We start from the raw sequence: 126,002 nt of genomic DNA on the forward strand, positions 1-126,002 counted from the left end.
GACCTCGAGGGGCCTGACTGGTAAGGGTGCCCGGTTGGGTGATGTTGGTACTTTCCTGCCTGGGGGAGGTAGAGTCCCCACTCAGCTCTTAGAGACCACAGCCACTTCCTGGGTCTCTACTCTGGGCCAGCGCCATTCTCCTGAGAGGCTGAAGCCTGGGACTGCTGCACAGGCTCTAACTTGCTCCAACAGGGCAGATGTTAAAGGAGGACCAAGTGGAGTGGCTTCAAGGTCACCACTATATGTCCTCACAGCACAGGTCGATTCCCTCCCTGCTCTGCGGAGACTCAGATGCTGCCAGGTCCCCAAGAAGCCACCTTGAGGCCATGGGCGGGGTAGTAGGTACAGATACCCTTGCCAAGTTTGCATGCTGACGCTGCATTTTGCCAACATTGCTTCAGGCTGAAGACGTAGAAATGCTGTTCCTGCTCTGGAGAGCTTGTCGCTACTCCTGGGTGCCAAGCAGAGCTGGCTGGTCCACCACATTGCACAGGAGCTCTTACAGTTGTTCCTCCCGGGCCTCTGCCAGGTGCCCCTCGATGGGTGGGAGGGGGAGGGCTGGGGTAGGATGTCTCGGGCACAATGTGAGTATAGGTTTCTGCTGATGAAGGATTGTCCCCTGCTTTTCCGGCGGTGATGACCTCTGGCAAAGGATCTCCTTCCTCCGTCTCCAGAAGAGCAGAAGAGGAAACACAAGAAGAAGCTCCTGGTGCAGAGCCCCAGTTCCTACTTCATGGATGTGAAATGCCCAGGATGCTATAAAATCACCACCGACTCTAGCCATGCACAGTGGTGGTTTTGTGTGCTGGCTGCTCCACTGTCCTCTGTCAGCCTACAGGAGGAAAAGCAAGGCTTACAGAAGGGTGCTCCTTCAGAAGGAGCCTGAATCAAGTACCCTGAATCAAGATGGGTGGGGAACCATCCCAATAAACACATTTTGGATACAAAAAAAAAAAAAGGATTGTCCCTGCCCCCCAACTCTCTCAGCCAGGACAGATGTGCCCTGGGGGGCCTACCCACCTCTCCTCCTAACACCAGGCATTGGTACAGTAGGGGCTGAAGCCAGGGTCTGTGGCTCACACCATTTCCTCCCAACCTTCTTAACAAACCTTCATAACACCCCTAAAGTTCTGGGGAAACTGTGATGCTTGACCCCTGTATGAACACCAGCTGTCACAGGGATTTACGTTCCCAGCGCCCTGAAGGGAACCAGCCCTAGCCAGTTAGATGGGTAGATGATGTAGGGGAGAAGAGCGTCCCATCCCAAAATGTGACCCTTGGGCATGTGGATTATTTTGAGCTGAAGGCCTTCAAGACCTAGCAGACTCAAAAAACTTTTTACCTCCTCCTTAACTGCGTGAAAGAATTTAGACGGGGGCGTGGGTGTTATCGGCAGGACAGCTATTAATGGAGATAGCATCTTTTATCTGAAACAAATCTGCATGGCTGGAAAGGGAGGGGCAGGGGAAGGTCGAAGGAAGAAGGAGAGAGAGAGAAAAGCGGAGAAAGGAGATATCAGCAACTAGACCAAGAGTATTCCTTGTTTTCCAAATCAGCACTTTCCTGCCATTCTTTCTACCAAGTTCTGCTTGAGCGAACGTGAGAAGCAAATTGTTTCAGAAATTTTAGTTTCACATCTTGCACCTTGTGCTATGGGGGTGAAGGAGGGAGAGAACGGGGCTCCAGAGAACCAGCCAGAGAGCAGACCCCAAGCCTACCAGCAAAGAGTCCAACCCTCGTTTTTATGCACCCGGTTCTGTACTGAAACAGATGCTTTTTAATCTACACAAATTTGGGCAAGTTCTTTGTGCCTCCTTTTTAGCATCTGAAGACAAGGATAAGAAGTGACAGGACTTATCTCGTGGGGTTGCTGTGAATACCTGCAGAGGGCTTAGCCTGTGTTAGACACATAGTTAGAGAAGATCCCCAAAATCCGTGCATCCAAGCCACGATTTCTCCACCTGTACCTGCGAACACTGAGACGTTCGTGAGCGCTGAACGGAATCTTTGCCTGTCTTGTTCCCACACAGCTCTCAGAATGGGGACTGCTGCACAGCAGGTAAGTTAGTTGTTGAAGGGATGAACAGGGAAACCCTTCTCTCCTCTCCTCTTCCCATCCATTCATCCATCTCTTCCTCCATCTTCCTTCCCCCATTCCTTCCTTCCATCCTAGAACGGCAGTCAAGTATAGTAGCTTAACTCAAAGGTTTTGTTTGCAATTGTGGTAAAATATATGCAATATAAATTTACCACGTTAACCGTTTTAAGTGGACAGTTAGGCGGCATTAGGTACCTTCATACTGTTGTGCAACCATCACCACCACCCACCTCCAGCACTGTCTCCTCTCCCCGAACTGAAACTCTGTGCCCACTAAGTAGTAACTCCCCGTTCTCCCTCTCCCAGACCCGAACAACCACCGTTCTAGTTCTGCCTCTCTGAATCTGACTACGCTAGCTGCCTTATATGAGTGGAATCATACAGTATGGGTCCTTTTTGTGACTTAGCCCACGAGTTTTGGAATCACAAAAGCTGTGTGATCCTGAGAAACTTAACCTTCCTGAACCTCTACTTCCTCATCTGGTAAAATGGCTATAATAATAGTACATACTTCATAATAGTGTTGTTGTAGGGTTTAAATGAGATTTAAAAAAAAAAAAAAGAAACCCTAGTTTCACTTTATATCTTTATTGAAATCCAGAGAAATCAGAAGAGGCCTTTTTGTCTTACAATATTTTCTAGGGCATGGACAGAGAGTAGGAATAAATATTCCTGGTATATGGCCTTTTTTTTTTAAGGTCTTTGTAGTTTCCTGTTAATTGAGTACTGAACCTTTGCCGTGTAAACAATGCAGGTAAAGATAAACTTCGCTGGCCCTGGACTCTGACCTTTGCTTACCGCCCATCCCCTCTCTGATCCGTCCTCCATCCCAGCACTGAAAAGTTTGGAATCATTGACCTGCAAACTAGAGCCAGAAAATAAAGAGACAAAAATAGCAGCACCTCTGAAAGTTCTTCCCTAGTTAGCTGTTATGTCTTTCTCTCTTCCTCAAAGAGGTGACCTCAGTGGGGTCAAGTCCCGTTCCATTCACTGGACAGGACTCCCACCAGCTCTGTCACCCTCTCAGCTAATGCCCACCCAGCCGATGCTTTGCTGGCACTGCCTTAGACAAGCACCCAGTGATTTAATCCTCCTCAGTCACTGTTGCTGAGCATGCCAACAGCATCCACTTGGCGTCCGGGTGCAGTGCTTCCTATAACTGAGGTTTCAAAGAGGGGCTCTGTGTGATGAAACTCCGTATCCTCTAAATGCCTGATAGTTTAGCTAGGAATCAGAACCCAAGTTCAAAGGTCTTTCTCGTCGATTCTTTAAAAATATTTTTCAATTCTTTTCTTAAGTCCAGTGTTGCTCTTAAAAATCCCAAGTCAGTCTGATTTTGTTGTTCCTTCCTCAGCCTCTGCCATCCAGCTGCCTGGAATACAGATGTGATACTCAGTAAATACAGGCTGAGTGACTGAGTCATTGAGCTGGAGCACAACCCCGATTCCAGTTCAGGGCTTCTTGCTTCAGCACTTGGGCTTTTCCCACCCAAGCTTCTGCATCTCCATCCTGGGCAAAGTCGGTACGTGATGTGGCAGGCGGCCATATCAACCAGAACTCCAACAAAGACATGGGGTCCTTCCCCCAAACATGGGCTAAAACAACTGCTGGGTGATCAGACGTAGGGCAGGGCTGCTTGTGCACCTTTGAATCGTCACTGCTTGCACACAGTAGGTGCTCAAAAAAAGGTTTGTTTTATTGAATGGACATACAAACTCTCCAAGAAGAGATGGTTCAGCACAGTTGTAGGGGGCAGGACACAGGGTAACCAGAAGAGCAGATTGGGGTTATGTTCTAAAGGTGAGGGCTGAGTACTAACATGTTCTTGGCCTAAAGGGCCTTTGGTCTCTACTGTCTAACAGAGAGGAGGTAGAGAGTCTGGACCATCGCCGTCCAAGGACGCAGCCACTGACCACATGCAGCTATTTACATGTAATTTAAATGAAACATAAAGCTCAGTTCCTCAGGTGCACTGGCCAGATTTCCAGTGCTCAGTAACAGCCACACGTGGCTAGTGGCTACTGCATGGGACAGTACAGATAATATAAAACACTTCCATCCGTAGAACGTTCTATTGGACAAAACCCACCTGAACCCTTCGCATTAAAGGGAGTGCATTCCCACTTCTGACCTGGCCTACTGACACCCTCCGGTCCCCTTCCTTTCCTCAGCAGAGATCAGAGCGCCTTGGTGTCCCACATCTGCCCCCAGACTCTCTGCCCCACAGGGAGCAGCATCCTCTGCCTTCTTGGTGTATACCCTCCAGTGCCAAGGACAGGGCCCTGCCGGTAATAAGTATGTGTTGAAATAATAAGCACTTAATTTGTTTTTATTAAATGCTGAAGGCCCCAAACCTGAGATAACTGACAGAAGTAACAGAAGAAACCCCTGCCTCCTCGCTTTCCTCACCCCCTCACCGCCTTCTCAAATGAGCACCAGCATCGCCACTCCAAAGCAGCGCAGTTAGGGGCAGGCGCTGACTCTAAAGCTCCTCTCCCAGAACCACGCAGCCTTCTCAGACACCTGCGCCAGGTCTCAAAACGACCTAATCTGTGAGGTGTATTTGTTCACATGATAATTTTCTGTCTTCCTCCCCCTCTTGCTGCCCTACACCTAATAGGGGCTCAGTAAGTAATGGATGGATGGATGGATGGATGGATGGGCGGGAGAATGCACGGCTCAGACAACACCCCCCCCCCATACACAAGCACTGCGGGAGGCGCCACCCTTAGAGGGCTGGGGGAGAAAGCCCCTGCCCCCCGCCCAGCTACCGGCTGGAGCGCGGAGAGCCGGGCTTGCACGCTTGGGGTCTGGCCCGACGCAGCCCTCGGGGGCGTGTCCTCCCTGGGCCGGGCGCCACCGCCAGGACAGGCGGGCATTGACGGCTGGAGTGCGGCGGCTGGGCTGCGGCGGCTGCAGAGGACTGGTGGCAGAGAGCATGAATCGCGATCGCGAGCTGGAGGCGCTGGCGGCCCAGCCCGCGCTCCCTGGGGAGCCTCCCTTCCAAGCGCTGGTGGAGGCAGCGGGCGGACGCGGGCAGGTGTTGCTGGTGGGCGAGCTGTGGGAGCGTGAGCAGAGCCGCGCACTGCTGCGGGACTTCGCCCGGGCTGTGTTCCCGACGGAGCAAGCCGCGGGCAAGCTGGGCAACGTGGTGGCCGAGGGCGCTGGGCCCCGCACGCCGGGGGCTCCGCTGGCGCCCGGGACGGCGAAGGCGCGGGCTATCCACTCGCCGCTGGTGTTCGTGCTGTGCCGCGCGTCGTCGCTAGCCACCAGGAAGCCGCGGCGCCGCCTGCGGGAGATGCTGAGGGATGTGCGTGACCGGCGGGCAGCCGGCGCGGCGCTGGTCGGGGTGCTGGTGGCTGAGGCCGGGCCCGAGGACGCGGTGGCGCCGGTGTTGCGGCACCTGGAGGCGCTGCTATGCACAGTGTTCGGAGGCCAGGTGGGGGGCCCGGTGCAGGCGGCCGCCTACTGCCCCAGCCACCCAGCCTCCAGCCTGGCAGTCCAGGCAGCTGCTAGCAGGGCCCTGCAAGCCGCGGGTCCCGCGCGACCAGGTGAGGGGGCGCGAGGCCTGGGCGGGAGGTAGGGCGGGCGGTGTTGGGGGCAAGGCCCCCAGGTTGCAACTCTTTAGCCCGCCCCCCTTCTGGTGCACCGAGGTGAATGGGCCCGAGAAGGGAGGTGCCTAGCACTGAGCCTCTCAGCTGGCTTGGAGTAGGCCCTGGGCCAGGGGTCGAGTCTGTCCAGTGAGGATCCTGAATCCATGGGAGGCAGGGGCTTAGGAAAGCCGAGAGGACGAGCAAGAGAGTTGGACTCGGCTGGTCAAAGATCTGGGAGCTGGCGGTAGTTGGGAAGGGGGAGGAGATGGGAAAGCGTTGGGTTGCGCAAGTTTCAAAGCGGGGTTAGGACCGACACGGGACTTGGGGGGAGCAGGTTAGCGTGCCAGAAGCTCCCAGGACGCTGCGCAACTGGATGTGAAGGTGGAGGAAGCTCCAGTGTGTAAGCGCAGCCGGCTCCTAGGAAGACGGCCAGGGATAGATGTCGGGACTTGGAGGTGTGGGGCAAGGGTGTGAGGGACCGACTGCGGGCACAGAATTTTCTAGTCCCTCTTGGCTACCCACCCTGGTTGCGCAGCTCCGTCTGTGTCTCCCTCCCTTCCCTTCGCACTCCCCTGAAGTGTGGGGAGGAGAGTGAGGATCCTTTTCCGTTGCCATGGTCAGGGGGGTCAGAATCTCCTCCATCCTGGCGCATGAGGTTTTTTCCAGGAGCTTTCCGGTATTCTCGGATTAAAATATGGACAGGAAGTTTGGCTGGATCCGCCAAAGCTGGGGGATGCGGGAGCGTGCTTTGCACTCCCTGCTCCCCCCACCCCAACCTGCTCTTCTCCAAGCCCTCCAGCCTTTCCTTTCAGCCTCTGCCATGCCAAGCCTTCCTGTGAAGACAGAGGCTGTGCTTTGCCTCCGCGGGCACTGTGTTAATCAACCCGGAGATGCCGGCCTGGGCTGCCTGGGGGAAGGCCATCCTTCTCAGCTGTAGAGCCTGCCCTAACTTTCCTCCCCACCCCCCACCGGTGCTGACAACCCCTTTCAGCTGCCTCTGTGAGGAAGCCGGCTAAATTTGAAAGTCCAGACCTGCATGCTGAAAGACACAGGGCATCTCCTGAGATGGACTGTCAGTTCTGACTGTGGATGCCAACTGGTTCGCTCACCTGGCCCCATGGGGGTGAAATTTTCTACCCCACCCAGGGGGCTGGTGCTTAGAAAATTCTCTGATCCCTTAGTGTCTTAACTCTTTCCTATTCCCAAGGAATAGCTTTTAATTCCCCAGAGCCAAGCTTGCTCTGACCTTCTAAGCTTTTGTACACACATTGCAGTGGCCTGGAATGAAAAGCTTTTTCTTTCATTCTGCCTCTTCACCTGACCAATCCCATTGTATCTTTCAGAGCTGGACTTCCTCCTCCAGGAAGCCTTCCCTGACCCCCCTTACTCCTTTGCAAGTTCAAAAGTGAAATCCCCAAACCCACTTCTGCTCTCTAATGTCTTACCACATGGTTTTGTCACTTTCCCTTATGAGTTTAATCACGACTATATGCCCATTTCCCAGCACCTGCCTGGCATGCAGAATCCTTGCTTAGAGTCTAACACAAGAAATTTTTACAGTTTGCATGTGAATCGATCTCTACTGTGTTAAACTCATTTCTGCTTTTTTAAAAAAAACATACTAAACAATATGAAACTTTTCCTTAATGACTAAAGGTCATGAGTGCGATTATAACTGATTGTCCACTAATTTCTTCTGGGCTTTTGCAGTGGGCAGCGCCACGCGTTCACATCGCTGAGGCTTTGCTAGCAATCGCATCTGGCTTTTTAAAGTCTCCCAACCTCCTTCCTCACTGCCTCATGGTTATTCTCATACTTTTAGGTTGCCTGCCTCTGGGCATGCCCTTTTACCCAGTTTATGCCTAATCCAGCTGCCTTTGGGTTGAAAAACTAAGAATCCGGTCTTGTTAGAACTGGGAGCAAATTAGGAGTAAATAAACCCCAAGTAAAGAAAAACAAACAAGGGCTTTCTGTGTTTGGCTGCCTGGAGTCTTTTTTTTTTTTTTTTTTTAACTCTGTCGCAGTTACCTTATTCCAGGATGGTTGGGGCTCTTAGGAAACTAGAATCAACATACGAGTGTTTTGTGTGTGATTGCCAAAAGAAGATTAATGCTAAGAAATTCTATTCATGCTAAGAAATAGTTTGAACTAAGACTCAGGGGGAAGTTACTGCTCCTTCAGTATTTATTTTTTAGTGTTTTCTTTAGTGCTATGTAATTGTAATTCACTTCACGTCATTCTCTCCCTGTCGTTTCCCCAACGTGGTACCTACACCATAGGGTTTTGGTGAGGATGAAATGGTGTAATCTCTGTAAATATATAAAGCAATCCTTTTCTTCTTGGTTCTTTTTCTTTTTTAAGCACAAAAACTCCACCCCCTTTTGCAAATCAAAATCTTTGTTTTTAATCGGGCAGCTGAAACTAGGGCAGTTGACAGTTGAAGCCCCTAGTTTGCTGAACAGAAAATCTCTCAGTCGTGTCAAGCACCATCTGACCTGCTGTCTCGGGCACTTTGTGTTCCTTTTAGCAGAAGGAGCCTGGGAGAGACCCGGCCTCCCAGCACTGCTGGCGTGCTTTTCCTGGGGTCCCTGGAGCCGGAGGAAGGACCCATATGCCACCTCCCCCAGTGGCCCAGTTCAGGGTGAGTGTGTTGCCTTCCTGACCTCCTGGACTCTGAGAGCCGGGTGCTTGGGATTATGGGAGTGGTCACATGCACAGGGACCTCCGGGAGAGAGGGGGCCAACATCCATGGAGCACTGGCCGTGTGTGCAGGGTGTGGGGGAGCAGTGCGCGGTGCCCCTGCCGCCAAGAGCCAGCACACAGGCTCGGTCAGCAGGGCTCTAGCCCCAGGAGCCTCCACCTAGGGAAGGCGGTGTGGGCAGGGTTATCACTCAGGTGTAGGCCATGTGCGTGGTGAGGCACACGGAGCCTGGCACATGGTCTCAGAGAGCAAGTGACATTTGAGTGGGTGTCGGGGGATCTTCTTAGGCAGAAATGGAAGATCTGAGGAGAGTGCATCATGAACAAAAGCTTAATGTCATGCTCAGAAAGGGGACGCTGTTGAGTGCCAGGGGTGAGGTGCAGAAGGAGACTGGTGAGGGCCGAATGGGGACCCTGGACCTGAGTCTCAGGAATAGTGAGCTCCTGGCAGTTTCTGAGCAAGGATGTGGAGACTAAGGGTGTGTTTAGAGATGTGATTGGACTCTAGGAGCAGAGAGACACCAGAGGCAGGGCCCAGCTAAGACGGGGACTGCATAGTCCCAGAAGGAACATCGACCAGCCTGGACCCAAGGGGAATGTGTTGGAATGGAGAGGAAGGAGCTCGCCAGCCCGGGAGCCATTTCTGGGGTAGAACCATCAGACTGCTAAGTGGAGGCGAGGGAGAAGGAAAAGGGAAGGATAGCAGGGACCACAGAGGCACTCTGCAGGCTGCGCTGGACCCAGTCATTTGCTGCCTAACCACGAGGATTTGTCCTGAGAAATGTGTGGTCAGGCAATTTCATCACCGTGCAAACTTCCTCGGGTGCACTCACACCTCTGAGGGGGCCTAGCCTGCTGCTCACCTAGGCTGAGTGGGGCAGCCTGTTGCTCCTGGGCTTCGAGACTGGACAGCACGTCTCCGTACAAAACGACACGAGGTTAAGTCAAGCACCAGAGCAAATGGTGCAAGTAGAAAGAGTGTTGTCTAAGGCAGGGGTGTCAAAGTCATTTTCACCGGGGGCCACAGCAGCCTCGAGGTTGCCTTCAAAGGGCCGAATGTAATTTCAACTCCTTAACAGTTAAGGAGTAGTTACATTTATACAGTCCTAAAATTATTTTGGCCCTTTGAAGGCAACCTCGAGGCTGAAGTGGCCCCCAGTGAAAATGAGTTTGACACCCCTGGTCTAAAATGATAAAAAGTACCGTAAATATGTAAACCAGTAACGTAGTCATCCATTACCATTACCAAGCATTAGGTACGGTGCATTCTTGAATGTGCTACACCTTTGTACGACTGGCAGCCAGCAGGTGTGTTTGCGCCCACTTCCCCACCAGGCCACAGGGACTTTTCAGCTCCATTGCACTCCCGTGGGACCACCATCTGTATGTGGTCCATCGTTGACCCAAAACATCATTATGGGGTGCATGACTGTCCTCGGGGGAGCAGGTTGTAACCAGTGGAATGTACATGACTCCACCCCCAAAGTCTACTGAACAGCATAGCTTTTAAATAGAAACAGTGGGTACTGCTTTAAAATCGTTAGTTGATGTTACCAGTCTTCTATTGCTGAGTAACAAGTTACCACCAATTTAGCAGCTTAAAACAACGCCCATCTGTTCCTCACCATTTCCGAGGGTCAGTCTGGGCCCAGCTAAGGGAGGCCCTCTGTTTGGGGCCTCGCAAAGCTGCCACAGGCTGGGGCGGGCTGCGTTTCTTTCTGGGGCCTGGATCCTCCTTCAAGCCCACGCGGTTGTTGGCAGAATTCATTTGTTTGCCGCTGAAGGACGTAGGTCCCTGTCTTCTCACTGGCTGTCACCTCCAAGAGGCCCCGCAGTTCCTTCCTCTTGCGGGCAGCTGCTCCTGCAGTTGGCGGGGACTCTCCAGGCTCCTATAAGTAACAATCACAGGAGTGGCTCTCCATCACCTTTGTCATACAGGTGCCCAAATCAAGGGAGGGGCTATCCTATCATATGCCCGGATGTCACCCCCCACTCAAGGGAGGGGATTGTGCAGGATGAGAACCCCGATGGGTGGGAATTTTTGAGGCCTTCTTAGAATTCTACCTATCACAGTCAAAAATTCAACAACTACAAGTGAAGGAACACGAATATTAGAAATTACTCACCTAATTCCATCACTCAGTGGTTAATACAAACCCATATTTGGGATAGACCATTCTGGCCATCTATCTGTGTACCTATATCTTCTTGTACTATTTAAATTTTCATACATTTACTTCTATATTGTGTATAAATCATCTGCATCAGATAGTTAAAATTCTTAATTGCAAAAATGTTAACTGCAACCTCTCTGTCATCATTTTGGATGTATCTGCAAACTAAAGGAAAATAAAAGAATAAAATAATATTATGTAAATTTAACCTCCCTTTGTAGCATATTACACATTGCTAGTCTCCTGCAGAACTGAATGTATTGAAATGCAAATTCCATTAACAGACTATACATATGCATTTATAATATAGATAATAATGCAGAATCATACATACATACATGCAAACATTTATACATACATTTTTGGAGTCTGCTTCCTTCATCAGTAAAGTATTGTGACTGTGTGGTATCCCACAGCAATAATTACATGTCAACAGCATCTTTTACCCTTTTTTGAAGGTAACTATAGATTCACACGCACTTTAAGAAATCATACAGAGACACTTCACCCAGTTTTCCCCAGTGGTCACATCTTGCAAAACTATAGGATAACATCACAGCCCAGATATTGAGATTGAAACAGTCCACAGATCTTACTCAGATTCCCCCAATTTTACCGGTACGTGTGTGTGTGTGTGTGTGTATGTGTGGTTCCATGGAATTTTAGACATCATTTTGAATGCCTAAATCCCACGGTGTGGGTGAGCGAGTTCATGCATCTGACCCTTCTGTTGGACTTCGAATCAGTTAGGATGTAACTGATTTCAGGGAAAGAAACTGTGACTCAAACTAGCATAAGCAGCAAGGACTTCGTTGTCTCACCTAAAAGAACGTCCAGGTGGATTTGGCATCAGGGCCAGTCGATTCAGGGGCCCCGGCAAGGACTCAGGTTCTTTTCTTCACTCTGTGGGGCCATCCTCCTGTTGTTCCATCCTTGCTCTAGTAGTGGGACGGCTGCAGCATTTCCACTAATTACTCCTAACGGTTTCCTTAGGACTAAATCCTGCAAGTGGAATTGCAGGGTCAAAGGGTATGTATATTTTTAAGGCTTTTGATATATATTTTGTTGTCGCTGTTTTTTAAGTAGATAGTCACTGGAGCCCATTTCTTCCCTTCTGTTCATAGCTTCCTTACTGTGAAACTCAATCTTCTGATTGGGGGACCCCCCTCTTATGTTCCAGGTAACTTCCAGGACCCCGAGGAAGAGCTGGCGCTGACAGTCATACTTCCTAACGGAGAGTGTGAGGATCCTGGAAAGGCGCCAGGAGCCTGCCATGGAGCTGTCCACACTCCCCCAGCTCCCCCCAAGCCCGCTGGGGACTCGAGATGAAGGCTGCACCCCTGGGCTGCCCCAGCTCTGACCTGCAGGTTTGGGGCTGGCTCCTCATCACTGAGTCCTCAGACCTCTGTGTTGACATTGGGGTGGCCATCTCTACAAAAGCCCCACCCTTGTGGGGGCTGCCGCACAGAGAGATTCCCAGCAACACAGCAGGGCTTACGCAGCGAAGCCAGACCTAGGAAAACGGACCATCAGGGAACTTGCCCCCCACCTCACATTTGGTCACGCTGGTCAGAATGAGGTGGTGTCTTCTCTCTGTGCCTTGGTTTCTCTGTGCCACTGAGACAGAGGGCAGTCTGCTTTGAGGCCCTGTGGTGCGGTGGCATCCCATGGATGCGTGCGTGAGCATCCATCATTTCAGGTGCGACTGGAAAGAACTCTGGACCAGAAGTCATCAGATTGACGGGGCAGGGGGCCTTGGACCAGTCACTCAAACAGTGGCCAGTCTACCCCCCCCCAGGCAGCACTAGAAATGTATGTGTGCGTGTGCACGTGTGTGTGTTGGGAGGGTCACTGGGACTGTGGCACGCCCAGCATTTAGCAGGCATCTCCCAATATGTAGGACAAACTCCAGCAGCACAGAACTGTTCCACCCAAAATGCCCATCACGGCACCTTTGAGAAACTCTGAATGAGCCCGTCTCTTCTCCCCGTCAAATCCTAGGAAGAGTCCCCCCGAGCAGAGAGGCTTGGGCTTGCTGGGACCTTCACTCCTGAGCAAGCCGGAATAAAGACCCCACTGCCACCTGGGCCGGAGGGGCCAGAGACAGGATGCTCCGTGTGCTGCTGGCCCGGGACGGAAATAGCCTCACACACCCGTGAGAAGAAAGAGCTCTCTTTCTTCCTCATGGGGACAGTGGCTTTCTGGGCCAAGTCCTTGAGAATAAGGATTCTGGAAACTGTCCACAGCACCAAACAGAAGGGAAGTTAGGTTATGGATTAATACCACAGGGCATAAGACTTGCTCTCAACCTCAGGTCGTAACCCAAGGTTAAAGCCAACCCAGCCTGAAACTGCTGAGTGCCTGAATCCTTTTGTTCTCTGTCTGTGAGTCAGACAGGGTCAGTGGTGTTTTCCTTAAAAGCCAGCAAGGCCATCTGTGCACTCAGAGGGAATTCTTCATTACCTCCCGTGTCTTCCTTTCCTGCCCCTGGAGAAAGCCCGTCTTTGGAATGGCAAGGACAGCTTCTGATCTTCCCTCCTAGGAAGTACTATCCAAGGGAAGCAGCTAAATCCATTCATTCGTGCATGACTCACTCAGCAGACATGCTGTCGTGCCTACTATTTGCCCAGCGTCCTGCCAGGTGCTGCATCACCTCCTTGCGTTATTTCTCTCTGTGACAGTGCCAAAATGTGGAATGGGAAACCTCGTGTGGCTGAGGAGCAATGTTAAAGAGGACCCCTTCACCCCCTACGCCTCTGTTTTTTCTCTACAACGGAGAGCCTGATCCCTACCCAGGTGTGAGGGCGGGCAGGACACCCTCTTATCTGCCGTGGGTTAGCAGCCTGTGTCATTTTAATCATGCAAAGCCGTCTCACTGGTAGAAGGGCCCAGCTGGCTTCCTTCTGCACAAGAATGAACGCAATGGATTACTGCTGATTTCATTTATAGGGGACTGGTATCATTGAAGCTGCTATATTTTTTTTCCTGTTTATCTTTTAATTTCTTTGTAATGATTTGATTAGAATTTTATTATTTGGCAGGGGGAGCTTTTCTTAAGTTAGAAAATAGTCTAAGGCAGAAGCCACAGGGTAGCAGCTTCTCCCATGTTTAAAAACTTAGGAGTTTGTTGTCAATATTTGAAACCTAGGAGCTTGCACATAAAAACAAAGCTTGGTTTCTGGGTGCAGGATGGGGCGTGGCATCATCTTCACTATGCTGTAGTGCCACCCTCCACACTTGGGCCCCTCCCTCCCACTGCACTTCACTAATAAATGACCCCTGCTGAGTCCTGGTCCTGGTGGGCATTTGAGTGGGCAAGCCTCTGATATAATGGGTGGTTTACATGTTTTTTTTATTGCCTTCAGTGTTTCCTGTGAATGGTTGAAGAGAGAAGGTCCTTCTTGACTAAGATTTAGTTTCTGCCCCCAATTGATAGGGATGGGACTAAGGTCCGTCCCGGGCCATCTCGGCTTCTGTGAGAAATGGCCAAGATAAGCACCAGGCTTTTAGGAACTGCCTGGTTGCTCTTTTCTAGCAGATAGAAGAGGTGCTAGGAGGACCCTGGTGGTGGGTCTCCCCTCCAAGGACGATTACCAGGTCTGAAAGCTGGGGTGGGCCTGTCTGAGAGTGGACACCCCGGGTTAGGTGAGTGGTGCCGGCAGTCATGGGTGAGGGGCCTGTGGTTGGGTTGTAGTCTGGGCTCATGGGCACTAATCTTTCTAATGTGGCAGTTGTATTGCTTCTGACTTGAGTTGATAATTCCTTACATCTAATAAAGCCAGACAGGACCTCATTGCTGTCTGAGCGAAGACAGAACGGGTCTTCCCCTTTATTCTCTGGGGGTGCTCCTCACGGGAGCCCTTGGGAGCCAGGCATCTGGGCAAATGGTGGGAACTCTGAAATAGTTTGTCCTGAAAGTCCCCCGGTCCTGCCCCGAGTGACATCTCTCCACAACTTTATTGGCTGGGGTTGGAAAGTAAATATGTAAAAAGAGATTTTTGAAGAGATAGGATTTAGCGTGGTGTTTAATTGGGGGTGTCTGTTGGTGTATGCACGCACTCACATTTAACGAGATAAAGTGGCCCCAACCGAGTCTGAGAGAGCCTTTTATAATGTGTGTGTCGCAGTTTCTCTCCTCTTGGAACCTTTGTCTCTGGGACTAACCACACAAGGGAGGTTCCTAGGTTGCCAAGCCAAAACCAAGGCAAACCTGCAGAGGGGCCCAGGGCTGAGACCCCCAAACTGTGACCTCAACAAACCCCTCCTACCCCAGACAGAGCGCCAGGGCCCAGTGTCACTGGGGAAGGTAAGTGACAGCTACATTAACTCGGTTTAGCAGGCTGTACTTCGGAGCACAGCAGAACCACGCTGCAGCCTGGCTCCTGGGGGTCCAGAGGCCTGTGCTTTGTCCTGTGTGGGCAGCAAACACAACCAGCACAGTGCAAGAAGCTGGATGTTTGTACCCAAGGGCTGCATCGCCCCTCCTGACCTGGCTTTGTGTTTTAGTGAATCAGGGATTGAGATGGATATGGAATTTGGCCTGGGCAGCCTGCCCCTAGTACAACCTTGGAGTGTAAGGGAAGTGGGGTGCAAGGCAGGGTGGGCAGCCAGGGTCCTGTAGGAGTCCCTCAGATGCCTTTGGCGGCTGAGCCTGCGCCCTCTGGTTGCATTATACGTGGGATGCCTAATTGGGAGCAGAGGTAGAGCCTTCCCCGTGGGGCCATGCCATGAGTCACAGGGGTCAGGTGTGAGCTAGCTCAAGTCCAAACCCAGGTTGGGCACTGGAGCCACTGTGCAGCCAGGGATAGGGGACACCCTGTCTGGCTTCCTCCCTGAACTCCCAGCCCCAGCCAGGGTGCCTGCTGCAAATGCAGACCCAACCTGCCTGTCCCCTGACGGGTGAAACTCAGAGACCCTCAGGCAGCAGTTCAGACTGTAAGACAGGTCAACCCTGTCACTGTCCTGCGCTGCACATACTTGGAGGGATTAGGCACTTGGCTTAGTCCTTGTGATCAAGCCCTCACTTTGAGTCCTGGCTGTAGAAACTGGGGCTCCATCTTGTCACCCTGGGCTCCTTCTCTCTTTTACTGGCTACCAAGCTCTTCTCGGAGCAGGGTGTCGCCTCGGATCATTACCCCAACCCCAGACTCCTCTCAGCCTGACCACCTATCACCCAGGGACACCGCCGCTCCAGAAGTCCAGGCTGCCAGGGCAGCCACTCCCAGTCCCTTGCTCCCTGACAGGAGTGGGTCTCACCTTCAGCCTCTGCACCTGGTCTGCTCTGGGCATGTGTCAGCACCAAAGAGCAGGCAGGACAGAGAAGCAGGCCAAAGGGCCAGGCCTGAGTGGGAGGTCAGAGGGAACAAGACCTCGGGTGGCTCTAGACCGGCCCTGCCCAAGGGAAATCTAGCATCAGGCACCTGAAGCTTTAGATGTTCTAGTGGAAATAGGAAAAACCAAAAGAAACAGGTGAAATTAATTTTAATAATTTATTTAGCTCAATATGTCCAATATAATATCATTTCATCTGTATTTAAAAAACTTAATTAGACATTTGTATCTTTGAAGTCCTGTGAGAATTTACACCTACAGCCCAATTCAGAAATTCAATTTTTATCCAAAATACTTGGTCTGTCCTTACATTATGTTAAATTTACAGTTAAATTCACATCCTCAATTTGTTTCAAGTATGCTTAAAAGTTTTCCTATAACTTAATCAGGTATCAGTCTTTAGCTTGCAATGAAATAAAATTAAATTGAAATTGACTTCCTGGGTTGCATTAGCCACATTTCAAGTGGTCCATAGCACCCGTGGCTAGTGGTGAAGGGATGGGACAGTGACCTGCCTTGGAGGTTCGTTGTGGCTCCTCCCACCCCTGGCCACTATCCAGAGCTGGGGGGTCATCCCAGACCCTGGGCAAGGGGACAACAGTGGTTTCCAGGATCAACTCATTCAGGGCAACCTTTCAGTTGCCTAAGATAGGAGTTCCCTTCCTGGCCACCATCCTTAGAGGAAGGAAAGCCCGCGTCTCCGATGGCTTCTCGGGGCTCTTTGTGCCTCAGTGCACCCGGCCAACTCCAGCCTTGGCCAGGCGTTTGCCCCAAGTACCCACCCACAGGATGGAGGGCCATGTCACCGGGAGACTGCACTTCACATTTCTGCTCCCAAGAATAAATGCTGTTACTCTAAAAGCATGCGGCATGCAAGTGTACTGTACGTGCAGCAAGCACCATCCTCGGGGGCCAGTCGCGGTGACAAAAGATCTGAAGTTTCCTGAGCACTGCTCTATGCCAGACCCTCGAAGAGAGCACGTCCCCTCACAGAGGTCTTGCCAGGTAGGTGGACCCGCCCCCTCAATGGCAGGCCTGGGGTGCCCATATAGCCACAGCGCTGCTAAGTGGCAGAGCAGGGATTTCATCTGTGTGTGCTGGCTCCAATGCCTGCTCTTTCCTCCTCATCACTCTGTTGCTCAAAAAGCAATCAAGCCCAATTCCTGTTAGTTGGTCTGAGCCTTCCTAAGACCCAGGATTTAAATGCCAAGAGGCTAGGAGTTCGGCTCCGCGCGGGATGGGGTGACTGGGCGCATGCCTAGTTCCTTGCCTTCTGCCGAGCACTATGCCCACTAGAGGGCGCCGCGCGGAGGTCCGGAGACGCTCTGCCAAAGCGTAGTAGGGAATCCCGTCCAAGGTGGGCGCACAAGCAAAGAAAGCGCCCGCTGGCTGTTCCCTCCCTTCACCCTCGCACAGGCCCCGCCAAGCCCACACCTGCGTGAGCCCACAGCTGTCCTCATCAGGACTCTAAGACTTTTTGTGTCTCTCCTAAAATTGGAGGGAGGTAGTTGTGTATAAACAGAGCACTCGGTAAGAATTCTTCCCGTGATTTTACTATGTCCTAAATCTTCTCTGAAAATAAATAGAGCTTGTTCTAGAGCACAGGTGGCAAACACACAGCCGGCAGGCCGCCACCTTGTTTTATCCGGCCCGGCACCTTGTTTCTACCCGGCGGCAGCACCGAGCTCCTTGCCTCTGGTTAAGAGTAGTTACATTTATACAGTCCTAAAATTACATTCGGCCCTTTGAAGGCAACTGTGAGGCTGATGTGGCCTCCAGTGAAAATGAATTTGACACCCCTGTTCTAGAGTCTTGGAGAGGGCCGGGGTTTCAGAGACATAGGTCTGAGTTCTAGCCTTGTGTCAATAACTAACTGACCCTGTGTTCATCCATTCATCCAACAAACATTTACTGAGCACTTACCATGTGCCTGACACTGTGCTAGTTCCTATAGGGGACGTTGGGATGAATAAGATGTGGCCATACCCTTGAGTACTTCCTTGTTCAAATGGGACATGGGCAAAGAGACATGACTATAGCTGTAGTGGGGAAAAGGCTGTAAAGGGAAATGTGGAGTAGCCGAGGAAGGCTTCCCAGAGGCGGTGATGCTTCAGTGAGACCCCAGACAAGTCATGTTAGACAAAGGTGAGGAGGAGAGAGCCTCAAAGAGCAGGTACCAAGGTCAGAGTCAAGGTACATAGCCTCATGGCTGCTCTGGGAGTCACAATGGTTCTGGATGGCTGGAGCGTGGCATGTCAGGGCAGAGGGGTGAGGCATAAAGATGGAGGGTAAGCAAGGTTGGGTGAAAGCCCTGGAGGAGCTTGGAGAAGAGAGTCCTTCTCTTCCTTGTTTCCAGTAGTGCTTCTGACTGGCTGTGAAGAATGGACTGGAGAACTGTGAGAGAGTAGACAGGAAGTCAAGGCTGTTGGAAGCTGTTGCACCTGGAAAAGAAGAGGGGGAGGTGACTAATGAGCAAAGGGGTGACACGGGAACTGGGCTGGTGTGAGAGATAACAAGGAGATCAGATCTGGTGCAGACCAAGTCAAGGGTGCTCCCAGGGTCCTGCTTCAGAAGCTAACGGATGCCCTTCACCACACTGAGATCAAGGCAGGAGGCATGTGGGGGAGGGGTGGGAGGCATGAACAAGTGTGTGCAGCTTTGAGGTACTTAAGGAGCATAAGCAGAGATACCTGGCAGGTGTGAGTCTTGTGCTCCAGAGAGAGGGCAAGGCTGCAGGGGTACATTTTAGGAGCCACCACCTTATCCATTGCAATTGAAAGCATTGCCCCCTCTCAGGGAGAGCAGAGAGTGAGAAGACAGCTGTGGACAGAAACTCAGAAGAATGAGCACAGGAACAGAGCCAAGATAGGACTGAGGGTTTCAAGGAGCAGAGGCAGTGGTCAGAATTGAGTTTGGAAAAGATTGATCTGATTAGAAAGTGCAGAATGGGGTGGAGAAGCAGAAGGTACAGGCAGGGGCAGCCATCCAGGTTGGAGAGCAGCATCCCTAAGTTTCCGTTGCAATTCACCATCCTGCTGAGCTAGCATGTCTGCTTTGCTCATTTCCATTACCTGTTAGCGTTTGTGATTCCTCTAGGAGTTTAGGGAACATAAGTGTCTGTGCGAGGGATTGGCCAAAGTGCCTCTGTAAAATGATACTTCCAAATATTCAATCCACTTAAAGGGGAGTGCCTTTCAACCCAAGCTATGGGGTCTTCAAAAGTGTTTACTAATTATAGTTAATATATTTTGACAACCATAGCTTAAGAATACTATTTTTTAAAATTCACACGTACACTCAAATGTGTTATCAACCAAGTTTTAATTCAACCACGAAACATTGGCTTGTGCTGCTAGGTTACAGTATTTGGGGAAATAAGCTTTATTAATTGCTCTCCAATGAAAGTGAAAGACGAGTGGCTTAAAAATGTCATCATTTTTACCACTAATATATGTCAATGCTTTCTTAGTACTACTGAAGTAAACTGGCTAGTGGGCTGGTATAACACTGCACACGGCGATCACCATGGCCATTTCAAATTTTTAAAGACACATTAAAAATCAGGAACCCGGTGCTATGGGGAAGAGAGGAACCGGGCAGATGGAAAGCAAAAATGGAAGACTTGTTTTCCTCTTTGTGACACTTTTAAAAAAAGTGTATATCTCTTTATAGTTACAATTTTTCAAACCATGTAAACATACAGTATTCACTATTCCAAACGGAAATACAAAACTTCCATTGTTCAACTTTATAATAAATAATAGATTCCTTATTATAATAAATGCATTTCTATAAGGATTTCTTTTAAATACGGGCTATGCTTTTTATTTTTTATTTATTTATTTTTTTTTTTGATGAACACTTTTTAAAGAAAACGCTCTTTGCCACGTCCTTAACCCCCAAAGGCTTGGCTGGGAGGGAGCTACAGTGAGACCTCCCAGACAGCAGGTGGCGCTGCACGCACCGCTCTCACTTCCCCTCAACTCCCTTTTTCAGCAAAGGCGGGTGACGGTAGGGGGGGCCTCTTTTTAGGGGTGGCTATTCTGAAGCCTGATCCCCGGTGCAAAAGAGTGTCTCCCAGGAGGTAGGAGTTTTGACCTCGAGGAGGGTTAGAGAAAACAGTGGAGCTCTCTGTGTATCTTTCCGCTCGGGCCTGGGCGGCGGCGGCGGCGCGGAAGACGTAGACCGGGGGACACCTCGTGCTGGGCGGCAGGCGGGGCGCTGGGCAGCCCCGGGTCGGGCAGGGTCCTGGGCGAGAAGGGAGCCGGCGGTCCGAGGAGGCGACTGACTGAGCAGCGCACCAGGGCAGTGAGGAGGCACGGCAGAGCCCGCGGGTCCTGAGCTGACAGATACACTGCGGCGCCGGGCGGCGAGCGACGGGGCGGGCGAGTGCAAGGCGCAACCATGATCACTTCAGCCGGTGAGGGTGACCGCAGCGAGCTCCGAAAGGGAGGAGCCGCTACGCCGGCTTTTAGCTGAGTCAGGGCCGGTGACTGGGCACCTCCCGGCGGAGCGCCGGCCTAGACGGCCGCTCGCCGCCCAAAGACCCCTCCGGAGCCGGGGGTTGGCAGTGTGGCCGGGTCTGTCTGCGGGCCCCGCGACCCCCTCGGGCTCGGGGAAATCGCGCCAGGTCGCCCCCCTCGGCATCCCTCCCGCCACACCCCCGTGCCCCGACCCGAGGGGCTTCCTGGGCCCTTCTTCGACCCCGAGAGTTTCCCGTAATTCTGATTCTCCCGGAATGGGCCGCGGGGGGCCGGCCGACCCCCGTCCTTACTAGCAGGTGGTTGGGGTGGGACGACCGCCCTGTGCGGCCGGGCGGTAAGGCGGTCTAGCTACTGTGCAGATTCGTGTGGACCGGGTTCAGCTCCGTTCTTCTTAGAGTGAACCCTGCGATTGGATTTGAGGCGGGTCGGTTCTGGGTCTGCTGCACGGGTGTTCGGTTAAGCACCAGAGAAACTTGGTGTTCGGCGAAGACAGCGTTACGCCGAGAAGCAGGCTGTGGTATCTTGAGGCTGGGCGCTCAGTAGATAGCACTCTGCGTGGAAGGAAGAGCTCAAGGTGTGCCGAGCAGGTTTCACACACTTGCTAGCCGTCGTACCCGTAGGTGCGTGTGATGACGCTCGGCACAGGGTAAACTAGAAATCGGGCTTAAGTGGTGACTTTTAAACGCCTTCGCTACACGTCGATTTGCTTAGAGCTGTCCACAGCCGTGGTGCTTTTTTCGTTGCCTGCCTGCGTACCCTTTTCTCGTCCCGTTTTACTCCACACTTGTGCCACAGATATTTTGTTGGAGGACAACTGGTGGTCAGAAGACAGTAACTTATACTGGGAAGGAGCTCAAAACCCTATTTTTATGAGGATTGCGTAAAGAAACTGGTGGCGATGCAGGGAGACATAGGTCATTGTCAAAGATTTGAAGAGCTGTCACCTGTCCCTGGAATTCCACGTTTGCCTCGAAAGAAGGAGATGCAGATGATTGGGGGATGAGTTTCAGTTTAATGTGGTAGAAGGAAGAGCTTTACGGTTCAGGGCTCCCTAGAGATAAAGGGAGCACGGACTGTTTCGGGTCTACCCGGCGCCACTGCTTCCTAGCCCAAACCGAACCTCGGCCCTTCCTGGGTCACCCCGACAGCCTGAAGACTTTTGCCACCATCACTTCCACATAGGCCTTTTTTTTTTTTTTTTTTAAATCCTCACCCAAGGATATGTTTAATTTCTTTAGAGAGAGAGGACAGGGGAGAGAGTGAAAGAAACGTAGATATGGGAAACATTGATCAGTTGCCTCCTATATGCTCCCCAACCCGGGATCGAACCCACAACCTTTTGTCTGTGGGTTGGGAGGGCGCTCCAACCAACTGAGCCACCCAGCCAGGGCCATGCAGTCCGTTCCGTGGTAGTCAGAGTATTCTCTTTCAACTCTCATCACGTAATATTCTTTTCCTTAAAACCCTCCAGCACTGTACATGGAGGGTTTTTAGAGTAAAATCCAGGCTGCAAACCAAAGACCTCCTGGGGTGATCTCCACCTTGCGTTGCACTACCCGCTTCCCCATGCGCTGTGTCCTGATCACACTGGCCGCCTTTCTGGGCCTTGACTCTCCGCTTCTCTCCTGCCTCGGGAGCCCTGCATGTTCTGTTGCGTCTTTAGGCTCCTGTTCCTCACGGTTTCCCTTAGCCTCTTAGTCTTTAGTGTCAGTTCAGATACTGGTCATTCCTGATCGTTAAAACATGCCACCTGCCTCTCTCCCCTTGCCTGTCCCCTCCCTTCATCACAGTTCTGTAATGACTGTTTACTAGTCTGATGACTGTCTTTCTCTCTAGTAGCATTTTGGGCAGGAAACTTGTTGTTTCATAATTCTTTAGAATATTGCCTAGCAAATGGCCGAAGTTCAAAAGTATGTCTTGAATGAAGAAATCAGTCCCTAGACTGGAGTATTTGAAGTAGAGACCGGAAGAGCGTTGGTGGGAGTATGATACCAAGAACTTAGAACTATGGAGCGTGGCAGGAGTGATGACTTTTAGGGTGTATCTGTTACTATCATTTGTTACATTTCCTGGATTACATATCAGCTTCTGCTCCAAACCTTTTGTCAGGCTATTTCTGGTCCTTTCCCGCACGTTGGTTTAGGATCTGTCCCTGGTGCTAAACAGGCTAGCAACGTGGTTCTGGTGTGGACTGGTCAGTTCATCCGTTCATTTTTCACTAGGCACTGAGAACACAGGACTAAGTAAGAGGTCATCGCACAGTTTAAGGTTTTCAAGAGGCTTGACAGAGAAAGGGAGAAAGACTAGGTGTTTGCTGGAGAGAGGGAGATGAGAGACTGAGTGGGCTTATGGTGGTCTCCCACTCCTCTTCCCCTCCTGACCCCCAGAGCCAACCATTTTAAACTTCTAAGCTGTTTCTTTTGGAGCATATCTCCATGTTTATAAGTAACATCCACATGTTGCTGTAAATTGATGCAACAACTTTATATGATGTCTGCTGATTTCCTATTACGAGATTTTTTAGCATCCTTAACCTTCTCCATCCCCTGTTCTCCCACCCCCATCTAAAGGAGAGTGCTGTGTTGTTGTTACGAAAATCTATCACCTCTTTTGGTAAAAGCAATTCAAAATACACTATTGGTTGGTGATAGGTAATGGGATGACCTTTTTAGTATTTTGATGAAGTGTCCCATTTATGATCTGTTCACATTTAAAGCATTTTGTTTATTAGCTATTCCACGTCACAATTTGCAGTTCTCCCTCACCCACTGATTGCATTTTTTAATTTGTCTCCTTTCCATGCTGTCAGTTTAGTCTCTTTTGCACTTGTTTACCAATGTAGGGTACCAAGAAGGTGTTTTTATCTGCTTTTATGCTTTTAGAATAGTAGTATGCCCCAGCTAGTAACATGGCGTAGTTTTGTTTGCTAAATTTTGCATTCTCTCCTGTATGGCTTCCTAAAGACTGAGAAGCTGTTTAGCAAGCCTACACTTATCAGTTAGAAATGGGTATATTTCCTAGGTAAGTTGCCTTGACACTTTTTAAACAAATCACAATTTCAACTCAGTGTTCCAGAATGATTTTAAGACCTACATGGTATCTGAGAGGCAATTTGGTTTCCTTTAAAAGTCTGAGAACAATTCCCATTGTATTTTTTTCTTTTTCCTTCAATATTCCCTTTGACATATGACTATGTGTTAAGGTGCTTTTCTTTTCTCTCTCTCTCTCTCTTTTTCCTTTACTGTCCACTGTTGGTGCTAATAGCTCAAAGTCATATAGGAAACACTACATTTAGGTAAAGTCACAATAAGTAAGATTGCTCATCATTTAACAAAACCAGGTGACATCTTTGTATAGGCATCTTGAAATAATTAAAATATTTTACCCTGATGTGTCGATGACTAAATATTCCCTTCTTTTGTATATAATTATGTACTTGTTGATGTATTTTGGAATAATTTTATTTTGAATTTATAAGGGAAAGTTTCCTGTTTTGGTCAGTAAATTACATCTTTGATTTTCAAACGATAGTGAGCATCAGTATCACAAGGAAGGCCTGTGGCTCCATGGTTGGACCCCATCCCCACAATTTCTGATTCAGTAGATCTGGGATGGGCCAAAAATGGGCATTTTTAACCAATTCCCGAGTAATGCTATTGGTCCAGGGATCATACTTTGAAAACCAATGAATTAGGCAAACAGTGTGGTATATGTGGTGTTATGAGGCTTAGATAACAGTTAATTCTTAAACTTTGAGATATAAACCTTCACAATTTTAAAGAAAAATAATTATTCGTCTAGTGAAGTCACCCTTCAGAAAAATACTTATTTTTTTCCAACTACCATATATTTTTGACTAAGTTAGTTTCTCTCTTAGCATATATTTGATAATCATGATATACCTTTTGTCTTATAGCTGGAATTATTTCTCTTCTGGATGAAGATGAACCACAGCTTAAGGTATGAGTGAAAGGAAAATTAACGGGGCATAGTACCAATACTGTGAAGCTCTTCGAATTCAACGTTACCTGTATATCTTCCATCATTTAAAATTGCCATCCTGCCCAGCCTACGCCCAGTCATTGAAGCCTGCCCCCAGAGGACGGTGGTTTGAGGGCAGCAGTTGGCTTTCCCTAGTTTAACAAAGCCAAGGCAAATAAGCCTTAGTGTGGTACCTGAACACAGCCTGCCCCTCAGTTTATCAACAGCACAAAGAATTTTCTTCTGTATGAACCAAAGAGAAAATATAAGTCAATTGGTAAATTTTTGTATTTGTTATAGATTAAAAGTTTTAGTTAATATGACAATTTTGTCATTCATTTGTTGTGAACTGTTTTTAAGGAAGTGTAATGGTGAGTCTGCCACAAAATTGAATTTTTGTTTTATCTTCTACAGGAATTTGCACTACACAAATTGAATGCAGTTGTCAATGACTTCTGGGCAGAAATTTCTGAGTCCGTAGACAAAATGTAAGAAATTACTTTATTTCTATAAATTGGGATAAAGTAGATCAACCTAACTTATCTATAGATGTGGGTCTTGTGGTTTATAAATTCATTTATAAATTTACTGCCACTAAATTGTGGCTTGAATATTCAGACTCGGGATTTTTAAGGAAACCACAGTTTGAACTAGGCCTATACTTCCTATTCTTTCAGAGAAGTTTTGTATGAAGATGAAGGTTTCCGGAGTCGGCAGTTTGCGGCCTTAGTGGCATCTAAAGTATTTTATCACCTGGGGGCTTTTGAGGAGTCTCTGAATTATGCACTTGGAGCAGGTGACCTCTTCAATGTCAGTGATAACTCTGAATATGTGGAGACTATTATAGGTAATTATCTTCCATCTGCTAAAGCTTTATCTTGTCAGCTTCTTTCTTGCTCTAGTGCATATAGCATTTTTTTCTTGAATTACTTTTTGATGTTGCCAAATTTTATTTTAATTGGAAATACATAATCTTTCTACAGTAATTTTATGCAGGCTGAGTTTTTAGTTCTAATTTCCAATTCTGTGCTTTACTATTTTTTTGTCATAATAAACAGTAACATTAATAAGGGTAATAATGAAGACACCTCACAGAATATTTTAAGAATGAATCTAAGAAATGATTCAGAAACAGTTAACTTAATCAACACAATGATAGCTATCTCAGTGTTTATGGCTATCTCTAGCCCATTGAGCATACTGTTATATTAAAAACTAAGGCCCTGGCTGTTGTGCTCAGTGGATTGAGCACTGGCCTGCAAACCAAAGGGTCACTGGTTGGATTCCCAGTCAGGGCACGTGCCTGGGTTGTGGGCCAGGCTCCCAGTAGGGGGCATGCAAGAGGCAACCACACACTGATGTTTCTCTCCCTCTCTGTCTCCCTCCCTTCCCCTCTCTCTAAAAATAAATAAATAAAGTCTTTTAAAAAAATTAAATGTACTTATGAGTAACAAATTAAATGATAGCAATTTATATAGAGTTGTTCCTAATATAGGAAACCTTTATTGTGTTATCTCCATTGTACTGTGCACTGGGCCAGTCATGCTTCGTACTGTGGTTTATTCCACAGCTGCTCTGTGAGGAATGATCTGGCCCTCTTCTACAAATGAGAAAATTTGGGTTTCAAGATGATAAACACACATGCTACTAAATAGGAGGGTCAGAATTTAAAACCCAAGTTTACTTGAAAATCTGTACTGTTTCTACTAGTAACCATTATTTTCTCATTTGTTTCTTTATTTTTAAAGTGAGGGGATGGCATACCGGCAAGGCTTCTGGTTCTCTGTCTCAGCAGTGTTCAGTCTTTTTCATCTCATGGCACACAAACTAATTACCAAAATTCTGTGACACACCAAAAAATATATTTTTTGCCAGTCTGACAAAAAATAGGTATAATTTTGATCGATTTACAAAAAAATAATAATAGTAATGACCTATCCTTTTTCCCCCAAAGTGACTTTTTTAAAAAATCAGGTGCCTTATACTTGTATATAAGGGTTTCTGGTACCAAGAATTAACCAATCAGACACAACCGTATTATGTGCATGACCAATAAGATGCAACTATATTATATGACCTATCGATATATATTTATAGTTGAAGACAGGGCATTCATACTGGATGGCTGTTGTTGTATTGGCTGTTTTCATTTCTTAATTTGAAAAGAGATCAGTGCCCCTGACTAAATAGTCAGGTATCGCATGTTTTAAAAATTCTTGAGGTACACCAGTTGAAAATCGCTGCTCTGTTTTTTAAGTTGAACCAATTATATATGATTTTGTTCAAAGATTTTGTAACTTTAAAACGTATTTGAAAACTTCTGATCTAGTAGATGAAAGAAGGGACTGCATACCCTTCCAACATGTCCTTATGAAGAGCAAGCTTTAGATCATAGTTACATAGAGCCCAGAGGTGTGTGCTCTGTCTAGACTGTATAGTGTGGCAGTTTTTTGAATACTTGATTAAGAGGAAAGCTGCATTATTTACCTGAATGAACCCTTGGAAGGAAAAAGTTGGTCTTCTCTTTCAGAAGTTGGGAAATGCTGCATAATGTGGTCCAAGGGGGTGCTTTCAAATGTCTGAAGTTCTAAGTAGGATTCTGTTTTCACATTTTTAATAAGTTTTTAATGCCATGATAGTGTGAAAGGTTCCCAGTAACTTAACTGCTATTGAATGCTCATTGGAGTTTTCATTTATGGATCCTATAGAAAGAACAGATAGTTTCATTTTTTATTTTTTTTAAGATTTTTTGGAGAGAGGGGAAGGGAAGGAGGAAGAGAGGGAGAGAAACACTGACATAGAGAGAAACATCTATCATTTGCTTTTCATACACCCCCAACCGGGGACCTGGCCCACAGCCCAGGCATGTGCCCTGACTGGGAATTGAACCAGCAACCTTTCGGTGCACAGGCGGTGCTCAGTCCACTGAACCACCCCGGCCAGGGCCAGGTGGTTTTAAAGAATCAACCATAAATATCATTTGAAACTAGAGCACTTTCCTTAACATAAGTTAAAAATAAGGAGTTACACTTACCTCTTTTTTCTTATTTGAAGGATTTTTTTAACGGAAATTTTTTTCCAAAAGTGATCTGCAAGTGCTTGCAATGCTGTCATTTTACAAATCTTGCTTTTTAAATAAGACTATTGGTCCATATGGGGCTATGAGGTGGTAGATGCCTTCCCTGTCTCTGAACATTATTTATCATCTTCACTAGTAGAAAGTGACTGCTCAACAGGCTAACTCGGTTTGCTTTTCTTTATGTGGAAGTTTCATAGTGTTAAAACAAATTTTTTTAAATGGCATAGGGAGTTGTGAGAGGATATACAAAATAAAAATGGGGAAAGGCTTCCTATTATCTTACTGTCATAGACAGTACATCCAGAAATTCAAGACTAGTAAATCTTCTCCCAGTTACAATAAGGCTTCCTCTGGGAATGATTCTGGAGTATAGTTATGACATAAACCCTAGTGAGTGAGAGCAGAGATTTAAAACTGGGATGTACTTTTTTTTTTCTCAGTTATAAGTAAGGAAAGCTCCTTAAATTCTATATTTCTGAGATTCCTCCTTAATGGGGTAGGCATAATGTTTTCTCACTTAACTATATTTGGTTCAATAAGCTCATATTGGGGCCTGGTAAAGATTTTCTGCAACCAGAATTGTTTAAGGTCTACTTTGTGATTGCTCTTTTGTTTGTATTAACGGTATCTGAACCTGCATAGTTCTGTGATAATTCATTATAAAAGTCCTTTGCTTCCCCCAAAATACAGATCCATTAACATGGGTCATCTAGTGGACAGGAGTTCTTTATGCTGGTTCAAATCATTTCTGTTTCCTGGAGCTATAGCTTACAACTGTCCTTGTACTCTTTCTTCTCTCTAAAGGAGACAGCGACAAGCCTGTAAGTTGTAGAGAGCATACTACTGTATATGTCATTCAGAATGGGTGGCTATTCATCTTCCATATGAAGGTGGAAGAAGACTTACGGAAATTTCCTTTTTTTGTTTTTTCCTAAAAACTTTAAGGTGTGATTGCAAAGTAGTATAAATTGTAAACAAATTTAAGTGTTTCTCATTAAGTGTGCTATTGGCACCCTTTAAGTATGTGGTCCCTCCTCCCCTTTCACCATATTCATTGTGAATGTGAAAGGCAAATTGTGCACACACACCACTGCATGAATATTTATTTATTTATTTAACCCTCACCTGATGACACTTTCTTCACTCCTTTTAGAGAGAGAGGAAGGGAGAGAGGAACATCGATGTGACAAACATCGATGGGTTGCCTTCTGTGTGCACCTGGACTGGGGATCATATGCATCCAGACAGGGATCGAACCAGCAACCTAGGCATGTGCCCTGACTGGGAATGGAGCCTGCAGTCAGGTTCACTCCAGGGATGACGCTGCAACCAACTGAGCCACACCGGCCAGGGCACACTTTCAGGAATTTTTAGACTCCCAGGTGTGGGGCGGGGTGGGGGGGGGGGTTGTGAATAGCTTCCACCCACCTCACAGTGAGACAGTGACGATTTCAGTTGATGTGCTGCAGGTACTGGAGAGGTTTTTGGTAGTCTGTGATTACCCGTGGCACACTTTAGGTTGTTCCACCATTATTATACAGAGATGTTTTAGATACAGTCCCTTCTCTCAAGGAGCTAATAGTTTCATTACTATGAAGAAGTCTGCTAATTTGTTGGCATGTGATAATTGGTATTTAAAAATGAATGTATTTACTTTTTAATTGTTGATGCTATTACAGATGTCTTCAATTTTTTTCCCTGCTTGCTCCCCTCCACCAGCCCTCAGCCACCCCACCCCACTTCATGGCCTTCACCACGTTGTTGTCTGTGTCCATGGGTTATGCATACATGTTCTTTGGTTAATTTCTTCCATTCCCTCCCACCTCCACCCCTCTGAGATCTCTCAGTCTGTTCCATGTATGCATGCCTCTGGATTTATTTTCTTTGTCTGTTTAGTTTTTAATATCCTCGATGATAGGAAGTGTTTGTTTTTTGAAAGTGAGTTGGCAACTATTTGTAGCCAACTCTGGTGAGTAAGCAGCTTAGTCAAGTTTGAGTCAGGTCAAACTCGGTTCTTGAACATTTCCCATCTCAAACCATTCTCAACCAAGCTGTTAATGGAAAAAATGTCACAGTTGTGGAACAAAACTTTGGTTCTCAACTTGACAACCCTTTCATGCTGACCTGTATGATCAGTCACGCATCTCTCAGGCAACAAACAAAGAAGAGAATGTGGATATGAGTATGATTGGGTTTTTAAACTAATCCCTTCTCCAACAGAGTTCTGATATGAATTAGGTTTGAGAACTGAGATTCCACTGTTACATAATTTTGGTTAAAATAAAGTAACAAAATAGAAATGTTTTCAATAATATCAGCCTTACTGGAATCAGTGTGTAGCCATCCAGTGTAACTGTTATGAAGGGGACAATATTAATTTGAATGTATAATTTATAGTATTTAAAACTTTTGAATAATGCTTAGTACTCTATAGTCATCCCATAAGTTTTTATGATTGTGTTAGCATTGTCCTTTCTAGTAGTTTGGTCCAATTTACAAGGTGATCAGAGTTATTTTATTTTTGCCCATAGCAAAATGCATTGATCACTACACCAAACAATGTGTGGAAAATGCAGACTTGCCTGAAGGAGAAAAAAAACCAATTGACCAGAGATTGGAAGGCATCGTGAATAAAATGTTCCAGCGATGTCTAGATGATCACAAGTACAAGCAGGCGATCGGCATTGCTCTGGAGACGCGAAGACTAGATGTCTTTGAAAAGACTATACTGGAGTCGGTGGGTAGATGGTGTGATTTTAGAGATTGTTTTTGATAAGGAGTCAGCAAACCAAATTATTAAAACTGAGAATTTCACGGGTAGTGAAAAGAAAACAATAAGGTGCTCTTTTGCCTGTTTTATAATTTATATAAGAACCTTGGCTGTGTTTTGTGTTCGTCGAGTATCTGCTTTTATCTTACTGTATTTATTCCTTTGAGGCTTTGCATGGGGAAGTTAAATTACTTGCCCTGCCCTTTTTAAGAAGACTTTATTGATAAACTGCTATATTATTATATTTATTATGGCTAAAACTACAAACTGGATTCCTACTTTGGGAGTATTTTGCAGTAATTACAACAATTTTAAGTCACCAACCACATTGTCAGAAAGTGGCAAGGCTGAGTTAGGCTGACGTTGATCTGCATGCCCATTGGCTCTCCTTCCCCTTGAGGTAGCTCTGCACTCCAGCTGTTTTGACCTTTTCTCAGCTCCTAGATGTACCCTGCCTGTTCCCCTTGCCGAAAATACTGTGTCAGTCAGAATTATTTTCCTTTTTTTCTTTACCTGCTTTATTCCTATTTAAGATCCAGAGTGCAGCTCAGTGGTCACTTGTTTATGGGTCCTTCCACCAGCCCCTGCCACCCATACTCTCCTCAACCTCTACTGCGAAAACTAGATCTAATTCTTTTGTTAATCTGTAATGGGGGGGGGGTTGTATTTTTTTTTCATAGTGTTTACCACTATAGTAATTAATTAATTGTGTTATTAGACAGCTAACATCTGTCTTTACCACCAAATTACAACCTACATAAGAACACGTACTTTGTGCCTTGTGCACCACTGCGTGTCCCCAAAGCCCCAGGTAATGAATGTTAAGTAGCAGTGGTGACATTTATTTAAGTGAATGTGATAGAATGGCCCTTGTCTTAACTATGTTTCATTTTTGTGTAGTTGTAGCCTCTCCTTGTCTTCATGTGAATAGAATAAAATACTTGTTTTCATTCATTCAACAAATTTTTCTTTTGAGTGCCAACTATGTGGCAGACGGTATTCTAGAGATACCAACCAACCAAGTTTCTGCCCAAATGTTACAATCCATTGGAGAAATAGGCAGCCAGGCAGTTAATTACCATATAAGGTAAAGGGGTGATAAATGTTTTTAGAAAGAATAAAGCAGAGTAACAGATGCCTCTTACTTTACATCCCAGTGTATGTCTTAATATAGATGTAACTTGTTTTATGAAACAATACCTACTTTGACTATTTGTAATGTAACTGGTATTTTTAAATTGTATTTCCTTTTTTAAAATGTTAGCCTATTACGTTGATTTCATGAGACACCGATGGGTCATATCCCGCTATTTGAGAAATACCCCTATAGCTCTTCAGTATGCTTATTTATGTTGAAGGACTTTTATCGGTTGCTATCTCCATTATTAGATATGCTTTAGAGAGCTATAAGGAAACTGCTCATAGTCTGGAGTTGAAATTTCCACCAGCCAGATGTGGCAGCACTCAAAACTTGAGTCACTCAGAGCTCAATAACAGTTTTATCCCATTATATTCCTGGGCAGAGAGTGTAGGCAGTAAGTCATGCAGGACTCTCTCGTGGCAAGATTGGAAGCAGAAAGACTTCAGCAGATGCAGTTGAAAACGTAGCCACTCAGTATGTGGACAGTCAGTTATCTATGTCTGTTTAGCATGGCACACTGTGCTCATTTAGTCCTGGATGATCCTGGGTGACTCTATATTCAATTGTGTTCAATCCATTTTATTACGAAGATAGAGGAATATGTAACTTCCTTTTAAGATACATATCTAAAATGGTTAAAATTTTTAAAGTCTTTATTGTTTTAAAAGGGATTAAATCTTTGGCTGCTTAGATTGACTAAAGAATATAGATTAAATAACTGATTTTTAAATAAAAATGATGCTTCAGTAATCAGATAATGCTGTATCTTTAAATTATTTCTTTCAGAATGATGTCTCAGGAATGCTAGCTTATAGCCTCAAGCTCTGCATGTCTTTAATGCAAAATAAACAGTTTCGGAATAAAGTACTAAGAGTTCTAGTTAAAATCTACATGAACTTGGAGAAACCCGATTTTATCAATGTTTGTCAGGTAATTACATTACATTACGTTGTACTGCTGGGCTGTGCTTCACTACAATACATATTACATTTTGTTACATTACATTAGTGGTTTTGTACATATTGATCTTCACAACAGCCCTGAGAAGATAAGGTATGTACTGCATTTGACGTGTATAATGCACTCCCGTGTATGACGTGCACCCACGTTTTTGGCCCAAACTTACAGGAAAAACATCTTAGTTTTAATTTTTTAATTCAATTTTTTATTTATACATAAAACTAATTACCGTTTTCCCAGGTATTATATCGCATACGGATATCGTTATTGCTTTCTAGAGTTACAGTTGTAACGCATGAGCATGAATAAAGAATTAAAAACATTTATATAGATATGGAATTAGTACTACCTATGTATAATATGCGTCCTTATTTTTCCCTCAAAAATTTGGGGGGAAAGTATACATTATATGCAGCAAAATATGGTAGTTTATATTCTTTTAAGAAACTGAATCTCACAAGACTAGAAGCTTATTTTGTTATAATTTATTCTTTCTGTGTATTCTTTTTTTCATTTTTAAAATAATCCAAGCATTTAAGGAAATTTTAGAAATGAAGATGATTAAAAAGGGAAGAAGAAAACACAAAAATTATACCCATGTTACATCATTCTAAAAAGAATTTCAAGTGTAAAAATTATCTTTGGTTTCATTACCTGAACACAACCAAAACATTTGGGTATATTTTCTTTATCTCTTTTCATATATGAATTTGCTTGCAAGTTTTTTAAAAATTTTGTCAGTGCAGAAAATATACCTCCCTATGCCCTTCGCCACCCCTCCACCCCCAGTAGTCACCACACTTTTGTGTTATCCATGTCCGTGAGTGTTTTCTCTCTTTTTTGCTCGATCCCTCTAGCTGCCCTCCCCACCCCCTCACAGCTGTTAGCTTGCTCTCTATGAGTTTATCACTGTTTTGGTTGATAGTTCATTTTGTTCATTAGATTCCTCTGATGTATGAAATTACATGGTATTTGTCTTTCCCTGACTGGCTTATTTCACTTAGCATAATGTTCTCGAGGTCCATCCATGCTGTCGCGAAGGATAAGATTTCCTTCATTTTTACAGCCAAGTAGTGTAGTGAACATAGGGCTGCGTATATTCTTTTGAGTTAGTGTTTTGGGCTCTTCAGATACAGTCCCAGAAATGGAATCACTGGGTCATTAGGCATTTTCAATTTTTAATTTTGTGAGGTAACTCCATACTGTATAGGTTTATTTTTTAACAATTATACTGTAAAAATTTTTGTATTCTGCTTAGAGCATAACATTTTATCATACATTATTAAATGTGTTCTCAGTATGTGTTTTCATCCTCTACATTTTTTAAATTTAGATTAATACATCTTTTTTAAAATGCTTTTTGGGGTAAGTTTGAAACAGAAAAAGCTAGAAGAAAAATATCCACATTTATATCACTCAAAGTCAACCTAACATTTTAGTGTATTTTCTTTCAGTTTTCATTATATAGGTTTTTGGAGTTTTGTTTGCTTGTAAGTAGTTTTTAATAATTTTTAAATAGTTTTTCTAAATGTCTATAAAATACAGTTTTCCTCTGCCCTCTTACTATGTGTAGTTCAGTTGTATTCCTCAGGAAATTTTATTTCTTTTAGCTGTTTTACTCCTTGTGCCTTTAAAACTTTTTAAAAATTTATATTTTTAAAAAATAGCTTTGAACAGGTAATAATACATTCACATGCTTCAAAATTCAAAATGAACCAAGGGGTATACAGTGAAAAGCCTTCTTCCCACCCTTTTCTTCTAGTTCCCAAGTTCCATTTCCTGGAGGCAAACAGTATCAATCAGATATGTCCTTCCTTTAACTTCTTCTTCTTTTTTTTTTTTTTTTTTAATGTTCCAACTCTTCACAAACCTGTTCTCTTTCTTGATTATGCAGTCGTCATTTAGTGGCTGCACTTTGCAGTACTTAGCCATTCCTCTGTTACGTCCCACTTACTTGGTTTCCATTATTTCCTGTTCTCAATTTGTACTAACTTTGATTATGTGTTCATTTTTAAATTGAGTTACTTGCTACTGAGGGGACCAAGAAAATTTAAATTAATTCTTAAGAGAAAAGTTCTCACGTTTTTGGATAATTTTGTTAAAACATATGGCAGATGATAAGAATAGCTAGAATAATGCTTCAAAATGGTCATTTTAGTGTGTCTTGTCCTGGCCCAGCACCGTACAGTGTGGGATCAATGAATGACTGACTACTGCAATTTATGGTAAAGCAGAAATTACAAGTTAAGGAGCACTTAAATGTAGATTATGGATAAGATTTAAAGAAGCCACGATTCATTCACCAACCAGTTATTGAATATAGCTAATTGCCAGGCATGATACCAGTTGCTGTAAGTATAATTTGTATGGATTTTCTTATGGAAGGCAGATGCCATTTTCTAATGCCAGGATCAGAAGTGGAATGCTAGACTAGATGGTTAGTCTGCCCCCCCTTCCTGTGCTTATATTTTAAGGTTTCCTATATGTTGACTGTCGCTCTCAAGTATCTCGTAAACAAAGTCTCTGATGGTTATGTAATTGTTCTTTATTTGCATTTCAGTGCTTAATTTTCTTAGATGATCCCCAGGCTGTGAGTGATATCTTAGAAAAACTGGTGAAGGAAGACAACCTCCTGATGGCTTATCAGATTTGTTTTGATTTGTATGAAAGTGCTAGCCAGCAGTTCTTGTCATCAGTAATCCAGAATCTTCGAACTGTTGGCACCCCTATTGCTTCTGTTCCTGGATCCACCAATACGGGTACTGTTCCGGGATTGGAGAAAGACAGGTACAAGTATCTTCCTTTCATAGGTTGTAAAGTCTTATTAAGGCTGTTGTTTTGTTTTGCACTGTCCTAGGCACATTGAGGAAAAACAAAGAAATGGACCCTTCTGGAAAGAAGTAAAAGTGATTATCTTACAGGGAGGGCCTGCCTGACAGCATGGGTGCCATCTAATTGAGATTTAAGTTACATATTTGGAAATAAACATTCTCAGCTTTTTGTGCTTCCATTAAAACTAAATATATATATGTCTTAGGCTGATAACAGTATTAGATTTTATTTTCCTATATTTTTATACACACTTAGGCTACTTACTAAAAATTTTTAACTTAAGTGTGTCTTTCTTGTGCCTGCTTATTTTCCTCTTAAAGTTGTCCACATTAGCAGTGAGAGTTATCCTTCTGAAACCTAAAAACATTTCATATAAAATTATAAGTCTTGTGCCCTGGCTGGTGTGGCTCAGTGAATTGAGCACCAGCCTGCGAACCAAAGGGTCACCAGTTCAGTTCCCAGTCAGGGCACGTGCCTGGGTTGGAGGCCAGGTCCCCAGTTGGGGGCACATGAGAAGCAACCACACATTGATGTGTCTCTCTCCCGTCCCCTCTGTCTCAAAATAAATAAATAAAAATCTTTTTTTTTTTTAATTGTGAGTCTTGAAAAGTGGCCTACAGGGCTGTACGTGGCCGGTCATGTCCATATCCTTCTTGCTACTTTCTTCCTTACTCACCGCCTTGAGATCTCACTGGCCAATTTACTGGTCCTCAAAACACAAAATATTCCTGCCTCAGTAAGACTTTCTTGAACTTTTATTTTTAGTATTTATTTTCTTCTGTTTATTTTTCTTCTTTAGGGCCTCTTGTTCTATGTAAGTTGTATTTTCTTTGCCCATCTTCTGTGTTTGTCACTTTTGAGTCATTTTCTGGTCTTTAATTTTTTCTTTTGATTGAATAATAATTTAAATACAGTAAAATGTATATATCTCAATATAGTTCAGCGAATTATGTAACCGTCACCTCAGTTATCATCCCAGAAATTCCCTTCTGCTCTTCCAGGTCAATTCCCTGCCCCTGAGGTATCCACTGTTTTGATTTCTGTCACCATAGATTAGCTTTGCTAGTTCCTGAACTTCATAAAAATGAGATCATATGACATGTGTTATTTTGTTTCTGCTTTCCTCATTCAACATAATGTCTCTGATATACATCTGTATTTTGGTATACAGATGTATACCAAAGTAACTGATTCCTTTTTATTACTGAGTAGCATTTCATTGTATGAATATACCACAGTTCATTTATTCTTCTTTTTCTAAGATTTTATTTATTTTCAGAGAGAGGGGAGGGGAGGGAGAGAGGGATAGAAACAACGATGTGCAAGAGAAACATCAATGGGTTGCCTCTTGCATGACCCCAGGGGGAGACCTGGTTTGCAACCCAGGCATGTGCCCTGACAGAGAATCGAACCGATGACCTTTCCAGTTCACAGGCCAGCACTCAACCCACTGAGCCACACCAGCCAGGGCAGTTTATTTATTCTTACACTGATGGACATTGAGTTATTTCTGGTTATTGGCTATTAAGAACAAGCCTGCTATGAACATTCTTACACAAGTCTTTTTGTGGACAGGTGTTTTTATTCCTCTGGGATAAATACATACGATTGGAATAAGGGGATCACAGGGCATATGATTGACTTAGAGAGAATTTGCCAAACTGTTTCAACATGGTTGCTCATTACAACCTCCCAAATGCAATATATGAATATTCCAGTTGTTCTACATCTTTGTCAACATTACATATTATCAGTCTTTTTAATAGTACTTATTCCAGTGGTATGAAGTGCTGTTTCATTGTGATATTAATACAAGTCACTTGTCAGATATTGTTATGAATATTTTCTTTCAGTCTTTGGCTTATCTTTTCATTTTAGTAGTGGTATCTTGATAAGCAGTTTTTATTTTTTGATAATCCAGTTTCCCATTTTGGGATCCCATCTAAGATTGTTTGGCAACTCGTAGTTGCAAAGGTGTTCTGCTATGCTTGCTTCTAGAAACTATAGTATTAGGCTTTATGTTTCTGCCAATGGTAGATCTCAGCTTACTTCTTTGTATATGGTGTAAGGTAGGAGTAAATGGTTTGCTTAAATATATGGGTGTCTAGTTGTTCCATCACCGGTTGTTTAAAAAACTAATCTTTTCCCTCTTGAATTGCCTTGGAGCCTTTGACAAAAATCAGTTTACAGTGTGTGTTGATTTCTCTATTTTCCAGTGATCTGGTTGTCTTTCCCTGTATCAATATTACATTCTCTTTATCACTAGAGCTTATGGTAAGTCTTAAAATTAGGTAATGGAAGACCTATAATTATGACTTCCCCCCCAAGATTGTGTTGGCGGTCGTAAGCCCTTTGCATTTCTGTAGGTGAGTGGAAAATCATACTGGGATTGTGTAGAATCTCTTCAATTTGGAACAAACTAAAATTCTAACTTTACTGAGTTTTGTAATCTGTAAACATGGTATGCTCCTTCATTATTTAGGTTTTCTTTGGTTTTTCTCAGCAGTGCTTTGTTGATTATAGTGCAGAGATTTTACACCTATTTCCTTAAATTTATTCCTAAGTATGTTATGTTTTTGAAGCTGTTATAAGTGATATGTTTAAAGTTTAGTTTACAGTTATTTGTAAATATATAGAAATGCAATTCATTTTTGTATATTAATGTTGAATTCCACAACCTTGCTTAAATCACTTAATAGTCTAGTAAATATTTTTATAGATCCTTTCATAGAATTTTCAACATAGGAATCGTGTCATCTGAAACTAGAAATTTTACTTCTCCCTTTAAAATTTTATACCTTTTCCCCCTCGTTTTTTTGCATTGGCTGGAATTTCCAGTACATTGTTAGATAGATGTGATGAGAGTGAACATCTTTACTTTGTTCCTGGTCTTTAGGGGACAGCGTTTAGTTTATTTCTTTTAGATTTAAATTTTTTTCTTATGTCTCCTTTTCTCGTGTTGTATTTATTTGCTTTCATGTTCCTTCTGAATTAATCTTCATTTCTGAAATGATCATTTTTCCTCTTTCACTTCTCATTTTTTCCTAGGTCTGTTTCATTTCTGAGTTATTCTAACCTCCTCTGAAAATGGTTTTCTTATCATATTTTATGGGATTTTACTTTGATCCTTTTCTGTGGCTTATCTTCGCTGAAGTTAGTTTTCCTAAATTTTTACAAAGAAGGTCATTTAAGATAGTTTTTGTCATTTCACTGCCCTTTAGAACTTCCTTTTCTGGTGTGGAATGGGGTATCAAACAAATGATGTCTTAGGTTCTGAGACCTCCTTGCTCTGTTTCCTTTCCCACTTTTATTTGGGCCTTCTTTTTCCTTTTTAATTTGGATTCTGTACTCAGCATCTCCTCAAAGAATAGTGCTTAGACTTAAAAGACAGTGTTGGCTGGTTAGGTTTAAGAGTTGCTACTGCCCACCTGCTTCACTTCAAACTGTGCTTGTAGCTGTTGGTGGTGCATCTCCACCTGACTGTATTTTAGGAATTTGGGGGGTATTTTGTCACCTGATTTTCTTGTATTTGTTGCTCATGCATTTTGCTAACCTAGTTAGTTGCTTTGTGTGTTTTTATTCATATATCTGGAGGAAATTCAATAACTCGACCACCTTCATCTTACTAGAATCTTTGTTTCTTAACAGCAATATTTATGAAGCAATTAAACATTTTTTTCCTTATAAAATATTTAATTTGAACATTGTTCACATCTGCAATTTGATAACGTATTGCCCACACATACTATTCAGAAAAGATTTATCAAATTAGTAACTGTTGGTTCTTTTCATTTTAGTGAGTCAATGGAAACAGAAGAAAAAACCGGTAGTGTGCTTGTAGGAAAGACACCAGAAGTGGTAAGTGTGCTTTTTGAAGCTGAGGTTGCTTTTTAACATATATTTTCACAGTATATTGTAAATTATTTTTAAGTGTTACATACCTGTTTTTATGGAGGTTTATTATTAGGTTAGATACCAAAGTCATTTTATAAAAATGGATTTTATGTAAAAAGTAAAATTTTAAAGACTGATTCCAGACAGCACCTAAGTCAGATAAAATTAAATCTTAAGATTCTTACCAAAGAATGAAATCTACTCAGAATAACTCTGAATTACCTGTCACAGGGAGAGAAAAAGTATGGTCTCTATGTAAATGTCAACTTTCTCATAGAGGAGGTCAGTTTAATTGTCTTTGTTTTCTTGAGTATACATGGTGTATAGAAGAGTTGGCTAAGTATTAGAGCAGCATATAAATGGAGATAAATTTTTCCTTCACCAGGACTTTGGTTTCTGAGGCTCAGGTATATAAACTTAAACGGTTCTTCACCTGGATGAATAGTTTTGTTGATGGCTTGGTAATTCATAAGATCATATAGATATGCTGATTGAAGTTTCTTTCAAATTTCTTAGTTAGGATTAGGCATTTTCTCACCTGAAGTATAAGCTGGCTCTCTATAAAAGTTTTTCTTACATATTATCAGTGATTAATTATTCCTTTACAGCTTTTTAAAAAATATTAAAATACTTTGCATTGAAAGCTAGTTCGGAATGAATTGAGTTCTTTCATCAAGCTGGTATTATCTCCATAGGATCTAACAAATAAATTATACATGGGTTTTCTAGATCCTACTATTAAAATATGTATATTGTATGTATGAACTATGAATTTCACTGGTTTAGGGCTTTTAAAGTTGGTGTAGTGAATTTTAGTAATACATGAATTTTCATTCTTTGTTTATTTGTTTTGGCAGAGTCCAGAGCCAAAGGATCAGACTTTGAAAATGATTAAAATTTTAAGTGGTGAAATGGCTATTGAGTTACATCTGCAGTTTTTAATACGAAATAATAACACAGATCTCATGATTCTAAAAAACACAAAGGTAGGAAAGTCATCTATAATAGAGGCTTTTTAAAGATATTTCTTTGTTGAATATAAGTACTTATATTTATTTCTTATTGAATTCTTTGTTGTATGTTATTCCTGATTAAGGGAATAAGTTTCTGTAAAAGTAACAATAGGAGAAACTCTTAAACTCTTGTTGATAAAGAAAGAGAATATTGTTTTTGTGCTAATCTCTCATTGGGAAACTTAGTGGATTATTTTATTTATTTTCTTTAGCTAACTTTTAAAAAATATTGAATATGCTATTAGAGTTGTTCCAATTTTTCCCCTTTACCCTCCTCTGCCCAGTACCTGCCTTCCCTCCAGCAATCCACGACCTTAGTCCATGTCCATGGGTTGTGCATATAAGTTCTTTGGCTTCTCCATTTCCTATATTATTATTAACATCCCCTGTCTGTTTTGTACCTACCAATTATGCTTCTTAATCCCTGCATCTTTCCCCCCTTCCCCCTTCCAGCTGATAACCCTTCAAATAATCTCCATATCTATGATTTTGTTCCTGTTCTTGTTGTTTGCTTAGCATGTTTTTTTAGATTCAGTTGTTGATAATTGTAAATTTGTTGCCATTTTAATGTTCACAGTCTTGATCATCTTCTTTTTCTTAAATAAGTCCCTTTAACATTTCATGTAATAATGGCTTGGTGATGATGAAGTACTGTAGCTTTACCTTGTCTGGGAAACATTTTATCTGCCTTTCCATTCTAAATGATAGCTTCACTGGATAGAGTAATCTAGGATATAGGTCCTTGCCTTTCATGACTTTGAATACTTCTTTCTAACCTCTTCTTGCCTGCAAGGTTACTTTTGAGAAATCAGCTGACAGTCTTATGAGAACTCCTTTGTAGGTAACTCTCTGCTTTTCTCTTGCTGCTTTTAAGATTCTCTATCTTTAACCTTTGGCATTTTAATTATGATATGTCTTGGTGTGCTCCTCTTTGGGTCCAACTTGTTTGGGACTCTGTATGCTTCCTGGACTTGTATGTCTATTTCCTTCATCAAACTAGGGAGGTTTTCTTTCATTATTTTTTCAAATAAGTTTTCAGTTTATTGCTCTTCCTCTTCTCCTTCTGTCATCCCTATGATTTGGATTTTGGTATGTTTGGAGATGTTCCAGAGGGTCCTTATACTATCCTTGTTTTATTTTTTTTTTTTAATTCTTTTTTCTTGCTGTTCTGGTTGAATGCTTATTTCTTCCTTATGTTCCAAATCGTTGATTTGAATCCTGACTTCCTCCCCTTCACTGTTGGTTCCCTATAGATTTTCATTTATTTCACTTAGTGTAACCTTCGTTTCTTCCTTTATGTTGTTTCCGTACCCATTGAGTTCTTTGAGCATCCTGATCACCCGTGTTTTGAACTCTGCATCTGACAGGTTGGTTATCTCCATTTCATTTAGTTCTCTTTCTGGGGTTTTGTTCTGTTTTTCATTTGGGCCATATTTCTTTGTCTTGTCAATTTGGCAGCCTCCCTGTGTTTGTTTCTGTGTATTAGGTAGAGCTGCTTTGACTCCCTGTCTTAGTAGCGTAGCCTATTGTAGAAAAGGCAGCTAAGAATTGTGTGGGGCAGAGCCTTAGGCAATCACTAGGGTGGGGCAGACCCCTTCACCATTTAGTGGCTCTGTGTGGGTGGAGGGCTCAGAGAGGGGTCGGTGCTGCTGCCTGGCTTCCTGTTGCCGGTCACTTCACCCACTCCCTGTAAGTGGCTGTTGCTGTGGTGCTGAATCCCAAAGTGGGTGAGTGTGTGAACATTCTAAGATCCTTTGGGCCCTGTAAACGAAGTTTCCTGAAAATCCGGCAGTTTCTTCCACCACCCCAATTGCCACTGGTTCTTACAGCCAGAAGTTATAGGGATTTATCTTCTGGCGCAGGAACCCTGGGCTGTGCAGTCTGGCCTGGGGCTGGGATCCTTCCTTCCTTCCTGAGGTATCCCTCCTGATTTTTATCCACCATACATGATTGTGATACCACCCATCCCTCCTTCCTCTGCTGCCACTGCCTTTCCACCCATCTCTGCAACTCCAACCCTCCTACCTGTCCAGATGAGTATGGCTTCTTTACATTCTTGGTTGTCGGACTTCATACAGTTCAATTTTCTGATGGTTCTGGGGGTTGTTTTGAGATCTAGTTGTAATTCTTTCTGTGGCTGGACGAGGAGACAAAGCATGTCTACCTACATCTCCATCTTGATGAGAAGTCCTTCAGCTAACATTTTGTTTTAATGTATATGTAACATTTGGACAAATAGCACAGTCAGTACATTGCTACAATTTATTTGTCTATTTTCTCTCTGAACTGTAATCTTGAGAACAGAAGTTCTTACCTTATCGTTGTAACCCTTGTTGGGATGCTGATTACAACAATTATTAACATTAATTTTAATTGTTGAACAGGTAATGTATTTATCTGCTTCAAAAAACAGTTGAATATGACAAGATATATAGCATGAAAAATCTTCCCTCTCCCTTTTTACCCAGTACCCTTTTCCTAAAGTTGTTTATTTTTTTTTAATTCATATACTACTCCATTACTAAACAGTTGTTTGATTAAAGCATATGTAATAATGCTTCTCCAAACTTTTGATACAATCTTACAAGTGACAAAAAGACACAGACTTACACAATTAACTCCTATGACAATTGTTTGAAACTAATCTTTATAATATAGCCTTATTAGAAATACACAAAATTACTTTGATGTCTGCCTGAGGTGCGGTGCCAAATGAGGTGCAACATTGCTCAAGCTACCACAGCACCTTGGAGACCTCAAGCTTAGAGAAATGCAAGTTACACAATTTAGAAACCAAAAACTAGAAATCTACTGCCTAAATTAACCTACCTGATAATCTAATGACCTCAAGTTAAAATCACAAGTAAAGCTCTGTTTGACTTGCTTGTTTTTAATCTTTATAACGCAATAGCCGAGATCCACTACTTATATATCAGTTCAGGGTATTCATGTTTCACCACAAAACAGGGACTCTTATGTGTTCATGGGTGAATACTCAGAGTGTGTATGAATACTCTGCCAGTGATAAAAATCTTTTTGTTTTTGTAAGGATGCAGTACGGAATTCTGTATGTCACACAGCCACCGTTATAGCAAACTCTTTCATGCATTGTGGGACTACCAGCGACCAGTTTCTTAGGTAAATATACTTGAAAGTTTGTACAATCATCTCTAACAGACTGTCGACATTGTTACATGAATGTGGAGAACTTCCCCTGCCTGCCAGTCCTGAATTTGAAATTTTATTTTTGTTATTTTATATATCTACTTTTTTATTGTATATGCCTACTTGTTTTAAGGCAAAATTAATTCTCTTCATAGTTGGCTTGAGTATCAGCTTTTGAATGAAATATATTAAGCTCAGAAATTTAATACAGTTTTGCTGTTGTTCATAGTGGAATTACATATCATGCATTTTTTAAAGTTCTCAGAATATTAAGAACAACTTACGAGGTAAAATAGAATCAGCAGTAATTTGAGATTCATAAAGTGAAATGATGTATATAGTTCAAGGTAAATTATTAATGCTTTCACTTTAGTATTTTAAAAAGCTTTATGGAATTTGTTTCAATAGTTTTGCTTAATTTTCTTTTCTTACAGAGATAACTTGGAATGGTTGGCCAGAGCCACTAACTGGGCAAAATTTACAGCTACAGCCAGTTTGGGTGTAATTCACAAGGTAATAATATATGCTGATCAGTGTAAATAGGCATCAGAACAGAGCAATTTTTCTGAAGTTAATAAAAATAAAAGTTTACTATAATTCATTGACAAGTATATTTTGTTAGAGCAGTCTTGTTATAGGGAATGATAAAGTAAGATATTAAAGTACATATATATGTGGTGTTTTTTTTAAGATTTAATTTATTTTATTTTTTAGAGAGAGGTGGGAAGGAAACATCAATGTGTGGTTGCTTCTCACATGCCCCTTGTTGGGGGCCTGGCTCGCAACCCAGGCACGTGCCCTAGACTGGGAGTGGGACCAGCGATCCTTTGATTCGCAGGCCAGCGCTCAACCACTAAGCCACACCAGCCAGGGCAAATGTGTTTATTTTTAATAAGAGGTAGAAATCCTTTTCCTATGAAAACTAGCTAAGCCATTTCTCAAAGGATGAACGGAAATAAGTTATTTGCATAGTCTAAGGTGAAATTGGGAAATATTATAAAACAAGGGAAAAAATTGAAGCATTTGTTTCTAAGCGGTATATGACTATGTCTCTTAAAAGCTCTTCTTTCATTCAAGTGATAAAGTTGTATGAGAGAGCCCCACTTCCTCCTTCTCTTTCAGCAAGTAGCATGCTGGAGAAAAGCAGTAATCATAGAAAATGTTCAGTCTTTTTTTTAGTTTCTCTTACTGACACCTTTGTTGTGGCTCAAATTTACAGGGTCATGAGAAGGAAGCATTACAGTTAATGGCAACATATCTCCCCAAGGACACCTCTCCAGGATCAGCCTATCAGGAAGGTGGAGGTCTCTATGCATTAGGTCTCATTCATGCCAATCATGGTGGTGATATAATTGACTATCTGCTTAACCAGCTTAAGAATGCCAGCAATGATGTAAGTGTTAGAATGGAAAACTACATTTCCATTAGTTAAGAGTTCAGGAAAATATATTTGCCAAATTGTTTTAGTGAATAGAAATTTTATTATATTTGGGAATTCCCAAAACAGTACTGTTCTCATAGAATTTTTTTTAAAGCTAATTTCCTTAAAATTATGCTTCTCAATCCTTTAAATGTGGTAACAAGCAAAATAAAGTACCTAGTATTTGCAAAACAGACATTGCATTCCCACACTTTATAGTCTTGTAATGTTATGAGTGACCGTAGTGATTATTTAGTCTAATCCTATCATTTTACAGGAAACTAAGGCCCAAAGAAATTGCATACTCTGTCTTGACAATCAGAATTCTTGCTTGTTTTGATCTTTGATAAGTTTTAAAATGTAAACTTTTGGAAAAACTTAAGTAGCCCTGTCTTATTTTAAACTACCTTGAAATAGGATATTGGACTTTAATGTTTATGTTAGAGTAGGGTCTTTTAGAAAACTTTTAGGAGAATAGCTGAGTCAACCAAAATACTTGTCATCCTACTTCAGTGAAAAGATTGAGGCCAATAGAAACATCTGTCCCAGCTAGCAAACCCCTAACCACAGTCCGTATCTACATTTACTCATACCTTTACCGCGTTTCCTCTGATCTCAGATAAAAATTTTCCTGTCAGACAAAACTGTTTGGTTGCCTGCAACCGAAACCACCTCTAACTTAAAGGAGAAGCTGGTGAACTTCTTCTCACAAAGGTTAAGAGCCAGGGCAGCTCTAGGGATTTAGAAATAACAGGAACTAATGGAATTTTCTCTTTTGGGCCTTACTGTCAGGATGTGTGAGCTTGAAGGTTTTTGGTTCTTGGGTCATTTCACTTAAGAAACATTAAAATTCCAGAGGAGTATCCAGCCTATCTTGGGTCACAAGCCAACACTTTGGCTAGAGGAAGGTGGCAGCTTCTTAAATGATAGTCCCACCAAGACTAATCAGAGGGGGAGGAGTATTCAAGCCAGATTGGGGTTCTGTCACCAATAAAAGGATACTGTGCATTTAAAAATGACATGACGAGTGTCCTCCTTCAAGTAAAGACCAACTCTTGCTCTTGACTCTGTTTTCTCCCACTTTACTCACAGCCATGTTCCATTAGATACCTTTTTCTCCTCTTCAGCCTCCCTCTATGCTGCCTTTCCCCGTCAGCCCATAAGGACATTCAGGACTCATCTCTTCTGACAAAAGCTGGTCTCGGCACTTGATTCTTCCTCTTAGTTGTTGTCATCTTTCTCCTCCTCTTACACAAACATACAGAAAGAGAGTTCTGGGTGCTCTCCACTTTTTTTTTCTTTTATTCACTTCTCAACTCACTATTTTGCAACAGCAAACTCTACTCTTTATTTTTGTAGCACTATTCTTTTGAAAGTGAAATTGCTGAGGTTACCACTGGCCTTTTGATTATTAAATTCTTTGATCATACTAGGCATAAAGCTCTACATGTTTAATATTAAAACATACTTTGAAATTAGAATAAAAGCTTAGATTTTAAGTACAATGTACCAGATCAACGGAGGCCATGCTTTTTCTCTAGATCGTTCGACACGGTGGCAGTCTGGGCCTGGGTTTGGCTGCCATGGGGACCGCACGGCAGGATGTGTATGATTTGCTAAAAACAAACCTTTATCAGGATGATGCTGTGACAGGTAATAAGTGATTCTTTCTAAAGACAACAAATTTTAGGATTACTTACTGTAACTGTAATAATTACTTTCTACCTACAATTCATAGCCTCTTAAAAATCTGAACAGATTTTTCTACTTGAAGAGGGAGTGAGTTTTCCCCATCTGTCACACTAATAACAATATGTTTTGTGATACATAGGCTTTTAAAACGGTGTCTGCCGTGTGTCTCACTGCACAACCGACTTTTTAAGTGGATGTTTACTAGTGATCTGCTTGTGCCATAGGGCTATCCATACTGCTTGGTGATAATGTAGAAAAATGTCATAATGACTCCTTTAAAATTAATATAAGATTCTATGGTGCCTTCAGTCAAGGTGTAAAAGGAAAATAGCTGTAAATATATGGATGTACTTGATTATAAAATACCCTCCCTTTTATCAGATGGTCTCAAAAAATGCTACCAGAAGCCTGTTTGAATAGCTGAGGCTAATATGCCACTTACAATAAGATAGGTTTTATTGAGTTTTCTGACATACCTCTTATTTTTTAATATTTTCCTTTTTACTCAATAGGGGAAGCAGCTGGCCTGGCCCTAGGTTTGGTTATGCTGGGCTCTAAAAATGCCCAGGCTATTGAGGACATGGTTGGCTATGCACAAGAAACTCAACATGAGAAGATTCTGCGTGGTCTTGCAGTTGGCATTGCATTAGTAATGTATGGGAGGATGGAAGAGGCTGATGCTCTCATTGAATCTCTGTGCCGTGATAAGGTGAATTGCACATTACTGATCCTCTTCTCCCTGCACTCCTTCACCTTCCAGTTATCTCCGCCATTTGTAAAACACTCAGTAGCTTCATTGGAAATTATCTCTGTTCCCCTCAGAATACATTTGTTGGTAAAACTTTTCACAAGATATATAAGATCTAATAGAATTTAGAAAAGAAAAACACTGAAAGGTGTGAATACGAGTAATTTGAGGATTTTAAATTTAATGAAGACTTCAGATCAATGGTTTTCAGATATGGAGACCCAAAAGTTTTTTAGACATTTACAAGTTGATTTCTTTTGGAAATAGTATTTTTGGAATGATTTCATAATCGTTTAATAAGATACAATGTACTTGTTTTTCATCAAAAAATAGTGCCAATAGTACTAATTTGGATGAGGTTTTTTACATTGTCTTTTGTTTGCTTTTTAAAGTATTGGTTATGTAAGTATTCAGTGGTAATACTGTCATCTATAATCTGATTAAAAAACTACTGCTATAGCTTACTGATAAAACTACTAATTATTTTGCTCAACTATCAGACCTCTATATCTCTTCCACTCAGTGTTCAGTGCCCAAAAATTAATTAAATGATAAAACAAAAGCAAATTAGAATGTAGAGTGGACCCAAGCATCTTTGTTGTTCATTTGATAAGTGGAAGTTGAGTGCCACAGGGCAGTAAGTGTTGATATTGAGTCAATACTTCCTAAAATGTGTGAGGCAGGACAGGCATGTGGCACAGAACGTTGGAGATTGCAACCAGTTAATTCCTCTCATGTTAGTCTTATTTCCCCATTCATTTAGAAAATATCAACCACAGAAGAGTTCTTGAGTTCTTTTTTTTTAATCTAAAATGAATTATCCCATTTCATGCAACTATCCCATTCGTCTATAGAAGTTACTGTTTGAAATGATAAGTTGATGATTGATGTTGAATTTTTTTCTTAGGACCCAATTCTTCGACGATCTGGAATGTATACCGTAGCCATGGCTTACTGTGGCTCAGGTAACAACAAAGCTATTCGACGCCTGCTACATGTTGCTGTAAGTACTGTGACCTTTCTTGGGGATGGAATAAAAGGGAAAATTTGCACATGGACCCTAAGTATTTAGGTGAGTGCAGCACCTACGCCACGTGACTACTACCTGTGGTCTCAGGTTCAGATTCTCATTCATAGGCCACAATCAGCCATGTGCTAGCACCAGGTTCAGTTAGCTTTTCATAAGGATGTAGGACGGGATGTCAGTGTGAATGAAAGTCCTTAAAGTCACTCAGGTGCAACTTCTGAAACCCTACTCCAAGGGGCACCCTCCTTGGAAGAGACAAGACCATATGACTGTGTGCAGCCACCCTAGGACTGGGAAATCTAAGAACAATAGGAACCACTTCTTTTTACAGCCTGTGAAGTTAGCTCTTTGGCACCCCCAAGGGACATGGTCTATTCCAAGAGACACATTACACAGGAAAGCCAATGCCCATGTTTCCCAAGAGCCTTTCCCACTCAGTCCTCCTAATCCAGATATAGCTTATCAACAATAAATAATGTTGCCTATAACACAGCGGGCATTCCACATGTCTTAACTCGGTATATGTCTACTCTCAGTGCTGGGAGAAGATATACCCAAGGTCATCTTCCCATACAGAATGGGTTTTAAACCATCATTAACTCCTTCTTCCCAGAGATATTCACATCCCACAGTATTTATTAATAATTTATCCTTTATCAATGCAGAATGTGGTGCATTCTAAATGTTTGTATTTTTCTTGACCCTTAGGACATAAGTTTTTGAAAATAATGTTGAAGGAACAGATTTTCAGTGTAGTTCACAAAGCCATAATGCAGCTGAAATAGTCTTTAGAAGTAGCCCTGAAGCTTAATCATCACCAAGTTTTAAAACTTCTAAGCCCTGAAATGAAGAAATTCTCAGATGAGTTTTTCTAAATTAGAGAAGACATTCTAATAAAGGAATATGTTAATGAGGTCTCATTTATATTTGAATGATGTGGGCCTCGAATGAATTTTCTCTGGTAATAAAATGCAGGGTATAATGCAACCCTTTCATTTTTCCTAGGTAAGCGATGTTAATGATGATGTCAGGAGGGCAGCAGTAGAATCACTTGGGTTCATTCTGTTCAGGTAATAATTTCTAACTTCCAGTTCTATTTGTATTTAGTTTCCTTTTGTATTTCATTTCTTCTTACAGTCAGTAACTGTTTAAACAGAAACTCAGGTATCTGAGGAATACATCTAGGTTCAGAGTGAGGACCATTTAACAGTAAGATTAGTACAGTTCACCTGAAAAAGAAGCAGGTGTGTCTTGGAATTCTGACAACCTATTTGAGAAATAGTAAAATGACTTTTTAATTTTTCTTTATTCATAACGTTTCTGCTTATTAATTTTTAAATCTGAGTAATACCTTCAGTACTCCTCTTGCCATGTGTATTGGTAATTCATATGTGATGCTATGTCTTACACGGGTTTGTAAAGCTCTTTAAATTTTTTCATGAAAGTAAAGGTAATAGGCTTTGTTTAAATGCAAAAGGGCAAAAAATTTGCAGGTATAAAGATACTATTTTGGACTTGAAGATCTGGAGATGCCCTTGGCAATAGAATACAGTTGTGATTAAGAGGACATACTCTGAATCTTGTATTGAATCCTGGCTCCGCCACTTAACTAACCAAGTAACTTTGGGCTTATATCTTAGCCTCCTAGGGCCTCAGATTCCTTGTCTGTGAAATGAGTATACGTTGTACTTACTTGAGAATAGTACTTTTTGACGATTATTTAACACCTTTAGGATAGGCTCTGGCAATAGTAAGCCCTGTTTAAGTGTGTGATAGTGATAATTTTAATAGTGCTGGTAGATGCATCCCTGGCTGGTGTGGCTCAGTGGATTGGGCGTCGGCCTGTGAACCAAAGGGTCGCTGGTTCAATTCCTAGTCAGGGCACCTGCCTGGGTTGTGGGCCAGGTCCCCAGTAGAGGGCACACAAGAGGCATCCACATATTGATGTTTCTCTCCCTCTCTTTCTCCCTCTCTTTCCCTGTGTCTAAAAATAAATAAATAAAATCTTTTAAAAGATAGTGTTGGTAGATGCAGTAGTACTTCTTCCAGTAGTTCTCATTGTCTGCTTAGCTCTGATCTCAAATACTATTTTTAGTTTTATCTTAAAATATAATAAAGGAAAATTAAAAGTACTTCTCAAGCTCTATTTAGACACTGCTTGTTACAGCTTATAGCTTGTTATAGCTTATTTGTTACTTATTATACAATAAAATAAGTTTCCAAGGAATATGTTAGATGAGTCAAGTTCATGTTCTTTTAATCTCTGGAATAGATTTCCTACCTTGAGTTGCGGGGAGTGAACCTTTGTTGTAAAGATTATGACATAACTCAACAAATACTTATTGAACATCCACTTTGGATGATTACAGGATCTTCTCCATTATTTTCCCAGATAGGAAGCTATCCAATTACTGCAAGCTATAAAATATTTTCTTCCTATTGGGGATAAAAATGTGGAGTAAAACAGCAAAGCACAGACCCATATGGCATGCTAATTGGTTTCTCCTTATACCAGTCGGTTTTGTTGAATTAGCTTGTTCAACCAAATGCTAACGTTCATCCGATTATCCTCTAACCCCCATTTGTCCAACTTGTTCACAAAGACACTAGAGAGCCCCCGCTGAATTCTAAAGACATGGTGTCATGCAGATCTGCTAGCCTGGTACCTCAGAAACAGGGTATGTGATTAGTGGCTTATTGTTTCTTTGTAAATCAGTAGATGGGTGGAGTGTTCATTGATTCCTTTTCTAAGATCCGACAAAATCTACATGTGTTAAGCTATATTTTTTCGAAACACCTGCAACAGACTCCACAATTTAACTTCAGATCCTGTTTTTTTAAAAGATTCTTTGTGAACATTGGGATATTTTATTTAGGCACTTTGCCATTTCCTGTCTTTCCTCGGGTTTGTCAGCAGTAACTCCACAGTTACATTGACAAGTTCTGTTTCAGGCAGAAGGTTCATTTAGCTTAGAGACTTGAATTCGTTTAAGCAGTCATTCTCTTCACCTGTTTTGTATTTTGATCCATCTTCACATTACTTTTTATCTTTCTGACCTAAAAATCATTCTCCTGAGAGAAAAGATGGAAGAATTAAAATCTAAGTTGAATAGTTGTATTTCCTTCCTGACATCTCTGGTATATCATTCTAGCCAAGCTATGACCCTTACCTTCCCATGTTTTTGCTCTAGAGTTTAGACACAGTTCAAAAACAAAAAGAAATGACTTTATTAGTGCCATCCAGAGAAGTTTGGGTTTTTAAAAAAAAATTTATCATGGAACTAGATAATTTCAGTATGGAAAGTGTATCTTCTAGGTGTACTCTTAGCAACCGTTGGCTTGTGTAAAGAATCCTACTCATGATAGTCTCATTGTTTGTTTCTTGTCAGCTGTTAATTCTCCCTGAGTGGCTTTATATTTCTTGTCATATAAATCATTGGCCTAGTGTGCATATTCTGCCACAGAGTAAGTTGATGAGATAATTAAAGACTTTTTCACTTATTTTTTAACCTGACTAGTCTTTGCACTCAACAAAATTCATTTTGCCCTTGTAGTTCCTGTAGTTCGTACATGTGCTAAATTCCCAGTTTCAGCAGCAGATGTCTCCCAAGAGCTACTTTTAGGCTTTGCTGAGGTCTCCCTAGGGTGGTCAGATCCAGCTAATGAGTTGTTTACATGCTCGCTCAGTGTGTGTGTGCCTGCGTGTGTGTTTGTGTATGTGTGAGAGAGAGAGAGAGAGAATTTAAGCACACACAAATTTGGAGGCAACATAGAGCATGTTAGAAGAAAGTCTTTTTTTTCTAGATTGCCTAGAGGTAGACCTTGCCAGTGCAATTGCCATTTCTAGTATTTAGATTTCCAGAAATAATTATCGATGCCGTTATACACTTAAAATACAGTTTGAAATGCTATTAGAGTGATATCTGGAAACTTAATCTTACAATAATTGGCAAGAATATAAATATATATGTGTATTTTTTAGAATATAAGTATTTATTAACATATACATATGCCAAATCCATCATATTAGAGACTAGAACCAAAACTGAGAAGAATGGGCTTTTTTGTTTTGTTTTGTCTTTAGGAACAAATTATTTTGCCTCTTATTTGAGCTTGCCGACCATTAATGCTGCTGAAAACTCTTAGACTGGTAGGGACAAAAGTTTTGATGATTTAGGAATTAAATTGTTAGATACACTCTTTCTGGCAGCTGACATAGAGCCTGTAAGGTCTATGTATTAGAACCAGGTTGTAGGAAAGGATTCTGCCATTCGGAGAATATATACCTGGTCTACTTAGGCTGAGCTGCTCAATAGCCAACATATTTCTTGAAGTAATTTTCTTAAACAGGTTGCATGGAGAGGGGGAGCGATAGAACAGTAGTAGGTTCAGGCATAAAAATGGGTCAACCCGAAAAGAAAAGGCGAAGATACGGGCTATCTTCACTGCAGACCTCCTCAGCCTAAATGTGTGGATTAGCATAAAAATCAAGTAACAAAAGTAAAAAGATTGTCTGCCATTTATAAGAGTGCTCACATGTACTCACCCTCATTAGAACCCTGTGAAATGTAAATGAGGAAACTGAGGTGTAGAGAAACTCACTTTTTTGTAAATTCAGTCAGTTAGGTAGTAATTGACACAGATTGGATTTATTCCCAAAATGAAATAATGAGAGGGTAAATTTAAAAATTTTGTGTCTGAAGTTTAACCAAGTCTTTGGTCAGCTTTGGCAACATGATCTCAGTTTGTGAGACCATTAAAGTTTAGGTTCCTGGATTGAGGTAACAGCTCCAGTTTAAGAGCCTGTTATTGTCTGTGATGTACACCTACTGTCCTCCCACTCCTTCCATCAGGCAATTTCCTGATCAAAGCAAAGTCAGGACTACATGGAATAAACCAGACTATAAATGGAAGTCTTATCTCCAGATGTGATCTTTATTTTATACACTTACTGTTAGTCCTTTGTTCCTTTTCACTGTTGTTATGCCTTATGCTTTTAAGGCATTATAGATGAGGATAATGCTTGTTTGTTTTGTTTTACTTCCTTTGTAGCACAACTTTGCATACAAGTAGGAACTAAATAAATTCTTATGAAGACATTATTTTTTAAGCCTGAAATTTATTGATTTAATTTTATTTCATTTGACTACCTTAACAGTTAACCAGAGTGCTAGGTTATTTTAATTTGCAGCTGTACAAAATGATTTTTTTAAAGATTTTATTTATTTTTAGAGAGAGGGGAAGAGAGGAAGAAAGAGAGGGAAAGAAACATTGAAGTGAAAGAGAAACATCAGTAGGTTGCCTCTTGTATGCTCCCTGAATAGGAACCGAACCCACAACCCAAGTGTGTGCCCTGACTGGGTATTGAACCAGTGACCTTTTCCTCTACAAGATGATGCCAAACCAACTAAGCCACACTGGTCAGGGCCAAAATTATTTTTTTAATGAAGTAACTGTGTCCAAATAAAGACAGTTGGATATTCTTGATGTATAACTCTTAGTTTACAGAGATGATATGATAAGTGACTTAAGTTCTTTATATAATTCTTGGTGCATTTATATCTGCTTCATCATTCCTGCTCATCATTATATTAGATGAAAACTGTGCCACTTCTTCTATACATAACTGACTTGCTCTTCAGTTTTGTCACCTTCATTTTCAGTGAGAAGAAGTGTATCTAGTAGAATGATTGAAGAAGACTGAATAGTTGAATTTCGGAGCCTCAGTGGGCTCTGGTACATGGCAGGATTAATCCCATTCCGTGTTCCATGTTTTATGAAAAACTTAGAGTTCTCTGCCATTGGATTCCGGAAGATATTTCTGGAACATTTTCTTAGAGTTTTTACTGACCTTGTGGCCCAGTAATTGCAGGTGATGAATCTGCCAAATGCATCCCGAAATGTCTTGTTGAAGAGGGTGTAGACTAAAGGATTCACTCCTGAGGAAACGTAGCCTATCCACACAAATATCTCCAAGAGCATTTTGAGAGTAGTCTGGTTGCAAGAATCGCATAAAACTAAAGTTATATTTGTAATAAAAAAGGGGCACCACATAAGCAAAAAGAGGAAAAACACAATCCCTAGAACCTTTGAGGCTCTCTGTTCGTTGGAAATGGTCTGCAGTGACTTTTTTCCAACTGTGGACATTCTTCGCATAAGTACGTCATCACTTAAGTTGGGCAGAGTTTTGTCCTTGTTACAGTCACCTAGCATTGCCACCTTTTCAGGTGATGAGCAAGGTGTTTCATCCCTTTGGAAAACTGTGGACACAGTCAGCCACGTTAGGCGTTGAGGTGGCTTGTTTCTGACGAAGTAAGCTTTCTTCTGTAAAGCACGGATAGTGAGAAAGTAGGTGACGATCATGATCGCCAGAGGTGTAAAGAAGGAAGCCAGTGAGCCAAAGAGCATGAAATTGCCGAAACGATCTTTCGTCAGTTCACAAGTGATGTTATTTGGGTTACTCACATCAGTTTCTATCCCTTTAATAGGGACTGGAACAGCAATGCCTGTGGAAGAGGAAGCAAGATAAACTAAGTTAATTTTATGATCTTCGATTCTTAGGTCCTTTTAGAGTTGATTTTAGTGACTTTTTGTGGTTAGTATATTGTAATTACTGGTATCCACAATGCAGAATTTGTCAAAGCACTTAACCAATGCAAGATTTGACAAGTGGAACCTAAGTAAGCAAACCTGCTGTTTTTAGAGATTGGTTAGTGATTTCAGGCTTATAATTTAAGCTTCCCTTAAGCTATAATATGTTAATGAAATAGTAAATAAATGTCATTTATTCTCCATTTCTCATAATCTATTTTTGTTTGTTGATCTATCCCAGGTTAAGGAAAAGGAATTCAGAAGAGAAGCTGCTTTTATCTTAATATCCAATGTAGTTTGTTGATCTAACAGACTTTCACAGTATGTTTATGTGATATCTTAACTCTGGATCAATATCTATTATCTTTGATGTTACACAGTTTCATTTAACAGATAGTTATCTTTTGATGTTTGTGAATGTCTTTTAATCTTTTACTTCTTAGGGAAAACTAAGGAGTTCGTTGTTTTTTAAAAATGCTACTTAAAACTTTGAGAGTATATGAATTATGAAATTTATTTTCAGGATGAGTTCCTCTAATAGATATGAAAGAAATGTTCCTCATGCTGGTTTTCTAATACTTTAAATACCATAAAATAAATATTTAAATATGATCTTGTTTGGTGAAATAACTTGTTAGGAAGACAAGTAACACAAGTGTTAGCCTGAATCTTTTCCTTTTGAAACAGAAGATACTTAAAAATAAGTCTGAATTTAATCTTTAAAAGCCTCTAGAATCTGTGTGGTGTTTTATGAATCTAAAAGTATTCCATTATCTGTCTATGCAGACTTCTTACGGTAGCTAAAGAACCCTTGACAAGAATGTTTTCCTCAAACCCTTTCTAATGGAGTCCACTGCTTTTCCCACTTTTCCGCAGGAAAACCACCAGAAGGGGCATTCTGTACTCTTACAGTAGGGGTCAGCAAACTACAACTTGAGGGCTAAATCTGGCCTGTCTTCTGTTTTTGTAAATAAAATTTTATTGAACATAACCATACTCATGGTCAATGTATTTCTGTGGCTACTTTTGTTCTGCTGCAGTTGAATAGCTGTGAAAAAGCCAGCAAGCTTAAAATATTTAGTATGTTGCCCTTTACAGAAAAAGTTGGCTGACCCCTGCTCTACCCTCTTAACTTCTAGGTGATCATTCCTCTCTTCCTTCCCCGAAAAATCTACTTCCCTTTAAAGTCTATTTGATCAATTTATACCACTCTATTCTCCATTTATCTGCCAATCTCCAGGACATTTGTCCATCTTGCTCAATAGCTCCTTGTTATAGTCTTCCTCTCCGCTGTTCCTTTGATATCATCTTCCATGACTTCATCCCATTGGTGACTCTTCTACCACCTTAATTTTATTTTCTTGAACTTCTCAACTCTGATTATTATTATTTGCACTCCTGAAGCCATTCACAAGTTCACTTAAAAGTGTCCCTTATCTAAAATCATGAATTCTGATATTTCTTTCTTGTCCTGCTACTGTTCATTACTATAGAACTTCAATTTCTGTTATCTTGATCTCTAGTTCCTCCTTCCTTCTCTTTTTTCACATTCTATTAAGCTTATAAGGCTCACATTACCTTCTCAACCAGCATGATGGTCAAAACAGTAACATTTTAGTTTCTACTAAAGGCACTAAACTAGTGCCTTTCTACTAAGGGGACTTTTTATACCCTTGCCTTATTTTCCTTTAAATACCTTACAGTTCCCACTTGTTACCTAGGATAACCATAAATACGGAAGAAGGGAAGAAGAAAGGGAGCTCTTTTCAGCACTTGGCAGAATTTAAAAACTGAACTAAACCTCTCATCTGCTTTTTCATTTACTAAGTTACTTAACTGTCATCAGTTCTACAAGACAAAGTGTGATGACATGAAAACAGCATTGATCTTGGTCTTCGTACTAAGAAGCTGTAAGAATCCTTAAGCCAACCATTTCAAATCCCTAGGGTTTATTTCCCGTCATGTATATTTGAAAGAGTAGATTTGTAAGATCCCTTCCAAAGCTGTAAATCTGCAGTCTCTTTATTTTTTTTATTCCTGCATACTTATAACTTTGTATTAGTCTAATTTACTTAAAATATCCCTCTGCCTTGAGTGTAAAGATTCTTTCTCTTACTCATTTTTGTAGTGTTAATGCCTAGCACATCATAAGTACTTAATAAAAATTTGATCAGTTTATAAATTCATGTTATCCAGCCTTAATTGAGGTGCCATATCCACCAACAGGCTTTTTATATATTGGCTTAATCATATTTCCCAGTTTCAAATGTTTTAATTCTTAAGAATCCATTTCTCCTAGTTCCTTCCTGCCTTTGCCCTTTCTCCTCACCCTACCCCAACACACACACTTCACCCTGTCTCTCTTTTCCTCTTCCCCATCGCAGTGAACTTACCAAAAAGTTGTGGGTCATTTGACATGAACTACTTTAGGTTTCCTCCTCTTCATTTTAAATTTTGGTAATTGTCACCCACTAATCAATCTCCCATGCTGTTTGTCTAGCTGCTTTTTTGGAGAGAGCCTCTTTGGCTGTCAACTAGCCCCTGCCCCCCCAAACTAGGCTTTTCTCACAATTTATAAATCTCTCCATTCTGAATAGACTTTTCCTTGACCATACTTTCTTTCCAAGCCAGAGTAGTAACACTCCTTAGTTTTACCTCCAGACTTTTCAAGAGGTTTGGCCCTGAAATCATTATTTCAGGAATAAAAGGATAATTTTACTGTCTTGCTTTTTTGCCCCAGTGTTCCTGTTCTGATTAGAGAGACATATCTTTTTCTTGCTTTCCTTTTAGCATTCTAGGTCTCTCCTGATTTTTCTTTTTATTCTTCCAATGTTTTATACCTTGAAGAAGTGAATCTGTTCATCAGACTGTGAATGATCATTGTAATTGTGAATCTGTTTTTCTAATATTAAGTAGTAAGAGGTTTGAGTTATTCATGCTGTACTTCATGCTAAGATACTATTTTATAGCAGCTATCTTTACACATTAAATATGGGCACAAGGGCATAAAACAGTTTAGAAGAAATATGATGTCTTTCTATAAATCATGTCCAAACATTATTTGTATCTCTTAAAGCTTCTAATTAAACATATTTAAAACACTTAAGCAAGACATTTACTGCCTTTAGTGTGTATATATATTTCCTTCCGAAGTAAATTTATGACCTTTGATACCTACATATAAAATGCTCAGATTATTTATTTTCTTTTTTCCTACTTATTTTCTTAGACATAATTTAAGATGCTTTTTGTTGTTGTTGTTTTAATATTATCTTGGTATTCTGTATACTACCAAGACCTTAACGATCTGTTACCAGATGTGAACATTGGGTTTAGACTTACCCTTCCTGCATGTCAAAATCCAAGCAGGAGGATAACTCAGTAAATATGAAGATTTTTTTTTCTGAGAACATGAACTTCTCTGCTTTTTCACACTTCTTGCTGATAGTATGGTCTAGAAGCTATATGATGAGGTATAGGAGCTTGTGTTAATGTGTCAGTAGGCTGCTCTGACTTCTAATGCTGAGTTTCATGGCTTACCAAGCCTGTAACTCTCCTGGCCAAATGGAACCAAAGGCTTTATACACCACCCCACATCCTGACATTCCCCACATACCTATTGAAATTAACCACACCACCGTAATCTTGATGAATGCTGTAGCTCGTGAGTTATATTGATTGGCCTGGATTGGCTTTTTGATGGCTATATAACGATCCACTGAAATGGCACAGAGATGCATAATGGATGCAGTAGAAAAAAGAACATCAAGAAATAACCAGGCAGGGCATAGAACAAGTGGGAGGGGCCACATAGCCTCTGAAAGAAAGAAACAGAACAAAAACATTTCTTCTACAAAATGGCACCCTTCTTCAAGCTGCAGTTTTTCTTCAAAGTGCTACATGTTTTTTAACCTTTTTGTTAGTTATCTGAAATTTGATGACTTAAACTCCACAAGATGTTTAACTTCATATAATGGAATCAATAATATTAAATATATTTCTGTAGATGGTACCTTCTAAATACGTTTTTTGTTTCTATAATTACAGCCCTTTTCTAAATCAGTAATTTAGCATTATTTTGACCTTTGCTCTTTTGTCCATTCTTTTTGGAATCTTTTAAAAATTTACACAGTGCTCTCTCTGGCCAGGTTGCTCAGTTGTTAGAGCATCATCCTAATATGCCAAAGTTGAGGGTTCTGTCTCCAGTCAGGGCACATAGAAGAATCAAACAATGAAGGCACAAATAAGTAGAACAGCAGATCAATGCTTGTTCTCTCTCTCTGCTCCCCTTCCCATCTCTCTCTCAAATTAATAAATTTAAAATTTTAATGTGCACAATGTTGCACCTGGAACTTAACCTTGCTATTTAAATAAAATTTATTTTTAAGCTGCTATTATATAAGAAAAAAACCTTCTACCTTATGGAGGAAGCAGTATAATGTGCCAAAAAGAGTATTAGAATGAAATTCTCAATGAGGTCTGGGATTTGGGCTCACTTCTAGCAATAACTAGCAGCTTGAACCTTGTTGATAGCAAACTCTCATTTGATGAAATAATTAAGTGAAATTACTTGTTTTCTTTTTGACAGAAATAGTGCTTGAGTAGAGTTTGTAAGAGGAATGGCCTTAGGTTATCCTGAGGAAAAGTAGTTGTTACCCTTTCATATCCCATCATTCATTTCAAGCTCTGAAGATAATAAGTGATACAAACTTTTGGTTGAAAAGGAAAATTTCAGGATTAGACATAGTACTTAATTTATTTAACAAACTCTTTTTATAAAAGAAAGCACTTCCTATATACCTCATACAGTCTTAAGCGCTTTAGAAACATTAACTTTTTTAAAATTAAGTTTTTGGATATGGTATTGAATATTCTACAAAGCTTTCCAATAACTTTACTTAGACAAATATCCACACATAATAAGGATTTCATAACTGTGTATTATACCTACTACATACAGGTTTTTTAAAGTTAGATTTTATTATTTAATTTAGAGAAGGGGGAAGAGAGTGAGAGAAACATCAATGTGGGAAACATCAATAGGTTGCCTCTCATATGCACCCCAACCAGGGACCAAACCTGCAACCCAGGCATGTGCCCTGACCAGGAACCAAGCCAGCACCCTTGCACTTTGTGGGACACCCCGAACCAGCTGAACCACACCAGTCAGGGCCCCACTACATTACAGTTTTGTAGTTTCAAAACTAAGATTTATATTAGGTTTTCCCTGGAATATTTCAGTTAGAATCCATTTTACCAAAACACACACTCACAGAGAAGCTTTGGAAATTGCTATTACTCCAGTATAGAATAAATGTCATATGTATGGGATTATCTAAATCCTTTTTACAGCCCTGTCATAGATCCACTGACAAAATATAAACTACTTTTCTTTTTCTGGTTTTTGCAAGTGTATCTAACTTTGACAGGCATAAAATGATTGGGATAATTGACGGGGGGGGGGGGGCCAAGATAACATCTCAGGATTTAGAGCCCCAGCAGACCCTTCCATTGTAAACTTTTAAATTCAAGGAGCCTAGGGGTGGAGAGAGGTTAGCATCCTAGACCAAAAAATGAGAGGGCATAATTTAGAAAAAGAAGTTATAGAGACTTGAATATAGTTTTTTAAGAATCAAATAGGATTTCAGTGAAAAATATTTGGATACTTCACAAAAAAGGTGGCAAGGCTCACAAATCCACTTTCTGGTGCCTTCTGCTTCCAGAGTTGATATGTGGCATTCTTAATAGGAATATTAAAATTTATTTTTTCTTAGAAACAGAATAACAAAATCAGTATGAATTTTTGTTCAGAAGGATAAATTATTGCTTGGTACTTGGTTCAGTGTTCAGCAGCTTTAAAAAGGATTAAAGCATCGGGTGGAAGGAGTAATCCCTACTTTTCAGTAAATTATTATAATCATATTATTCCTACTTCACTCATTTGGGGGTGGAAGTAACAGATGGAGATAATAAAGTATACAGTCCCTGAGTCGGAAGGGACCTTAGAGAGTATATCACTGATTTTGCAGATGAATAAATTTAGGTACAGGTTAAGCCTTTAAATAGGAGAGGAAACATTTTTCATAAGACTTGAAAATATTCTTTCGAACCTTGCTGCTCAAAGTGTGTGTGCTCTTCAGATTAGCAAAGATTGGAATGACCTGGGAACTGGTTAGTGCCGTAGGTTCTTGGGCCTCATCTCAGATTTCTGAATCAAACTGCAGGTGAACAAGACATGTGGGTGATTTGTATGCAAATTAATGTTTGAAAACACTGCTTCAGAAGACTTTCTGGGAAGAGTTGTGTCTGGCTTGATATTTACTAATGTAGGACAGCCACTCAGAATGCCTCAGAAAGGAACTTTTGGGAAACTTCTCAAAGTAAATAATGTCAGAGAAATCTGTGTGTAGAAAGAATCTAATCAAATTTTCTCCCTTTTAGCTGCCATATTCCGATTTTCTATTAGTGGGGAAAGGACCTTAGACAGTCAGAGGTGGCAACTTTTGATCTGAGCTTAAGCAAACCAGTGGTCTGCTAACAATTGAGAGTTTTGCAGTGGAAACTTAAAGTGAAGCTGCATTCTGAACTGTCCTGAAGTTCTAGACTTAGGACTGAGTAGGATGTAGAAAAAATACTCAACTCGAGAGCTACATCCAGAAATACTGATCATAATTAGGATTGTAAAAGACAGATAATTAATGTCATATCTTAGGCTACCTTTCTTTACATGCATGCTCTCTCTGTATTATCTTTTTAAATGGATTGTTAATAATTTAAACTTGCCTATTTAGCTATTTTAATTATGGATTATATTTTTTTAATTAAGGTCTGGAAAATTTTAGTCATAAATCTAGTAGCCATGAGCAGGGAGCCACACTAGAACTCTCATATAAAATGTACATGTCTCTGGAAGTAGTCTGTCTGACCCACATATTCCTAATCCCGGGCTAAGAGGGAAAGCTCTTCTGTGCTGATTTAATGAAGCCTTACTAGCCTACTAGCCTCATTTTCCATCAGAATGAGTTTATTTTATAACTCCAATTTTGGAACAGGAAGTGGGTATTAAAATCTATTCAGATCACTAGATTTTTGTTGAGTCAATGCTTTCCTATTGATAACAGTAGAAATATTGAGACATGGTAGAGAATTTTCTTTAAAAAAAGAAAGAGGCTATAAGGTTTAGGATTACGAGAGATAGATCTTTAGGATTAAGCTTATGATTCCAGTTTTCATGAAATACTAGTGAATAGACTTTTTCTGAAACTAACATAAAAGGAACAGATGACTGCATTAAATTAATAGAAATGTTCTATACAAAGCAAAAAGAAAAGGCTTATCTAATTGCCTAAATAGATTGAGGTAATCTAAGAATTTATACAAATTATAAAAACAGTTTTAGACAGTCTCAGTTCATAGAGGGACTTTTTCTAGTCCAGATACTTTCATTCTGAAAGTATCTTTTCAGTTACTATTAGTTTCATAGGCTCAAGGTAAGAAAGATTTCGTACTATTCAGAATAACTAAAAGATACACTTGGTATGTTAAGATAGGTTAACTATTCCAAAACTTTGTGTTTTTTAGGAGTTTTAATTTGTTTTAAGGATTTATAATATCATTTATTTGTTGTAATGTATTATGCCCCAGCTTATTTCCATTAGAACTTACTATTTAAAATGGAACAGTTGCAGAATTACATAAAAAGAAAGAAAAGTATATCTGAGAGTCAGTCTGTGGAAAGTAAGTTACTAGATACTTGAACTAAATTACTGCTATTTTGGAGCTCTAAATTTGACTTTGCATAAAAAGTTAAGACAGAAGGGAAAACATTTAAGTTATATAGCATTTGTTGTGCTACAAAAAGAAAGCACACAAAATTTCTCTGGAAAAAAATTACATTTTTCACCTCTTACTCCCACCCACTTCCAAATTAAACTCAAAGAATTTAATTTCAATAAGGTTTGAATAATGGCATTTCTATGGGTGCCTGAAATAGTTACAAACTGATAATTTTAGAAGCAAAACAAGTCTTAGATGAGTCTTGGATTATAGACAGTTCATTATTTATATCTAAAATATTAGTAGCATAGGAATCATTTCTCTCAGCCTATTGAGGTCTTGCTATCCTCTCTTTTGGCTCAAATAAATTTCTGTACAAAATTCAAAAAAAAAATGTTAGTAGCACAAGTGTTTTGTTGTTTAAAATGAAGACTTGCATGCTTTAAATGCAACCAGCCAAAAGGGAGGTAGAATTGCCATTCAGTTATATAAGTTTCTATTTGTCTCCCAACCAAGCAAGGTTCAACTACGTCCAGTGCATGGGCCTAGGTCTGATATCTTCCTCAGAAAAGCGGTCTGGCAATGATCTCAAAAATTTATACACATACTGGTTCAGACCCAGTTACAGCAGCATTCTGTATCATTTAATGTGAAATGTAACTTTAAAAAAAACTGGATTCTGCCTTTGTCCCTAGAGAAAATTCTATGACCCTCTTGTTATTGAAAATACAAATGTTGGCTATTTGCAAAATATGACACTTTTTGTTGAAATCATTTCTCATTATTTGAGAAAGTAGAGTGATAGAGATTAAGTATGAATTCTAGAGTCGGTCGTCCTGGGTTCAAATCATGTCTCTTATTTATTTATTTGTTTGTTTGTTTATTTATTTAATGTCCTCTCTTGTAAAATAGTGATGATATTATTTTTATAGGGTTGCTTTGAGAATTAAATGCAATGATACATGTAAAGTGTTTAAAATGGTGTCTGGCATAGAGAAAGCACTCCATAAATGTACTATTATTGTTTGACAGAAATTAGCCAACTAGCCCAGCCATTAAAATACTCCTACTTAGAAACAATAAGCCATATCATCAATATGAGTCAGTATGTTCATCCAGTTGAACTTAAAACTGCTTCCAAAACAGGGTATGAGAACATGTTTAACTTTTAATTGCCAAAAATACGCCTTTTACTAAAGTTGAATTTAACTATTTTTATAAATGCCAAAGAAACATAAAAAATTTATATGCATTGCCATGCCTGTTTTTGTTTGTTTGTTTGGTTGGTTGGTTTTTTGCTTTGTAACTGGTGTAAAAACCTGAATTTTTTTAACCAGAAACTGATTTTTAACAAGAAACCAAAATCATTTCTTGATGAGATTTGACTCATTTTATCTGAAACCTGCTTACCCTTTGGGTAAGTTTTTAGTTTGGACAGTTGAGTTATATTATTAGTTTAGAAAGTAATTTACCTTAATCTATAAATCTAGGGCATAGGATAATTAATTCCCTTTTGAAGATTTAAAAGACTATTTTTAAAGCTATTCTTAGAGGGCTGTATCTGTGGAGTTTATAGAGGTCAAAAGTTCATGAACAGATTGGAGCAGGTCAGATCATAAATAGTCCTGATGTCCAAAAAGGACATAGTTTTCAGGTATACATTTTTTAATCTCAGAAATTTTTATGTTTCTACCTTTACAGGAAAGAGAGACATAGATAAGTGCTTTAGTTTTTTTTTTATGAAGCTCCTGTTTTGGTTTTTCCACTACATTTGAGCATATGAAATACTCTGGAGTGAGTAGATGTCTGACGTGATAGGGCTTTAAATGTTTCAAGTGATTTAATACTTATGAAAATTTATTCTTGGTCTTTAAAATTTCTACCTTCCAAAAAGAAGTGCATTTAGTTGCTTTGCTCCCTCATTTAAGAATTGGGTACAGTAGCATTTTATTGCATAAATGAATAACTGATTTTTTTTTAATTTTACTACTAGACATCTGTTTCATCTCTGTTCAGATGCACATATAAACTAAATCACATATTTAAGTATATAAGCCCTTTTGCATACTGTATTAATACAATACTTTCCAATTATTAGTGCCTATAATGAATGTTCTGGGCCCCACTTGACAATTTCACTGGAGACCCGCAGTATAAGGTTTAGCATAACCACATTACAGACAAGATGATTGGATTCTCTGACATGTTAAATGACTCCTAAGCCAACACTGGAGGCTAGGATTCAAAGCCTGGGTGTCTTGCTTTAAACCCCCGTCCTTTAGCCATTTTATACACCCTCTCTTTCAACTGTACCACAAATACTGTTTCAACTTATAGATCATAAGACATGGATTAAAATTTAAGATATAAATAAACCAATAATGACCAGTGGATGACCAAATGATGTATATTCTCTCTTTATAGTTCAAATTTATTTAATGTGTAAAGGAAAAATTTAGAGAAATTCTTAAACTGTGAACATCCTATTTGTTTTATATTGGCATAGGATGTTCTATTTTCCTGTGTCCCACTCACTTATTTCTGATGCAGACATTGTTAAGACTTAAACATAAGCCACTAATTTGTAATTGTGGTCTTTAGGAATTATTGGCAAGACTAAAAAACTAGAATTGTGTGGGAAAGGTTAAGTCCAGTACTCCCAGAGAGGGAGAAGTAACACAAAAGTTGACAGAGCACAACTTATTTGAAAGACTATGTTATGCCAGGAGTCATAATCTTGGTCAAATAAAAATTCAAACCATATAACCAAATACTATGTAAATATGTAAATCCTTTGTGGGATAAAATAGTCTTCAGTATAAGAGCCACTTTTTAAAATTCAGTGCTCTCCTTTTTTAACTTAATCTTATTAGAATATTAGCTAATATAAAGTTTCAATGTTACTTTAATTGAATTCCTCTGAGATAACTGAAATCCCTCATCACTTATAAAGGTAGTTAAATTTTTGTGTTTATAGAACTAGAGATAATTTTGCTTGTACACAGGTCAGAAGTTCTGAGGATTATCTCTGTAATGAGAGAAAATACATGAAAAATCTGTTCCTTCCCTTTAAAGTTAGAAATTCTTACAAATGCATCAATTTAGAAAGTCTACCTATTAGTTAACCTATGAAAGGCTGTCAAAAAATCTTAGTATTTTAAGTAAGGTCCCTATTTATAATATATGCAATTCCCTGTTTATGAGTGCATTCTTTTGAAGCTTTATAGAGGGCAGCATGCATTTTTAAATACACTTTCTCATAGAAATATAATATTTTTAATAATGAATGCAATCATGTTTTAAATAATGGTCAAGTTCCCAGGTTAGTTCATTTTTTTAAATTCTAACCCTGATATACAGCTTAATTACTGATAGTAGAAGTGTTTGGGGCTGTGAAAGATTTTATTTTGTAATTTAAAATTAATATTTAGAAGAATTGTGATTAAAAATACATATATTATTTAAGACATAAATAGAAAGATGTTCCACATATGTTAAAATACGTTGGGTTTCCTGCTAACCTTTATTGCTAAGAATATCTTGGGCCCCAAAACTTTAATATAAATTTAGTTTTCAGCTGCTGGATACTTACTGTTTTCCTGTGGAATACATGGAATTATCTCTCATCAGGTTTTGTGTTTCGTTTGTCACTTTTAATACAGTAGAGGTTTCTTTACCTTTTCAGATCCCTTAACTATTTAGCTGATAATTTATAATTATCTACCACAGTATTTTACATATAGTGTATGTTTGATATTTATGAACTCATGGATTTTAAAGTTAAAAATCACTTCTAAGTAACTCATTCTATCTCATTTATTTAACATAGCATCGATTAAATGTTATGGTAGCATTTTAACACTTTATGCCTAGCAAAGCACAGCCTAAGGAGTATGATTTCACACATTAAGTTCCTATTATGTATATGGAGATAAAAGCTTGAATCTAATACCTGTGCAATCTTTACTAAATGTGCATAAGTGTCTTTACATAATCTCCATTTACTGTATTTCTTTTAAACTTTAGAGAATTAAAGATTGTTTAGATTCTCCTTTAGAGTAAGATTTCTTTATTTTTCATGGTTGCGTGCAACTTTAGATTATTCAAAAGATTATAAATTTATAAAAGGAAGGAGATGACTAGAAAGACAGTATGAATGATTAGGGAATCTGTTAAAGGGGTAGAACCTTATACACTGCTTGCTCTGCCACAGAATTTAAAGCCTGGGTAAATGTTGGCTTAGAATGGGAGGAGTCAGCCCATCACCATTCGATTATATTTGAGAGATCAACTACTTAATTTTAGATACCTCTCTATAATTATAAAAATCTAACATTTCAACCTGAATATATTAGTTTGAGTGGCAGTTTTTCTTCACCTAATATGCATTGTAGTTAAATAAACTTTGCTTCTATAACCTGAAATTTTCTGTTTTTAATCATCACCTAAGGATATGTTTATTGATTTGAGAGAAAGAGAGTGAGACAGAGAGAGAGCATCGATGAAAGAGGGAAACATTGATCGGTTGCCTCTCGTACTGGCCTCACCTGGGCATCAAATCTGAGATCGAACCCGAAACCTTTTTGGTGTATGGGATGGTGCTACAACCAACAGAGCCTCCTGGCCCGGCACCCTGAAATAATTTCATCTTCACCCTATCAACATAATTCCAAGAAGCCCTATTCTCTTACAGATAATCATTTTTCTTTAGCATTTAATGAATGGAATCAGTTTACACCAAGCATTGAATAAGTCAAATATCCTCTTAATGCTGATTCTTAGGAGTACTCAAAGTTCATCAGCAGAATTGTGTTTACTCAAACTTTATAACTAGAAATGATATACATCAATCAGAAACTACTTATATCATTTTAATATCATTATCTTTTTATTATAACAAACTAAGATTTCAGTATCAAACTATATTTTTTACTGTAATAACTCAGGTACTGGTCAGTTATTCTAATAACCTGGAGGTCTGATTTTTCTTACATATATCAAGGACATGGGTAGTCAGAAATCATAAAAATTAAAAATATGGCTCATCTGTTGGGACACTCTGAGCCAAACCATTTCCTTCAGCAACTAAACATTTTTTCTTAACATGATACCTGTGTAAGAATTGTGTTTTAAGTCTGAAGTTCACAAACCATAGAAATATATAAAAAGAATTGTTAGAATAATTCTAATTTTAAATTGGGGTTTAGTGATTTAAGTTGAAATTTTGTGATTCAAAAACCTTATCATGAATAATTAACCCAGTAAATAACTGTTACAGAAGTGTCCTAGCTTTGACTTTGTCAAGGGGAAAAAAACGTATTAATAATGGGAAAGTTGAAGTATGTATCTGTTCTTCACTATAGTTTTTTAGTAATAATGTATACAGAATCTATGAATATTGCTAATTTGGATGACTTTTGAAGTTATTTTATTAGATGACTAAGGAGGGAATAGAATTGTTTCTAATAAATTATTTTCTGCCCTTTAAAACTACCATAGAAAATGATAAAAATGAACTGTTTACTCACTGTATGTTTAAATAATCCACATCCATCATTAAAGATTAAATAAGTATTCAGTTCTCTAGTTGTATATCATAGTTTTGTGATTTGATGGCAGGAACAAAGTGAAATACTTACCAAACATTATTGTCAAGAGGGCAATCGGCATCACAAACAATCCAACCAGCAAATCAGCAACTGCCAGGGACATTAGAAAATAATTGGTAGCATACTGCAGCTTTTTCTCCAGTGAAACAGCCAGGATAACAAGGACGTTTCCACCAATTGTGGGTATTATCACCATGAGTATCAGAAGAGCCGCCCAGCGTGGTTTGTTTCCCTGTTCCTCTCCAATCTGTTTCATTTCCTCTGGTACCGATTCTGTCTGTAATCCAGACCAGTTAGAAGAAATTAAGTGATCGAACGAGCTCTGCAAAATGTGCTCAGGAATTGTGCTTTGTTCGGATGTTCTATAAGAGAAAGCCATTCACTGTTTTTCTGTGATTTGATCCAATTCCAGACAATGGTCAGCATGGTCAGTTGCTAAGCTGGTCATCTGCTTTTTTAAGGCATTGTACCCCTGCCAAATACTGGAAGCCAAAGTTGACTTCTTCCTTTAAAAACAATTTCAAGTTCTCTAACATGAGGACATAAATGCATCTGTCCATGTCTGTAGGTAAGGCCCAAGTGTTTATTTAGTATTCTAGAGAGGCTCAGATTTCAGAAGGCTTATGAAAGAAACCGATAGCTGTGGGGAAAAAAAAAATTAGTTTTTCTCTTTTTTCTGTAGTGGTAGAAACGTGTTTGAGTTTGAATGTCAAAGAGTTCCCCCAGATACAAAACATGTGGATTGCATTATTTTATTTATTTTCAAAAAACAATTAGAACACTTGACTTTAGTAGCTTCTCCCTTCTCAGTAGGTCTTGTGCATTTGTGACAGTGCAGCCAGTTTCCACAAACATGTTCCTGATATTTCAGTGGTTATAATAAAAAGCTACTTGTTACCTTTACTTTACAATAGATACAGAAGAATAAAAACATGAAAGCATTAAGTAGTTCTGAACTGAACGTTTTGGTACACATTAGCCACACACCTAGAAATACTCTCAGCCCACCTGAAATCTAAATAAATGATTTACCAGCTAGGAATTTTTATTTATAGCTGTTTTTTTTTTTTTTCTGACCAGGTATATCTTAATAGTGGTATCACTGCCATTTGCATAAAGCATTTTAGGATTTCTTTAGTTTGAGAGAAAAAAAACAAAATAATAGGTATTACTACGGCCAAGTAACTGTTTTTAATAATTTTATCTTTCAAAGAAAGCGTGTTTCCACAACAGATATTTTCCAAATTTATCACTTTATGCCACATTTGAACTAGTTTTTCATTTGTTTTAAATAATAATTTTTTCCTTAACTTTCCCAGTTTCCCTGGAAAGGAGGGGAAGGTAAGAGGAAGATTATACCATTTATTCATAAAACCTACAAATTCCATATTAAAAACTTCCCTTCCCCTTTAACATTGGAAAATTTTTCAGTTTGGTTTTTAAACTACCAAATAGAAATGAAAGCTATGGTAGCAAAATTTTTGAAGGAAAAAATAGATTAACTATATTTATTTGTTAAATACTCACCTGTTATCTGTTCATTTCCCTTATCTGTTCAGTAGACCTTGCTGCTGTGGCTGAAATCCTCCTCTCACTGACTCATTCTGAGCCTCCAGCACTGGCACTGGAAAATAATGAAACTAATGTGTTGTGTAGCTGTAAGCATGCCAAGGAGGTTATTTCCCTTTTGATACATTCGTTTTTAAAGAGTAGCAGCATTCATTATAATTCATAAAGCCACCAGTGAAATATGTTGAACCAGTTCATGACCCTTATTCAAGTTATATTAGGAGCTCTCTTTAATATTTGGGGAACTGTAATAAACTCTGCATCTTTTAGCGTAAGATAGTCTTGTTTCAGATTAACCCTGGGCTGTTTTTCCCATTTGAGAGAAAATAAGATACAGTCTAGAGATTCTACAGCTTTCATTCTGTGAAGAGTCTGCCCTGTGATATATACAGCAATTTCAAGAGTTCTAATTTCGAGCAGTGAAACAAGATTCTTGCCAGCTTTTTATGCCTTTGCTGTGGAACAGAATTTGCTCTGGTTGCAACCTTATATAGAAGAGCACAGAAAGGTCTGTGTTCTACATGTATACATAGGTTTTAGCAGAAACTTTTCATTGCTTATTTTTAAACAAATAGCCTCTGAATTTGATAGTTGGTTTATTGATAGTTTTCTTTTCACATATATTGGGGAAAGTATACAATATGTAATAAAAATATATTTCTACTTTATTTCAGAAAATGGGTATAAAAATCTTGACAGCTATGTTATTCAAGTTTTCTCTAAACTGCAAGACTAGCTTAGTACTGGAACTTCAACATTTTCAGTTTATTTTTTTAAAGGTCATCATGGACCACTCGTATTTTAAAATTATTTCATTACTTCTAGATCAGCAGTAGCATTTGTATGCTTTTTTCCTGTTTCAAATTTATATTCCTTAGCTTGTGTGAAAGTTATTGGAAAATTCTTAGTTCATTTTACTTCTGCTGAGCACTTGAAATTTTATTCAGTATTTGTTGTTTTTTAAAACTCAAAATTCAATATTTTATCAAAAATATTTGCTCTGAGTTTGATGTAAAAAACAAATAAAATAATACCCAAGAACAATCAGATGAATTTAATATGCCAGAATTTTTCTTTAGGAATATGAAAATATTTTAGAATACTGCTTTATCATGAAATCACAATTTAGCCTGTGGTAATGCAGGCAGATAGGGGTTTGTAGAACAAATAGCAGCACCATTGTATTCAATGAAAAGACTTGTATGAAAAACCTTCATTGGTTTGTGTTTATAGATAACATTTTTTTAATATTGTTTATAAAAATACTAACCATTATTACTATTATACTACTTTGTCAATACTAACCCCTCACCCACTTTAAAAAAAAAATCTTAAAGTAGTTAAAATTGGTACTTGAATTATTTTTATTTTTGAATTTTTAAATTAGTTTAATGGCTAAGGAACATAACTAGTTAGAACAACTACGTGTGTGGCAACCTTGAGTTATTAGAAGCATCGCTGAGAATCAGAAAGCTAAATAATAAATAAATAAAAGGGTAGACAAAAAATTCAGTTGGCAAATAAATAAATTGTGCTGTAAAACCTCATTCATATTAGATAGAAGGCAGTTTATGAGTCCCTAATCCAGATGTTTCTGCTCTACACACATAACTCACAAAAACTGTCTCTTCCCCTCTTTAATGAAAATAACATTTGCACATGATGATAAAACTAAATAGTACAAAAGAATGTTCAGTAATAAATTCACTCTTGAGATAGTTTTAACACACACATTTCCCTGTGTACTCCAGAGTAGAGTAACAAAATAAAAATTGGACAAGCACTTTGATAATAGCAAACAGGGTCAACTGAAGAAACAGGAATTAAAAAGTATAGGTGTGTAGGTCTACTTAGAATAGACTCATGGCTCATATATAACAGTCTTCCACAACTCTGTGTGATACAATAATTGATATCATAGTAGTGACACACATTTTTTAAGAAAAGGTTAAATCTTCAGTTCTGTTTTGGGTGACAGGAATATATGACATGCATTTTTAAAAAGATTTCCTTCCAAAGTGATATAAAAGTATGATTCTTAAAGATAGAGTGACGTGCCCTGGCTGGTGTGGCTCAGTGGATTGAGCGTGGGCTGTGAACCAAAGGATCACTAGTTCTATTCCCAGTGAGGGCACATGCCTGCGTTGCAGGCCAGGTCCCTGGTGGGGGCCACGTGAGAGGCAACCACACATTGATGTTTCTCTCCCTCCTTTCTCCCTCCCTTCCACTCTCTCTAAAAATAAATAAGATCCTTAAAAAACAAAAAACGAGTGACGTTTCAAATACGTGAAAACTTCATTTGTGTAGAAACTTGGTACATGAGAAACTTTATTTCTCTTGTACCAAGAATTCCAAATGAATTCTAATTAAAGTAGCTTAAAGGTGAGAATCAGACTGTAATTTGACCATAACTAAAAAATCTAATTGGTGCATTTTTTCTAAAATACTGAATTTTGTCCTGACTAGTGTGGTTTAGTAGGTTGGGCATTGTCCCCGCAAACCTAAAGATCACCGGTTCAATTCCCAATCAGGGCACATGCCTGTGTTGCAGGCCAAGTCCCTGGTTGAGGGCGTGCAAGAGGCAGATGATCAATGTTTCTCTCCCTGTCTTTCTCCTTCCCTTCCCTTCTCTCTAAAAGTAAATAAATAAAATATTTTTAATTGAAAATAAAATAAAATACTGAATTTTATCCCTGATGCCTCTTAAATTTATTGAACAAATTCTAATGTTGACTTAAAAGGCAGTCTAATGTCTTTTATGGGCCTAGGAGGACAACTTAAATATCAGCCAAGGATGTTTTTTACCTCTCAGTCATATCTGTCAAACACCAACAATTAAGGAATTTTTAACGATATGTAGATTTTGTCCATTACGTGTTCATATTCATGCCATGTGTTTGTTGAGTTCCATTTGCTTGTGGAGATAAAGTGATGAACAAGATAAACATTTTCTACCCTTAAGTAATTTATAATCTAGTGGGGATATAAACATATTGACAATTAAACAAACATGGTAGAGCTAAATCTAGCTCACTTCAATAGGGCCTGCAGTGCACTCAAATATTTTTTGGTTTTCTTTCTGTTTTTTTAAATTCCTTTCTTGTTCATTCTCTTTGACAAGATCAGTGAGAGAGCTGAAATTGTAAGAATAGCTATTACAAATTTAATCTATTCTCTTTAGACTCCTTCAGTCAGTCAGACTGAATTCACCTTTTATTTTAATGAAAGACTTAGACCAATTAGAAAGCCCTATCTTATTTCACCTTCTCTTCTCAAAATGTCTTTATTTTTAATTCACCCTGTTCTTTGTGATTACATTGTCATTCCTCCTTTCCAAACTATCTTTCACTTAATTTTTTGATATGACCTCTACTATATTCTTTGCAATCCTGCTGAATTAAGGTATCTTCCTTTTTGCTTCTAGAATCCATGCCTTGAATATTCAGTTTCTTAGCTATAACTTCTTTGTTGCAGACATGTTCTGATTTCCAATTAATGAAAAATAATACCTTTCTTTATCCCTTAAGTCTTTTGCCTTCATTATCAAACTCTTTTAAAGAATTGTCTATCCCTGTCTACCCAAGTCTGTAACCCTTACAATCAGATTGTTATCCCCAACATTCTACTAAAACAACTCTGAGAAAGTCACTAAGTAACACCAGTTACTGATTTTGTGCAATAGTCAGCACTGCTGACTAAGCTTTTCTCCTTAAAACTTGTATCTTTCTTGGCTTCAAAATCACCCCATCCTCGTTCTCTGTTTTTCTTACAGAATCTTTTCTAAACCCTATTCTACCTAGACTCTTAATAGGCAGAGTTCCCACAGTTTCCTGTCCTTTCTTGACTTCATTACCCTCTTCGTTTTCTTCCTCCATTCACTCTTTTGGTGTGGTTTCCATCCACTTGTTGAAGAAACTTGTAAGACCTTTTCTAAGCTAATGGCTGTTACTCTGTGGTCATGAAATGAGGCCAGCAACATAGCTAATGGTTAAGAGACCACAGACAAACCAGTTTCTCTGAGTTTTAACTCCTGCATTTATAAAAAGAGCTGATGTAACCTTCTCTGCCTACTTCACAGCACCTTTTGACCCAGTTGATCATTTCCCCTTCCTTACAATAGTTTTTTCTCTTGGCTTCCACTAGACCACACTCTATTGGATTTTCTCCTGCCTCACTGACTGTGCCTTCTTAGTCTCCTTTACTTGTTCTCTTATATCTCCTCAACGTCTTAACATTGCGGCTCCTTCGAGACTCAGTTCTGGACCTCTTCTCCCCCTGTCTGTACTTTGTGATCTCATACACATTTGTGGCTCTACTATCTGTGTACTGTAATTTCCAAATTTGTATCTCTAGTCTGCACCTTTCCTTCAAATTCCAGACTCTTACGTTCAGTGACCTACTCATAATTTCCATTAGATATCTAAAAAAAATCTCAAACTCAAAATGTTCAAAACTGAACTTCTGCTCTTTTGTTCTAAATCTGCTCTATTTGTTTCTTTATTTGAGTTAAACATAGTTGCATCCTTCCAGTGTCTTTCTCTTGCATCCTACATTTTATCCATCAGGAAATCTTGTTGGTTCTACATAAATTTTATATATATATAAAAAATTCAAACTCCCCCCCCCCCACATTCACTTCTACCACCTTATCCAAGTCATCTCATATCTTGACTGGATTTCTGAGGTAGCCTCTTATCTGGTCTTCCTTCTATCTTTGCCCTCTGTTTTCAGTAGGATAGCCAAATGACCCCTTTTTTTAAAAGTCAGATCATATTATTCTTTGCGCAGAATCCTCTGATGGCCCTTCATTTCACTCATAGTAAAAGCCAAAGTTTCTGCAAAGCCCTGCATGATCCAGCCCTACCTGCAACTACTTTGCCTTCTTTACTACACTCGAACCATTGACTGCCTCGCTGTTCCTCAAACATGCCGAGCATTGTTCCACCAGGAGACTTTTGCATGCATTGTTCCTCTCTGTCAGCAATTTTCTAACTTTTCATCTCATGGCACATGTAAACTAATTGCTAAAATTCTGCAGCACACCAAAAATATATTTTTTGCCAATCTGACAAAAAAAAAAGGTATAATCTTGATTCATTCACACCAAACGGCTATTGTTGTGTTGGCTGTTGTTATTTTTTTTCTCTTTTTTTGACAACTAAGGGAAAAGAGGTCAGTGCCCCCAACTAAATAGTCAGAAATTGCATGTTTTAAAAGTTCTTATGGCACACTTGAAAATCGCTGCTCTACCTAATACACTCCTCCTCCAGATAGCCACAGGGCTGGCTTGCTTCCTCGCTGCCTTTCTGTCTTTGCTTCAGTATCACCTTGTCATTGAAGCATACCCTGACTACTCCATCAGTGCTGCATATGCCCTCCCTCTCCTGGCTCTTCCAGTACCCCTTACTTGATTTACTACTTTTGTTCTCCGTACTGCTTCACCTTTTTACTTACTTTATCACTTACTATTTTCTGTCTCCTACTAGAATGTGTCATCATCTTTGTTCACTGATCTCTATGTTTATTCCACTTGGAGTTTGTTAGTTTCTGCTCTTTCAATAAAATTTGGAAAGGTTTTGACCATTGTTTCTTCCGATGTTCTTTCTGCCCCTCCCTCGTTTCTCCCTCTGGGGCTCCCATTACACATATGTTGGCATGCTTGAGGGTGTCCCAAGGGCCTCGTAGAGCCTGTTCATTTTTCTTCATTCTGTTCTCTTCCTGCTCCTTGAACTAGATAATCTCAATTAACCTAACTTGATTATTTCTTCTGCCTGATCACTTCTGCTGTTGAACTCCCTTTCATGAATTTTTTATTTCACTTATTGTACTTTTCAGTTCCAGAATTCCTATTTGGTTTCTTTTTATAAGAAATTTCTTTTTGGTTTCTACCTCTTTATTGGTGTTCTCAATTGGTGAGACATTGTTCTGTTTCCTTTAGTTATTTTCCCATGGTGTTTTTTTTGTATTGTATTTTTTGTTTTATTTTGTTTTGTTTTAGCTGTTTGAGTATATATGAGATAGTTTATTTAAGTTCAATACCTGAGCTTCCTCAGGGACCAGTTCTATTAATTTCTCTTTTTCCTGTGGATAGGCTGTATTTATTTCTTTGCATGCCTCATAATTATTTTGTTGAAAACTGGACATTTTGGGTATTATAATTTAGCAACTCAAGAAATCTGATTCTCTCTTCTTCCAAGGGTTTGTTTTGCTGTTTATTGTGGATTGTAGGTTGTTTAGTACTTTCAGTAGTTTTTAAAAGCCTGCATTCTATCTATGTTCCATTAGCTTAGTGGTCAGCTAGTGTTTTCTCAGAGTTTCCTTAAAGGTCTGGAGCCAAGAAAAGAAAAAAAGAAAGAGGGAAAAAACCTCTCCCAGTCTTTGCAAGTTGGCTCTCTGTTGGGGCACTTCCATGTTTAGCCAATCGTTTACCATTCTCCCTTTACTCCTTGCTTGTGCAGAGCCTGAGATGAAAGTTTAGGGTTTTCTCAGGCCTTTCCTGAGCCTGCGCGTCCAATCCTGAGCATGCATGTGGTCTTTGTAATTCCCCTGGTATATACGGGAGCTATTAAAGACAGCCTTTAATTATCCTTTCCCACACTCTTATTTTCTACACTTTTCAGCCTGTTTATAGCCTGTCCTGACTACTATCCCTTGCCCCAGACTGCTCTGGCCAGCATTTTTGCCTTTAAACATTTTCAGCAGATGTTACCTGGGAAGTTGCTCCAGCCCTGAGAGTACTTTAAATTGGATAAAACAAAGGCAGGGTATTTCACTGGTCCTTCAGGGGGCTAGGCGCTATTGCTCCCTCTTGGAACACAGACTGCCATCTGTGCTGCCATCTCCGCTGCCACTGCCACTCTGCGGACCCGAAGGGGTAGGCGGACAGTGGGAAACATCATAGCACTCTCTTACAACGCTGCAGCAGCAAGTTTCTTCATTAAGCTTTCCCCTGGTGGTTTTTAAGTTTTTGACTACATTCCATCGTTCTGTAAAGGGCTATTCTGACAGTTTTCGTCAGGTTATTGCCTGGTTATTGCCAGACAGCCGCTTATCTGCTTTTGTCAAGAACTACAAGATATTTTTTAAAATATCAGTGAAACTATAGTATAAGTGATATCATGAACTGATGATGTCCTTTAATTAAAGAATTCTTATACCTGGAAGTATAATCTATGATCATAAAGGACCCAAATGTCTTTGGTGTAGATTTCCTAACATTGCAAGTTTTCCGTAATCACCTGTAATCAGCTATTAGAAGTGGACTTTTATCATCGGAACACTTATTTAAGTATCAAAAGTGAATTAAATTTTCTGAGAATCGAAATATATTTGTGTTCATCTTTATAAAATCAAGGAAATAATAAATGCCTTTAATAATCTATAGGTTGATGGCAATCCACTTATACTTACTGGTTTGTTGATTTAAAGGGAGAGGGGTATGCGTGGTAATAATGCTATAACTCTTTTTTAGCACCAAAATTTTTATTTACCTACCTTCCTGCTCTCTTTTAACATTATAAGCATTATTATAAACATTGTAACCCAAATCTCTTTTTCATTCAGGGTTGTGATAGGGACCATCATGTTACAAAGTGGTGGCCGATCTGTGCCTGCTGTTAAGGTTCTCTGGCCCCTCTCAACCTCTGGCTGTCACTTCTTTTGTCCTTTCTTGGCTGTCCCCGACCAGTATATTCTGTAAATCCTGTAAAATAGGGACTGAAAGTACCAACCTCATTGTTCTGAAGTCTAAGACAATGCCCAGCATTAAGCCAGGCTATCAGAAGTGTTTAAACGCCAACCTTTCTTCCCTGCCCATTGATAGAGCTCCTTTTTATTTGTCATGGGCTGAAGAACCAGTGAACCTATAAACCAAAAACGTGTATATAACATCCATAAGCCAGGTAAGGGCTTAGGTGGTAGAATGCATAGGTTTTGTGACCACTGCTGCCAACTTCCAGCCTAAGGACTGAATGAGCAGTTCCAAAACCCTTGAGCTCATGGTTCCCTGTGGGTATTTCCCATGTATCTCCACTGTGACCAGGCTTGAGGAGGAGGGGCTTCTCAATTCCCCCTGCCATACGTGGAACAGTGTAAGGTATGTAGCAGAAGCCAAAGACACTGACGATATCCCTGGCCTGTGTGGCTCAGTTGATTGGAGTGTCGTCCCATAAACCAAAAGGTCGCAGACTAGATTCCCAGTCAGGGCACGTGGATAGGTTGCAGGTTCAGTTCAGTCTGGACGTGTGCAAAGGGGAACCAATCCCATGTTTCTCTCCCCCTCTCTCTCTCCCTCCCTTCCCCTCTCTCTAAAATCAGTGAGTATGCCCTCAAGTGAGGATTTTTTTTTAAATACTCACTGCTTATAACTTTGAATATTATAGATTTCTCTGTCCAGAAATGCTGTCTGAGATTTTTTTTTTATTATTGATTTTAAAGGGGGGGTAGAGAAACATCAATTTGTTTTTTCATTTATTTATACATTCATTAGTTGATTCTTATATGTGTCCTGACCAGAGATTAAAATCACAACCTAGGTGTATTGGGATGACGCTCTAACCAACCGAGCTACCTGGCCCAGGCCTATCAGAGATTTTTAAGAGCCATGTTTTTTATGGTGAAATAGCAATTTCTTTGTGCAAATCTTAGGGATCTACATTCCTCTTTGAGATGCTCCCCCCCCCCCCATTTTATCTGACAGGAAGAAATTAATCTGTTTATCAATATACCAAAGCTTCTCCAAAACTATACTAATTTTTTTAGTTTTCTAAAGTCCAGTAAGATGATTTTTTTTAAGAGGAAATATTGAAGGTAGGACAAAATTTGTAAAGTTTAGGGCAGGATCTATGTGATTTTGTTTTTCTTGTGGTATTTTTATATGTAGTAGATATTCAATAAATACTAAACTGAACTAATAAAGTAAAAAACTACAAATAAGTATAGCTTAGGATATAGAGTTTCCTGGAAGAAAAGTATGTTTGGGAAACTGTTTTCTTCTCTTATTTTCCTGATAATGGATATTTTACGCATCTCTTTTATATTGTGATGAAAACAATTTTAAAAAGTATATCCCTACCTTTTAACCTGTAATGGTATTCACTTTTTTAAAAGATTTTGTTTATTTATTTTTAAGGAGGGTAAGAGAGGGAGAGAAACATCAATGTGTGGTTGCCTCTCTCACACCCCCTACCGGGAACCTGGCCTGCAACCCAGGCATGTGCCCTAGACTGGGAATGGAGCCACCAATCCTTTGATTCACAGGCCTGCCGGCATTCAATCCACAGAGCCACACTAGCCAGGGCAGTATTCACTTTATTTTTAATAAACTAGCCAAAAAACAGAAGAGAATAGGAAAAGTTGCCTGAATTTCCACAATATGTAGCTCCATTGTTAAAAACAAATCCAGCTAGCACACTTGTAATTATCTGAATAAATATACTTTTAAATTCAACATATCAAAATGTGATAAGTATTTAGAAAAAACTTAACTCATATTTAACACATTCTGTGCTAATAAAATGTTTTCCCAGGTATTAGATTTTTTGCTCTCTACCTCTCCCCACCCAATAAACAAAATCCATTGTTTTTCCTGTGGCTTAACCATTTTTAGACATTTATTTTTCTAAATATGTTTATGGTGATGCAGAGATGAGCTTTTATTGATGATCAGGGATTAGTCATTTAAATGCTTATTTAACAAATGTTTAAGTGCTAATCCAAGAATATTATAACAAACTATAGGAATTCTTTTATGATATTATCCAAGATAAATGTTTATATAGGAAAGCTAAGATTTAAGGAGTATCAGAATCATCTGAAATGACTGAAAGAAAGGCAAATGGAATTAAATATTTGGTGTGTTTTCTTTTAATTTGTAGGTATCTCCCCATCGCTTGCCTTACATTGCCTCTCTCTTTATTACCCTCCTTGCAGTTTGTTGAAGAAACAAGATCATTATTGCTGTCAGCTTTCCCACACTATGTGGAATTTGCTGATTGCATCCCTGTATATACTATAATGTGTGTTTGGTCTTCTGTATTTTCTGTAAATTGGTAGTTGGTTCAATTTTTCTCTCTTCTCTCCTCTCTCTGGAGGGGTAGGACTGGCAGTACACATAAGGTCTAGTTGTTTCTCATTTTATGAAGTTAGCAGTCATTGATAATTATGCTGAGGTCCATTAGTTTATTCCAGCTTGCAAAATGGTGATGATATAATTTATCATTTATTCATTTATTAACTGTTACTTTAAATTTTTTTACATATACACGCACTATACACATGTTTATGTTTGGATAAAGATTAATGTGCAGTTTTGCTTTCAGTAAATATTTCCATTACTGTCTTTACTTAGAAAGATTCTTTTGTCCTTTTAGAGCTACCTGCTGAAAAATTGAGGTAAACAAAGAATATTACAGTTTTACTGTACTCTTGAGATTGAATATCTAAGCTAATTTATTAAAGAATGTGTCATTCCTTGTCTTAACACTTTCCAAAAGAATGTGTCAGAGTTGGAGCTGTTTTTCAACTGAGAAACTTACAAGAATTTTATGTGCTTTTGAGTTTATAGCCCTCATAACCTAGTTTAGTCTTCATGGTAATCGACTAGGTAAAGCTCTGCATTAAATTCCCAATGTTTATGTTCCCAGACAAAATTTTTTCTAAGTCTCATGAAATTATGAATGCCCTGTTCTAAGTATATTTTTTTAACAAGTGGGGATTATGAAATAAATGAAGTTTTAAGATACATTTAGGATAAGCTCTTTGCTGTGAGTCCGTTTTCCCTAGAATACTCTGCACTTGCTTAGAGGCAAGGGGGTAAGTATTCTATGTGCCATTAGCTCCCTAAAAGATCAGTGAAAAAATCTGGAGGTCAGGACCCTGAATAAAAATAAGAGTCCAAACTATAGCATACTAGTAGCCAAATTCCTAGTTCTGACCCAAAGACAGTTGCTGGTTATGCATCTAGATTTCAGTGGTTATAGTATAGTATTATACTATACCAGCCCACCAACCCTCCCAGCACAAAGTAGAGCAAGTATCATTTTATGGATAGAACAATGAAAACTTAGAGAGATTTAGTGATCGCCACTCTCTTAATAAATGGCTGCACTAGAATTGGTATCCAGGTCTTTAATTCTAAGCCCATGTTCTCTCTACCACAAAAGACTGAAGACAAAAGAGGCAAAAGGATAATTTAAGGAATCACTGTATTATTTCCAGTGAGAGGTGATTGGGTTTTGAAACAGGCAATGGAAACAAACACGTTTTACAGGTTCCACTTGACTTGGTAGCAGGTTAGATGTGGGGAGTGAGGGAATAAAATGATTTGAGTTCCTGGGTGCATATGAATGATCATGGTGGGAGAAGCAATATAGGGGAGACGTGCTCTTTATTCCTCTTATTCTGTATGGAATTGGGTATGTAGGTGGAGTTGTTCGTGGTGTATGTAGTTAATGACATTCAGTCAGTACTTTGAAATTTAGGATGCTTCTCAGATTATTTGGAATCTGTTGTTGGTAGGGAATACCAGGGAGTTAAAGGTGGGGAGGTGTATATTCTTAATTCCTGTGTCATTGTGTTAGTATGTGTCACTTGCCTAATGAATTACAAATTTATAATTCTACCAAAGGACTTCCCACAGCGATGGACTCCATGTGCTTAGAACTGTGCTTCTGCCTACATATATATATTGCTATACTTTTGCACCTCTGGTGAAGATAAATTAGAAAAAAGACACCATATTCTTGAAAGTTTTCTGTTTTATTAGTATCATTTAACATTGAGGTTGCAAAAAATACTCAATAAAGAAACAGTAGTTAATAGCCAGTAAGCTTAAAGAACGGAATTCATATGTGCAGTTCATGGGCCAGTGATGTGGCAGTGACTTGTGCATATGCCCTCGCACAATTCCTGCTCTGTGGAAGGTTTGCACAAATACTAACATTGGTAAGATGACTATTAGCTACAAGCCAAGAAATTTTATTGAAACTACAAATCAGAACTTAGTTACCTATTCCAGTGTGTGTTTTATTTTTTTAAAGCAGGCCTTCCCTAGACCTATACGTGGTCTCCCTACTGGGAACTTCAAAGCACATAAAATTAAAAGACACTCAGCCCTTATGAAGTAACACTCACAGGTACTTATTAACTCTACCTTCTTTTGATTATTTAGCTGAATTATAAACTTAAGGGGGAAGGGGAACAGTGAAGGTCTTGATATTTTTTCTAGTGGTTAACCATTAGGCCTTGAACCTAGTAGAAAATACATGTTGGGTGAGTCTCTAAATATAAATTTAGTTTGTCTCCCCTTGTCTTTTACTAAAATAAAATAAAATTATTTTTATAAATTATTTTTTTATAAAAATTATATTTCAACACCAAAGTTATTGCTGAAGACAAAAAAATGAGAATTTTATGCTTACCAAGGCTAATTTATCAGTTTAATATTCAACGAGAGTAATGCAGGGAGATTTAAATCTTTCATGCAGCTTTGGAAATATCCTAGCGTGTCTATAGATGACTTTTGTCTTCTGAAACAAAACACAGAGTGAGCAGGAAACCTAAGAATGGATATAGAGCAGTGTGTACCCCTCATCACCGTGGTTATTCCCAACTATGGAGGAGGCGCAAGGGAGTGACCGTAATTCTCTAAGACAGAACTATGGTTGAGGAATCACTGATACATTGTCTTTCTTTGTATTTATTCTCTGAATATTGAAGACAGATTTCTACTGTCAATAATTAGAATTCTGTAGATGTTTAATTCTGTAATTTCTGTTAATTATTAATTATAGCTGTTGTTTCCCATAACTTTAAAAAACTTGGTGCCCAAACCAAAAGGTTGCAGGTTCGATTCCAAGTCAGGGCCCATTCCTAGGTTGCAGGTTCTGTTCCAGGTCAGGGCACATGAGGGAGGCAACCGATCAGTGTTTCTCTCACATTGGTGTTTCTCTCCTTTTCTCCCTCCCTCCCCCTCTCTCTCAAATCAATAAACATGTCCTCAGATGAGGATTTTTTAAAAATTGGTTAAAATTCTCTCATCTTGACTTAAAATGTGTTACGTATAACACTGTCTTCACTTTCTCTGTTTCTTATCAGGACCCCTGAACAGTGCCCCAGCGTCGTTTCATTATTGTCAGAGAGTTACAATCCGCACGTGCGCTATGGAGCTGCCATGGCCCTGGGTATCTGCTGTGCTGGTACAGGAAACAAGGTAAAGCCCAGGGCCCGTGGGATCAATTCTTTCCCGGCACCAGACTGTTTTCCTTCACAGAAAAGTTTATGTAACAGCTGTAAAAATACAGGCATGGTGTGATCTCTGAGACTTAACTTGCCTCACAGAGCTTCCCAGAACTTCCTTACTTTACTTTGCTGGATGGCGCAAAGCCTTTTAAGAACAAACTATCACATTATGTGGGTGGCTATAATGAAAAAAAAATGCTTTTGACTTTTTTTTAAGCACTGATTTCTTTTTTAAAAGAAGATAAAGTATTTTTTTTTCTTTAAAGAGCTATTTCTGGTCACTTTACGTGGTTATTTTACATGTTTAGTTTGCAGAATTAGTATTGTAGATATCAAGGTTCTCATCTGAGGCCACCAAAATCAAGTCAGTTTGATTCCTTTGGTTTGGTTTGGTTTGGTTTGGTTTGGTTTTAAGCAAATCATTTTAACTGCTATTTTCCTGTTTTATCCTCACAAACTTAATAGGTAACATAATATCTGTTAATGAGCCCTCAAAAGTGACGAGGCATTGGGTTAGGCAGGTCGATGATTTGAAAACATAATTCATCATGAGATTCATAAAGAAATGCCCTATTGCTTAAATAACAAGCATTTTTGATTCATAAAACATAACTGAAGCTAGGAATTAAAATAGACATTTTTATTACATGTAGCAGAAATTGTGTAAAAATTTATCCAATATTTTCATTCTGTCTCCTTACCCTGTATTGTTTTTCTTCGTAGTACTTATCACTCCTTGCCATATTTTTACAGCTGTTTTATATGCTGTCTGTCTGCTCTCCACTGAAATGTAAAGTCCCTGGGAACAGTGTGTCCACTGCTAGAATCTGAAGTCAGACCTGGCACATAGTAGACTTCAGTAAATATTTGTCAGACGACTGATGGAGGGAATATCATTTAAGGATTTGATGGTGAACAAGTTGGACATGGTATCTGCCCTTACTGAGTTTTATTTTTTAAATGTCTTCATTTCTTTTGGGTGAGAAATTCTTACATGAGAATGTTTCTTCACTTTTACTAGAAATGTCTTTGGGTATATAAAATGCAATTTATAGAAATTGGCCTTCACATAGTTGGATGTTTTAGCAAGTGTTTCCCCCTTCAGGTTTTTAGTAGACATTTATGTCAGGCCTCATAAGTTATATGTAAATTAGATTTTCTTTCCTCTCCAGATTATTCTAAACTTAATATCTAGGAGCAAATGTTCTTTGAGACACAGCATCTTACAAGTTAATTCAATGAAAACTTATTATTACTCATACTAAATAAGTCTGCTTTATTTCTAAGATAGTTTGTATAATCTTCATATCAATACCTATCTGTAGTTTGATGCTTTGATTATTTTTGTTTCATAAAAAACTTGAATCATCTGTTTATTCTAAAATATCTCTTTGATGTCATATCACATACCTCAAAGGCCAAGTTAGTGTCTTTTAACTTGTAAATTGGAAATTTGGTTGTATTTTTATCATGACTATTTCATAAGAAATATTAACTATATGAGTAATGTTTGAAAAACTTAGTCCCCTGCACAATACCATTACATTTTTTAATAAAGTAGGGAGAAAGAAAACACTTAGCTGGTATTGTAATATCTGTTAATAGCTTTGATTTTTAAAAACAAATAAATTCAGTCACACACCACATAGTGATGTTTGGGTCCCATAAGATTATAATGGCCCTGGCCAGTGGCTCAGTTGGTTAGAGTGTTGTCTCTTCCACCAAAAGGTTACAGGTTGGATTCCCGATCAGAACACGGTCATAGCTAGATTGCGGGTGTGATCCCCTGTTAGGGCACATATGGAAGGCAACTGATCAGTGCTTGTCTCTCACATTGATGTTTGTCTCTCTCTGTCTCTGTCTCTCCCCCCACACCTCCTCTTTCTCTAAAATCAATAAGTCTTTGAGTGAAGATTTTTTAAAAAGATTTTAATGGAGCTGGAAAATTCCTATCACCTAGTAGTGTTGTAACCATGGTAACATTGGTTAGTGCACCACCGCGTTACTCATGTGTTCGTGATGCTGGTGTAAACAAACCTACTGCACTGCCAGTCATATAAAAGTACACACATACAATTACAACAGCAGGCTGTACCGCCTAGGTTTATGTAAATGCACTCCGTGATGCTCGCACAACGACAAAATCCCCTAACTCTTCATTTCTCAGAGCCTATCCCAGCGGTAAGCAGCATATGACTGTAAATCCACATTGTTAATGTTCTGCAGGGAATCGTTATAAATTATGGGCAAAAGAGTTCTTGGTCAGATACCATGGACAAAAGCTAGGAAAAACTAAAGTTCCAGCAGTTTCTTTAGTGAGGTTTCCGGGAGCTTTTGTACATTCTAGAGCCTTTGATATGCTATATACATTTGAATCTACAAGAGGAGGTAATATATAGTGTGCAGGACCTCTCACTTACTTAATCAAGGAATCCTTTTTTCACAGCACTGACCCCATTCTGAAGGACATGATGTTGGAGAAATCCCATTACTTATGGTCATTTTAAGTGTAACTGTGAAGTTAATTCTGTACTATTTGATTTGATTTGTTTTACTATTCTAGCAAGTAGAATCTTTGGGGGGGGCAGTTTATCTTTGTTCTTGTTTGTTTCAATTTAGTTTTATAAAATCACCTAGGACATAAAATAAATAATAAATAAAATTGTTAAAAATTATCTAGGACATTACCATACCCTGGTATTTGAAGGAAGTTGGATACTTAATTCAGGTTTTGGAGTCAAACTGACCTAAATTTGCTGCTTCTGTGACTTTGGGAAAATTACTTAACCTTTCTAACACTCAGTTTCTTTGTTCATAAAGATTATTTTGTGTTGCTATTGTTTTGTTTATGTTTTATTTTTAGGATTAAGAGGATTATACAGGATAACATATATAAAGTACCACTCTGCCTGGAAAATAATAGGTGCTTATCAAACTAATCTCATTTTCTCTTTCTTTTTGACCTCTTTTACTTCAAGACAGGTGTACCCATGTTCTACAAGCTTTTCACACCATCAATTATATTGAAACTTAAAGCATACTAAGTTCTGAACTATTGCACCTAGTTAGTTTTAAATTAATTTGTTATTACAATGTCAGATGAAAGTATTGACTTAGAATGACAATAAATAATTTGAAAACCCAGCTATATCAACTTTATTTAAGGGTTTGTGTTTTGTTTTGTTCTTTAATATTTTCAGGAAGCAATTAATTTGCTAGAACCAATGACAAATGACCCTGTGAACTATGTGAGGCAAGGTGCTCTCATAGCTTCAGCACTCATCATGATCCAGCAGACTGAAATCACTTGTCCAAAGGTGAGCAGGCAGAACCGATCTCTAGAATAGAGGTGGTTCACGCTTTTCTTTAGTAACTTATCTTCTTTTGAGGACATTTTTACCTCACATATGATGAACATAGAACTCATAGAAATTAAAGAGGTAGGAGAATGGGAAAATTTAAAATATATAATACTCTTTAAGTGCATTTTTTACAGATTTCTGGTCACTTTGTTGATTCAGCTGTATAACTGTACTTGAAAAATTAGAACTCATAAGTTGATGAAATCATAAAAACTAACTTTAATTTTTGCCTCCTACTGTCCTTTTAAAATTTATTCAGTGAGGTACCTTGTTCTTCTGATACAGAGCGGCCCATGACTTTTCTGACCCATCCTTCAGTCTCAGTTTGCAAATGACTACCTCCAGATTCTCTGTTAGAATGTCGTTGCCCTCTTGGGTGATCTCCTGGGTGGGGTTTTAAGTGGCCCCAGGACATTTTTCTTTTCCTCTTGGTCCACATCTGCCAAAGGAACACTCATATGTATTTTACCCTTCTTGTAGGTGGGGGTGTAATAGGCTCTGGGTGCAGCTTAGCCTACTCCTTTGTCTCTCTCTTCCTCTTTCCCTCTCTGCCTTCCTCCCCTCCCCCTTCTTCTTTCACCCATCTTTTCTCTCTGCTCGTGCCTCACTCTGCCTCACTCGATAGCTGATGCCTCTTACTGTCAGTGCACAGTGACTGCTGATCATATTAAGCTCCCCAAGTGGTCCTTCTGAAGCCCATTTTGTTGAGAAACAGAAAATGCATGTTATTTACATATACTAAAAATCACCATGTTTGATATATATTACGTAGGTGCGATAGTTTGTACAGTAATCTGAGATCTTTTCATTCTTAACTTAAAATTAGGGCAATTAACAGCCTCGTATTAAGTCTGTATTGACAACAGGGGGAAAAAATTGGCATACTGTCATCTGCCCCATCACGCAGAAGTACAGCTTCTTCTTTGTCAGCAAAGTACATTGATTTGGTACAGTGGTGGGTAGAAGAGAAAAATTTCTAGAACTCAGGGAGAACCAAGATGGCGGCGTAGGTAGACACACTGCGCCTCCTCGCACAACCAGAACTGACAGAGAATCGAACAGCAAGGGGGACCAACACCAAGGAAATAGAACATAAACATTCATCCAGACTGTGTCACAGCGCTGCGACCAGCATTACCCCGCCCTGGTGAACACCTAAGGCTCCGCCCCTTAAAGTAACAGACGCGCCAAGACAAAAAAAAAAAAAAAATGGCCCAAATGACAGAACACTTCAAAGCTCCAGAAAAAATACAACTAAGCGAGGAAGAGATAGCCAACCTATCAGATGCACAGTTCAAAGCACTGGTTATCAATATGCTCACAGACTTGGTTGAATCTATTCGAAAAACAGATGAAAAAATGAAGCCTATGCCAAGAGAAACAAAAGAAAATGTACAGGGAACCAATAGTGATGAGAAGGAAACTGGGACTCAAATCAATGGTATGGACCAGAAGGAAGAAACAAACATCCAACCAGAAAAGAATGAAGAAACAAGAACTTGGAAAAATGAGGAGAGGCTTAGGAACCTCCCGGATGCCTTGAAACGTTCCAACATCCGAATTATAGGGGTGCCAGAAGGAGAAGAGGAAGAACAAAAAATTGAAAACTTATTTGAACAAATAATGAAGGAGAACTTCCCTAATCTGGCAAAGGAAATAGACTTCCGGGAAGTCCAGGAAGCTCAGAGAGTCCCAAAGAAGCTGGACCCAAGGAGGAACACACCAAGGCACATCATAATTACATTACCCAAGATTAAACGCAAGGACCTACATCCAAGATTACTGTATCCAGCAAAGCTATCACTTAGAATGGAAGGGAAGATAAAGTGCTTCTCAGATAAGGTCAAGTTAAAGAAGTTCATCATCACCAAGCCCTTATTATATGAAATGTTAAAGGGAGTTACCTAAGAAAAAGAAGATCAAAAATAGGAACAGTAAAAATGACAGCAAACTCACAGTTATTAACGGCCACACATAAAACAAAAACAAGAGCAAACTAGGCAAACAACTAGAATATGAGGGTTGTCATTAAGGGAGTAGGAGGGGGAGGGGGGGAAGGTACAGAGAATAAGTAGCATAGATGATAGGTGGAAAATAGACAGGGGGAGGGTAAAAATAGTGTAGGAAGTGTAGAAGCCAAAGAACTTATAAGTATGACCCATGGACATGAACTATAGGGGGGGAATGTGGGAGGGAGGGGGGTGGGCAGGATGGAGTGGAGTTGGGGGGGGGAAATGGGACAACTGTAATAGCATAATCAATAAATATATTAAAAAAAAATTTCTAGAACTCATTGATTATTCATTCTCATTTTCTAGAACTTTATTTAATAGATTTCAATTTCTAAGCAGTTGCTATCATTTTTGTTTCCTTTATTCAGTGCTGCTTTTTCTTTGTCAAAATCATTTTAAGACTTCCAAAAATCATACTGTTGCAAAGATAGAATCAGTCTTCTCATCCTGTCTTAATTATTGTCTTGTGAAACAAACATTTTTCAGACACCTCATTTTTTTTCCTGGTAGAAACCAGGAAAGTATAGCAGTTTTAAATATAGCAGTTAGATTATAAGTAGCTTTCACATATTTTATTTTTGCTTTTGATCTTCTAATGACAGTGTCATTAAAGAAGGAAGTTTAGGCCATGGAATGTATCTTTCCTAATGGTAACTTATAGATATTTATTCACTTTGACCTCACCTGTCAGTTTCACATTATTTGTTTTGTGAACAAGATAATGTTTTACGATCTTCCCATCTCTGCTGTAGGATTTCATTGATTTTATAATCATAAGCTCTGTACCAACAATGGCAGTGTCTTTGGAATACGGATGGGGTAGGGTAGACTGTATAGTTTGAGAAAACATTCAACTATTTATTCTAATAAATAATTTCTTTTTATATTTAGAGAAAGTAAAATACAGCAGTTTAAATAATTAGTATTTTTTAATAATTCTATAAAATATTGTTGAATCAAGTCTTAGCTGATGTGAATACGTGGTGCACACTTCCATCTTCAGGTTGTATCAGAATCTTAGGTATTAAGAATACTGAAGTACAGTTACAGCCGGTACAGCCTTGCCACTAATACAAACTCAGTGGAGAAAGTGAAGTGTGTATCCCCACTGACTACAAAAGCAAAACTGGATGACAGTATAAAAAAGGAAACACTGTCCCTTAGAGTGACATTGTGCTTAGCTCATGAATTCTTAAAGTTCTGTCGTTTGCTGCTATTAAGCATGTGATAAAGAGTTTTGTGGACTATAATCTCTACCATCTCTCTTTTATCTGATAATTGCTAATAAGACAATATTAACATTCTTTTGTGGTGGTATGAACATTTTGCTGAAAAGAAAAAGCTGTTAACAAGTTTGAAGTGAAATTCTAAAGGCTACAGAGTCCTAGTTACAGGGTTGTAAACAAGTCCATGAAGTAAAATGGAAACACCTCAAAATCAAAGATCAAGTGTTAATTTCATCAAAACTATTGCCCCATCCTCAAAAGAATCAAAACAGGATATTTCTCAGATATTTTGTGAGATGTACAGTGGAAATTTCCAAAGGGAATGTCTTTATGTAATCACGACAGATCACATCCTTTTACAGAATGCCGTGTTGACACTTAGCTCTACACAGTGTGAGCTTAGTTTAAGGAACTCAGTTCATCTTTGCTTTTCTTCTGCCAGTTTATTTGCTCACTCACTGTCACAGACATAGACCCAGCAACATGTGTACACCCCTAGGTGATTAAAAACTCAATTTAGAAAGCTTTTAGACCAGAGGCTTAGAACCATTTAACTGGAATAATGCCCTTTGGACATTAACTAGAATAGGTCCTTGGAGCTATTTTCTCTCAAGATCCCTACTATACTCTTTATGAAGGATCTATCTTTTGTTTTTATTTTTATATGAAATCTGCCTTTAGTAATTATTTGAATGTGTGTAGTATCATCTGTAGAATCAGATAAAAATATCACTGTAAGAATAGATCTGGTGTTCCCCTGGCCTACTATCATCGGTCCTGAGGTCAGCTACAGGAAAGCTGCTCCCACCACTGAGCAGGTACCCTTTTTTGAAGTAGGATTATTTGGTCAAGCTTGATAAATTTTTTGAGGTTCTAAAATAAATCCCAGTATGAGTGGTTTAGGCTTTTGTGAGCTATCAAGGTAACCTAGAAATATTTCTGAAGAGAATGTGTGAACTTATTTTCGGTTTTCACATATTTATTGAGGGCCACAGGGGAGGGGACCTCCTCCCAGTCAAGGGAGCTATTCACAGTTTCTTCAGCCCACTTCAAGCTTGGACCCTGGGGATCTTGGGTGGCTAGGTCACACTGGGCATATTCCCATCATCTTGGGCGGACACTGAGTAGTTGTAGGGTGTGACCTGGGTGATCATGGCAGCATACTTGGTGTAGAGGCTGAAGGCAGAATTACAGGGAGGCCCCTGATGGTGAAGGACACAACCACCACCAGCTCTTTGGCCCAAACATTCCTGAAGGAGGCAGCGAGTCTCCTGCCATCTTGGTCTCGGCAGCCCATGTGTGAGCTTTTATAAAGTGAAACTATGAGCGTGAAATTTTACTATCAGATGGTGATATTTTATAGCATACCGCATCTATAAATAGTAATCTATATTACCATACTATTGCCTTAAGAGAGGGACTTAGATTCTAACAGTGTCAGTGGTAATGTAAAGGAAGGGCTGTGAGCATATAATACTAATAAAATTGAGAAAGAAGCTAAAAACATTAATTGGGCTATTGATAATTGGGAAATCATGAAAGCATTTACAGAAATATCTTGAAAGAAGAATAAAGAATTTTCATTTTAGGCATGTTGAATTTGAGATGATAGCAAGGCCATTGGACGTAAGATGAGAGCATAGCAAAAGATTCAGACTGAAGAAAGAGATTTGGGAACTAGTCACAAAGAAATTTTGTAAGTGCATCCCTGGCTGGTGTGGCTCAGTGGATTGAGTGTCAGTCTGCAAACCAAAAGGTCACCAGTTCGATTCCCAGCCAGGGCACGTGCCTGGGTTGCAGGCCAGGTCCCCAGTTGAGGGCACCCAGGAGGCAACCACATACTGATGTTTCTCTCCCTCTTTTTCTCCCTCCCTTCCTCTCTCTCTTATTAAGAATAAATAAATAAAATTTGGAAAATAAAATGCATGAATTTGGAGAAGGTAGATTTTAGATAATCATGCAACAGAATGCATGGATCACAGAGTTGCCTAAAATTTAATTGTTTCTTCTATGAGATTATTATCATAATATAAATTGGGAAGTTAATATGATTTTCTCCTGCAAATTCTAGTTTATTTTATGTGAGGGGCATACTGTTCGTAACCATGAAGTTGACTCAGAAAATCATAACCATGGCCATGATTGCATTGAGTTGTTTGTGATGGCAAGGAAGCCTGTCGTTTCACCCATCTTACTTCAGATTTCACGTTTGTCAAATAGAGATGGTGCACCAGATAATCTTGAAGTTAACTTCCAAATTTAAGATACTGTCGTAACCTACAAAAATAATAATTCTTTATGAAAATTCATGAGAATTAAAGTACTGCTACATAAGTAGTAAAATGCGAAGGAAAATTTCAATAATTAAAAACTAGCTTTTTAAAGTAGTACACTTAATATTAATTAGATAAGCCCATTATATGTTTGCATTGTTTTTTTTAATCCATCTTTCTATTTCATTGGATGTTTTCCTATTGTTTTTGGGTACAATTTTATATTTAAAGTACTGTACATACAGTGCTTTGTCCAGTGTTCCTTTTTGTAAGTTCTTGAAATATTTTGTACCTTTACACCATAAAATTTCCATCCTATATAAGGAAATGTAAGTGTTCTTCTAAAATAAGTTCAGAATCAAAGGAATTTGACTTAGGATTATTAAAACAAGAAGGGGATTTTTTGATGATCTAATCATGTTGGGTTTATAGTTAGAAAAAGACCTAGAGAAGTGAGTAGCTTACTAATGCTTACATGCTGGGTAGTGGCAGTTAGTTCATTGTTTTTCCGTGAAATTCTGTTGCTGCCTGTGAATAAAAATTACAACCGTATTTAAAGAATATAATTTTGGTAGCAGCATTTAGGTTGCAGAGGTAATGGGAAGACTGGTAGCATTCTGCCTCTGATGGTAAGATAGCCATGTTTACTGAACTATAAAATGCCTCTTATACATTTCATTACATTTCTCATATATATTCATACACACACACACGGGCGCGCACGTGCGTGGTCTGTCCAGAATAAAGTCCAGCCGTTGTTAATATAACGAGAATGGTTTGTGTGGTGACCTCAGTGTAACCTGGCAGCCCAGGAGAGTGGACTGGAATGCACATGCATGAACAGTGACAACTTCACTGTACTAGTCAGTGAGGGCAGTAGATGCCATTGAGTGAGCATGTGTATGTGTACTGTGTGGCCATCACATTAAAAAAGATTGAGTGAATAGAGCAACAAATCTGCATCTAGTTTTGCATTAAGCTTGAACATTCCTCTTCAGAAACTATTCGGATGATTCAGAAGGCCACAGGTATAGGCAACTGGTGACTGGCAGCTTCATCATGACAACTTGCCTGCTCGTGTATTACTTCTTGTGCAGAGCTTTTTGGCAAAATATCAAATCACCCAGGTGACTCAGCCCCGTTACCAGCCTAGATTTGGTGCCCTGTGACTTCTGGCTTTTCCCAAAACTAAAATCACCTTGGAAAGGGAAGAGATTTCAGACTGTTGATGAGATTCAGGAAAATATGGCAGGGCAGCTGATGGTGATTGGGAAAACTGTGTGAGGTCTAAAGGTGCCTACTTTGAAGGGGACTGAGGCATCATTGTCCTCTGTACAGTGTTTCTTGTATCTTATATCTTCTTTAATAAATGTCTCTATTTTCATGGTATGTGGCAATATACTTTCTGGACAGACCTCATATAAATATATATGTTTTAGAAAATGAAGAAAAGAATAAAGAAGCAAACAAAAATTACCAGTAATCCCATCCTAAATGAGTCAGCACATGTTTGATTTGAGTATGTTCCTTTTCATTAGGAGTAATTATTGTGACATGTCCTCAAAAATTAATGTGTATGCATAATAAATTTTTACTACATACACTTAATCCAAAATATACCTCACACAACTTCACTCAAGGGTAGTTTTACTTTAAGGTAGACCTGAAGGACCATGCTATTAAGAAGTCTGTAAGGTTGATGGTAAGCAGAAGAGCTGTAATTCACAGGGCAATAAAGCCTTACTGTTCCCTTGAGCTGTTTAAGCCTGCTGACTAACTGATGCCATATGAAATTGTATTCAGCATTCCTTTGAGCCTGAATCATCCTCTGTGGAGTGAGGGCTGAAGACCAAACTGGTGCTCCCACACCAGAAAAATCATAACACCATGATTTCAGCATGGAACTGTGTTGCTTTCAAATATGGTCCATATCCCTCTCTTTGAATGTTGTGAATTCAGAACTCAAGTTTCATTGCCAATTGAGCAACCTATTTTCTCTGCTCTAAAATGACACAGCAAATGAATAGTTAGTCTGTAATTCTTTTTCTTGTTCCTTCAGGTGAATCAGTTCAGACAACTGTATTCCAAAGTCATCAACGATAAACATGATGATGTCATGGCCAAGTTTGGCGCTATTCTGGCCCAGGGAATACTGGATGCAGGTAAATGTTTTTAAATGTTAACTGTATGACGTGGTAGAGATGGAGTCTGGGGTAAATTATTGCTGGAGAAAAATTGGTGCCTGCAGTTCGTATGAATAATTCAGTAGAGTGCCTGCTCTGAGGGTTTGAATCCCAGTGCCTTCCAGTGCTGGCTGTGTAACTTTGAGAAGTCATTTCCTCTCTCTGTGTCTGTTCTCTTGTCTTGTCAGGCCTACCTCGTAGTGTTGTGAGAATTTAAAATACATGTAATACATGTAAAAATACATGTAAATTAGAACAGTGTCTTTCACTTGGCAAAGTGCTCAGTATTGCCTGATTTTATTTTTGAATTCTCTTAGTATGTATCAGTAAACAAGTTGACATTGAAAAATTTAAGATACTTGCAGTATTTGCCTAATAAATGCATAGCACACTATGCCATCAGGCGCCTGAACTCACACTTCCCTGCTACAGAATGGACTTGGGGTTCATCGGACGTGTTCTTTAACTGTCGTTATTGGTGACATCTCAGTAGGGCATAAGAGAATGAGCACACCTGTTTCATTTTACAGTATGTGATTCCGTTTCTTATTGTACCTTAGCCATGTAGAATATAATTTTTAATTAATCTTTGCTAATCAAAAGATGAAGAATAATATCTCAAGATTTTCATGGTAGTTCCATTATCAGATAAACATTTCCTCAAATTTATTAGCCATCTGTATTTCTTTTCATAAAAACACTGTTAGCCATGTTTATGCCAGTCTTTCTTTCTTGATCAACTACAAATGTGTGTATATAATTTTTAATGAAGGAGATTGGGAAAATATATTTTTCTTAAGGTGTTTTTGTTTGTTAAATCATTTTTGGTTTTCTACTTGCTGAGTGTATGTTTAACCATATCAAGTTTTCCATTGTCCTTGTTTTATAATTTTGATAATCTCCCTTAAAAGTCTCTTTTTAATTACTCTCTGATTTGTTTTCTTGACTAGATTTGCTAGAGATTTTCTTTTACGCATTGATGCTATTCTTTTTTCTCTAAATTCTTTATTTTTGCTTAAACCTTTTATTTGCTTTTTCTTTCCTTTTAAGTTTTTGAGGCAAATATTCTTCTCTGTTAATATATGTCTAGTGAGAGTTTTTTTGTTTTACTTTTCCAAGAAGTTGAGAGTTTTCTGCTTAAATTTTAGTGTTAACTACGATTTGGTTTTTTCTTTTTTAATTTAAAGACAGTTTCATGCAGCTGAATTTAAACAAGGAAAATAACATTCCATAGATACTTTAGATAGAGGTAAACCATTTCAATTTTTGATGGTATTAATTCTCTCCCATGTATAAACAACACAGACATTGATAGGCCATTATTTCTCCCTCCTCACTATTCCAATATTTTTATTGTTTTTACATGGTATATAACGTTTACATTCTCTTGTGAAGTTATATAGGTCTCACAGTTTAGGCCTAGTTTTGTATTTAAATGGATTAAGTACTCACCACCATTTTTAATTGCTGCTGCTTTTCCCTGAGTGTCTGTACTAAGGTTTCGCACTTAATCGGCTGGATTTTATCTGTCACTCTCTGTGGGTTTTGACAAATGCAAAACACCATGTATCCACCATGATAGCATCGTACAGAATAGTTTCACTGCCCTAAAAATTCTCCGTGCTCCACTTTTTCATCCCTTCTCCCCTGATTCCCCACAATCCCCTGGCAACTGCCATCTTTTTACTATCTCTATAGTTTTAGTTTTTCCTTTTCCAAAATGTTATATAATTGGAATTATGCAGTATGTAACCTTTTCAGATTGGCTACTTTTGATAATCAGTTTTTAAATAAGATTAAGGAGTAACATTTTACTATTCTACAACCTTTTTTTTCTTCTAGCTGCCACTTTTTGAAGTTCGTGGTTTTAGACTATAGCTCTATACTTGTTCATTCAGTAAACTACAGTGTTTGCAAGTTTTTACTGTATTTGTTTTGTAAGCATTGGACGAGGATAATTCTATATATTAGCTTTATTCTGCTATCTTTACTAGAAGTCCTCTCCCTGTTTTCCCCTCCTTTCTAGTCCCTCTCCTGCCACTTTTTTGTGTCTATTTGATTTGTCATGAACAGATCAAGTATGATGCTCCTGCTCTATTTCTTTTTTTATTTATAATGGTTTTTGCCTTTGGTATTTTAATGTTTAATACATAAAAGTCTGTACTGTCGTGTTTGCTGTTACGAGCATAAAGCTATTCTCTTATCCCTTTTTACTTTGTTACTATCCTATCCTATCCTCCAAAACTGTGCTGCAGCTGCATTAGAAAAATGTGTGCTCTGCAGTCTGTCTCTCGGAAGACAGTGGTAATAGAGAAAGCCTGGAGAGGACCACTTCAAAGGAATGAGTGGAGTTATTAGAACTCACTCAATGATTTGGTCTCTTCAGGAAAAAAAACAAAATTAAGGTTTACAAATGAAGTTTCTAGAACTGTGTAAACACTATTAATAGGATAAACTTTCCCTTTTATAGTAAATCTCAGACTGTTAGAACAAGAAGCTAGTTTAGTTTCTAAGTCTAAAGAAAATGAAATTTAACTTCAATAGTTAGATAAATACCACATTCTCTACAAAGCCTTTCCTCCCTCTTCTACCATCCCACCCAGCCCTCACCCTGAGTTAAGTATCATGCTCAGCTCTATGTTCCCAGTAGTACCCAGGTTTAGTACATCTTTCATAATACTTTTATGCCTTGTTTTAATTATCCAAGTTCTGTCTTTTTCTCTCGACTGGAGGCTCCTTGGGATTTTTTGGGGGGGGAGGTAATTTGTTCAAAATTCTCACGCTATAGTAAGCATTTGGTGAATTTGGTGGTTAGAGTAGGGAAGAGTGCAGCAGACAATAAATGTATATAAATCATTCCTGTTGGAAAACAAAATTAAAGTATACCTGATTTTTTTTCCCAGATAAAATCTTAAATATCTGTGGTGGAGTATTAAGAAAATGTAGATTATTTGGTTGGAGAGAAGAACCCTGACTCTCACAAAAACTTTAAATGCTTTTTGGTTTAGCAAAGTTAGTACTCACTTCCTGACTCCAAACAAACTGTGAAGGCATCTGTGAGATACTGAGATTAAGAGAAGTAAAATGTGAGCCACAGGATCCAGAATTAGAATTCAAATTAGGTTGGTGACTAGGCACAGACAAGTCCCTTTAAAAAAATATTTTTTCTTTATTAATTTTTAGAGAGAGGGGGAGGGAGGAAGAAATAGAGGGAGAGAAACGTCAGTTGGGGACCTGTCCCACAACCCAACATGATGCTCTGACCAGGAATCGAACCAGTGACCTGTTGGTTCCCAGGCGGGCAATGAGCCACACCAGCCAGGGTGACAAGTCCCATTTTTATAGGCTATATTATATGAACTAAATGATTTGTGTCTCAGAGTTCTGGGGTTCAGCATTAACAATGCTACCAGAAAGACCAGAGGCTATAACATGGCAACCCATGGGCCAAATCTGACTTAAACACATTTTGTTTTGTTTGCGTAGCAGAGTTTGCAAAATTTTGGATAAAATCCAGATTCAAGTCTATTTTAAAAAAACAAAAACAAAAAAAACTACCTGGTGACCCTAGATTTATACCCCCAGTAACATGGCCTCTTTAAATAGGACCTGAACTTTCCAGTTTGCTTCAATCCTTACTGCTGCCAGTGCAGGTTTTCTCATTTGTTTACCTGACTGGTTCCTAAAGGCATTCCCATTTGCAACCCCTAATAGCTTCCTAGAATCTCAGTGTTACAAAGCCAAATAAAGATCCAGCTGTCTAACTGATGCTTGGATCTTAGCTCTTGTGCACTAGCTTTCAAACTTTCTTTGTATTCCTTCAAGGGATAGTCTAGAGGACATGGCAGTAGGTAGCTGAACAGGTCAGGTTTCAAGCCACTTACCCTCTCTACAGCCCAAACTTCTGATTAACTAGAATTAGCTGTGATTTCATTTGCTTAGGTATCATGCCTTCTCAAAAAAAATTTTTTTCTCAATTGAATCGAGAATGGAAAATTAAAAATTTCTTTGGTTAGTGGTAATGCTTTAGTTCTAGTACTGGAGTTTAAACCCTCATTTTGTTGTTAATGGAGGAAAAGACGTTTAGAGAGAAAGTGGACCCTGGCCAGGTAGCTCAGTTGGTTGGAGCATCATCCCGGTATATCAAGGTTTCAGGTTTGATCCTCAGTCAGGGCACATACAACAAACCACCGATGAATACCTACATGAAAAAGTGAAACAACAAAGCAGCATTTCTCTCTATCTCTCTCTCTTTCTCTCTTCCCCCCACTTTCGAAAGAACTTGTGGGACATTTGTCCCACACCTCCCCGCTTCCTTTTTTCTCTCTCTCTAAAATCAACAAATAAAAAAAGATAGAGGGAAAGTGATTTTGTCCAGCATCACAAAGCTAGTTAATGTTGGAGCTGCCTGCATTTAGACATGACTAAAGCAGGAAAAGTAAAACTAAACAAACATTATCTACTGCTCGCCTCTTTGCTATTGCTTGCAAAGATGATGTGTGTTAAAATTTTACTTTTTAATATTGTTTTAAAACTTTTAGTTATTGGTTGGAGGGGGGGGAGAGAGAGAGAAACATCAATTTGTTGTTCCACCCATTTATGCATTCATCGGTTGCTTCCAGTACATGCCCTGACAGGGGATTGGATCCACAGCCTTGGCGCATCAGGATAGTGCTCCAGCCAACTGAGCCACTTGGCCAGGGTCTTTACTTTTTATTAGTACATTAATAGCCAGTGTATAATACAGATTAATATTTAATTTAGCACATGCAGTTTTGATGCCCTTCAAGCTTAGTTTCTGAAAAATGCCTCCCTCTATGGAAAGGTAGATTTATCCTGAGTCCAGTTAAAATACAGCACTTCCAGTTTTGGAGACCCTAGATCGCTCAAAGGCTAACTAATTCCAGCAACTCCATATTAGATTTTATGAACTATACTCTTCAAATAATCACCATATGCTTCCATAGTGCAGTACTTAAAAATCTTAATTATTATTGCCCTGTTGGATTCATGTTCATGGTCTCCCTCTTTTTCTACAGGTGGTCATAATGTCACAATCTCCTTGCAGTCCAGAACTGGGCACACCCATATGCCTTCTGTGGTTGGCGTCCTTGTCTTCACCCAGTTCTGGTTCTGGTTTCCTCTTTCACACTTCCTATCATTGGCTTATACCCCTACCTGTGTCATTGGCCTTAACAAGGACTTAAAGGTATGCTTCTGAGACCTGTTTTATAGTGCATCTTCCTCACCATATTCTGTTCACCATCCACTCAAGAATGTTTTCATGAAATTTTAAAAATGAATTAGCATCCATCAATAAAGTATTTCCCCTTCAAACTGAGTTATCACCTTATTGAGTGGAAGTTTTAAAAATCAAGTCTTCTTAATAACTTTGTAGCCTTAGTAAACCAATTCAGAGGGAATGGTAAGAGAAGAGACAAAATATAAAATATGAAAAGGCTTTGGGAGCTGCTGAAGGATTTCATGTAGGTAGATAATATGATGGAGTTTGAATTCTAGAAACATCATTTGGGTATAGTGGAAATCTGTTACAATGCTATTGCAACAATCTGGGCAAGGAAGAGAGAGGGCCTAAACTAAATAAGGAATGAAGGTTTAAGACAAGGACATGTTTCAGAGTTATTTGATGCTAGGGTATTTGATGGGGGAAAGGATTATTACTGAAGGGAAATCAAAATAGGAGGATGTCCCTTTGATTGTGACAGAAAACAAGACCAACAGTGAGGACCCAGGGAATCTGACAGAAACTAGTGACTTAAGTCAAGGCACTTAAGGTGATACATCCCCTATCATCATACCATCTTTTTTTTTTTTTTTTTTAAATATAGGGCTTGTATGTACTTAGGTCTTCCTCAGTCCTATGGTTCCTCCATCACCATCTTGCTCTCCCATCTTCTCAGGCCTTTTTGACCTTTAAATAACTCTTAAATCTGGTCATCACTGTTGTTAAAATGTTCTATTGTTTTCAGAGTGGAAAATTTTTAGGCAAAAAAAAAAAGGCTGATAAAGATTGAGTATTTTATTGATTTTTTTTTAAAGTATAACTGTCCAGCAAATTATCCTTTAAGTGTTTGGTCATTAAAGTATTCACATGTGTGACTATTGAGCAGTTTAACTCTCAAAACAAGAATCTTTTGGTTTCCCAATCCCTAATCTTTAACATTGTGGTTAAACATCTTATAGAATCTTTAGGGACTTTTTCCTCTGGCCCACAACTTTATCATCTATGTTTACATTCTTCACAATGAAAGTGGGATGGAAAGACAAGATTTCTTGTCCTGGTACATATGATGCTCATGACCATTCATTATCAGTGCAAACTGGATAAACAGAAAAATTCAGACAAGAGAACTTTAAACCTAGTCAAATAAGTGATACGAAGCTGACTTTTCCATTAGGCTCATGTTAGACTCTTGTAAGGTGTGATTATATGGTGTGGAAACTGTATACACACTAATATAGGTTGTTAGTGTGGTACAAGGAAGTGATGTGGAAGTTAGGTGTGCAGACTAGGTAATCCCATAACACTTTACAAAGAGGTAATTGTTGATCTGATGCTCACACCAGGAGTGGGACTTAACCCACCAAGCAAGGTGCAAGGTCAGTAAAGATGAGATAAAGGGATGCCCATTCAAAGGCACAGAGCTACAGGAAAGTATAGGGAACTACAGGTAGTTCTGTAAAGCACCTCAAAACTAATCACTGAAAGAAAACATGCCTTTAAGGGGAGAATTGATGACATAATTGAATAGCACTGTAATTGAACATCTAACCTGGATCTCTTTGCATTTGTATGCTTGTTAAGAGAATGTAATACTTAAATCTTGATTTTGATTATTTTAATGGAGGAAGGAAATTCTTTTATTTCTTCAGATGCCAAAAGTTCAGTATAAATCAAACTGTAAACCATCTACATTTGCATATCCTGCCCCTCTGGAAGTACCAAAAGAAAAAGAAAAGGAAAAGGTAGGTTCTTTGTTCCTTTGAACAGCATTTGTACTTATATATAGGAGCTACTTAGTATTTTGCTTGGGTTTGTTTTAAATATTTTAATTTTTTTTAATTATATGTTATTGATTATGCTATTACAGCCATCCTGATTTTTCCCCCTTTGTTTGTCTCCCTCCACCCAGCATCCCCTACTCCCTCAGGCAATCCCACCTCCTTTTCCTGTCCCTGGGTCATGCATGGAAGTTCTTTGGCTCCTCCATTTCCTATACTGTACTTTACATCCCCATGGCTATTCTGTAACTACCTATTTGTACTTCTTAATCCCCTCACCTCTTCATCCATCTCCCCACACTCCCTCCTATCCCTTTATCTTTAACCTTTGGCATTTTAATTATAATGTCTTGGAGTGAGCCTCTTTGCGACCATCTTGTTTGAGACTCTCTCTGCTTCCTAGACTTGCACGTTTCTTTTATTATTTTTTTAAATAGATTTCCAGTTTCTTGCTCTTCCTCTTCGCCTGTCACCCCTGTGAAGCAAATGTTGGATTACTTAAAGTTGTCCCACAAGTTGTTTACACAATCTTCATTTTTTTTTATTCTTTTTTTCTCCTTGTTCTGATTGGTGGTTTTGTGCTTCATTATGTTCCATATCATTGATTTGATTCTCAGCTTCATCCACTCTACAGTTGTTTCCCTATAAATTGTTCTTTATTTCAATTAGTGTATCCTTTATTTCTGACTGGATCTTTTTTATGCTCCTGAAGTCCTCACTAAGTTCCTTGAGCATCCTTATAGCCATTGTTTTGAACTCTGCATCTGATAGATTGCTTATCTCCATTTCATTTATCTCATTTCTAGAGTTTTGATCTGTTCTTTCATTTGGGCCATGTTCTTTGTCTCATGTTGGCAGCTTCCCTGTGTTTGTTTCTGTGTATTAGGTGGAGCTGCTATGACCCTGTCTTGGTAAAGTGGCCTAATGTAGTAGGGTGTCCTGCAGGGTCCAGTGGCATGGCCTCTTCTATATACCAAGCTGGGTGCCCAAGGTGTGCCCATAGTGTGGGCTGAGTATACCCTCCTCTTATAGTTAAGCCTTGGTTGCTGTTGGCAGGTCAATGGAGGGATTTACCTTAGCCAGTCAACTGCAGAGATTGGCTTTGACCACTGACCACCAACATCCGCCCACCCTGGAGGATCAGCCATGCAGGGTCAGGGTGGTAGTGCTCCACCGTGGTCGGTAGCTGTCCACTGGGTGCACTGGCCCTGAGGTCTCCCAGGTGGTGAAGGCCAAGATCTGTCCCCACCTGTGTTTTGCCTGGGGCTACTCTGCCTGAGTTATAGAGCAATCTGAGATGACTGCTACTTGTGCTGGGCTTGGAGATTCCCAGGAGAAGTCACGCTATGAATCTAGGCTGTGGCCAGCTGCTGCTTGTTTGAGAGGATTTAGTAAGTTGTGAAGTATGATCCAAGACTGGACATTCATATGGAAAAGCAGCTTGGATGTGCTCTGTTGGGGAGTGCCCGGAAAAGGAACAATGGCCTCTGTTCGCCTTGATGCCAGACACTTCAGTTTGTCCCTGTATACCACTGGTGCCTTTCAAGCTGCTACCCTGGTGCTGGAGCTCAGAGGGAGTGAATCTGAGAAGTGAGTGTGTGGGTTTTTTAAGAGGAGCTGCTTGGGGCTTGAGCAGTTTCTGCCACGGACTCAATCCTTGCTAGTTTTTGCAGCCAGCAGTTGTGGGGACTTACCTTCCTGGAATTGGAACCCTGGGCTGGGGGGCCTGGTGTGGGGCTGGGACCTCACTCCTAAGACATCTCTCCCAAATTTTTACCTACCACACGTGGATGTGGGACCAGCCCATTCTGCATCTGCGCCCGTCCTACCAGTCTGGATGGATGTGTTCTCTTTAATTCCATAGTTCTCAGACTCCCATTCAACTCAATTTATGATGATTCTGAGCAATGGTTGTTCTATATTTTAGTTGTAATTTTGTTGTGGTTGTGTAAAGAGGCGAACCATGTCTGCCTATGCTGCCATCTTAATGGAAGTCGTCTTTCAGGAAAGCAGGAGTCTGTAGATCAGCATCCCCATTCACAGCTTGGCTCTAAGCATCTCTCACAAGTCCTACCCGGGGGGCTAGGCAGGTCCCACACAGCTCCATCAGCTCTGCTGCTGTCTTCGTCAGGCAGGCTTCCTGGCGAGTCTCCTCTGCTACGCCAGACCTCAGGGCGGATCAGAACCCCTTCTCTACACCCTTCCAAACCGCCTGACTTCTTCCTATATTTTAAAGTAACATTTATGGTAAAATCTAACACTACACAAGAAGATAAAGTAAAAGCCCTTTTTCTTTCCTTGTCATTCAAGTGCCATGTTTCAGGAATCACAGTTTGTGAATTCTTCCAAATGTTTTCTCTGTATATATCAATAATTTTCATACCACAAATAGAATTATTTTCTACTGTTTTGCTTCTTACTGTTTTTACTTAAACAATTTCTCTTTAAAACTTTCATGTATATGGATCATATTTTTTCCAAAACTGCAAAGCCATCTTTTTATGTATGCACCATTATTTACGGTACCAGTTCCCTATCTGGTGGACACTTAAGATTATATCTAACTCATCACTGTTACAAATGAAACTGGAACAAGGGTCTTCATACACATGTATTTGTGCACTTATACAAGTATTATACCTATAGGTTAGGATCTTAGATGTGGAATTGTTTGATCAAAGTAATACACATTATTTTTGTAAGTATTAATTGAATTTCTTCCTAAATGGATGTAATCAATTTGTACTCCTGCCAACAATGTATGAGGACACTCATTGATGTCCTCACATATCAGTGAAGAGAGCTGCACTTGCCCCTGAAGTTTTCTCAGTCAAAATACCTCTTGTGATGCCTTGTGTTTAGGAAAGTGATTCTTTCTCTCAACATAATGTTCCATATTAGCTAGTTGTTGTTTATTTCCTGTAAATTTTTTGTATGTAGGGATAATTATATAATTGACCTAATTTGAGGGTGATGGGTAATGAATATCTTTTGATGACAACATCTTGTTTCATCAGCTATGTTTCAGCCCCTTCCCTTTTGGGTCTGAAACAAAGTCAGTTTAAAATGCTGCCCAGCCTTTCACAATCCTGATTTCACCTTTGATTTCAGTTGGACCCATCAAGGAGAGTAACTCAAAGCTAATCACCCACCCACTGTATGTTACCAATGTAGAGTATCTAGTCCAGTGAGAGTATCTTTACATCCAAAGCTGGAGGAAATTTATGTTTTCCAGTGCTTTCCCTGTAAAGTAATAAAGGGTACAGAACCCAAATCTCTCCTAGAAGCTCATGATAGCAAATCCACATCCAAGGTAAGCTGCAGATCCAAAAAAATTAGAATTATATTGGACACAAACCTTTGGGAAGTAAAGCTTCTCCTGATGACCATAGCAGTAATTACATGAATAAATGCCATGATTTATTCCTCAATTATTTTGTTCTTTGTGATACGTACTGCCAGGAAACAGAATAGTATTGTAGCACTGAGTTATCTTGGACTTGTACATTTGTATGTAGATAAGGGGTTGCAAAGATTTACCCTCTTCACTTTCTCTAGGTTTCCACAGCTGTGTTATCTATTACTGCCAAGGCCAAAAAGAAGGAAAAAGAAAAAGAAAAAAAAGAAGAGGAGAAAATGGAAGTGGTAGGTATAATTTGATGGTCATATGAGTTGATTTATCTATCTCTGTATGGTCTAGATTCTTCCTTAAACATTATTATACCTTGTTCTTGGCTTCCTTTAAATAATTACACTGTTTGAAATATAAAGACTCATGTCATTTTAATTGGAAGAAACTTTAAAAATTATATCCATTCATGAGAAGAATAGAATATTTCATAGTACAAATCAGGAATGAGTTCTTGGAAGAAATGACGACTAAAATGTGTCATTTACTACATAGACCCTTTTTTTCCCTGATTTCTGCTGCTATAAAATCCTTCTCATCCTTTTAAACCAAGTTAAATATCATTCTTACCCCCAAGTAGAGTTACCCCCTCCCTCCTACAAGTCTGATATACTTTGGTTGTACCTCTATTATATCTAGTCCTAACTACCTATTGTACCTAACAGTTGCTCAGTAAATTTATCAAACATTATTTAGCAATATGGAACAGAATTGAACCTGTATTGAGCTATTTTTTAATATTTTCTAGGATGAGGCAGAGAAAAAGGAAGAAAAAGAAAAGAAAAAAGAGCCTGAACCAAACTTCCAGTTATTGGATAACCCCGCCCGAGTTATGCCTGCCCAGCTGAAGGTTCTGACCATGCCAGAAACCTGTAGATACCAACCTTTCAAACCAGTAAGTTACCGATGGCCCTTAGCTGCTATATACCCAAGAGACATTAATTCATAGGACAATATAATAGTGACAGAAAAGGATAAATCTCTAAAGCATTGGAAAAAGCTCTTTAGCCTAATAAATTTCTTAGTGAAAGAAAGAACATTTCCATCCATTCCATGTAGATAATTCTTTGTGTAACCCTGAAAATGTCCTTCATCTACCAAAGGCTTACACCATAGAAGTTCCTAATACAGGATAGTGATTAGGCGCATAGACTCTAGAGCCAGACATCCTGAATTTGAATTCAGATTCTACCACTTACAGCCTATGTGACCTTAGGCCAGGTACTAAACCCCTCTGCCTTAGTTTCCTCTACTTTAAGGTAAAAATTATTATCCCTAATTCATAGGAATGTGGCAGAGATTGAAAAGGGTAATACAGTTAATACACAAGCACTTAGAACATTGAATTTATAATTATATAAGGATTGTTATGCCATTTAATTGATTCTAAGGCAGAATGTTTTATGTTAGAAACAAATGATCAGAGATTTCAGCATGATAACGTCTTATTTCCCTGGTTCTTACATCCAGAAAACTAGAGAGCCATGAGTAGGCACATATAATACATCTAGATCCTGGGCATAAATGTCATAGATGAGATTTCTAGTTCCTTATAGAAAAGTAAACCCATTCTCAACAACTTGAAGGTGGTCCCTGATGGTGGTGAGTAGAAGGCAACTCTTTCGTAGAGTTCTGAGCCAGGGTCTTACCTGACTGTATTATCAACTGGAAGAGACAAGGGCAGGGAATGGAAAATAGCTGTATTTAGTGGTGAAGAACTGGAATTGGGCCAAACTGAGTCTGTATTCTACTCTTCCATTTCTTAACTATATGACTGAGACAAGTCGTTTAATCTCTTCGTGTTTCACTTTCCTCATCTGTAAAACTGGGATGGTGATACTATCTACTCCTACAAATGTCATAAAGAGTAAATAGATTGTTGTAGGTAAAACACCTAAAACAATGTCTGGCACATGGTAAATCCTCAGTAAATATTACTTGGTGGTGGTGACAAGTCACAGGACATCTCTAAGAAGCAGGCAATCAGGCCAAGGGGGAGAGAATAGCTTGGAGATCTCCTCCCACCTCCTATTAATCCTGCATTACTAGCACCTAACAGTACTTGGTCTGTGGTGTTGAATGAATGAATTGATGGTACCACCATTAGACATCTTAGATGTAGTCACTGTCTAACCTGCAACCCAGTTCATCTAAGTGGCTTGTTTACAGAGAGTGTATTCAAACAGCATCTAGAAACTGCTCTTGACAGTGAAGTGGGAGATCATGTACATATACATATACATATATCCAGAACAGATAGAGTAGTATACAGCACCCAGTGTTTTCAACAATTATAAAGAATTAAAGATAGCAAAGTAACCCTGATTAGTGTGGCTCAGTGTTGCCAGTTCGATTCCCAGTCAGGGCACATGCCTAGGTTGTGGGCCAGGTACCAGTTTGGGGGTATGTGAAAGGCAACTGAATGATGTTCTCTCCCTTTCTCCTTCCCTTTGCTCTCCCTAAAAATAAATAGGTTGTGGGCCAGGTACCAGTTTGGGGGTATGTGAAAGGCAACTGAATGATGTTCTCTCCCTTTCTCCTTCCCTTTGCTCTCCCTAAAAATAAATAAAGAAAATCTTTTTTAAAAAAGACAGCAAAGTATACATACTTAATGTTGTGAAGCCATAAGAGGAAATTAGTATGTCTGTTAGACATTAAATAATTGTTGAGCCTTTGCTCAAAATAAGTCAGAGGAAGTTGCAACAGGACAAGGGACTAAACAGGTAGCTTGTTCATTTATAAGTCAAAAGACTGCCTCTGTGCAAGCAAAAACTGAAGGCTAAGGAAGAGTTGCCAATTGCCTGGTTGATTGTTGAGTTTTGCCTCAACCCATACATCTCCTCAGCAAAGACTGGGAGACTTATTGGTTCCAAGTGTTTAACAGAATCCCTGTCCAATCATTAGCTGACCAACTGAGTGGAGACTTTAGTGATCCCATATGACAAAAATACAGACTTTGTAGAAGTAGTTCAGAAAAGTCACAAAACAAACAACGTACCCTAGAGATAGGGCAGGATCTGATTTCTAGAGTTGTCACGTTATATTAGTCAAATGTTCAGTTTTCATCAAAAACTTACAAGACAGCCAAAGAAACAAAATACGCCTCATACACAGAGAAGAAAATAATTAATAGAAACTTTCTCAGGAAACCTAGAATTAATAGACAGACTAAATCAACTATTTAAAATTTATTTAAAGAACTAAAGGACTTATGTCTATAAAACCAAAGGAAAGTATGCGAATGATGTCTCAATAAATTGTGATTATCAGAAATGCCTTCGATTTCTGAATATTGCCTTTGTATCCCACTGTTTTGCGAAATTCACTTACTAGGTTGAGTAGTTTTTTGGTAGAATCCATAGGGTTTTCATGTACACTATTATGTCATCTGCAAACAATGACAGTTTTGCTTCCTCCTTTCCAATTTGGATGCTTTTTATTTCTTTTTCTTGTCTGGTCACTGTGGCTAGGACTTCCAGTACTATGTGGAGTAGGAGTGGTGAAAGCGGGCATCCTTGTCTTGTTCCTCATCTTAGTGGGAAAGCTTTTAGTTTTTGCCCATTGAGTATGATGTTGGCTGTAGGTTTCTCACGTATGGCCTTTATTGTGTTGAGGTATGCTCCCTCTACTCCCATTTTGCTGAGTGTTTTTATTGTAAATGGGTACTGTACCTTATTAAATGCTTTTCCTACATCTATTGATATGATCATGTGATTTTTGTCTTCCTTTTGTTTATGTGATGTACTACATTTATTGGTTTGCGAATATTGTACCATCCGTGAATCCCTGGGATAAATCCCACTTGATCATGGTATGTGATCATTTTAATGTATTGCTGGATGTGGTTTGCCAATATCTTGCTGAGGATTTTAGCGTCTATGTTCATCAGTGATATTGGCCTGTAGTTTTCTTTCTTTGTTGTGTCTTTATCTGGTTTTGGGATTTGGATGATCCTGGCCTCATAAAAAGAGTTTGGGAGTCTTCCATCTTCTTGGATTTTTTGGAATAGTCTGAGAAGGATAGGGGTTAGCTCTTCCTTAAATGTTTTGTAAAATTCCTCTTTGAAACCATACAATCCAGGGCTTTTGTGTGCCGGGACTTTTTTGATTACTGCTTCATTTCATCAGCTGTTATTGGTCTATTCAGGCTTTCTGCTTCTTCTTCATTCAGTTTTGGAAAATTACATTTTTCTAGAAATTTGTCCATGTCACCCAGGTTTTCAAATTTCTTGGCATAATGGGGGAAAGAAGAAGGGTCGTCAAGGAACATGTGTAAAGGACCCATGAACAAAGCCAACGAGGGGTTAGGATTGAGTGTGGGAGGTGGGAATAGGTGGGACAGGGAGAATGGTGGGAAAATGGGGACAACTGTTGTTGAAGAACAATTTTAAAAAATTTTAAATCATGAATATCAGGGAAAAGAAGTTATTAAAAAGTAATCAGATAGAATTCTGGAGTTGAAAAATAAAGCAAATAAAATGAAAAATTCACTGGAGTTCAGTAACTTATAAGCAGAGTTGAGCAAACCTGATGGTGAGTCAGTTGAGGAACAACCTCCAAAAAAGGGTAGAGGAAATTGAACAGAGCCTCAGACCTGTGGAACACTATCGGGCAAACCAGCATTCACAGAACAGGATGATGTGTTCCCAAAAAGAGAGAAAAAGATAAAAGAATATTTGAAGAAATAATGGCTGAAAACTTCCCAAATTGTGTGAATAATATTAGCCTACATATCCAAGATGCTCCGTAAATACACGTTTGATTAAACTCAAAAAGATCCACACACAGACACATCATAATCAAATTGTTGAAAGACAGGGAACCTTGAGAGCAGCAAGAGAGAAGCAACTGGTGATGTACCAGGGCCTTCAGTAAGGTAGCAGCTGATTTGTCATCAGAAACCAGGGAGGCCAGAAAGCAGTAGGGTAACATACTCAAAGTGCTGAGAGAAAAGACTCTGAACCAAGACTTCTATATTCAACAAACTTACTCTTCAAAAATGAAGGTGGAATTAAGATATTCCCAGATAAAAACTAAGAGAATTTGTTACTAGCCTAAACCATGTAGCTATAAAAAGCTCTTTTCGTGTGTTGATTATATTGCAAGATTTGAGTTGGATTATTTTATTTAACTTAAGCATGAAATAGTACAGTTATAACTGGGAGCCATGTTTCCAAACTGTAGGACACCCTTTGTGAACGTGGGAATTTTCTTCTGTTTAGTAGAACATTAATTTCCATTTGGTCCTTTAGAAGGTTTGAGTAAACCTTTAGGCCATGGAGGATTAGTAGGATTAGGCCGTGTGCCCTGACTGTTCTCGGATAACTACTGGTAGTAAAGGTAAGGTCCATTAATAAAATGGCTTCTCTTCAAAAAAAAGCAAACTTTTTAAGGGCAAAAGTTCTAGATTAATGTGCACTGATATGTGTATGTGTGTGTTGAGAAAAGGAAAACAGTTTAGAAGTTCATGAGGGACCAGTTTTATAACGCGTGGCAGGGCAGAGTTCTGATGAGTTAACAATCAGATTAGGTTGAACTACAGAGATGCTTATACATACGTGAATCACTTAACTAATGTTCTTGTGTTTCTTGTTCTTCCCAGTAATGTGCTTTGGTAGAAATATGTTTTTTCCGGATGTGCCTTGCCACTGTTGGCTGATTTAATTACAGAGAGCAGCTTTCCATTTCCTTTCACACAGGCAAGCAAATAGAATAAGATTAGCACACCAGAGTTTGGTGTGTGAATTTAGCTTCTGCTAATACGTTTGAGAGAAGGCTTAATAAGCTCTTCATTGTTGAACATCACAACGTTTTGTAGGCTAAAGTGGAAAGCACTCAGATATCTGTTGTATTTATGTTGTTCTCTCTGTCATTCTGAAATTGATAGAGAAAAATTGCCTTTTCATTTGTGGATTATCTTTTGTGCCCAAAATAATAGTTTTCTCACAAATAATAGTGTTTGTTAGACTAGTGTGCTTCTCAAACTTTAATGTACATACAGATCACCTGGAGATCTTGTTAAAATGCAGATTCTGTAGATCTAAGATAGGGCCAAGTTTTATGCATTTTTTTTTTAAGATTCCATTTATTTATTTTTAGAGAGGGGAAGGGAAAGAGAGAGAGGGAAATACCAATGTGTGGTTGCCTCTGGAGTGCCCCTGACTGGGGATCTGGCCCACAACCCAGGCATGTGCCCCAACCAGGAATAGAGCCGGCAACCCTTTGGTTCATAGGCCAGCACTCACTCAGTCCACTGAGCCACACCAGCCAGGGCTGTGCATTTCTAACAAGCTCCCAAGTAATAAAGATGCTGCTGGTCCAGGACCACCGTTGAGTAGCAAGGTGTGGTACTAGACTCTGGTATTAGAATACTGTATTTGGACAATAAACGTTCCCCCTGCAGTCAGACTGAGGCTAGTCCTGGGAAATACTATTCTTTTTTTTTTTTTTTTTTAAGATTTTATTTATTTATTTTTAGAGGGGAAGGGAGGGAGAAAATCATCAGCATGTGGTTGCCTCCCATGCACCCCCCTACCAGGGACATGGCCCACAACCCAGGTATGTGCCCTGACCGGGAATCAAACCAGTGACTTTTTAGTTTGCAGGCTGGCACAAAATCCACTGAGCCACACCAGCCAGGTCATGAAATACTATTCTTAAATTGGGATGCATTATCCAAATAGAACAGTACCACTTATTCTACCATCCAGAGCCACTGGGTTAAATATTCCTTATAGCTTACAGTTATCTCTGTTCTTTGTAATGTACGTTGACATTCAAGCCTCAGATTAACCTAAAGGAATAGGTCAGGAAGGTGTTAGCCTCCTCTTATAGTTGAACAGTCTGGTTAAGTCAGCAGTGTGGCATCACACAGGCACAACCGCCCAGGTTTCCTGGCTCACCTAGTAAAGCGTAGGCAGTCTTACAGTACCGTTTCACAAACAGCACTCTAGATTCTGAAGCAATCTGGAATGCGAGTGGAGCTTGTGCCTCTTTATCCCCTGCTCTGTGTTGACAGCTGTCCATTGGAGGCATCATCATTCTGAAGGATACCAGTGAAGACATTGAAGAGCTAGTGGAACCTGTGGCAGCCCATGGCCCAAAAATCGAGGAGGAGGAACAAGAGCCTGAACCCCCAGAACCATTTGAGTATATTGATGATTAAGGACCACAGGTGTGTGTGAATATTGTACATCAAGGGAAATCTCTGTCAGTTCTTCACAAATGTTTTATGCAGGGACATTGTCTCACTTTTTCCCTTTTTTTTTATGCTCAATCTCTATTTACCTAAACAGTATTAAAACTGTTTTGGACCTCTTCTTGCAGTTGTAACCTCCAATTCCTTTTCTTTCTATTTTGATTCTACCCTAAAGTGAACTACCATTGCTGTTGAAGGTAGCCGGTCTGCAAACTGTTTTTATAGGTCTGTGGGGAAGTAGAGAGCTTGCTTCAGAATGTAAATCTGCTCAGTGCTTCTTTTATCAAAAAGGCCTTGTTTCCTGCTCACCTCAAAAGAAGTCAGCTGAACTGACAGTTTGCTCAATGATGGAGTTGATTTACATTTTGATTTAAGCTCCTTGTTATAGATTAGTTACAGTTTGTGGGCCAGCACTGGTCCAGAGACTACGCTTGGAGTAGCACAGGTCTGGACTTCCCACTGATTCTTCTCTCTTCTCATTCATTCAGTGAAACTATTGAACATCTGATGTGTATGAGAGGCAGGGCCTATGGGTGCCTTGGAGCCAATTAGACTATAACACAAAGCTTTGTCCAGTTGAAAAAGATTATTATTGTGCCAGGGTTGTAACAGTATTGAAAGGGGTGGTCTTCGGATACAAGAGATGAGAATAATCTAATTTGAAATTTTTCATTCATATTCCCCCCCCATTTTTTGAATGGTCATCACATATTTGAAGATGCATATAATATGTATCATCAGCCGTACTGGTCTGGCTCAATGGGTTGGGCACCATCCAGGAACCGAAAGGTTGCTGGTTCAGTTCCTGGTCAGAGCACATGCCTGGTTTGCAGGCCGGTCCCCGGTTGGGGGCGTGTGAGAGGCAACTGACAATCTTTCTCTGCCACTTTTCTCCCTTCCTTCTCTTCTCTTTAAAAAATGAATAAATAAATTCTTCTTTTTAAGTATTTAAAATAAATGAAATGTATAATCAAGGCTCCCTAATTCCACCCCAGTATCAATACATTGTAAGACAAATAAAGAAAGTAAGAACAGTATTTATTACAAAAGAAAAATACATGTAAATGTAAGGTTGAAAATCTAGCACCATGAGAAGTGTTATACACTTACTAGCAATTAATTGAAAGCCTTTACAGGAATGCATATATATGTGCAGAAACCCTGCCATTACAGCAGGAAAATATTTTCAAGCCTCTGAGAGACAGTTTGGACCTTAGAGAGAGGATGATTTATACTTTCTTGCTATTAAACTTGCTCTTGAAAATTCCCTTTCAGAGAATTTCTCTTTTTAGGAAACCTTGGTGGTTTCCTAAGCTTTCCCAGCCAGCACATGGCTGTATTGAAACCTTGAGCCCTCAGTCTCTGCAGAACTGACTCCTGTTAGCCCCTCCAACCTTTCACAACACCTGACTGAAAACCAACCCCCTGATGAAGTCTTTCAAGGCAGTTACTACAAGATGGCTTAGAAGTTTAAATTAGATTCTTGTTAATTTTCAAAAGGATAAAATATTCAGTCCAATAGAAGTTGGAAAACTGGAGTCTATCTTAGCAGAAACTGGCATTTTAGAACCAGATAGGCAGGGTTAGGGGCTAGTTTTAGACTTCAACAGCTACTAGTTTAAAAGAAAAAAAAAAATGATTTTAGCCCTGGCTGCTGTAGCTCAGTGGATTGAGCGCGGGCTGCGAACCAAAGAGTCACTGGTTCAATTCCCAGTGAGGGCACATGCTTGGGTTGTGGGCCAGGTCCCCAGTAGGGAGTATGCAAGAGGCAACCACACATTGATGTTTCTCTCCTTCTCCTCCTTCCCTTCCCCTCTCTCTAAAAATAAAGTCTTTTTTAAAAAATGATTTTAAAAGGAAGAATGACCCTAGCTTCGCTTCCCTTCTCCCCTTCCCCAGGATCTCATTGCTCGTCTGAAGAAGGTTGTCCAGGCTCCTGTTGGAAATGCCTGTGAGGAAGTTCATGTTGAGCCCCGCTATTCACTGCATGTACCATTGCCTCTGTGCTGGCTGAAGAACCTGTCTCCAAGTCCATGGTTAAGGAGAAAGATATATGACTGTTTCATGTACTCTTTCACAGAACTTGGTTTTCAAATAAATATGCTAAAATCTCCAGATGGACAAGAATTGTTTGTTTGTTTGTTTGTTTTTCAGCCTGGATTTTAAATAAATGGATCTAATACCCTTCCTCATATACACACCATGAAATGCCTAAACCCAAGAGCTAAATCCTTGATTGAAGTCCCTTTAATGATCCAAGGAAAATGTAGTCTGTATAGGTAGGAAGTTCAGTCACTTTTTCTTTTAAGATTTTATTTATTTTTTGTTTTTAGATAGAGGGGAAGGGACGAAGAGAGAGGGAGAGAAACATCAATGTGTGGTTGCCTCTCATGCAGCCCCTACTGGGAACCTGGCCTGCAACCCAGGCATGTGCCCTGACTGGGAATGGAACCAGCGACCTTTTGGTTTGCAGGCTGGCGCTCAATCCACTGAGCCACACCAGCCAGGACCAGATTTTTTTTTTTAAATAAGCTTTGCTTATTGTTTCCTGGGTTTGACCTTGTTAAGGACAATAGATGTAAATTATTTAGTTTCATTTAGCTACAGAGTCTGATGATGTGTCTTTTTTCTTTGTCCTTTTCCACCTTTTGTCATGTTTTTCTTTTTTAATTGAGGTAATTCAAATGTAATAAAATACAGAAATTTGACGTGTATACAGTTTGATGAGATTTGACAAGTACACATTTGATTTCTCTATTACCCAGCCTTTTTTGGATGCTGAGCTTTTGAAATAAGCAGGCACAGTTGTTACTGTGACAACTCTCCCTTCTCATGTTCTTGGCGCATGAAGCGCACCTCTGATTTACTGGGATGTGGCAATAAGAGCTAGATGGGGAGGGGTAGTTGCAAGGGTTTTGTGTCTTGTTCTTCAATGGTATAAAAGTAGGTAGTTTCTTAACATTTACACGTGAATGGTTCTTTGCTCCAACCTTGATTCTTTACTTCTTAATTTAGGACATAGCCTATTGAGTCTGAAAAAAAAGTTACTAGAGGAAACATACTCTTGGGTAGATCAGCCCTAATACATTCAACTACTGCAGCTTTATTGTTAGGTCCAGGTCTAAAGGTTAGTGATCCCAAAGGATGGCTCACTCATTGGTTAATTGCATTGTATCCCCTCCTTTATAAATTCCCTGTTTCCTCAATATCAGATGATTCTATAAAAGATATTATCTCATTTCCTCGACACTAATTAGCTATGTCCTTCCTGTTCAAGCTCTTAACATTGCTTGCATTTCAGACAGTTATCTCTAACATTTCCCTTAATATATGAAATGTTTAAAAAACAGAAGTCTCTCAATGATGTCACTGTCCAAAATTGAGTAGTCTTGAGAGAGGAGGTACATTCACTGGCTTCGGGCCGAAATTATTAAATTTTTTCCAGAATAATGGACCGAACTTCAGGGAGCAGGCAATGCTAGTTCCTGGTTCACAATGCAATTTAGAATTCATATTTTGGTCTTAAATCTCAAGGTTCAAGCTTTTAAAAACACAAGCTATAAAGTAGAGTGGCTACTCAGATCAGATCATGTTACTGAAGGGTTTTTTTCCCCCAGATTTCCTAGGAAGAGCATAGCACTGAGAGAGAACCAAGAAGCAAAGAAATGCAAGGTGATATAGGACAGGGTGAAAAAAGTCGTGTATGAAGACAGGATTGGAGCTAGAATTGGCACATTCAATAGAAGAAACGAGAATGGCCACGACTAACCCCAGGTGATGCCATGTGGCCCACTGCTCCAGAGTTGAAGGCTCGTTGGATACACAGATGGAAAGAACTTGATTTCTGGGACTGAACTCTGGAATCATCTTTCTCCTCCCCATCTGCGGAGAAGTGTCACTGCTGGCTCTGCCTTTTAAAAGTACTCCTTTCTTGGTGTCCGTGGCAAGTCTTTTCCTGCTGTCCCAGACCTTCCCTTTGTTTAACAGACTGAATAAATGTTTATCTTTAACTGAACATTCCTTTGTGCAGGGATTCTTGGGCTGTTTGGCAGATCCCACTCCCTCTCACTTGTTTTTTTAACTCTAGCCTTCTCAGAATTTGGGGTTTTTTCATTCTGCCCATTCTCCAAGCAATTTCACCCATCCCACACCCTCATCCACTGCCCCTGTGCTGATGACTCCCAATCCACATCCCTCCCCCACCTTTCTTCCAGGCTGGTGCACATCCAACCCCTGGGCATCCCCATTTGGGCTGCCTCCGTGTGGTTAGAACAGTAGATCCAAAACACACCCAGCCTCCTATTTCTCCTCCTTGGGGCTAATGATACCACCTCCAATGCGTGGTCCACACCAAAAACCCAGGCTTCATCCTTGACCCCTCTCAAATATCTCTGGTTCACCCACCCTCCCCCACTGTTTACTGACCCTACTTCAAGCACTTAACTATCTCCCTTTAGACTTGGCCCACTTTAATTCATTCTCCAAAATTGATCTTTTTAAAATGCAAGACATACTATTCTCCCTAAAAATCTTGCAGCGGTTCTTTGTTGAATAATGCCCAAGCACTTTACTGTGTGTGCAAAGCTACTACAGGACTTTACCCGCAGCTCACCTCCCCTGCCTCCCATCTCTTCACTCTCCTCCCACCTCCCACTCAGAACCACTCTCACTTCCTCAGAAGATTCCAGCTTTCCTCCTAGCCTTTGCATGTATCGTTCCCTCTGCCTGAAATCCAGTGAAACCTCAGTTCTCAAAACATCTCCCATCTCGAGCAATTCAGTTCTCAGCCTGACAACCCTTTCATGCTGATACCTGTACGATCAGTCGCGGGTCTCTCAGGCATGATCTGGGTTTTTTTGAACAACCTTCCAGAACGAATTAAGTTCAAGAACCGAAGTTCTGAACCTCCTGTCTTCACTCCCACCCTCCAAGTCTTTAGGTCTCGATTTATAGAGATTTCTCCAAGAAACAACCCCCATGCCACTTCCCCCCCACAGAACTGGACTAGGTCTTCCTGCTTTCCCAACACCCAGTATTGCCCCCTGTTGTTCCCATCACGGTATCATTGCCACGTGCGAGCACATACACGTCATCAGTGATTAATTCGTCTGTGTTAGAGCTGCCTTCCCCAGGGATCTGCATGTCTCTTCCTGTTCCTCTCCTGCAGTGACTAATGCTTCTGCTGAGGACTGTTTTTCACTTGGTTTTACTCTGTGGGAACCCTGGCTTTGCTTTGTGTGTGCCTAGGCCGAATCGTGTCTCTGAAACCTGGCGTAAAATCAAAAGGAATGAGCTTGGGCAAAGAAGGTTTGGTGACTGTCTCGGACCCCTCCCCAACACCCTTATCTTCATCATAAATGAGACAACACTTCTGCTTTCTGCAGAAAATCCCTTGGGAGGTGCTTAGCTTGATTGTTTCTAGAGCTCGAGTTCCTTTTCTACCCTCTCATTTTTTACAATGAAAAGCTTAAGGGCCCTTCTAAGCCAAACTGCATGAGGGGAAGGTACTGGACTTCCGTTCAGATCCTGATCTTGTTCCTTAGTGGTTCCCTCATTTGTACAGAGAAAATGGTGTCCACCTCCAAGTTACGGCAGGGATTTAATGATAATGGCTAATATTCCATGCCTACTATATGCAGGGCACTGCTAAGAATCACATGTGTCTACCTACGTATTCCTTACACTGGCCCCACAAGGTGGGCGCTGGGGTCTTGAGATAGCCTATGTGAAAGTCCCTGACACTTCGGTAGGCGGTCACTAAATTTCATCTGAGTCACAGTGGTATGGCCTGACCCCTCACGTTGCACAGGAGGACACTCGAGTGAAGTGACCTGTTCAGTATCAAGAGCCATTTTCACAGCTGTGTTTTCATTAAGCTGTTCTCTGGCCTTATTTCATCCAAACCGGCAATAGACAAGGCAAAGGGCCATTTCTTCACCTTTCCTATATCCTCATTCTGCTCCAAGTTGGGGGCCTTCCCCACACGAAGCCAGAATGCCGTTTCAGAGAGGGATTGTCACCAGAAGCAGTATTCCCAAACCCCACAGCCTCTAAAACAGCCCACTGTCGATGGGCATTCCCCATCCGTGTCGTGTGACTGTGCGGTTCCTTTGGTGCCTGCACTCAGGGGTTCCCGGATCAAAGTTACTCACTTATAATAAAATTGCATCCAGGAGATTTACCGTCACAGATCTTGGGCATTACACAGAGCTGAGACTTGGCAAAGAGCGGGACGGAGACAGAGAATTTCCCATCCAGTAGCAGTCCCATGACCTGGTATGAGCAGGCCCTGACTCGGGCCACGATCTCTCAGAGGCCCTGCTTCGTGTTCAAAAGATTCATGAGGTTTACAAGCCTCCAAGGCTTTCTGCTGATGCTGGGTATGAGCTAGCCTCTCCAAAATAAGGGTGGGTGACAGGCCACTCTAAGCAAGTTACGTCCTTTGTTCCCACATGAGAAGCCAGGTGGGGGTGTTCTTTACACCTCACTGTCAGCACCAGTGATCAGTCTCCTCCCAGCAGCCCTCAGGCAGGTGCGACACGCGGTTGGCAGGGTGATGCAAGGTTTCCTGTGTGTGCAGGACTTTTGTTTCCCAGCCAGTCTAGAAATAAGCTCCTGAACGGCAAGCCCCAAAGTATGGCCCAAAGTCCCCGGCACAATGTTTGTAGGTAATCTCTTGGTTTCAGATTAAATCACTGTTTTAGCTTGGGGAGTCTGGTGATGCCCTTGATCCTGACTTACTTTTCTCCTTGGCACTTACATGTTTGTTTACTGTCTATCTCTCCCTATGAGCATGCAAACTACATGGGGACAGGTTCGGTACTGATGACCTCCGTATTCCTAGTGCCTGGGGCAGTTCCTGGCTCATTGTAAGCATTCAGTAAGTTTTAGATGGACGGAAGGATGGACAGATGGGTGGACAGATGGATGATAGCACCAAACATGCACTTAGCTCCCGTGTGCTGGACACTGTTTACTACTTTATCCACACTAGCAGTTTAAATCCTCACAGTTCTGTTGTGGGGTAAATATTATTATCCCCATTTCAAGAAAGTGAGGCTTAGAAAGGATAAGGGTACATAGTAACCCAGGTCACGCTCACTACAAAACCTGTTCCTTTTTGGTTTTGCTTGTGCTTCTATTTTAGCCACTATGGCAGTGATTCAGCAGATCTGGAGTCCATCTCAGAAATCCAGCAATTTAGGCCCTGGCCGGGTAGCTCAGTTGGTTAGAGCATCATCCCAGGACACCAAGGATTACGGGTTTGACCCCCGGTCAGGGCACATAGAAGAAACAACCAATAAATGTATAAATAAGTAGAATAACACATCGATGTCTCTCTCTCAAGTCAATAAATAATATTAAAAACAAACAAACAAAAAAGCCCTGGCTGGTCTGGCTCAGTCAGGTTGAGTGCCAGCCTGCAAACTGAAAGGTCATGGGTTCCATTCCCTGTCAGGGCACATGCCTGGCCCCCAGTTGGGGGCATGAGAGAGGCAACCAACTAATGTTTCTCTCATACATGGATGTTTCTCTCCCTCTCTTTCTCCCTCCTCTCCTCTCTCTCCAAAAATAAATAAATAAAATCTTTTTTAAAAAAAGGAAATCCAACAAGCAGCCAGCCATCAGATGACTCCGTTACAGAGGGTCCTGAGCCCACACTGAGGAACACCGCCTTACACAAAGCTGCCTCCAGAAGACCGAGTCCCTTAGATGGGGTGTGGATATGGGGGTAGGGAGGACCCCAGACGCCCTCCAAAGCATAGCCATCAGCAAAAGCCCTCCTTAGAAGAAGGATGCCTCACTACCAATGGAGTGCGAACATACCTGGAGGCAGAATGTGTTTCCCAAAGCAGGGGTCCCCAGACATGAAATCGATGGCAGACAGGGGGACTGCTGTCCTGCTGTGGCCCCGGGGACAGGTCTCTGTAGCACATATGCTCTATGTCACCAGGCTCTCCAACTCCTCGTGGCGATTGGGATTCACCATCCAAAAGGACTTGGGATGTATCTATTCTATGCAGCCCATTTATTAAGCAGCTCATTTTATGAGATGCTTCTTGCTCTCTTCCAGAGCCCTGGAGGGGTCATACTGAGAAACCAACAGGCTAGAAGAGCCAGCAGAGGCAGCCAGGATGCACCACTTCCCCTGAGAAGTACCCTACCCTGGCCCCCAACCTGCGACTCCGGCTGCCAGTGACCCAGGGTAATCGATACCACCGCACTGCCCAACACACAGTGCCTGCGAGTGGGCACCATGCAGTGAGGCCAGCCCCGCTGGGGCCTGGACACAGTGCCGCAGCCTCTGCATTTTCAGGGCCCTGCAGGGAACTGTGTGCAGTCTCAGCAGTGACCCCTCAGCCATCGGCGAGAGGATGGCAAGAGGACCGGGCTGCAGGGTCAGGCGAGGACAGCAGGGCCACATTTCCCATCAGCAGACGAAGTGCCTGTTGGAGCCGACATAGCAGAGGCCCAGGAAAAAAAATAACTTCATTTTTCTTAAAATAATTTGATCAACATATATTTGTAAATTAAATGGTCTTTATTTTCTTGGTAATGGTGTAGTTTGTGGTTTAGAAATGTTTTTCTTTATAATGCAGGCGAGGAGTCCCAAACAGAGGCACTTACTTAGCCTACGCTCTCTCCTTCACATTCCCCAAACGTGGGTCCAGACAAAGTCCCGCTCAGCAGTGGAGCTGATCCGAACCAGGAATATGCGCCAGCATTGCCTCCGAGGGAAAAGGCAACGGGACCAAACCAAACTGGGAAATCAGAGCTGCAGATGGCTAGATTTAGCTCATACTTCTGTGCCCCACTAGAGAAGATCTAAGAAAAGCTCCTTCACTCATTTATTCACCCATTCCCTAGAGACCTTCAGAAACGTCTGCAGGCCACCACCATTTGCATTCCTTCCAGTAATTGATGTACTTTCACTTCTCCTTGGGGGACTGGTGACCTTCTAGCTCAGCCCAGAGGCCAGTTACCGCTCTCCGCCCGCAGGCCACTGTGACCGGCTCTGGGCGATCTGAGCCAACAAGACCCAATTCTGGGACACCTGTTCCAGCTACTGGAAACTGCTCTCTTCCAATTCTGACGTGGCCTCGAGCTGAGCCTTTTCCCACGGGAAGCCTGAATGTGGCACCAACCCCGAAGTACCCGAGCTAAGAGGCAGAGCCATCCAAACAGCATCGTGTAGCCCCGAATCCAGCTGCACCCCTGCCTCCAGACTGTGAAGCTCCATGAGCAGTAAGTTCTCTTCTTTGCCTAAGCAAAACGCAAGCCACTTAGAGTTGAATGTGGCATTTGGTACCAAAAGAATCCTGCAAGAGGGGTCACTGAGGGGGTGTTATGGGCTGAATTGCATCTCCTCAAAATCCCCATGTTGAAGCCCTAACCTCCAGGACCTCAGAATATGACTGATGTGCAGAAAGAGCCTCTCAAGAGGTAATCAAGTTAAAATGAAGTCACGTGGGTGGGCGCTAATCCGAAGTGACTGGTGTCCTTATGAGAAGAGGAGATTAGAACACAGGCAACACACAAACCAAGGGGCAAGCATGTGAGGACACAGCGGGAAGGCAGCTGTCCCCAAGCCACCCCTGCCCACATCTTGATCTTGCAAGTCCCGCTGAAACCAGCAACGCCGGCCTTCGTGCTGCCATCCCCTACCAGACCCAATAAGCAGAGACAGGGACTGAATCTTTGTGGGCGCTTTATTCAGATGACCTGCGATCCTTACATTTTCTTTCAAGCTAGCGTTTTTATAACAGGGAATATACAAAGTGCAGTGAGGCAGTTTGAAATTCACGGAAAATTAGATTAAAAAACTACAACGTTCTCACCCTGGGCTGCTAGCTGTTGGGGGAGGGGGGTATCGTCTGTCTCTCCCTGGAACAATCCATGGCCCGGATGCCTCCACTTGTTCCCCAGGCAGTAATCTTTAGCGGTGCCCCAGGAGGTCAGCTGTCTCTCCTGGGAGTCGGGGTGAGCCCTCTCTGCAGTTCCTGAAACAATAGCTTTAACATATGTGTTACCTACTAGGTTTATAACCATTTACCTTAAACTAAAATTTTCCAGCTCTTGAGTCCCCTATCACCACCTCTAGAACTGTGTACGCAAGTAGATTTCGGTTGTCAAGGCCACAAGGCCTGCAGTGTTTTGTTATGGCAGCCCTAGCAGACTCACATAGGGGTTCACCTGGGGAACGAGGAGGTGATGGAAGGAGGGGCATGAAGGAGGAGACTCAGGGGGAGGAAATCGTCGCAGTCACCTACCAGAGACATGAGGCTTGAGCTAAGGAGGAGGAGGAAGCAATAAAGAGAAGAACGTGGATTCCATGTCTAAATGAAGGGAGGGATATCGGGCTTCTTGCTGGAGGCTGATGGTGCTGTGTCCACTGCGGGGGGAGCGCAGTCAGAGGCACCTAGTGGTGACTGTGGACTGTGCCTGTTTGCCCTTTCTGCGCCCCAGCCCTCTTCCCACACCGGCTTGTTAGCTCCTGGGGCTGGACTTGGTCAGTTCATGTTCAGTCTCCTCCACTCCCACAGCCTGGAGCAGTGGTTCCCATCCCCACATTTCACACCCTGGGGGCACTTGGGGTTTCCACAGTGATTGGGGAACCCAACTGGCATTCCTAGCGGGAGCCCGCCACACTGGACATCCTGTGGTGTGGGGCTGGGGTAAGGCAGGTCTCAGTCTAGTTCAGAACTTTGCCAAGGGCTGTTCATCACTTTGAACTAGTCAGTCACCCCCACCGCACGCTTGCACTGGTCTCAGCAGCTGCCTAAGGACTTCTTTATGTCCTCTGGGTAGTCGGCCAAGCGCTCACATGGAAATATATTATATTATTTTTTAATAAATTGTTTTCCTTTCATCTCTTTCTATTATAGTTAGGGCATTATAATGATTATTTTTAAGTTATTTTTAAATTAGCCGTGGCTGCTGTGGCTCAGTGGATTGAGTGCTGGCCTGCGAACCAAAGGGTTGCTGGTTTGATTCCCAGTCAGGGCATATGCCTGGGTTGAGGGCCAAGTCCCCACTAGGGGGCACATTAGAGGCAACCACACATTGATGTTTCTCTCCCTCTCTTTCTCCTACCCTTTCCCTCTAAAAATAAATAAAATCTTTATATTTTTATTTTTAAATTATGTGTAAGTTGGTTATATTAGCTGGGAATTTCATTTTAGGATAGAAAGGAGGATATTACAAAACATATTATTAAAACAGGGGGAGTCTGGGAAGGTGGAGACTCGGCACTCAGGGTGGTGGGGTGGCCTCAATGGAGAGCCCCTCTGAGGCCTCCCTGCCTGTTCATCCCAGCAGGCCTGGCCTCCGCTGTTGGCTGCCTCTGCCCTATAAGGCCCCATGAGCAGGGAGGATCATTTCCTCTGATCCGGCAGAGGAAATGAACAGGCTCCGCTTGCTGGCCCGCAGTTGTCACAGCCCCCCAGGAGGGGAGCCCTCCCATGGTTCCAGCTTCACTGTGCTCCTGGCCCCTGAGGGGTCCCTGGTTAGAAGACCAGGAGGGGGCCAAACTTTCAAGTGCAAGAAAGGAGCATCGCCCATCCACAACCCCTGTGACTCTTCTCTAAACGAGTGTACAGACGTTTTCCATAGTACAGAGGGTTCTAGAAAATGTGAGTCAGGACAGACCAGCCCTGTGGGCTCTTGGGACCAGGACGAAGGGCAGATGAAGGGCAGGGAGGGAAAACTGTCCTTTGTCTTGGCCTTCTCCCCAAATCTGTATACTGGGTTTGGCACTTCTGATGGTGATGGCAAAGGCCTGGCGGTGGGTGTGTGGCCACAGCTGGCCTGGCCTGAGACCTAGCCTTCCAGGGACCCAGCCAGCTTAGACTCAAAGGCCTCAGAGTTCAGACCGAGACCCAGACACTGCGGGGGCAGGGCCACTGATGGCTCCGCATCCCAGGGGGAACGCTGGAAGCAGGAGTGAGTCAGTCCGCACCCCCACCTTCCCAGAGGGCCAGGGTCAGCCTCCTGATGCTCCCAGGACCCCTCTCCAGGCTCCACCTCTTGAACCCACCCCTGGATGCTAGACTCCTTTGCCCCATCTTCTCCAACCGGAGTGCTCAGCTCCGGTCTGCTCAGCAGATAGATAGGAGTGGCTCATCCAAGTGGATGCCAGGTGCTCCTTCTCCTCAGGCTCTGGCAACCAGGTACTCACAGTTTTTCACCCTGTGCCCGTCTATAAAGAGAAATAAGCTCCCCCTTCAAGGGCCCCTACCCAAGAACTGTCCCCAGTCCCACCAGAGAAATGTGAACATGGTATGAGAGGCTTTCAGGATGTACGTTAGTGTAAATTAACACTAACAACAGAGATATCTGAACAACAGAGGTGACAGCAGCTTAAATAAAACAGACGTTTCTTTTTCTCTGTTCATCAAATCTGCGGGTAGCTAGTGCTAGGCTGGCCTGGGGCCCTGTGTCAGGGACCCAAGTTCCTTCTATCTTGTTGCTTTCCTGGACTCATTTTTCCTGGAACTTCTCAAAGCAGGGGCTGCAAATACTCAGGGGAGGGGGCGACTTGAATTTGTCTACTACAAACATCTGAGCCTGGACGAGATGCTGCTACATTGAACGCGCTCCAACATCTCTGCCTGCTGTGGCACCTCCCCCCAGATCCTGACGGGGAGCGGGGGGCGGGAGGAGTGCTGGTACCTAGTCCAAGCATCACAGGAGAACGAGCCACTCCCCTGGCTCGAAGGACGTGGGAGGGGGTCCCAGAGCTGGAGGCTGGGGCCCGCTGGGTTGGAGCCCACTCTGCCCCCCAGAAGCCTGTGCGAGTCCAGACTCCTTGCTAGGAGCCTTTACTCCGTACACGCGTTAGTGTTTGAGAAAACCAAGGGCAGGGTGCGGCCTCCTCAGGAAGCGCTGGAGTCACATAGGGTCCCCAGACTCCAGGGAGAACCCCGCCAGGGGCCTTAGCGCTGCAGGCCACCCGCTGCTCTGGGCTCGCATGGTACAGGCTCGGCCCCACACAGAGCCCGAGGCAGAGCCTGGAGAAGAGACCGGCGCGGAGAACCGGGGTTCACCACCGGGGTCCCTCCCCGGGGTCTCACCTCCAGCTCTGTCTGACCGAGGCCGGCTCCCCCTCTGGCTCCCCCTCTGGCTCCCCGGTGATGGGAGCCAACAAAGCCCTTTGCAGTTTAAGCTGTTTTGAGACGGGCGTCCGTCCTGGCCCGAATCTGAGGGAAGGAAAGGGCAGGGGCCCCACGAAAGGGAGGGAGCTTGCCGGGAGGAAGGCGAGGGCGGCCGGGGCGGCTGTGCCCGAGGCGGCTGCCGCCTCTTTGCTGTTTTCTTTCTTCCCAGGGTGGCGGCTGGGGGCGAGGGGTTGGTGTCGGCTGGCGGGGTGGGTTGGGGTGGCCAGGGGGCCGGAGAGGGAAGGAAAACAGTGGTGCCAAGACCGCCGGGTGGGGACCGTCTCCGCTCCAGAGCGCGTGTGATTTCTGGGAACCTGTCCGCGCTCTGCCCACCGCTGGGCTGGCACCGCCAGAGTCCGCGTTCCTGGAAGTGACCACCGTGGGCCCGCGGGTGTGCGCCGGGGGCCAGGCCCTGGCCGAGTTTACACCGGGCGGGGCTCAGGTCAGGTTGGGATGGCTGCTGCCTCACGAATCTACTCTAGACCCCCGGCCGACCCCATCCCTCCCAGGGCAGAGTTCTCTGCAGTGACCCCTACGCCCAAGATTCGGGTCACCGGGTGGAAACTCCGCGGGCCCCGGATTCGCTCCTTTTCGTGGTTGGAGCGGCCGCGGCTGCAACTGGCCCCTGAGCCAGCCCCGCTGCGGCGCCTGGGCGGCTACCTCCAGCGGCGCAGCCCGCAGCTCCAGCTGAAAGATTTATCTTCCTGGGGCGCCAGTCCTGGGGGAGCTCGGCCCGCGCCCCCCCGACCCCCTGGCCCTATCTGCCTAGCGGGGCTGGCCCTGGGCGCCCTCCCTGAGACCTTCAGTCCAGCGGGGCCCACACTTGGAGCGCCCACCCCAACCACCCCCCTCAGGCTTTATGACCGGGCAGGGCTGGGTGGGGCCTGGGGATGTGCATGTCTCAGCCGATGGGGGGTGGGGGGAACACACCTGGAAAGGCCATTGCAGACCTTCCAAATTCTCTCCCCACACCCCTATAGTTTCACTTTTGCTCTCCTGAGATTGTTAGTGAAAGGCTTCATCCTATAGGCGAAAGTAGCTCTACACTTAGCCTTGACCTCAGGTTCAGCTGAGTTGGTTGGTCTTTCTTTTCTTTTCTTTAAAGATTTTATTTTTAGAGAGAGAGGGGAAGGGTGGGAAAAAGAGAAGGAGAGAAACATCAATGTGTGGTTGCCTCTCAAGTGCCTCCTACTGGGGACCTGGCCTGCAACCCAGGCATGTGCCCTGTCTGGGAATCCAACCAGCTACCCTTTGGTTCACAGTCCAGAGCTCAATCC

General features: G+C 40.6%; 3 protein-coding genes and 1 pseudogene across 10 annotated transcripts; 3 read left to right on the forward strand and 1 right to left on the reverse strand.

Annotated features, from left to right (window-relative positions):
* Positions 1-640: 640 nt before the first annotated feature.
* On the forward strand, positions 641-900 carry LOC123480116 (small ribosomal subunit protein eS27-like; annotated as a pseudogene).
* A 4,076-nt stretch (positions 901-4,976) lies between these two features.
* On the forward strand, positions 4,977-14,898 carry C2H2orf72 (chromosome 2 C2orf72 homolog). Of its 2 annotated transcripts, none has more exons than XM_053919199.2 (3): positions 4,977-5,649; positions 8,222-8,332; positions 11,746-14,898. In XM_053919199.2, the coding sequence occupies exons 1-3, from the start codon at positions 5,037-5,039 to the stop codon at positions 11,892-11,894; spliced, it is 873 nt and encodes a 290-aa protein (XP_053775174.1). In that variant the 5' UTR covers positions 4,977-5,036; the 3' UTR covers positions 11,895-14,898. The 2 variants fall into 2 exon arrangements, with proteins under 2 accessions (XP_053775174.1, XP_053775173.1); XM_053919198.2 differs by having other exon boundaries at positions 8,219-8,332; positions 11,746-14,896.
* Positions 14,899-20,127: 5,229 nt separating this feature from the next.
* PSMD1 (proteasome 26S subunit, non-ATPase 1) lies at positions 20,128-113,752 on the forward strand. Of its 4 annotated transcripts, XM_024563723.3 has the most exons (25): positions 20,129-20,316; positions 24,297-24,340; positions 24,776-24,849; positions 25,039-25,208; positions 29,972-30,177; positions 32,138-32,281; positions 34,872-35,098; positions 38,941-39,001; positions 39,895-40,023; positions 43,100-43,188; positions 43,650-43,728; positions 44,435-44,608; positions 46,177-46,288; positions 46,840-47,036; positions 47,983-48,078; positions 49,108-49,172; positions 82,743-82,857; positions 86,087-86,203; positions 93,819-93,921; positions 98,982-99,151; positions 100,837-100,929; positions 104,524-104,610; positions 105,123-105,269; positions 111,392-111,547; positions 113,471-113,698. In XM_024563723.3, the coding sequence occupies exons 1-24, from the start codon at positions 20,301-20,303 to the stop codon at positions 111,536-111,538; spliced, it is 2,862 nt and encodes a 953-aa protein (XP_024419491.1). In that variant the 5' UTR covers positions 20,129-20,300; the 3' UTR covers positions 111,539-111,547; positions 113,471-113,698. The 4 variants fall into 4 exon arrangements, with proteins under 4 accessions (XP_045054006.2, XP_071076843.1, XP_024419491.1 ...); XM_045198071.3 differs by lacking the exon at positions 111,392-111,547 and having other exon boundaries at positions 20,128-20,316; positions 113,471-113,752; XM_071220743.1 differs by lacking the exon at positions 25,039-25,208.
* HTR2B (5-hydroxytryptamine receptor 2B) lies at positions 53,428-70,140 on the reverse strand. Of its 4 annotated transcripts, none has more exons than XM_045198075.2 (4): positions 69,606-70,140; positions 68,109-68,168; positions 58,310-58,510; positions 53,428-54,608 (listed from the first exon to the last, which is right to left on the reverse strand). In XM_045198075.2, exons 2-4 carry the CDS (start codon positions 68,137-68,139, stop codon positions 53,719-53,721), a joined length of 1,122 nt encoding a protein of 373 aa, XP_045054010.2. In that variant the 5' UTR covers positions 68,140-68,168; positions 69,606-70,140; the 3' UTR covers positions 53,428-53,718. The 4 variants fall into 4 exon arrangements, with proteins under 4 accessions (XP_045054010.2, XP_024419492.3, XP_045054008.2 ...); XM_024563724.3 differs by having other exon boundaries at positions 68,109-68,355; XM_045198073.2 differs by having other exon boundaries at positions 68,109-68,718.
* Positions 113,753-126,002: the final 12,250 nt, after the last annotated feature.

Source organism: Desmodus rotundus, chromosome 2, assembly GCF_022682495.2.
Source record: "Desmodus rotundus isolate HL8 chromosome 2, HLdesRot8A.1, whole genome shotgun sequence".
Lineage (NCBI taxonomy): Eukaryota > Metazoa > Chordata > Mammalia > Chiroptera > Phyllostomidae > Desmodus > Desmodus rotundus.

Excerpts from the sequence above, each read along its gene's own strand:
- C2H2orf72 (XM_053919198.2), top strand. The coding sequence starts at position 5,037 with ATGAATCGCGATCGCGAGCTGGAGGCGCTGGCGGCCCAGCCCGCGCTC. Across the intron at positions 5,650-8,218 it reads CGCGGGTCCCGCGCGACCAG|CAGAAGGAGCCTGGGAGAGA; the intron begins GTGAGGGGGCGC and ends TGTTCCTTTTAG. Across the intron at positions 8,333-11,745 it reads CCCCAGTGGCCCAGTTCAGG|GTAACTTCCAGGACCCCGAG; the intron begins GTGAGTGTGTTG and ends CTTATGTTCCAG.
- PSMD1 (XM_045198071.3), top strand. Across the intron at positions 46,289-46,839 it reads TCAGGATGATGCTGTGACAG|GGGAAGCAGCTGGCCTGGCC; the intron begins GTAATAAGTGAT and ends TTTACTCAATAG. Across the intron at positions 104,611-105,122 it reads AAGAGGAGAAAATGGAAGTG|GATGAGGCAGAGAAAAAGGA; the intron begins GTAGGTATAATT and ends AATATTTTCTAG.
- HTR2B (XM_045198073.2), bottom strand. The coding sequence starts at position 68,457 with ATGGCTTTCTCTTATAGAACATCCGAACAAAGCACAATTCCTGAGCAC. Across the intron at positions 58,511-68,108 it reads CCTCTTGACAATAATGTTTG|AGGCTATGTGGCCCCTCCCA; the intron begins GTAAGTATTTCA and ends TCTTTCTTTCAG. Across the intron at positions 54,609-58,309 it reads GGTGTGGTTAATTTCAATAG|GCATTGCTGTTCCAGTCCCT; the intron begins GTATGTGGGGAA and ends CCTCTTCCACAG.